The 140,939-nt window shown below is 39.3% G+C and overlaps 3 protein-coding genes, 1 long non-coding RNA gene and 1 other non-coding gene across 38 annotated transcripts; 3 read left to right on the forward strand and 2 right to left on the reverse strand.

Moving 5' to 3' along the window:
- Positions 1-593: 593 nt before the first annotated feature.
- On the forward strand, positions 594-23,670 carry Glrx2 (glutaredoxin 2). Of its 24 annotated transcripts, none has more exons than XR_015635046.1 (8): positions 762-827; positions 1,065-1,272; positions 4,761-4,824; positions 8,204-8,380; positions 9,530-9,690; positions 10,638-10,748; positions 17,313-17,395; positions 22,480-22,684. XR_015635046.1 is itself a non-coding variant. In XM_087579824.1 (6 exons), exons 3-5 carry the CDS (start codon positions 4,762-4,764, stop codon positions 9,662-9,664), a joined length of 375 nt encoding a protein of 124 aa, XP_087435950.1. In that variant the 5' UTR covers positions 794-827; positions 1,065-1,272; position 4,761; the 3' UTR covers positions 9,665-9,690; positions 10,638-11,763. The 24 variants fall into 24 exon arrangements, 9 of the variants coding, with proteins under 9 accessions (XP_087435951.1, XP_087435950.1, XP_087435949.1 ...); XR_015635041.1 differs by lacking the exon at positions 22,480-22,684 and adding an exon at positions 23,086-23,670 and having other exon boundaries at positions 798-978; XR_015635047.1 differs by having other exon boundaries at positions 802-978.
- Positions 18,447-39,449, reverse strand: Ro60 (Ro60, Y RNA binding protein). Its single transcript, NM_001107183.1, has 9 exons — positions 39,324-39,449; positions 32,285-32,885; positions 28,785-29,005; positions 28,010-28,156; positions 27,650-27,787; positions 23,760-23,876; positions 22,854-22,967; positions 22,462-22,608; positions 18,447-20,572 (listed from the first exon to the last, which is right to left on the reverse strand). Exons 2-9 carry the CDS (start codon positions 32,862-32,864, stop codon positions 20,420-20,422), a joined length of 1,617 nt encoding a protein of 538 aa, NP_001100653.1. The 5' UTR covers positions 32,865-32,885; positions 39,324-39,449; the 3' UTR covers positions 18,447-20,419.
- Positions 39,450-39,522: 73 nt separating this feature from the next.
- On the forward strand, positions 39,523-75,459 carry Uchl5 (ubiquitin C-terminal hydrolase L5). Of its 11 annotated transcripts, none has more exons than XR_015635274.1 (12): positions 39,523-39,644; positions 46,004-46,067; positions 47,550-47,655; positions 62,913-63,038; positions 63,119-63,180; positions 63,313-63,443; positions 65,579-65,642; positions 67,130-67,232; positions 68,295-68,408; positions 70,453-70,551; positions 71,174-71,323; positions 74,843-75,088. XR_015635274.1 is itself a non-coding variant. In NM_001429622.1 (11 exons), the coding sequence occupies exons 5-11, from the start codon at positions 63,119-63,121 to the stop codon at positions 74,885-74,887; spliced, it is 618 nt and encodes a 205-aa protein (NP_001416551.1). In that variant the 5' UTR covers positions 39,555-39,644; positions 46,004-46,067; positions 47,550-47,655; positions 62,913-63,038; the 3' UTR covers positions 74,888-75,459. The 11 variants fall into 11 exon arrangements, 6 of the variants coding, with proteins under 6 accessions (XP_087437353.1, NP_001416551.1, NP_001416552.1 ...); XR_015635275.1 differs by having other exon boundaries at positions 68,298-68,408; NR_172020.1 differs by lacking the exon at positions 39,523-39,644 and adding an exon at positions 39,697-39,871 and having other exon boundaries at positions 74,843-75,459.
- Scarna18b (small Cajal body-specific RNA 18B) lies at positions 41,304-41,438 on the forward strand. Its single transcript, XR_015636396.1, has one exon. It is a non-coding gene; the product is annotated as a small nucleolar RNA U109 (small nucleolar RNA).
- LOC120096268 (uncharacterized) lies at positions 42,596-45,780 on the reverse strand. Its single transcript, XR_015635497.1, has 3 exons — positions 45,358-45,780; positions 44,860-44,891; positions 42,596-42,688 (listed from the first exon to the last, which is right to left on the reverse strand). It is a non-coding gene; the product is annotated as an uncharacterized LOC120096268 (long non-coding RNA).
- Positions 75,460-140,939: the final 65,480 nt, after the last annotated feature.

Raw genomic sequence — 140,939 nt, forward strand, 5'->3', positions numbered from 1 at the left:
TCTGCTCCCAAAGGTCAATTAATTTGGGCTTGCTGGGAAACAGACTGACGGACACACACACACACACACACACACACACACACACACACACACACGATAGTTTGATTCCTAAAAAATTATCCTTCTAGCCCTGGAGTGGTTAAGTTGGTGGTTTTACTGCGCCCTCTTGCTTACAATCCCAAGTGTGGACAAAGTATTTTTATAGCTATCTCAGGAAACACAGGAAGTTGGAAAGTGTCAGTCTGTTTCAATGCATTATGCTTAAGTCAGGCATAATGTTGTTAGTGCTTGCATTTTGACTTTTTTTTTTAAGAGCAATTGCCCACTACAAATCTCATTAACAGTATATTAAAATTAAATTGTGCAGGAGACATGGTGGTGCTTGGTATCCCAGCGTTTAGGAGATGGTGCTGGAGGATGATAAAATTGAGACCGCTTGGGGGTAAACAATGTATCTCTAGAGAGAGGGAAACATTGTTTTGCTTAATTGAGCCAAGAGGTAAATTGTACTTGAAAAGTTCTACTTCAAAACAAACAAACAAACAAACAAACAAACAAACAAAAAAAAAAAACCACAGCAATTTTCCTAAGTCTCTAAAATTCTATATAAATAGCAAACTTTAATTTTAAAAGTAAATTTGGACTTATGAAAAAACATGTTATGCCCCCGGGAGATTTGTTTTTGCAACTAACTTTCATTCTTTTGTGATTTGATGACATACAGACCAAGGGATGTAAAAAAAAGAACAACCATAAACGGAAGTTCTAATTTTGTAACTTGGCAACATAAATCTTAAGTTTGGGTTCAGCATGAAGGCTCAATAAAGGTATGGGTAGTTCCGACAGTTGTTCATAGTTTTAGCTATACCATTAGACCTCCGACTTTCACAGTTTCAGTATATAAAACCAAGGGCGGATCCCCCTGAACTTACGAAAAGACGTACAAAGGGCTATTATTACCATCACTGAGTGGCTTGGGTAGGTTTGTCTTTAAGAGCTATAGCAGCCATGGCTGTAAAAGCCATAATGAACGATCTCTGGGCTAATTTGTTTCCTAATTTCAGTTTACCTTAAAAAACACCACCTTGGTTTCTTCGGAAAGAACGTTAAACATTGAGCTGCCTTTGTCTTTTACTTTCTGAGCGTAAAATTTAATCTGCCTATGGACTCCTGATCAATAATTTAATCTTAAGATGACATTCCGGTCCGGTCCATCTTTCACATCATAAACCTGTTCGACCAGAGGCGGTGACAGCTACCTACCATCCTCAGGTAAACACCGGGCCACCACCCAGCCTCGAGTAATTTTTCTTGTAGCTCTCCCTAAGCCTTTAACTCTGAATGCGGGCGTGCGGAGCTCGGGAGAACTCGGTAGAGATCGGGAGAACTCGGTAGAGATCGGGAGAACTCGGTAGAGATCGGGAGAACTCGGTAGAGATCGGGAGAACTCGGCGGGCAGGTGAGAGCCTCGCTCTACGGCAGAGGATGCGAATTTGGAGGCTCGTGGGCGCGCCGGCTCGTGGGCGTGCGGAGACAGGGTAGCCAGGAAGAGCGGCGAGCCCGGCGGCCGCGCGGGCAGCCCGGTGGGGCGGAGCGAGGCAGCCGGAGGGGCGGGCTCCCGGCGTCGTGGTCGCGCTCGCGTGCTCCGTTCCCTGCGGCTGCCCGGACCCTTGGCCATGTCCTGGTACCGCGCGGCTTCGGTGGGGAGGCGGCTGGTGGCGAGCGGGAGGATCTTGGCGGGGCGGCGCGGCGCGGCTGGAGCTGCGGGCTCGGGGTATGCGGCGGGGCGGGCCTGAGGGGCGCGTGTGTCTCTGCAATAGTGTTAGTGTGGACCTTCCCCAGTGGTCCCAGCCGGCTTAGGGGATAAACAACAGACGCACTAGTCGCAGCTTCACAAACGCAGCCCCCTCCCCCCATGTGTGTGGTTTTTAACGCAGCGTAGACAGGGCGACCCTGAAAAAAGACTTCCCTGCTTATGGGAACTTATTTGTCCTTCTTATGTTGATGTTGGGTCTTCGCTATCCTGTCGCAGGAAGTGAACTTGACTAAGGCTTTTCAGTGCCCAAGGCCTTGCAACTAGTAACGCTAACATCTTGTAGACGTTTCTGGCTTGATGGATGCGTTGCTTTCCCTGGCTTCCCTCCTTGGCATAACCGTGGGCTGGCACACCAGCTGTGGCCGACGGGGTCTGGCGTAGGCAGCTGTCAAGGCATCTGTCCAGTATCCTAGCCTCCCCTGTCTTCCAGGGAGACTTACCTTCTGAAAGCGCTGATCATGTGATGTTAACTATTTGACAGATCATTAGAACTGTTTCCTATTGGATAAATCTGGAGTATATCCTGCTTTGCCCACCTACCACCTCTTAGTAAGTGTTCCATAAATGGGGCGGGACTAGTTGGTGCTTTACCAATGTCGAAGTATTTTATTGGACACTTACGCTGTGCCTGCCCCTTTCCTTAATAGAAAGCTAAACTAGAAATTGAAGGAACCACCTCAAGAAAGGTAGGGGTGCCTCTTTGGAGCTTTCTCATTGGCAGGGAATAGGTATCCTTGGCCCTCTTAATTTCTTAGAAAAGCGCATCTGTTGTAAATGGTACATAAGTTTGAGGAGGAGGTAAAAGCTAGATTAGAGATTTTGTTTTTAGAGTTGAAAACCCAAATAGATTGGGTTGATGCCATCCAGCTCTCTTCCAGGCCAAGGCTGTCTGGCTCTTTTCTACTGCTTTGAACGTCACAAACTCCGCCAGCTTTCCCCACTCAAAGCTGCCTCCCCCAAAATAGGACACTGTCTTCTAGGCCTGTCTCTTCCACCCTACCCTCTCTTAACCAGGAATAAGCACATGGTACTTTTATTGTAGTGGTTTCCTTGTTAATCTTTTGGGAAGCAAGAAATGTTAATAAATGTTAATGACAAATGCACATTTAGTTGTAGTGATTCCCGTCTCTCACTCATCCATGTTGTTATGGAAGGCGACGCTTGTTGCTGCTTATTTGAAGTGTTCCAGAGTGACCATGTAAAGCAGGCATTCATCGTCCAGGGTTAACATGCACTGGCAAAGGCCATTTAATGTGGATTCATTCAGAAACAGGACTGAAACTCCACACTATGATTTAAGACATGTCTTGATTGGAGCCTTTAAAATTTTAAATTTTACCTTTATACTTAATATAAGTAGCTTGGTGTGGTGGCACATGCCTTTAATCATGGTACTCTGGAATGAGAGGTAGGTGGATCTCTGAGTTCTGGGCCAGCCTAATCTACAGAGTGAGTTCCAGGTCAGCCAAGACTACACAGAGAAACCCTGTCTCTAAACTAACAAATAAACACCCCCCCCCTAAAGTTTCTATAAATATATCCATAAGGAAGAGCTGCTTTTGTGGAAGGACACTTTTTTTTCCTTTAATTGTAAGTATGTCTTTAAGCCAGACATGGTGGCATATACCTTTAATCCAAGCATTGGAAGACAAGTAGGAGGATCTCTGAGTTCCAAGTCGGCTTGGTCTACATAGTCCTTGTCTCAAAAAAACAACCAACCCAAAATAACAGTAAAATATATATTTAAAAACCATTTGAGCTTTAAATTCTTTACCTTCCCTTTATTTCTTAGATATCTTGGCAGCACCAATCTTTTTGGTATTTTTGAGATAAAAGTTTGCACCATGTCTAATTTGCACCAAGAATGTCATCAGGCATTGCTAGCTGATCAAGAAAAATGAATGTATGAGGGAAACTATTCTAGGATTAGTGGAGAGACTTGATGACTAATGGGCCAGTTTTTGGGCAGATATCCCTGCTTAATGAATCTTTTTACATTTATTATTTTTGTGACAATCTCTCTATATAGAGCTGGCTTTCCTAAAACTCACTGTGAGTTCCAACTCAGAGTTCTGCCTGCCTTTGCCTTTCAAGTGCTGGGACTAAAGGCATGCATACCACATCTGGCTAACTCTGCCTTTTTCTAAGGTTTTATATATAACCAATGAGATAGAGGGTCCTGTAATTAGGAGGCCTGTCAAGTATTATTGACATTTACTGTGTAAGGTAGTTTTGCTTTCTGTATATGTCAGAAAATATATGTATATATATTCTTCACAAACCCCTTCTGAGTGGGAGTGATTATTTTTCTTACTTGGTGGATTGAGGAACTGGAAATTACAGATGTGGTTGAAAACCTTGATTCCCTTAAAGTCTTTGTAGGTTTTGTTTCTGTTTTTGTTTATTTGGTTTTCTGTTTGTTAGTTTTGCTTCACAGTGTCCTGGAAGACTAGGGCTTCAGATCTCCTGGAGCTAGATTTACAAGTAGATGTTTCTGAGCTGGCTTGATATGGATTCTGGGAGCGGAACCTGGGTCTTCTGCAAGAGCAGCTAGTGCTCAGAATTGCTGAGTCATCTCTCTAGCTCTCCACACCTCAGTTTTGTATGTTTTCAGAAGAAATGCAAAACACGTTTTATTGCCAGTGGTCAGGCCTTTATGAGGGCAGAATATTTGATATTTGGTGATTGCAAATTTACTTAAGAATAAGAACGTACTGAACATTCGACCCAGAGATTGGCTTTAGCAGGTGAAATGTATTGAAAGGCTGCCTAGAGAGGCACATGCGGCCTGTTGGTGTTAGCAGACGAGCTCTTTGTGAACTGGTGTTTTGTGCTGATAAAGCTTTTCCCTGCTTTGTGTATCTGGATGTCTTTATGTTTAAGGTTGTCTTCTATGCTAGAGGGCCACCTCATTAACTGTACTGATCTTTTTCATTTGTTTTAGAATGGGAAACAGCACATCCTCGTTTTGGGGGAAGTCAGCCACTACTCCTGTGAACCAGATCCAAGTGAGTGATGGGGAAGACGGAGGAAGAAGAGATATCTCATACATTTAATATACTTATTCTGTGTCCAGACTTGACATGGTCTGGAGAAAATATGACTAAATTAATATCTATTTTAAAAATGGCTATGGAAGTTATCCTTGTGACAAATCCCATATCATTTTCCTTAGTTAAAATTTCCAAAATTTATTCTTTATTCTTTCTTTCTGTGTGTGTGTGTGTCTACACAAATCACTTCATGCTTGTGTGGGGGCCAGAGGAGGGATGTCCAGTGTCCTGTTCTATTGGTATCAGCTTTATTCCTTTGAGATAGTGCTCCAGCAATTCTGTCTCTGCCTTCCCTGTCACCCCCTCCCTCACCTCCCAGAGCTGGGGTTATAGGTAGAGTGTTCTTGAGTTGCCTGGGCTAACTCTGATCTGCTCTAACACAGGCTGCTCTTGGACTTGTCATGTTGCCTCAGCTTCCTACATAGCTGGGATCACAGGCCTGTCCTATCAAGCCTGGCTAAAATTTATTCTTAATGGAATCCATCTGTGAGGTTGAACTGTTTATTTTTTCATCATGCCCACTCTAAGTCTACTGCTGACCTCAGAGTGAGGCTTTCCACTCTGTCTGGTTTTGGCGTGAGCAGCTGTTTAACAGCTTTCTGCCCTGACATGGAACCGACTGTGCAATAATTACTCCGTAAATTATTCTCTTCAGGGATCTGTACATGGCTCTGTTCTCTTCTTTTCTTCTCTCTTTCACTGTCTGTCTTCATTACTTCTGCCTCAGAAATTTTGTGTTAAGTGGACCTGGCCTCATTTGCCTGTCATCTTAGCAGTTGGGGAACAGAAGCAAGAGAGAAAATTCAAGGCTTCTTCGGACTATCCTTCTGTCTTTCCACACAAAAATGAAAACAAAACCAAACCCCCCAGAATTTCTCTTACACATGGATTTTTCTTTTCTTCCAGTTCATGAAGCATATCTTTGTCTTCCTCACTGTCTTCTGCATATGTTTTATTTCTGCTATGGACTGAGGGTGCAGTTCAGTGGTTAGGCCATAAGCCTGACATAATCGGGGCCCTGGGTTTTGCTTTCTAGTAACACACATAGGCAATCTGAGTTTTCTTTTAGCTACCTTACTGTCTTCTGAGTACAGCAGCAATTTGAGAAGCTTCTTGTACGGGGGCATTCTCTTTTTTAAAATACAAAAGTGAAGATTTAGTGAAGACGAGCTTGAGAGAAAGCGAAGATGTTTATGCAACCCTGGCACTATCATCTGGAGGTCTGCTCACTTTGGACTCTCTTTATTAGCGCTTCTGTGTCGTGGAAGCAATCAGAGTGCTCATCCCCTGAGTCTAAATGATAGGCCCCGTGTGCCTCTGATCTACACAGCATGGTAGAAGATTGCTGGCTTCAGGTGTAGTGTGGAATTGGAGAAAATGAGACAGTGGACGCTCAGCCTCAGTTTGACTGTCTGTAAAACTGATTCAGTAATGTAGTATATTATCTTGTATGGCTGACCTTGATGTGATAGAATTTTAAATATTCTGAGAATTCAGGAGAAAGAGCCTAAAATTGATCACATACCTACATCTAGAGTATGACTCAGGACACTTCTGACTCCTCAGGCTGTGTCTATGTTCTGAAGCTCTCTGGGTGTTTCTGTCTTCATCTGGAAGTCACTGTTTATGTTGCATCCTGTAAGGACTACCTAGGTAGTGCTCAGATGTCAGCCTTGTCCATTGAAAACTATGTGGGGGCTGGAGAGATGGCTCAGCGGTTAAGAGCACACGACTGCTCTTCCAGAGGTCCCGAGTTCAATTCCCAGCAACCACATGGTGGCTCACAACCATCTGTAAAGAGATCTGATGCCCTCTTCTGGTGTGTCTGAAGACAGCTACAGTGTACTTATATATAATAAATGAATAAATAAATCTTAAAAAAAAAAGAAAACCTATGTGGATGCCAATCATGTCTGCTGAGATCATTTAAAGAACTTGGACATCCACGTACTTAGAAGTAAGACTACACCAGGCAGTGGTGGCCCATACCCTTAATCCCAGCTCTCGAGAGGCAGAGGCAGGCAGATCTTTATGGGTTTGAGACTACCCTGGTCCACTGAGCGAGTTCTAGGACAGCCAGGGTTATACAGAGAAATCCTGTCTTGAAAAACCAAACCAAACGTAGACAAAACAAATGCAACAAAATTAAAAGGAAGTATCCTAGGCTGTAGAGACATATACCACAGCCTGGACTGTGGTAAAGACCTGAGAACAGTACAACCCAGGCAACTCTCAGGAGAGTCATTTTGGAAACTTGCTTATGACTTGGGCTTCAAATGATTGAGCAAGCTTTTCTGGAAGTGGCTTTTGCAGGATCATCAGGAAAGCATAGCTTACCACGATAGCTTTTAGGGAGTAAGCCATTGCCCATACTTGGTGAAAGCTGAACATTTTAAGGAGAAATGACACCTTATTTCCTTGTGACTGGAAGTTACCAGTGGTAAGGAATAAATGCCTCCTGAGTACCTCTAAAAACATTTGAGAAGCGCAATAGAAATTAAGTGGACTGTAGGTCTGGGTTCACCTGAACTCACGGCAAGTACAGTTATTAATCAAAGACAGCAGGTAAGTTACTGTGATGGTTTGTATATGCCTGGCCCAGGGAGTGGCACTTAATAGAAGGTGTGGCCCTGTTGGAGGAGGTATGGCCTTGTTGAAGTAGGTGTGGCACTGTGGGTATAGGCTTTAAGCCCCTCATCCTAGCTGCCTGGAAGTTAATATTCTGCTAGCAGCCTTCAGATAAAGATGGAGGACTCTCAGCTTCTCTTGTACCATGTCTGCCATGTTCCCACCATGATGATAATGGACTGAACCTCTGAACCTGCAAGCCAGCCCCAATTAAATGTTGTCCTTATAAGAGTTGCCTTGGTCATGGCATCTGTCCATAGCAGTAAAACCCTGACTAGGACAGTTACTTATCTTTCCTATGTACCACTGTTTCATCTGTGCAGTTTAAATAATACAGGATGGACCTCTATTGATTCCAGTGAACTTGAGATGACTTCATGACATCAAGAATATTGGCTGTCATAATATATGAGAGGAAAAAACCCAGGGAATTGGCTTTCATTGGCTTCATTCTTGATACTATAAGGAGGCCAGTGTTTTGATACCTTTTTTTGTTTGTTTGTTTCTAGTGGCCATTGTTTGAAAAGAATAATATCCTCAATTTACAGATACCACACTTGAAGCTTCACTGGAGCACAGAGGTGTGCTCTACCCTGCAGAATCATATTCCTTCCACAAATTTTGATTTAATTCCGAAAGTAATGCCTAGAATGAAAGGGTTTTGTTTGCATTTATTTATTTTTTATTTATTTAATTTTTATTTTAGGAAACAATTTCTAATAATTGTGTGGTGATTTTCTCAAAATCATCCTGCTCTTACTGTTCAATGGCCAAGAAGATTTTCCATGACATGAATGTCAACTATAAAGTCGTGGAGTTGGATATGGTGGAATATGGTAGCCAGTTTCAAGAGGCTCTTTACAAGATGACTGGAGAAAGAACTGTGAGTATACTCTCGGCTCTGCTGCCCCTGGTGATGAGGTAGTAACATGCCAGTCTCTAGACAGTAGACTTTCATGGTAGGAAAGGCAAGCCAGCCTGACATTTCAGTGGATTACACATTGATAAATAAATGGCAGATCTACAAAGAAACCAGCCTCATAGAATAAGAAACAGCATAGTGAATGTGTGTGTGTGTGTGTGTGTGTGTGTGTGTGTGTGTGTGTGTGTGACAGACAGACACACAGAGAGAGACAGACACACAGACACAGACACAGAGATAGACAGATAGACTAGCTTGAGGCACCTGATGATGTCATCAGGGATTTTGAAATGTTAAGGTCCTTTTGGAGGTCTTTGTGAGATAAAATTATCCTTCCAGCCTTGGACAATACAGACCAGACCGGACACTGCAGTCCCTGTGCTTATCTGTGTTTTCTGCTTATTGTTTTAACTTCTGGAAATTTGTATATTGTTTTCATGATATGAACAGTCAGTAGACTATCCATTGTTGCCACTTTCCTTCTTGTTTAAAGGTCTGTAGAAGAGAATTGGTAAACATGTAGAAAGGAACCACATAAACATTAATACTTTCCTACCTTTCCCTTCCTTTCTTCCTGCTCAAGGATAGTTTTAGAGGTTAAAAGAAAAACCTGGGTCAGGCAAGCTGGAAAATCTCAGTAGTTGCCCGAGGGAGGAGAATGGAAGAGAAAAGGAAAGAAGGCCAGCTGGTGTAGCCAGCACAGGGGTCAGACACAGGGGAGACAAGAGGCTGCCTGGCGGTTCTGGAAGGAGGCTTCACAAAAAGTAGGGAAGCTCAAAGTATTGTAGAAAGTGTACTTAGGTTCTGGGTAGCATCCCAAAGAAAGAGACAGATAAAAGGAAACATTGAGTCTTTCTGACTCTGAAGGGCAGGCAGACCCTGAGGAACTTCCTGGTGGCTGATAGGGCTTGCCTTATTTTTGTCTTTTAAAATTAGTGTGGTCTGTCAGAGGACTTTAGAATCAGATTGCCTTGGATTTGCATCCTACCTCCCTTTTGCTATCTTGGGCAGGTCACTTTTCCTCATTTCTCTTCAAAGTTGGACTAGTTGTGACACCTAGGGTTGTGACACCTAGGGATGGACCTCACTTGTCTTTTCCTCATTCACCAGGTTCCCAGGATATTTGTGAATGGAATATTTATCGGAGGTGCGGCCGACACTCACAGGCTTCACAAAGAAGGGAAATTGCTGCCTCTGGTTCACCAGTGCTATTTAAACAAAAGCAAGAGGAAAGACGTCGAATGACGTGGCTAGTCGCCGTACCAGTAAACGTTAGTGCAGTCATAACCTTTCACTTGAGGATGTTTTCAGTGTGTGGATTGCCCTCATAAAGATGAAAATAATGAACAATAAATTGCCATGGACCCCTCATCTTCCGACTGGCCAGTTTTTGAGCACGGGATGGAATATAAAACTGAAGGGGGTGGAGTTACATCAAAAGTAAAGAATGCTTATTAAGACTTTAAGAATTTTACAGCGAAGAGGAAGTTAAGCACTTAAAATCTTACTCCCCGTGGTATTCAGGAATTAACTTCTCACAGTCACTAAGCTTTCAGCAGCGAGGACTGACATGTGGTTTCTTTAAAATTTAACATGGTACAGATGTGCAGTAGGTTGGGATACCCTATCATGGCAACCCTTCATGTTCTAGACCATCAGACATATTAAATATATAGAATGCGATGAAGTTTATAGTTGGGAAAACCAAACTGCCAATTACTTCATGGTCAGAAAGCAAAAGGGTTTCAATGTAGTGAGAATGAACTTTTTAAACAATTCAGAAGTGTTATTTAGTCCTGTCAGTTGGAGTGTTCTACCTTTCAGAATCTGTAACAGCTATTGGAATTTTTTTTCCTTTGGCAGACAGGGTCACTCGGTAGCTCAGGATGGCCACAAACTCACCTCAGTCCTCCTACCTCAGTCTCTATGCTTGGATTGCATGCTGAGCCACCACGCCCAGCTTGGGAATGCTTTAGAGAACCAGGTATTAGGTGGACTTTAGACTAAAGGTCCTTGTTGTCCTCCGAATGTGCCTCATCATAGGCTTCATGTGTTGGAGACACATGATGCATTATGATATGGTCAGAGGTGAGGCCTTTATGAAGAAGTTAATCCTGAGGGCAGATGGGTTAGTGCTCTTTAGAGGTGGTTCTTGGTAGACGAATGAGTTTGCCCCCTTACCTCTCATGCCTGTGTTCTTGCCCTTCTTTCTCTGCAGCGTCCTGATGCAGCAAGGAAATCCTCACTAGATGCTGGCACTTTAACCTCAACATCCCAACCTATGAACTATAAGAAGTCCTTCTCATCTTCATAAATTACTTAGTCTCAGGTATTCTGTCTGAGTAGCACAGATAGATTGTCCCTAAAGTCCCTTCTGTTATCTTACTATTTTCTAACTAGGAAGACACTGTTTAAACTGATTACATTTCAGATAAACTTAGCGAACAGGATTAACTTTTAAGAAGTATTATTTGAAAGAATTGAAAACATTTTCAATACTTTACTAATCTGGTCATATTTATAGCCTCTGGTCAAGAATATTTTAAGTGCCTAAGAAGTAATGCATTTCCTAGTAGATTCCGAGAGTCAGGTTGGAAAGATTATTAAATGCTGAGCCTATCTCAGAAATAGGAAGAACATGGACTTCCCGAGTAAGTGCTTCAGCTTTCTGGTCAAGATGGACTAAGGAATCATGGAGAATTTGGAGGGAGACAGTGGCTTGCTGTCGGTGACATTTCCTACATGGACTTCAACTGCATTTTGAATACCTTGATACAGTTGAGAAGTTAAGTTCTCCTGATATTTCTTTCTTTTAAGTTGTCATGTTGGTAGGGAAGGAAAATGGTGTATTTCTACTCCTTTATTTTACATTTTATCATGAAAATTGTATAATTTTGCTATGCTGTAAAATTCACATTAGAGATTAGAGGAAGTCTGTTATGCATAAGAAAGGTAAAATTGTTACTCTTGTCACTAGTAATCTTATTAGGATATAAGATTAGGTTGCTTAAATGCATAGCCCACCAACCAAGTAATATGGTATTTGGCTTTGAGGAATTTTTGTGGTATTCAGACTCAGACCCAGGGCCTGAATATTAGGCAGGCGCCTGACCACTGAACTATACAACTAATCCTTAAGAAGGATGTTCCAACAGCTCTACCTAGGCTTGTGGAAAACAAGAGGATGTGTAGTACTTAATTCTTAGGGTCCGATGTTAAAATAATCCAGCTCTTTAAAAAGCCTTAGCAGAAGGCTCAAGAATATGGAAGGTAACAGGGTATCTTGATTTTCAATTATACGTTTAAGGAATAAAGAAATAAACTCTTCCAATGATTGCCTAATAGTATGCTGAATTTTATTCTTAATGACTTAAAAAGATTACTTCTTGGAGTCTAGCACTGCATCAAAGGGAATTACTTTGCAAACCAGACTCTACTCACTGACAGACGCTAAGAGTTGAAAGAAGTGAAGGACTCTGGTCTCACTTAGTCCTTGTAGCAGTTGGCATGCCTTTGCAAAAAGACCCAAGACTGTTACAAAAGACTTTACTGCTCTGAACATTTAAAATTTATTTATGTATATGAATATACTGTTGCTGTCTTCAGACACACCAGAAGAGGGCATCAGATCCCATTACTGATGGTTGTGAGCCACCATGTGGTTGCTGGGAATTGAACTCAGGACCTCTGGAAGAGCAGTCGGTGCTCTTAACCACTGAGCCACCTCTCCAGCCCCACATACTGAATATTTAAAATGATGACTTTTGAGATGGCTGTGTGGGTACTTGCCAAAGCAAGTCCAACGATCTGAGGTCAGTCTCTGGGAACCACTGTGGAGAGTAACGACTTCTGAAAGTTGTTCTTGACTTGTTCATGTGTGGGCTGCTCTCATAGACCATGTGCAGGCAATATGTATGTGTGCACAAAGAACAAACGCTACATACAACTTAGGAACACACACATACGTGAGATACAACTTGTGTTTGTGTTGGGAGGAGGGCTGCATGTGCTATGCCTGCATGTGGAGGTCAGAACAGCTTGGTGGAGACTCATTCTGGGGATAGAAGTTCAGTTAATAGGCTTGTGCAACAAGTGTCCTTTACCCACTGCACTATTGCTCAACCTAAAGGATACAGTATTTATTTTTTATTTTAGGGGGTTATGGTACTTAGAGCAATAGCACCTAGCATATGCAAGGTCCCTGGTTCGATCTCTAATACCAACACATGCACAGATTTTTTTTTTTTTTTGATGCATAGCTAAGTTGGTTTAAAGTGGCTACTGACTATATATGAATCCAGGATCAGGAGCGATTTCCAGAGCTGTAAGCAAGCGGTGAAGTCAGCGGCTGCCATAAACATGACAATGTGGGCCAACACACGATGTGATTTTGAACTCTTATGCTGCTTTCTTGTGGGGAGGAGACCAGGCAGGACCACAAATGTCACTGGTGGAACTTTAGTGAACTTTTTAACTAGTACATTTTTAGAGCAAGGGAAAGCCTCTGTTCTTTAGAAGGTACTGACGGATTCAGACTGTAAGTCACCAGGAATGTGTCAGTGCTGAGCTCTGAGACAATCTGCAAAGGCTGCCGTGATTCAGTGTGTGGTTTCCTTCCGGATCCCTTAGGGTCTTCTAAGTTCCTCATTTGCCTAGCCAGGATATAAGGGAAAACACTGGAAGACTCCAGACTACAAAGTTGCGTTTTCTTTTGAGAGTCTTGCTTTACTGCCCAGTCTGACCTTAAACTTGATTTTTTTCCCATGGGTTCCTGAATATTGGAATATTAGGTGTGTAACACTTCGGGCTTTTGATATCTAGAACATTGACTCTCCTACTTTCCCATACCATATGGCCATGAAAAGGGTAATATGAGCCTAAAGCAAAACCCAGTTCCAGAAGGTAAAGGCATTTATGCCAAGCTTAAAGACATGCATCTGATGCCTGGAATCCACATAAAGAAGAAAGGAAAGAACCAATATCATGTGTTGTAACATGCACTCCTCCGACCTCCAAATATACTCACATACACTTAAAGACAAAAACATTTGTATTTTGATTAAAATCAATTTTCTTCATCATGTGATGGAAATAAGCTAAAAAAGAGTCTCCAACTACATATACCACCCGCCCCCCCCACATTAAAAGTACAAGATTAATTACAGAAAGTTAATTTTTTTTAATCTTTTGAATTGTAACAGATGCTTCAGGGTTTTACATATAAGGCATATTACAACCTTAAAATTCATGTGTTTTTAAAAAAGATTAAAAGACAGTTACTTGATATCCATATAATTTATTTGGTACACCTATCAATTTCTACAATAAACTGGTGACAAACAGTTCGTGTAGTGCCCGCTCCACATCTGTAATGACTTACAGGTTAAGCATCCCTAATTTGAAAATACAAAGTTTTAGAAAGCTCCAGAATTGGAAATATCAGAATGTTAACATAATAATGCACGTGGAAAGTTCCACAGTAGACCAATTGCCAAGTCACAGTCAAAAGCACGTCCATTAAAAAACAATGTTTTTCTTTCACATGACACACATGAGGCTCATACAGCAAATCCCAGGTGTTCCATTATACATCTGAAAAGGGTTCCAAAATGGGAAAAAAGAATCTTAAAATACTCGTGGCCCCACGCATTTCAGGTAAGAGATAATCAACTTGGATGTAATAGGTTATTTTGCAAGGTTACAAAAATCAAGATTTCTCGGTATTAGTGAAAACTTTTACCATGAAGTAGAATAATTGAAGCATTCACCCATGCCTCAGTGGAAAATATCAATGTCACACTGTCACATGTTATGTACACTGCAAACTGGGAAGACTTGACAGTATCAGTAAGTCACAAGTCCTAGGAAAGGCCTGTGTGCCCTCCCCGGGCTCCTGTCCTGGAAATAAGCTAGTTACACAGCAAGCGTAATAATAGGTCTTTAAGCACCAGCGTGACAATTTAAAGCATTCTTTCAGTTTTGCAAGATTTTTCTGCTTTGGAAGGCAAAACAAATGCAAAATGTGAATGCAATGAATCAAGTCACTGGCCTGATATTTTTATTGCAAGAGTCTCAAGGTTTTAATACTATCTTCAATTCTCTAAATGACTTTGGTCATAGGCTTGAGCCAAAACATTTGCTTTTTGCCTTAAAATTTCCCCGTAAAAAGCAGTTCTTTTTGAAACTATACAACTGTACTTTTCATCCAGTGTTAAATATGCAACACGGTCCTTGGAGGTCATATTATAGCCAGGAAGTCCAGCTTCTGGATAACTGGTTATACAAAACAATAAAAAATCTTAAGCAACCATAAAATATACTGATGTTACAGTCGTTTATTTATAACACATCAGCATAGCCAGATTATTCTTTTCTTGTTTTAGATTATTAATGTGCAATCAGGTTTAATACCTAACAGTTAAATTTCCATTCATTACGTAAAATTAAAAGCTCTAGAAGACCCTGTAAACTCTACTCTTCAGAAACATTAGCAGACTATTAAGGCATTACTTATTTAACAGACCCTAAAGAAATCAGTATGTTTGGAAAGGACATATGTCATATGTCATATGTTATATGTTAAGGCAGTCAAAAGAGTCCTTTTTCCACTTTAAGGCTCTTAATATAACTATAATTTATTCTATGCAGACATAATTCTGGATACCTGAAAGATCCATCAATTGGCCAATTATGGAAGTAAATATAATTGTAATAAAACAAATATATACCTTAGAAGCAGATTGTAACACTTTTCTTCCAATCCTTTCAAATATAACTCACGATATCCCATTCCTTTGGAGAATTCATTATTAAATTTGTAGTAAGAAATTGTAACTTAAATAATAACAAAAGCTATTTCACCAACCATACCAAATATACCTTCTGTATTTAGAACAGTGCAACAAGAACAGTTTTCTTTATTAGGATTCATTCACTTTCTTTAAATCTAATTTGGTCATAATGGGGTTTGAGTTTACACTTCAAACAAAGCCTAAGAAATCATTTAGACACAAGTTTCAATGTAATGGTTTCACTGATATAATTTAGCAATTACACATAGTTAACAACGTTAACCTATTCCTTTTTTAATACATTTAATAATATAAATATACAGTAAAGTGAAACCAGCAGAAATAAAAAGAATTTAGTTTCTTTTTTTTTTTTCAAATCCAGAGTCTGATAACTTATACAAGGTACAGAAGTTCAAACATTTTAAAATTAAAGTTCATTTGTATTCCTAAAGATGATAAAGGCAGGGATAAAGAAGGTCGGAAGGCGAACATCTTTGAAGGATCAGAAACGCCTTTTGTATCTCTTCATTATATTTACAAATGCTGACTGGAAATCATCACGATTCCAGGGATAGAGTATTATTGATCTTCCTTTCCATCTTCTCTAATATATCTTGTTACTTTTAGGGTTTAGGAAAACCATGCCATTTCTTATAATTGTACTCAAATAGCACACTTAGCTATATTAATTTTCCATATGAAAAATATTTTAGAATCAACTTTGAAGTTTATAGTGATTTTTTTCAACAATGTAAATAGTTATCAATAAGATACTGAATGTCAACATAAGTCATTATAAGGCTTTGTAAGTTCAGTGTACATGTATGTGTGCATGGACACTCACTTGACTTTATAAACTAGGAGTATAATTATGGAACTGAGAGGATGTGTGTGTCACTTTGCTGTCAATTATTAGACTGCTTATATAGATATAGTATAACACTTCCCTTTTTAGTGTTTATCAGTAATTACACACAGATTCTGAATAACTGATCTTACTGATTGGCTACAACATTTCTGGAATATCTACAATATGACTTGATTTGGGGAGAGACTTTATCCATCCAGGTCCTCAGTAATTTGGAAAAAAAGGTTTTTAAAAAGATAAATTATTTTTTAAATGTGTATTGGTGTTTCGCCTGTATGGACATCTGTGTGATGGTGTAGGACCCCCAGAACTGGAGTTACAGAGTTGTGAGCTGCCATGTGGGTACTGGGAATTGAACCTGGGTCCTCTGGAATAGTAGCCAGTGCTTTTAACCAGTGATCTCTCCAACCATGGAAAATATACTCTTAAATTTATGTAAGATGACAAAAATGGGAGAAATCTTTGCAAAAGAGAAAAATGGGCAAGAAGTAATCTCCCATGGAATAACAAATAATGGAGCAAGTATCAAGAGAACAAAGTAACTGCTGAGTTAACACCGGCTTGTTGTACAAAGAACCCATCATCTTTTGTGATCCTTCCTTCTGGCCGTGTGACATTTCTCTAAGAGGACAATTTGTACCCTAACAAAACCAATGTAATCTGAGACTAGATTTTTGCATCTTGAGTTACTTTTAGCACAAGCACACCACACAACCACCAAATCCATGCAGTATCTTTTTTCCACTTTTATGCAGGCACGCACACATGCACGCATGCATACACATGTGCCATGGCATGCATGCGGAGATCAGAGGACTGGACCTGTCTTCAAATCCTTTGTTTTCTTCTACCAAGTGGGGTCCAGGGACTGAGAACAATTCATCAGGCTTGGTGGTGAGTGTCTTCACCCATTATGACATCTTGCTCACCCTGGGACCAAGTTTTTAGGTCACAGGAAAATAACTCCAATAATTTATAATGATTTAGCTTTCATTTCCTGCTTAGATGTACTCTTACTGTGCTTCTAAAGATCATTATAGTCTAAAATTTATATTGGTATTTTTTTTTTAAAGTCTAGAAAAGTGAGAAACAACCTGCTATTTTATCAGCTTCAGACATTGTTATTCAAATAAATTAACATAAGCAAGTGCTTGGTCAGCATGGTGCTATTTTGACTATGAGCTTTGCTTTCATTTTATTTTGGGGGGATATATTTCTTATTCTTCTTTTTCAGGGAATAATGACATCCTATCATTTATAATCAAAAACGAAGTTTGAACTTGTAATGAAAGGCCTCCTTTCCAGTTTCAATGTCAGGTAAGTATTAAGCCGCTTGTCCTATGATCTGTGAATAAGATACATTAATTTGTAGGAGAGCAGAATTTTACCACATATGTAGAACTGGTTGTCAGTAATGACACAGCACATGAAAAAGAACAAGAAGCTCCAAAGGATGAAGTACTTTCTACTTACTAGCATACCCCTTCCTAACATACCCTGAAAACAGTTACTAAGTAACAGTTTTAATAAGTGGACTATCCACTAATCAAAAAACAGTGAGATGAAAAGATTAGTGTTTCTGGTTATTAATAACAACTAAGTCCTGGAAATATTTACATAGTATCTAGGAAATAACATTTAAGATTGCTTTTTAAAGCAGTATTTTTCCATACTATTTACTTAAGAGTATCCCTAGTGGTAATTTGAAAAATAAAACTTATTCACCACTTGAGGGTATCTATGCTTAATGAGGTAATACTGCCTTTCCATGTGCCTGGATTCCATAGCAACATAGGCTGCAGAGACATAATTGTATTTGAGAATTACTCCAGATCAAAAAAAATCATATGTGTTCACAAGTCCCTAAAGTAATCATGCATATCATCAATTCCTAACATCTAAATTAGGTAAAACGCTTGCATAATTCTACTGTATCTCTTACTAAATCAATGTGCTCTGTGGATGAGAAAGTGAAAGCCAGAAAGCTGAGTGGAGAGGCAGACCTCTCTCCAAAACCATCCAGCCTTACACTGGGCATAGTGGCACACACCTTTAACCTCAGCACTCGGGAGGCAGAGGCAGGAGGATCTCTGTTCAAGGCCAGACTGCTCTATACACCGTGACCTCCAGAATAGCTGTGACTATGTCTATGTAGGGAGACCCTGTCACAAACAACAATGAACACACAAACATCCAGAAGATCCAGACTGCTTTCTAATTATTATCCAAATTAAAAAAAAAAAACCAAAAAAACCCCCAAACAAACAACCAACCAATCAAACAAAAAAACAGTTCTAAGTTTTTTTTTTTCTACTCCGAAGTTTTGTGATTTGAAGGTAAGACTTCTTTCTGTGGGGACTTTTTCCCCCTTAAACCTTTTTCCTTTTTGGAGACAGAGTCTCACTACGTAGGCCTGATTGGTCTGAAATATACTATGTAGAGCAGGCTGGCTTCTAACTTAAGAAATCTACCTGCCTCTGTTTCCCCAGGAGTAAAGGCATGCATCATCACATTCGGCCTCTGTCTTCAATCTTAATCTATTTAGTTAGGTCTACCTAAATACTGTACCTTTCTACGGTATTTAGGTAGACCCTTATTTCCCTGATGGGTAGCTCCTAGATATACTATGCTTGCCTAAAAGCACAATCTAAGTAGCATAAAAAAAAAAGAAATAAGCTTTTATATAATATTCCATGTAAATTTCATAATAAGTTAAAACTTAGATCCTGGGTCTAAGGAATTCAATAGCTCTCATGTAATTACTAGTGTTTTTAACCTTAAATTCAGTTTGAATATGAGACTTTAGTATATCATAATTAGTTAAAATGTGAAATTTCCCATGTGACAGTGGTCAAGCCAAAACAGCATTAGAAGCAATGGTGTTTAGAACTGCAGATGATACTATCTTTGCTAATAATATTGAAAATTTGTTACTGTCTTGGAGGAATGGCTACATATGAAACTTAATTAATGTCAAGTCATCTGAAGGGAATATTTTCTTATTCTCTGAGACTAAATTTCTTAGGAAAAAAAAAGAAAATATGTACACAAATCCTTACACTAGCACTTTCTTTCCCAAATAAAAGAACTTCACCCTTAAACACTTGTAAGGTTATGTAACCTACACATACTAGCTTTGGAAGGGCTTTATAAACCCACAGTAAATCTTTAATATTTAAAGAGTAATACATAAAAATTAGAGTTTTAGTATAAACTACTGTAGATACCATTACTGAATCAAGAGAAGAACTACTGGTGCTCAATAGGCTAAGCTTCCCTGGTGAAAACATATACTTGCTCAAGAAAAGAATGTATTTTAGTATGTGAAAAAGACGTTTAATTTATACAAAGTAAGTTTTTAAATTTCCTACATAAACTGATTGGTTGATATGGCTACTCTAAAATTGTTTGAACTGGAAGGATCTAGCTTGTTATTATTTCTATACTCTATAAAAAGGAAATTAGACACAAGATGAATAGTGGGCAAAAATATAAAAGACTTCAGACAAACTTAATATTAGAAAAATATGAAAATGAACTAAAGATATTTAGGGGTACAGAAAGCTATGTCTTTACAGTAGAGTTTTAGTTATTATACTGTCAGGATTACAGATGGGGGACGAAACACTAGGAATGCGTGAGTGTGTAAGACACCGTTGTTGCTCATCTAACACAAGGCTACAAAGCGAATCCCTCAGGCTATATCCATTCAACAAGTCCCTTATAATTCAACATTTCCACCATGTTTTGGCCAAATGGTATCAAATCCTAACAAGTACAAATTAAACACCTGAAAGAAAACATCTTTTGCATTGAATAAGAAAGCTGTTGTTCATATGATCTTAGAAAGCTCTGAATTTGTAAAATTCATTCATAATTTAGTTTAACCAAATGTCTTTTTTTTTTAAACTCCTTGGTATAAAAATTTTCCATCACAGTCACATGGTCTAGTGCACCTCAGAGTTTTTGGACATTATCAAAACTGTCCTTTTCCAATGAAGACATTTAAGAAAACAAGCATTTCTCAAACAAGTGACATGATGTGAGGCTACTTAGACTTTGTATCTCACTTTCAGTACAAAGGTGTGATTCAGTGACGTAAAACACGACTATTTTATAGTGTCTATTAAAAAGAAGTTCTCTATAGAGAAAGCTACAGTATCCTGAAGACTTCGCAAGAGCTAGCTGAGTACACGCACCGTTAGGCTCAACGTGTTTCCTTCCTTCTCTCTTCCTGTTCCTGCCAATGTACATTTCTAACATGCACATACTGATGACATTTCTCACAACTGCATCTAGCTGGGAAGCAGTGCACCTCTCAGATCATTCAGGTACTTAGGGTTAAATGACATCCAACGTGAAATTCCGAATTACATCCAGAGCTGCAGTATCAAAGCCGCACATATCCAACATGCCTCTATCGTCTGGGTCTGCGATCGTAAAGCCGTTTGATGTCATCCCACAAACAAGCAATTTAGCAGGAATAGCCATTTTCTGCAGGGAAAATAGAGGAGAAAGTTTCACTACATATGAAATTGAAATTGTATGTAAGAAAAACAAACAAAAATTCCTTAAAAATTGAGGCTAGAACTCACAACCATAGTTCCTCCTACCAAAGACTGGGAGGACACCAAGTCCAGCTTACAATTTTAATATATACAACAAAGAGATTGTGCTCTTCAAAACTGTAATTCTGTCCCCTCTCTCCCTGACTTCCTGGTCCACCTCCCATCTGCTTTTCTTTCTTCTTCTTAGCCATCCTTTGTGCTATGGGCCAAGCCAAGACCTTGAGTGTACTAGATAAGCTCTCCATCACTAGATTACTGAGCTGTATTCCCAGTCTCTCTAGATGTAGTTAAGATCACTAAATATTAAGGAGAAACAATCAATGAAGGCACAGTTTTGTCATTCACTATAATAAACCTATTAAAATGTTTTTAATAATTAAAAAAATAAGGTTTTTGTTTGGATAAACTTTCCTGGAGACAGTATTTCATGTAGCTCAGGATGACCCCAAACTTGGAACTTAGCTAAAGATGATCTGAACTTCTGATCCTTCTGCCCTACCTTCCAAATGTTACCCTTGTAGGCATGTACCACATGTACAGGGGATTGAGCCTAGGGCTTCATGTATGGTAGACAACTACTGTACTAATGGAAATAATTTCCAGTCCTTGTTTATTCAGTAATTGTGACAAGGTATCACTATATATGTAGCCCAGGATACGCTTAAACTCCTTATGTAGCTGAGCAATGATTCTCTTGCCACAGACTCTCTGCTTTAAAGATTTTATTTTTAATGTGTGTGTGTGTGCTCTCGGGCGTGCGCCTGCACACACAAGAGGGCACACACATGTGCATATGCATGTTTGAATGCACATGAATACAGGTTATTGCAGAGGCTAGATGCATCAGATCTCCTGGGCCTGGAATTATAGGCAGTTGTGGAACACCCAACATATGTGCTGGAAAATGAACTGAGGTCCTCTGCAAGCGCAGTGTGTGCTCTTAGCTACTGAGCTCTCTCTAGCCCCTGCCTCAGGATCTTGAAGCTACCATGACCAGTTCTAATGACCAGTTAGTTTTTGAGACAGGTATGACTGTTGCATCAAACCTAAATGGTATGCATCACTACTTACTGTGACATTTGTCAGTAAACTAACTTGTTCAGACCCACATTTAGCATAAGAGACTCAGGACTAATATCTAGACTGCTTTTAGTCCAAATTCTCATCTCTCCTTTATGCTGTTCAAATGTAAGCATTCATGGGAAACCTGAATCCTACCCACAGAATATGATGGATGTCTGATGGGGTCTGCCATGTACATTTCTGACCTGGCCACAAAACGATGCTATAGTTGGTAGGAAATTCATGTTGTGAGAACCATTGCTTTTCATAGCAAGTTCTTCTTGTATTTCAGTCACATGAGCTGAATGTTAACATTCAACAGCCTAGTGACCAGTGTCTACCACACTGGACAGAATAGTAACAAAACATCTGAGAAAGGCCAAGGGAGGAAAAAAGAGAATTATCAAAATATAAATATAATTAAGTTTAGGATAGAGACTCAAAAATTTGCTGTACCTTCATGTAGTTTTTAGTTAAACTTAGAAATGATAACTTAATTTTTCAAGAAATGCAACACACATTATAAATTATAGCTGAGATCAAATATATATTTGATCATTATCAAAAGCACTGGCAAGGGCATTCTTGTTAACATTTAGCACTGGAACTGGATGGTGTATGTGTAGTCCCTACGTTTTTATTTCAAGTACTGCTGAGCCCACCTGACCCTGGGTTTCCTACACAAATGAAGGGAACACCCTGATAATAGAGTGTGTTTTGAGAGGACAGTAACCACCAGAAGGTGCTGTTTACCTTTCGGTACTCCCGCAGGGCAATAGCCGGGTGCACCTGCCCAGCAAAGGTCTCATTATCAGTGAACACGATGAAGACGTCTGCAGCTGTGCCTGTTTTCTGGGCCCAGATCATTGGAAGAGAGCAATCCGTGGTGCCTGCTGGAACCTATCTCAGGAAAAAGAAGGAATAGCAGTAAAATAAAACCCATTGGATGTCTGAAGTAAATACATAAAAGCGCTTATCCTTAGAGCATCCTTTTATGTAAAACCAATGTGCAGGCCTTGCCATATCTGCACATATCCATTTTAGACTGTGCTTGCCATGAGATGTTAGAACAATTCTTTCCTCCAGATTCTACGCAATGCCCCAAGTACAAACTTTCAGGACATGTTAATAAAACAGTGTCTTACTTTGTTCATAGCCGTTAAAACCTGCTGTAATGTCATGTCTGTCGTCACTGGAAATGGTACCATATCACACGCAAAAGCAACTACTGAAGACTCTTTCTCTGTCCGTGTAACCACCTGTAAAAGTGCAGTGGTAGCAGTTTTCAGCAAATTGAAAGTTAGGCTTGTATGATGTTACTCAGAAACAAACACTGTGATACTTATCATTCCTAAACTTGTATTTTTTGTGTTTCAGAATATAGAGTCACAGCACTGGGGAGCACGGGCTGGGGAGATGGCTCGGTGGGAAAAGGTCCTTGCTGCCAGCCACTCTGAACTCAATCCCTGGAATCCACAAGGTGGAAGGACAGGATGAGACCTGTATTGTCTATCTTCTGAGGGTTCCCTTCCCCAGGGGCCAATGGCATTCATACAAACAAACTAACAAAAGCCATAACTCAAGACAAGAAACTTCTGAGATCTGGAATCTACAGCACTCTCCTAGGCAGATAAATACTTCTCATTTACTAAACGAGGAATGAAGCAGAATAGTGGAGATGTGCTGCCTTCCTACGTGGTGAGGGAACCTGGGTTGAGAACTGAACCTTACTACTGCCCTTTACTCATTTCTTGAGTAAGGAATTCATTTTAGCCAGGTTTTGTTTTTGTTTTTTCCTAACCATCACGTACTTCTGCATATACTACCAACATTTAATCTTGTTATAACATCTGGCAGCTCAGATCTGATCCTTCCTTACACACGCCCCTTTTCAGCATGTGTAAAACTTTGCGTTATAAACTTCTCTTTGGATATAAAGTGATAAATGTCACATAAGTGAAAGGCTGACTCTGGGTGGTGCTGGCCTTGACAGTTTTACTCTAAACACCTTTTAGGATGTGGGAACATGACGTCATCTTAGGGGATCTCACCATGCACATTGCCGCGGCAACAGTACTAGCATTGAGTACACTACCCAAGACTCTCTGGTCCATAGAACCACTGACATCAACAGCCAGCAAGAAGCGCTTCCCAGTTGGCTCAACTGTCTGAAAAGAAAATGAAATAAAGTAGTCATGAAAAGGTCAGAGAGATCATAAGGAGGTTAGACTGAAAAAAATTGTATTTATCTTTCACTCAAAAGGCTCCTAGAAGAAAGGCCTGTTTTGTTGGTATGGAAGTTAGGTGACTAGTATCCTTAAGATTCTCCCTCTCATTAACTGGGAAAATAAAGAGAAACATGCAATCAGTTTAATTTTACTGAAAGAAGTTAAGGTCCAAGTTTTCAAAATCTCTTTTCAATGAAGTAAAATGGGAACTTCTAAGAATTTTTTAAGTGTGGTGAAAGATAACATTTACTCTGTAGCCATTTTCAAGAGTGTAACTAAGCAGCATTGATTATCTTCACGGTGCATGAACACTGTCTTATAGGTAGGCTGTCACTGTCGCAACAGATTCTTCATCCACCTAAGCAGCAGCCTTAAGCTTACAGATTTGCCTGGAAGAGTCTGGCACTACAGTGTGTACTTCATAAGATGTGCTTCTAGAAAACGCCTGGGAACCTTTTGGCTACCGTTAGTAGAGCTGGGATAGGCTAGTTTACAAAAACAAGGTCAGGTACCTCCTTTCAGTCCTCTGGCACGTACAGAGGCTGAACTCTTGATGGTATTGTAGTTTTCCCCTTGTTTTCTTTTCCTGAGGCAGGGTTTGTCTATGGAGCCCTGGCTGTACTGGAACTTACATGTAGACCAGGCTGGCCTTGACCTCAGAGATGCCTCCTGTGTGCTAGGAGTGAAGGCGTGTGGCAGCCTGCTCACCAGGTTGGCATTTTACTTTTGTTTTTTGTTTGTTTGTTGGGGATGGTTGTATTAGAGACAGGTGGTTGTTGTGGAGCCAAAGGTGGACTCTGGACTCATGGTAACCCACCCACCACGTCCAGTGTGGGGATTTCTAGACGGTGCAGCATTCTGAGCACTCCATGTTTAACATTCTGATGCTGATGCTCACAGGCTGCAACATTTGACTTTACTGCTGATAATATACAAGGGTTCCAGTCTCCCCACCTTCCTAATACCGCTTCCTTCTGTGCTAATGCCTATTCAATTAAGTACAAAGTGGCATTTCGTCTGTGCTTTTGATCTGACCAGTCATACTAAGCATCTTTCATTTATATAATTCTGAAAAACTATTCAAATACTTTGTCCATTTTGAAACTGGCTTATAATTGTACTATCAAATCTCGTGACTGTTTATATTATGGATATTAAACACTTTACATTATAAATGTATATAATCTGTAAATATTTTCTCCCACTATGTAAGCTTTTCCTACTTCTAACACTGTATGATGCACACATGTCAGCTTTTCTTTTTCAAGACAGGATTTCTCTGTGTACCTCTGGCTATACTGGAACTCACACTGTAGACCTGGATGGCCTCAAACTCAGAGATGTGCCTGCCTCTGCGTCCTGAGAACGAGGATTAAAGAAGGCATGCACCATCACTGCCCAGTCATGCTTTGTTTCAAGTTCTGTACTTCAACTTATTTGGTTGCTGTCACCTGTGCTGTATTATTCCTTTTATGTTTACTTCCTATAGGTGGGTGAGAGCTCTCCTGAAGTGGGTTTGCATATGCCGTAAGACAATGCCCCACCTTCCTCCTCCTGCGTGAGAACATGTGCTTCTTTCCGCAGTTTGTTGTTCTGAATGAACTCATTCTGGGATCCTTAAACATCACCTGCCCGTATGTGTCAGTGTTTCCAGATTCCTTTGGCCGCCATGCCTGTCCTTGTAACAGCAGCGCAGGGCTTTGGTTACTGTTGAGTTCTGAAATCCAGACATGAGTCCTGCAAATTTGTTCTTCAAGATTGTTTTGGTTATTTGGAGTCACTTGGGATAGTGTATGGATTGTTAATTTTCTGTAAAACATGCCCTTGGGACTTAGGACAGTAGATGGCTTTGGATGTCCCTATGTTCTTCTAGTGCAGAGGCATGGACAGCCGCCATTTGTCCTCATTCTTTGGCGATGTTTTACAGTTTACAGTGTTTAACTCTTGCACCTCAGTAAGTTTATTTTTAATTTCTTTTAGTGCTACTTGAAATACTAGTATTTTCTTTTCAAATCGTTTATTAGTACAGTATACAACTGACTTATTTTATTGTTTATTTTTTCATCCCTAGTTTTTGAGACAGAGTCTCAGGTAGCCCAGGATGGGTGTGATAGTTTACATATGCTTGGTCCAGGAAGTGGCACTATTAGAAAGTGTGGCCTTGATGGAGGAAGTGTGTCACTATGGGGTGGGCTTGGAGACCCTCCTTGTAGCTGCCTGGGGATGTTCAGTCTGTTCCTGGCTTCCTTTGGATGAAGATGTAGAACTCAGCTCCTCCTGCACCATGCCTGCCTGGATGCTGCGATGCTGCCATGCTCCCACCTTGATGACAATGGACTGAACCTCTGAACCTGTAAGCCAGCCCCAATTAAATGTTGTCCTTTATGAAACTTACATTCGTCATGGTGTATGTTCACAGCAATAAGACCCTAACTAAGATAATGGCCTTGAACTTGCTGTGCTGTTGAAGGTGGCTCTGGCTTCTGACTGCTACTTCCACTTCCCAAGTGTTAGGATTACAGATCTGTATGTCCATGCCTGACCCAACGAGTAATTTGTGTTTTTGTTGTTGTTGTTGTTGTTTTTTAATGCATTGCTTTATAACCTAAAAGTCTGTTGAATTAATTTTGCTCTAACATGGTTTATGTGTGAGTTCCTTAGGGTTTTCTGATGGAATAATGGGAATGCCACGGGAGGCTTTTTTCTTACATAATTACCACAACTCTTCATACTCTGTGACACCGGAGGGGGGAAAGTAGCCACCCTTATTTTTGGTTTTAAGGAAAAAGCTTTTGTTGTTTTATCCAAGTATGATGATACTTATGAATTTTTTAAAAAGGAGTACTTATTTATTTATGTATATGAGTGATCTATCTGCATGTATATCTGCATGCCAGAAGAGGGCATCAGATCCCAGGATAGATGTTTCTGAGCCACCATGTAGTTGCTAGGAATTTAAACTCAAGATTTCTGGAAAAGCAGACAGTGCTCTTAACTGCTGAGCCATCCTTCCAGCCCACCTATGAGCTTTTTTTTTTTTTTTTTTAAATCTATAAGCTTCATCATGGTGAGGAAGTTTTATTATTAAGTGGTTTCTTGGTTTTTACTTTGGTTTTTAATGTTAAATTTTGCCGAATGCTTCTTATCCATCAGTTGATATTATGTTCCTTGGCTGACAGGGTTGTACTCATGGATGCCCTAGTGTTAAAATGTCTCTGCATATCAGGGATAAATGTCGAGTGGTGATTATGCATAACCCTTTTAATTTGCTACACAATATGGATCATAGATTTTGTGGTATGTCCAGAAAATTTTGAAATGAAAAGTTTTACTTATAACTAAATTTCCATTCTGAAAAACTGGCTATCAAGACCCAGTTCCCAGTTAATAACAAAACTAAAAATAAAAGAGTACTAGGTCGAAGGAATTCTCTGAAATGCAAATATTCAAATTCAATAATTTATCAATATGACTTTATAAATTATTAAAATGATCTTGGGATAAGTAGCAGTTACTCATCGTGACAAGAATTACTCATAAACTTACGATGTCAATTTTGTAATTACCTTCATACCAATTATAGGAAAACAATGGGTATATACTTTAAAATAGCTAAGATATTAATATAAAATAATATAAAAACCACTAAATATGTTTTTACAAACTACGTTAATCCCCAAGTTTTTTTTAAATAAACAAAATAAAACTATTACCTTAAATGTTTTATAAAAAGCAGCATCCAATGCTTGCAAGATTTCTTTATCTGGAATCCACTTCAACTTTCCTCGGAGCCCATGGCCTGTTCTGTAGGTCTCTAATGCAGTTAAAACGTGAAATGGATGTATACGAGCCTAGAAACAGGACAGACAGAAGGTAGTTGCCAAGCTCAAGTAAAAAATAACCATTATGAGTTTTCAGAGGTTTGTATTGCTAAAGGTAAAAATCACAAGGAAGGGGGAACAAATGGCACTCTTAGCTTTAAGAATGAAAATGCAGCTTGCCGTGAGACAAGTCCTAGGTCCCCCAAGAACCAGCTTTCGTTGTGAGGTAACTGAGCCATGGCTCGTGCGTACCTTCTTAAGCAGTTTTTCATTGCTCAGTTTTTCACATACTAAAGAAACTTCAGAACTTCCTGGTTCAAGCACTGAATTGGCAGTCATCTTTCCCAGGTTCCTTAGGAGTGCAGTAAGGGGCATTTCTTGTAACAAAGCCTTCCATACCTACAAGGGGGAAAAACAACAGAAGGGGGATAGCTAGTGAGAAACGTAAAGAGTTACTGAAAGGACTCAGGGTAGGGAGTTAAATCAGCCACATTCGCAATGTATCCTGTAAAGCATTTACTTAGGTAAATGGACTTCCAGAATGAAAATCAGTTCATCAAAGGTTGTCAAATAAGAAACTGAGATTTCTGTGGAGAAAATACAGAGCTTTCCAAATGTTTAAGGTAGCGTGTGTGTGTGTGTGTTTGTGTGTGTGTGTGTGTGTGTGTGTGTGTGTTTGTGTGTGTGTGTGTGTGTGTGTGTGTGTGTGTGTGTGTGTGTGTGAAGGCTGGAGGTTGAAGCTGGGAATCTTCCTTACTAGCTTTTCACTTTTCTTTTGAGGCAGAGTCTCTCAGTCAAACCCAAAGCTCCTTGGTCAGTGATTTGGCTAGTCTTGCTGGTCAGCTGCTCTGGGGACCCATCTCTCCCTTCCCCCGCCACATCTGAACACTGGTTGGTCCTCTTGTCTGTTCATCAAGAGCTATAAGTACGAAGCCATCTCCCTGGCCCCTTGTCTTCTTATTTTGGTAGGGTTTGGGGCAGAATCCAGGGTTTGTGGCATTAAGACTCTCTGAAGGGATGCACTCACCTCTTTAGACTTCAGGTGGCTGGTCAGCAGCTGCTCCCTGACTAACTGGTGCTCTTCAATCAGATGAGTGACTTCCAGGTCGTCCTTTGTGCGCTTCACTTTCTCCACAGCCTCCAGGTACTTTAGTAGTTTGTCCGTCTCCACAGAAAGTGGTTTTTCTTTATACTGTTCATGAACTTCTTTCCAGCCCTTTGTGATATATTTGGTCACAATAGCAAGTCCTTTAACAAGATAAAGAATTGAAAAGGCAAGCAGGATTAGTGAAAATAGAACAGGGTTCCTGAGACTGCGTCGTGATCAGCTTAACTGAACAGACAGGGGCTGACTCCCTTAACAAACACATTTCAGCAAATGAAGTGAGGGTTTTTCTGTTTTTGGTTTTTTAATACACCATTACAGTGTAAATATGTGGTGGTGAGAAATCCATCTGTAGTGTACAGGCCCTTCTGAGATGCTGATACTGGAAACTTTGTAGACAGTGCCTGTTTCACATGCATAACCTTACTCAGAATATTCATCCTCTTCAATGATTACCACACTGATTTACCCTGTGCTTTTGCATAAACATGGACTTTTGACGCTAGTGATTATGTGGAGACAGGTTATTAAATTGTTTAGCAACGGAAACTATGAGAAGCCCAATATTTTGAGAAAGGAGAATAACTTGTGCATTCCTTTTACATGGTTTTAATAGTAAAAAGAGGTTTGGAGTGAGGAAATCTGTGTTTAAGCCTATACTTTGCTTATGCTCTATCTTTTGCTGAAAATACTTCATCTTGCTTTTGAAGTGATAAACTTTTGTCAGATCTCGAAACAGTTATTTACTATGCCTTGAGTCATTTAAAACTATGTATCCACCCTGCCATCCTACTGTGTACTTAGCTTTAAGTTCAACCTGCCTTAAGAAAACAGTGTAACCAATCTTCTGTGCCTTGGATTTCCCATGCAATCAGTTTTTGCAATTTAAGCTAAATCTTAAAGTACGCATTCTTCCATGGTTCTGACCCGCACTAATGTATTTGTGTGTGCACTGTAGTAACTACATAGGTTAAAAGCAACTTAAAACAACAAATATGCCAAAGATGTTGAAAGCAACACGTGACTACAGGTTGGTAACATCTGTGCTTGGTTTTGAGAGCTGTTTTGGTCAATATGGATCAGTGAAGTAACTCCTTCCTTTGAAAACTTTGTTAAAGATTTTTACAGGGGAGTGTCCTTCATGCCTTTCTTAAAGCATGCTTTCTTTGCTATTCATGAAATACAGAGCAAAGCCCTTTATCAGGACAGACAACAGGAATGGATTGGCCACAACCTACAGACAGGTGATAGGCCACGGACCACAAACTATAGACTGAAGGAAGTCAGGGCAGAAGCACAGAATGCAGATTTGGGCTCAGTCAGTCTAAACTACTGTAAGAAGTAGTATCTCTTTTCATCCTTAATGCACATTTTCTCATAAGCCATTATCTTTCTACCTCTTAATCTCCAAATCTATAAATCATGTAGAGATTAACAAAACAGGTTCATTAAGAGAGCAGGTAAAATACAGAAACAGGCCATGGTGATCTAAAAATCACTAACATTGTGATGGTCAGAGAGTGTGGTTTAGAGCTGCGACCCCCCCCAAAACAAACAAACAAACAAACAAAATGAAAGAAGGAAAGAATGAAAGAAAAAAGAACTTTAAAGATAAATCTCAAACCGAATCTAGGGGCACAGGCCTCTAACTCCAACTGCTTAGAGGTTTGGCTTGGGGGAATCTTGAGTTCAAGGCCAGCCCGGTTAATTTAGTGAGACCTTGCTTCAGAATAAAAAGTTGAGAGGGTGGGCGATTACAGCTCAGTCATGGAGAACTCGCCTCACATGTGAATACCTTAGGTCTAATCTTGAAAGCTTAAAATGAATGAAAGAATGAATGAATGACAAAAATAATAATGATGGTTGGGGATATAGCTCAGTGCTCTATAGAATACGTGTATAGCATGCACAACATCTGAGGGTCAACCCTACGACCATGGTCAGCTGATCTAAAGGCAGGTCAGAACATAGATTCTTTTTTTAAATAAAGTCTGATTTTTTAATATCCTGACAAAACTAATTTAGATAATTGAATCAGAAGTTAATACCGACATGCAGGGATTTCTAGAGTATTGTATCCTTTGCTATCTCACAGATGTACGATGAAGTTGTCTTAATAATTACACGTTTCACATAAAGTCTTCTACACTGCTTTTCCAATAATAATAAAAGTTCCTTAATCCCACAGGTACATAATTAATACCTGATTAAGAGAATTATATTTTGACCTAATGTCTTTATAAATGCACATTTTAGTTAACAAATTAACGTATTGTTTACTCAGTTGTTTAGAATTGGTTTCAATTTCTTTTTATAGGCAGAGCCTTGGGATCATCTGTGATGTTGCTGTCAAAACTTTACTATGAGCGTCACCCTCAGTAGCTTAGGTTGAAAATTTCCTGCAGATGTAAGTTTAGGGACCATCTCGTCCTCACTTCATAGACCATGGCAAGCAAGCACACGCAGTGTCTCTTGTTTAGAGACTAGTCTGTTCACTATTAGACATACTCCAGGGTCTTCTACCTGAGTACCAGCTCTATGCCGTCAGTGTCAAAACACAGAGTAAAAGAACATCCAGTGCACATTGGATTTAAAAGCAAAACATGGTATGTTTAAGAAAAAAAAATCACATTTTTTTTCTGATTTTAGGATGGAAAATGTTTTTTAATCTAGAAAAATCCAAGGGAGTGGCTGAAGAGATGGCCCAGTGGCTAAGAGCACTTGATACTCTTACAGAGGACCTGAGTCTGGGTCCCAGTGCCCATACCAGCACTATGTCAGCCGCCACCTGACAACCACTGCCATTTGCAAAACATAGTGTTGATCCGTTAATCAGATATATATATAAAGCCAGCAGGAAACCAAATGCTGCTACTGGTGATCCAGCTATTAGTGATCAAGAATCATAACCCATCGATAGGTGACTAGTTTATATTCTAACACGTGACCATGTTCTTATCTACTTAGAGCGCTCTCACCAAGTGATGATGGTCTGAGCACAGCGTAGACAAGGTTTTAGCAAGCATTACCCCTTCTTGATAGTGCTCAGGACTGCTCCTGATTTCCTCTCTTGCTAGACTCTGCCTGGCATGAATCTTGAAGGCTATGCTGAGCTAGACATTTGGGACATTAATGTGTCCAAGTGCCTAAAGAAAAGGATGTGAGAAGTTAGTTGTAGATACAGTAATTACTAATCTTTCTTTCTTAGAAGGGAGATTTAAGCATTAATAACTCAAAGTATAAAATCAGTATGTTCGAAGATCGATTATCAATGTCTGGATTACCCGAGGCAGGTGTTTAGTTTCAGGCTGGCTTTAAATATGTCTCGTTTACAGCACTGTGTTTTGTGAGTAAAAGCTAATTCTAGAAAATCAAGTACAAACTTGTTATTTATCTATCATCTGTGTCTATCCTAGGCTCACCTTCACTGTTAGGTTTAAGGTGGGACAGTCGTAGGAGATCTTTGTGAGACCAGCCATTTCTCTGTTTATACTTTGTAACGGCCAAGGCGACGGCCATGCCGCCTTTTTCATTATACCAGTCTGCCACGGCCTTCCGGAGAGCGCGACCCCACATTCCACACTTCATGCTCTCCTTCAGGTCTTTCTTAAACTGTATGAAAGTGAAGAGGTGGGTCGGGATGCGACACACTTCGGGGACAGCTTTAAATGCTGCTTGCTTTGTGCTGACGTCTGCACACTGGGAACAGATGGCCAGTGCAAAGAGCAATGGCTCCTGTTTGGCAGTCCTGCCTTCCTGACTAAAGGACTTGATTTCCTGGATCACTTCGCTTCCTCTGCCATCTTCGATCAGTCTAATTAAGGCTTCGGCATTCTCAAGGCCCAGCTTCTGTTCTTTGATATAGCAGGTGCCGCCTTCGGAACCGAAACACAAGAAGCGGTGCAGCCGGTTCATGTCGGTGACCTGCCAGACATATCCGCCCTCGGAGTTGGCTACCTGATTGTCACTCAGAGGCTGCAACTGGTTTGCAGACTCTTCCATGTTCCTTGTTTCTTGGGGAACCTATCGAAAAGGCAAAATATTATAACTGAGTGAAGGCAATACCAATAAAAACCTCTTGCTTACTGAAATGCTATGAATCTGTTTAATTTAAAAACATCTTTGAACCCAGTAAGTTTTTCTCAGTAAAATGTTATAAATGTCCTTAAGGCCGAAATTAGAAAGAAACACCACCGACAGACAGACAGACAGATGCACGCACGCACGCGCGTGCGCGCGCACACACACACACACACACACACACACACACACACACACACACACACAGACTGTCCAATAGTGACTTACAGGAAGTCACTTGCTTATAATTTAAAACTTTTATTATATATTCATATATTTTTTTTATAATCCAGAGAAATCCAAATTCTTCAAAAGAACTAGCAAGTGGTATAACGATTACAAACAACTAATTTTTTAAAAAGATTCATTTATTTATTATATATAAGTACACTGTAGTTGTCTTCAGACACGACAGAAGAGGGCATCAAATCTCGCTACAGATGGTTGTGAGCCACCATGTGGTTGCTGGGAATTGAACTCAGGACCTCTGGAAGAGCAGTCTGTGTTCTTAACCACTGAGCCATCTCTCCAAGTCCAACAACTAATTTTTAAGGTATGGTATATTATGTCCAATTAATTGAGGAGGTCTGTATGAGATCTGAGGTCTTGACAGGGACAGAAAAAGAGCAACTATATACACAAAGAAAGGTCAGCTCCCCAAAGAACTGTGCATTTCTGGTCATCATTCTATCGTTTTTCCTCAAAAGGGACCACACTGGGAAGAGATTTCAGAGAAAAAATGGCTGGTAATGTCAAATGCTTGGCGATCATGATGCACAGAAAATAACAATGGAAAATGACTATTGGAATGGCTGGGGACACAGGAGTAACTAACTGGCAGGGCCGAGAGCAGCCGAGCAACAGCAGAAGGCTGGTTACAGTGACAACAGGAGACTGCGGTGTGGAGAGACTCCACAGGCCGCTCCCTTTATGGAAGTGCAGCTGTGAGCTAAGAAGGAAGGTAAGGCAAAGGTGAGCCCTTCTAGAAAACTTTCCCGTTGCATTCAGGGGTGTGATATTAAGGCTGGTGTTCAAAGAGTCAACCTGGAGAACGGACGGCTACAGAGAGAGGGGATAACAGAGCAAGTGAGACTCTTAAGACACAGCACAGAAAAGGTTTCAGCACTGAGTTTGACGTTGGCCCACGGGTGGCAAAAGTGAGACACTGCAGTCTCTCTGAGGGTGAAAGATATGCTAATGAAGCTACCTCGGAGATGAGAAATGAGGAAATTCCCATTCGGTAGAAAAGGAAGAGGACCAAATGGTAGGCAGGGAAGCCCGGCATCTAGGGGAACTGGAGTATCACACAGCAAACAAAGGTGTTTTAAAAGGTTAAGTGTAGGGGTGGGGGATTTAGCTCAGTGGTAGAGCGCTTGCCTAGGAAGCGCAAGGCCCTGGGTTCGGTCCCCAGCTCCGAAAAAAAAAGAACAAAAAAAAAAAAAAGGTTAAGTGTATGAGCGAACTGGAGTGTCTGACATTCTGAATGTGACCAAGGGGTCAGATTTATGTTTGAAATACCAGAGTCAACCTTACAAATAAAACTTATAAGCTACTTATGTTAGGGTAAGGGGAGGGTAGGTCTCATGTAGTCTCCGGAAGAAGTGATCACATTACGGATTAGGGAAGGGTTTATAGTTGTAGAAGTTAGGGTGAAATCTGTGGTGCTTAAAGCCTCTAGTACGTATCCCCTATTTAGTTCACACACAGTTAAAAGCTTTGAGAACATTTTTAGTGGCTTCCATCTTGATTCACAACTCCAAATAGAAATTCTACTCATTTGATCTTTACAATATATTTACCATTATTACCCCCCATCCCAGTCCAGACAAAGTTTCTTTGTATATAGCCTTAGCTGTCCTGGAACTGACTCTATAGAGCAGGCTGGCCTCGAACTCATATATCCACCTGTCTTTGCCTCCTGAGTGCAACTCACAACTGCCTGGCCATTACTATTCCCGTCTTAGCTTTTACAAAAATAGTGTGATGGTTTTTCAACCATTAATGTGAATAAACTGGACAACTGTTAGTGGAATAACACTGAAATGATATTAACATTACATTATTCTACTCTCTGCTTTCCTTCCGAAAGTGAAAATGGTGGGCTTTAAAGATCTAAGTCCAAATACTAAAACAGATCTTTCTCACTCTTTTCCCTGTGTTACTCATTCCAAGGAAATCTATCTATACATCACTGGTTTCTAGGGTAGCAAGAATTGGGTTTTAGCATGTTAACATGTCTTCATCTACAACATCATAGCTAGCACATATTAAAGCAAAATTAAAGAGCATCAAAATTTGTTTTCTGAATTATTTGCTTAAGAATTACGTACAACAGATTTTATTTTAATGATTCATTTCTTTTAAAAAAGTCTCAACATATATGATGAAAAATTTACTATAAACAATTCTTTATGATAAATTCTGCCAACAAAATAATAAATGTATTAAATGTAGGAAACACAATCAAGAAGGGAAGGTAAAGTAAGAGCTGGGCAAAGATGTCTACAGAACGCAGTGTTTCTCTGTTCAGTTTTCCTGTGTCTCATTGACCAGGCTGGCCTGGTACACATCATCCTCTGCTTTGGCCTCCCCTGTTCTGAGATTACAGGATTCTGTTAGGAAACTCACTTCTGCTATTGTAGTAGGATTTATTTCTGATGCCTGGCCCTTTAAATAGCCCTATGCTCTTCAGTGGGAGTTCCTGTCAGCTGTCAGAAACATACACGAGAAAAGGCAGCATCTTCAACAAACAGTCCCGGGCAAACTATATGTTTACATGCAGAAGCATGAAATTAAGACCCGCATCGCCTTGCACAACTAACACAACTAAATCCAAACAAACCAAAGACCTAAGAGTGAAGTGTGAAACATGGAAACTGCTAGAAGAAAACATAGTCACCTCCCTCTAGGATATAGGTGTAGGAAAGGACTTTTTGAATAGAACCCTCATTTACCCAGAAATTAAGTCCAGCAGTTGACAAGTAGGACCTTGTAGAACCTAAAAGCTTCTGCTGAGCTAAAGAAACATTCAACTAAGTGATAAGGAAGCCCAACAGAGTAGGAAGAATCTTTGACCAATTTACATTTGATATCTTTATGTGTGTTTAGCATATAAAATAAAAGAGATCCTGCCTCCTGGCAGAAATGGGCTAGGAATCCAAACAGAGAACTTTCAAAAGAAGAAATAAAAAGTGGCTAAGAAGTGTTTTAAAACACAGTCATGGTCACTAGCAATTAGGAGAATGGAAATCCAAACGAGTTTGAGATTTCATCTCACTCGGGTGAGGATCAACAAAGAACTGATGCAAATGCTTGACACAAGTGCTCAAGGGGATGTGGGGAAGAGGGATTCCTTGTTTACTGTTAGTGGGACTGCAAATGGGTTCAGCCCCTCTTGAAATCAGCGTGGAGGATCCTCAAAAGCCTATAAATAAATCTTCCATATGACTCAGCTACCCAGATTTATCATTCCACAGCAGATGCCCAAAGAACTCGACACCCTGCCCCACATAGATCTGGTCTGCCATGTTCACTGCCCCTCAGTTCACAAGAGCTAGAAAAAGGAAACAACCTAACTGTCCTCAAACTTATGAATGGATATTGAAAATGTGGCACAGAGACACTATGAAATACTACTTAACTGTAAAGAATAATGAAACCATGAACTTTGAAGGCAAATGGATAGAACTAGCACCCAGACCCAGAAAGAGAAAAGTCCTATTTTTCTCATCTAAATCCCCTGGCTCCAAATCTTCAGATGTGAGTACACAGCCTGCAGAAAGAGCTGAAAACAGCAAAGTACAAAGGGACCACAGCGGGGGTGAGTAAGGAAGGGAAGAGCAATAGAGAAGGGGAATAAATAGCAGGGTCTGAAGATGGAATTGGAAAAACAGTGATGGTGGTGGGGACTCTAATTAGAGGCAGGGAGGACGTAAAATAGCAGTCTAGGGGTCTAAAAAAGTCATAAGGAATCATATTATCTGTTTGCCTAAAATTCACATATTAGATGTACGTCTTTATATTCATATATAGTTTAAGTGAAATTTATTCACCTAGGCTGACAATACTTTCCCCAAGATCCAGCGACCATTCAACAAAAACCCCAACACTGAGTATAAGATGTTAGTTCCCTTTTGAGTTGGTTGTTGGTCAGGGTTGTCTAAGAGACTCCCAAAATATCACAGGCTATTATTGCTAGTGCTTGTAGTTGCCTCCCAGAGGTGAAAGGTTAAGTGCTTATTGCTGAAGACACTATCTATTTTAGACACTCGACCAAGAGGTCTCAAACTGGAAAACCTCCTCCCTGAGGACTAGCTTTCCCGATGCCAGAAGACTCCAGGCAAGCTTCCAAGCGAGGGAAGCAACTAACAGTCCTACCCAGCTAGGACACCCAGGAACTACAATGACCAGCATGCCTTCAGACTGACTTATTTGGAAATTGTCTTCCACAGTGTAAGTCAGGGTCCCAGCTACACTTGAGTAGAGGTCCCTAGAGAGAACTCCTTCAGGCTGCAGAATAGGCATCTTGGAATTGCATCTTTCCCTGCTAGTAGTGACTAAGTCACCTACAAAACTTCCTCTCTCTGTCTGTTTCTCTCTGTCTCTCTGTCTCTCTGTCTCCCTGTCTCTCTCTCTCTCTCTCTCTCTCTCTCTATATATATATATATATATATATATATATATATATATAAACATTTAAATATAGAAAATCGAACAGCAGTTTCCTTCAAGCTATTTACTCTCCTTTTTATTACTAAGGGTTAAAATACAAATTACTTTAAAATTAGCAATGTTATATGACATGGAGATACAATGGTTCCTGATAGTTTCGAAATCTTTTGCAATGTACCAAGTGCTAGGAATATCTTAGCTATACTAATGAAGTGACTCAACCCAAGTCCCGAGACAAGATGCCCATTAACTAACAGTAGCTCCATTTCTTCTTTCTTCAACTGCCAGTGTCCCCTTTCTCAAAAGCCTTACTCCAGTCCTGTGGTTTAGAAGGCTGGGCAGTGAGGCAAATCAAAGCCTGGTTTTCTGGTAATCTAGTCCTATGTAATCAAGTGCTGTAAATCTAAGTCAAAAACAATAAAGTAGCTCTTCTTTGAACTATCCTGACCTCTTTAAACATAACGGTTTCATGAATTTATACCATTTGAAGTTTTCCTACAATCTCCATAAGTTAAAACTTTGGGAGACCTTAACTGTTAAAACCATGACAATATTTTGAGCATTTTCTACTTGTTCTTAGGTGTAAGGTCAGCCAGTGATGTGTTGTTGTATATGCTGTCCACTCTCTTAATGTAGAATGTAAAAAAGGTAGTAAAACACTGGTGTAATAACACTTCTGCTTCAAATTCTACCAGACTACAATTTACACTACTAATAGAAAGATTCCTGTATTTGCCTTCATTTTACACAAATATTAAGCCAATATTTCTGAACCATGTCATTTGGAAAGGCTAACTTTTTTTACTCTGAGAAGTCAAGCAAATCTTTATAAACGGAAGCCAAGGCTTATTTACAGTTAAAAAGTTCTACTACTTTACAAAAACCAGAACCACAGGTTCAAATGGATATACCATACACAAAGCTAATGAAAATAACTGCAGTAGTGCGATGTAATGAAAAGTATTGAGGAACTGCAATGAAAATTACTGTAGCAAGATGTCACCATGGTACGATGCCCTGAGCAGTAATTTTCTCTGTGGAAGCCAAACGACTTCCTTGGAACATACTTTTAAGAAATGATGAATAAAACCACCTCCAAAGAATGATAAGTATCAATTGCAAATAGCTAATTTTTTTGTTTTAATTCATCAGAACCATTTCACTTGTTTTTAAAGTAATGCACTATCAAGAGGGCGGGGGTGGGGTGGGGTGGCGGGGGATGGTGCGCATTTCTCTGGAAGGCACTGCATCCCGAAACATGAGTCTCTCATCCCTTGGGCTTTTACGAGAAATCTTTCTCCCCTTCTTGTTTATTATTTCTTTAAGATAATTTCGCTTTCGGCCATCCCACAAAGCTTCTTCCCAAACCCGTCTCCGAGACAACGCCTCTATGCCAAAGCCGCCGGAGGAGGGAGAGAAAGAGTGAAAAGGGGCCTTGGCACGCCCGAGCTCAGCAAGCGACAGAGTTGACCTGAGTTCCCCAAGACTCCACCCTCCCGAGCAACTAGGCCAGGTTCGAAATGTTTGGATGCGAAATCGGTCCTGCTCCTCGGCGGGCGCGGGAGCAAAGAGGCGGCGAAGGCTTTGCCCGGCCTCTGACGCTGGGATGCCGGTGGGAGAGTGCGCACCCGCCAGACCTCGAATGCCCAGAATCGCTGGGACTGCACAAAAGCCGGTTCCCCGCCCCGCAGCAGGCCTGCAGTGACCCACCTGTGCCTGGTAGGCGATGCTCAGGACCCGCGGCGCCTAGAAACCCTGCGTAGCACCGGGAATAGGCGGCGGCCCGAAACGGAGAGGACAGCTCCAGGTTCGGGTCGGAGCGAGCCCCGCCCCGCCCCGAGCCCCGCCCCTTCCAGCGCTCCGCCCCAGCTCCCGGGTGCCAAGGGTCCCGGATGTGCCTCCCTCCGGCACTCCGAGGCCCCGCCCCTTCTCCGGCCCGGCGGAGGGCGCTGCGGATCCTGACAGGCTGAAGAGGAGTTTCGACGTCTCCTGGGTGGCTAGAGCGTCCTTCAGTGCTCCGTCGCGCGGCAGGTGACGGCGCCCGGAGGCTGTCGGGAAGTAGGCGGGGTGACGTGGGGTTGACGCTCCGCGGCGGGTTTTGCTGAGGTCTGCGGCCGGTGGCAGCTTGAGCTGCGGGCTTCGGAGAGCGCGAGGTGGAGCGGGGCGGTGTGTGGTCGGGGCCATGTCGAGCAATGCCGGGGAGTGGTGTCTCATGGAAAGCGACCCCGGGGTCTTCACCGAGCTCATTAAAGGATTCGGTGAGCACCAGGGGGACCGTCCTGGGCCGGGGGTTCCGGGAGGAGGCCCACGTTGGGACAGGTGGTCACCTGCCGCCACCGACGTCCGGCGTCGGAGAAGTGACTTCAGGGACTGGAGTCGGCGTGTGTGGAAAGTAGGGCTTCGGCCGCGTCCTCGGCCCGGGGCAGCCGCGTCTCCGCAGTGATCTTGGGAGCCACACCACGAGGGCAAGGAGCCCCTCTGCCCTGTGCACTGCTGTATTCTCCGGACTTGGGACTCGGATACTTGAATTGACTCGAGCGTCTTCCTTCCCTGTCTCCCTCCCTCATCATCTCCTACGCGCTTATCTTGTCCTTTCCACTGCCCCTTCCCTGCGGAGCCTCCCTGTCTCCAGTGTGGTCAGGTGCATCGCTCAGGCCGTCGGTCCTGCGGAGCAGCCGGTCTAGTGTGTTTCCCAGGGTGGTGTCTGAGGCTCCAGCCGCCCCGAAACTCGAGATCCTAGTTTCCCAAGGCACAACTTACACCTTTCGTTTGTGGGCACCTCTTCCGGACCTCCACAGATAACCGTCTACGCGGGCCTGCGCGCTACTTACCGCAGTTCTTTTGCTCCCTCCTTTTTGACTTCCTGAGAAGTTGAGTTTTCTTGAGGTAGTGCTCCTGCTCAGAGGCCACATGCTTACCTCAGGATTTCTCTCTGACTTTTATTTCCTTCCGTACTAGAACAACCAATAGGACAGTTTATCCTTCCTTGTGTTCCCAACTTTTTGTGGGAGTTTTTTTTTTTTCTTCATTTCCATTTTAATTTTTCCTCAGATAATTGTTTTCGTAACCGTTTTGTTAAAGCTTGTACCCAAAATATAGCAAACGTTAATGTAGATTTTGTGTATTGTACATAGCTGACTATTTCGAGTATTACGTAGCATATGTTCAAGTGTACTTAGGGCATAAAGTTACGGAATTGGAAATTTTAATGTGAATAATCAGACTGTTGGTCTGAAGAACTGAGAGTCAAACTATAATAATATGTTCTTAGTTTAAGAGTATACATAAAGTGTTTTAATCATATAGATCACAGAGGAGCTGGGCAAAAGGAAGTGTGGTTACCTGAAGGTTGCTTATGGAGCAGCTAGCAAAGTAACTAAAATACGGTGTAATGAACAGGCAGGCAGTGTATAGATCTTAGGTAAAAAGGTAAAGTCATGCCAAATTATATACCATATTGTATAGATGGGATTGCCCGTCGTCACTGGGAACTTACTCTGAAAAAGATGTGAAGTTCAAACATAATTAAAATTAGTTTGTGATTAACATTGGCGTAAGGTGTCTAGAGTTAAGATAAAACAAGATAAAACAATCTTTGAAAATGGTAAGTTTGTGGGTGATTGGCTTGACATTAAGTCCTGGGGTACAGAGAAAGTAGAGTCAGCATTTATGTAGTATTTCAATCTCATATTGCATGTGGAAATACCTTCTCCCCATTCTCTTTGGAGTAGGAATGTATCCAGAACATGCTACACTAAAAGAGGAGTTCTCAGGGCTGCCAGCCTTCTAGTAGAGGTTGGGTGGTAGTATATTTCTCCTACAGAAAAAGAAAAGAAAACTAGCTTGAGTGGCTAATAAAGTATAATTTGAAGAATAGGTCTCATAGGCAAGAAAATTAGACCAGTTTTGGTCAGTAGATTCTGAATTTGAATTTGAAGTGTTTATAAGTTAGGTGGTAAATTTTACTTTCAAAATCTTAACTGTCATTTGAAAAGTTGACAGAGATAGTGGCCCAAGTAAGTTTATTTTGAAAGTAATACAGTCTAGGGCTGGTGGTGTAGCAAGCCTGATGACCCAAGTTCTTTCCCCAGAACCCATGGAAAAAGAGCTAACCTCTCCCAAAAGCCATCACTCAACTGTGGCAAATGTACCTTAGTATTCTCTCATTCACGTACACAATAGAAAGAAAGAAATTAGTGTAGTCTATTAACTAGCTGAAGTTTTTAGTTTCACACATACAAAGAACTTGGAATTTGAAAATAATTTAGATAAAGTTAGACATTTACATAATATAAGTGCATCTGCACATATTAAAAGTAAAGCAATAGTTATTAATGGATTGGCTCCTAATGTAGAAGAATTTTTCACGTTAAATGAAGGTAATTTATAACATCAGCTGCTTCAAAAGAAAAAGTGCTTTGTTCTAATTATTTTCATTTTTCTTGTCCAGTTCTTACAAGAGGGTTTGGAAGTTTATTCATTTGAAAGTAAAACATGTTTGTATTATGAATACTATTGCAGAGCTTTTGAAACAAACTATGTAACTTAGCCTTCCTTGTATTGACATAGGTGGAGCAAGATGCAGATGTCTTTGGCAGGAGAGAAGTCTGGAGTAATTTCTTCATCTGTAACTACTGACCCATGCTTTAACACAGATATGAATTACTTGGGTCCTTGAAATTAAGTCTCTTATGATCACCTCTAAGATGTATTTTACTTTATTCTGAGGAAAGAGATAAATTAAACCTTGGCTTTCACACAAGAAATGTAGCCTTGGGAGGTATATACATATTGTTTATAATTGTATTCCCTAAAACATCACCAATTCATTTAAAGGGTATTAGTCTCTAGGGCTCTCAGTCCTGTGCAGTCCTTTTTTTGAGAGGTTAGCTGTTTGTTCACATCACCAGCCAAATGTCATATATGTACACCATGATTTTTATGTATACCATGAGATAACTGAGACTAGGGTTGAGGAAAACTTCTGCAGTGTTCTTTGTTGGGGGCTGCAGAAACTGGAATCCTCTCTACTGCTTTTGGTAGACATGGTAATGGAAAAATTGTTGAGACACCATCTGTTGGAAGATAGAGAATCTAGCAGTCATTTAAGTCACTAACAACATTTTAGAACACCAAAGTATTTATCATAGGGAAGGGGGCTCCAGTTGTATTTTTAAGAAAATTATTGTTCTCTGTGGTTAGACTTATCCTGATAGCTATACTCTTGGTTTGGAATAAGTGAGTTTATTAAGTATACAGCAAGCTAAAGTAAAAGAATATGTAGCAAAAGATGAAGAGGTAGACAAAACATCAAATTGGGATTGGGAAGATGGCTTAGTGGGTAAGAGCATGTATGCTTCTAACTGCATCTAACTACAGCCTCATGGGATCCTCTGGGTTCCAAGGACACCTGAATTTACATATATGCACACAAAATTTAAATATTAAAAACACTTGAAAAAAGATTGACTAAACAGTTAAGAGCGCTGATTACTCTTCAAGAGAATATAGATTCCTTTCCTAGCATCCACATGGCAGCTTACAGCTTTCTCTAACTCCAGTCCCTGGAGATCCGTGTTCTATTTTGACCTGTATAAGCACCAGATTTCCATGTGGTGCATATACATAGGTGTAGACAAAACACTTATACACATAATTAAATCTTATAACCCAAAGCAAAACATCAAATCAGGTACTTAAAACATCGAGCAGAAATCCACTGGGGATGTCCCTTTGAGGTTGTTGGCTGGAGTTCCCCGGAGAATTTTGTGTAGAGCAGAATGTCCCTGCCAGTGGGCCTTTTAGGTATAGGAACAAATCATTACCTGCACAGAACCCAGCAGAAACTAACCGGATAAGTTGAGGCCAATTTAATGGTGTTTTGCTGCCTACCTGTAATTTACTGATTGTTCATTTACTTTGACTTGCTGTATATTTAATAAAATCATTCAAAACCAAAGGTATGACTATTGTAAATCATTCTTCGGACCGTACAAAACTATTATTATTTTTGGTCAGGCATGGGAGGCTGATGCAGAAGAATCATAAGTTCACAGTCAACTTCAGTTGATTAGTGAAACCGTCTAAGGGGGCAGAAAAGAAAATGAAAATACTCTAGAAATTTGTTTTGAGGTTTTATATAATTCTATAAGAAAGATCATTAGTATCAATATAATACGTTAGTATATGAGTATTTAAAAAGTTCTGTTATTTAAATTTTAGAACCTTCTCAGAAGAGTGTTCTGGTTTGGATGACAGTTTATATGATCATATGGTATAAGGTTTAGTTCAGTTACTCATGAAAATGTTCTTGTAAACCAATGAATGATCTGTCGAGCCCTAAACTTGTAGAATATATCCTTCATATATAATTTTATGCATTCTGCATGGTCTTTGATTTGAATGTATTGGATCATAGAGCTTGTAAGTGTTAAAGTTGTTTATTAATGTTTGTCCTTGCCAGGCCTGCTACTGCACATGGCATACAAAAAGTACTTGATAAATGCTAGTACTTATTTACTTTGAAAACTCTTCCCTCAACTTGTGTGTGTGTGTGTGTGTGTGTGTGTGTGTGTGTGTGTGTGTGTGTGTGTGTGTGTATGTGTGTGTGTAGATGTGTTCATCTTTGTAGTGGCTAGAGGTAGATAATGTATGTTCTTCAGTTATTCTCCACTTTGGTTTTTGAGATAGGGTCTCCTAGTGAGCCTGAGTCTCACCTGTTAGCCAGGGGAGCTGGCTAGTAAACTCCAGAAAAACGTCTGCCCGGCTGCTGCCCCTGCCTGCCAAGGGTTAGGGCTATGGAAGCCTGTTTAGATAGGAGCCGGGGATCCAAGTTAAGGTCCTCATGCTTATGCACTTTACTACCTGAGACTCCCAACTTTCAGGAGAGTTTGCATTAGGTTCTGTGCGTTTGGTATTTTCTTCCTCACCATTCTCTGTGTGTAACAGGAAGACTTCTCAGTTTCTCTCTTTCTGTCCTTTAAACAGAATAGATACTAACTTTTATTTGTATGTGCATGAGGAAAGCAAAGTTCAGATTTGTTGCTCGCTTCTCAAGGCTGAGCTTCAAGACAGCTAGGCTCATACACATAAATTTAGCATTTGAGTGAAGCAGGAGACATGGGATGATGCCAACTCGAACATAATTCTTTTGTGCTACAGATTGCATCTACGTATGCTAACTTTAACAGAGAACCATTAAAAGAAAAGTTTTTATAGGAGATCTGAAGGCTTCTTGAGTACTCACTTGAAAATCAGGAATGTTGGGTTTCTAGCCAGCTGCAAGCAAATGTAGACTTTAATTAGTAGCTGTAGAGAATTCAGGCAGACAACTTAATATCTTGAATTCTTAAAGTCATATTGTGTAGGTATTAGAGAAACACTATCTAAAACTCTTTACACACAAGAGATACTGGTAGCTAGTTATTTTTATGTCTTGTGATCACACTAGTTACCATCTACTGGCTTTTAGTGTTAGGCACTGTATTAAATGTCTTATTTGTCTCATTTTTGCCTTCTCAACTATGAAGACGATATAGAGGCAAAATGGTCATGTGTAGCAATGGTTGAGCCATGATTCAAATTTAGCAGTTAAGAAGCTGAATGCTTACTCCATGACTACTGTGGTACTTCTAAAACTAAGTTTCTTGTCTGGGGCAAACGCTTTTTTTTTTTTTTTTAGTTAATCCCAGAGGCCCTGAACTCCTGTATTCAAATCATCCATCTTTCTTAGCTTTCCTAGTACCTGCAATATGGATGTATTATCCAGCCAGATAATTTGTCTCCTGTGTAATGTAGGATGTTTATCATTTTCTCTTTCTACTAGATGGCAGTGGTAAGTCACCTGTACTCTTCATACTATTGACCAAATGAAAAAAAAAGAAAGAAAGAAAAGAGAAAGAAAGGCTATAGATATTGCTGCATATTCCCAGGAGAGCAGAATAACCATAATAAGCATGGTTGGAAAACAATGGTCTAGAATTGTGCTTGGGTTAGGGAAAGAGGTTAGTAGAAAATATACTTGGAATGTATCAGAATTAAAGATCGAAGGTCATTGTTAAGTGCTGTTCTTTCATAGAAAAGTATATAACAATTTAAAAAGAGTTAAGGGCAGAGTAAGAACCAAAGAGCCAAGGATTGAGCTACATAGAGTGGAGATTACAGGGTTCTTTTTGGTACAGATAAACTCTTGAAACTTAGTACTATGATCTCACAATAAGGCACTGGGGAACAATAGAGGCAGCAGTGGACTTGGCTCGGGCTGTTAGCACTCTCCCCATTCCAGTTTGTCATGCCTTGTTGCCCTGGCATGTGCCTTTCTTTTAGTGTTTTATTTCTTGGTAAAGGAGAAAGTACATTTTTTGTTTTCTAAAGAAAATTTCTTGTTTCAGGTTGCCGAGGAGCTCAAGTAGAAGAAATATGGAGCTTAGAGCCTGAGAATTTCGAAAAGCTAAAGTAAGTGCAGTTTTAATTTATCTACGTTTCAGAATACTTTGTAAAAGTACTCGGATTTGTCTTTTCATTTTACTTGAATTACCATAGTCTGAGTACATTTAGGTTTTGGTTTTGTTGTTGTTATTATTGTTTTCAATCCTGTGGGATAAGTATTATCCTGAGTTTATAACCAACAATTTGAGATTCATGGGTAGATTATATACAAGAAAAGTATCTACATTTTCATAACTATAAATTCACAAAATTTACTTACAATTCAATATCATTAAACCCTAAAATGTATTTTGTCATTAAAATAATAATAGGCCAGAAAAGCACAGATAGATCATACACTATTGTATTGTTTCTTGAGAAGGTTAAAAGTTCAAATTCCAAATAGTGATGCTAGGAAGAATCTTACCAACTCTCTGATAAGAATCGCCTCCTAGAGCTGAAGCTTGAGGTAAAATTGAGGGAGGAAGAGTGGTAACTCCTGGAAGTGATGAATGTGTAGTTCTTGGCCAGGCCAACCTGGAGTATGTAGTGAGATTCTGTCTCTATAAACAGACAAAAACACATTGACTAACTGCAAATGAAGGAGCAGATGAGTTTTGATTTTGAGGGCGTTCATAATCTTATAATAGGAAAAAGAAAAAGGCCTTTCAAGGGGTAATTGGCAGCCAGGTCTGATGCCTGATTACTTGTATTCTCAGAGTTAGAAGGCTGAGGCAAAAGGACTGTCATAAGTTTGAGAACAGCTTAGCTAGATAGTGAGTCTTCATGGGCTACAGAGTGAGATTTTGTCACAAAAAGCTTATAAAGTAAATAAAGGGGAAATGGGTACTTAGAGCTACTATACTGTTTTTAGTACTGAGAAAAAGGTAAGTTTCTTTCTCCTACTTTCTTCTCCCATAGAAAGGGCAGTGATTGCAGACAAAATAAGAGACTAATTCTGGTTGAAGAAAGCTGTCAAAATAAGAAATCTTAAACGATGACTTAATGTTTCATATAATTCCATTAAGAATGAGTAATCTCATTATTTATACTGTAGGTTGAAAGTTATACATAAATTCAATAATTAAGCAAAAGTGACTTCCTAGAGTTAATGTGTATGCAGTCACCTGCTGTTATAGAAATACCTTATATACTGGAATTTGATGTAAGCAAATAGCTTCCAGCTTTATTATATACTTCATTTTTGGTTTCTTTTGTTTTAAGACAGGGCCACTAGCTGATCATGGTGGTACATGTTTTAATCTTAGCACTCAGAAAGCAGAGGCAGGCAGATCTCTATGAGTTTGAGGCCAGCCTAGTTGACAGAGCTGTTCAGGAAAGCTGGGGAACCCTATCTTAAACAAAAACAAACAGCTGCGTGGTAGTTAAACCTCCATATTCAGTCACATAGTTTAATTTGCATTCTCTTTGTTAAATAGCTCTGACTTAATATAGTGATGACATAAGAATCTGGTTTTGATGTTTCTAATTTGGTGTTTTATTTTGTAGGCCGGTTCATGGGTTAATTTTTCTTTTCAAGTGGCAGCCAGGAGAAGAACCAGCTGGCTCTGTGGTTCAGGACTCCAGACTTGAAACAATATTTTTTGCTAAGCAGGTATGGTCTATAGATTCTCTGACAAATTGCCAGAGCCGGGGATACTAGTCTGGCTATTTACATCTAGTTTGGTACTTTTTTGTTGTTGTGGGGTCCCTTTACAGATTTAAAATTTATTGCCAGAAACATTTGATTATATGACTATCTACTAGTATTTAATGTATAGACAGTAAAACTGAGACATTTAAAAAGTGATCAGTTGACTGAAAATTACAAGATTGTTACATGTTAATGTAAGTAGCTTGTAGACAAACTCAGGGTTTCTAGTATGTAACACTCTGTAACAAGGTAATGTTTTAAACCTCAAAAAATTTAAATCAAAATTTAACTATTTATCAAACCAAAATTATAGAATACTAAAAAACATCTATTGTTTTAAATCATCTCAAATGTGTATATTACCAGGTATATTAACGACAAAGATTGTCTCTTCTGTTTCTCCATTTAGTCTGTCTTTGTTTTGCTTTTGGTTGAAATAAGTTAAGAAAATCTGTACTTCAGTATGTTTGTAATTAGAAGAGGAGTAAAGAAAATTATTTTTAGGTAATGGTAATATTCTTTAACAATGCATGGAAATTTCAGAAGTGTTATTTTAAAGGTTATGCTGGCCTGGAGGGTAGTCAGTGATGCAGGCCTTTAATCTCAGAACTCAGAGGCACAGGCAAGTGGAACTCTGCGTTGGAGGTCAGAATGGTCAGTATAATGAGTTCAGTCTCGTACAGAACTATACGTAAGACCTTGTCTCAAAACCAGAACATAAACATGAAACAAAACAACAATGTTAGCTGCCTTATGAAATGTGCCATGTGCTTTGTTGAATTCCTTTACCCTTGGTTGTTTTGATTCTACATGATTGGATAGCAACGTTAGTCATGGAAAAATCACAAAATTCAAATATTGATGAATTTGATTGAACTGAGTATTGTGGCAAGTCACATGTGCTAAAATCATTCTCTATTTTATTAGAGAAATTATGTCATGAAATTTATAAACTTAGGGTTTGCTTAGAGTTTTTTAGAATTTCAAGTTCTATTCAATTCAAATCAATGATAACTACCTGTCAGATTTCCTTAGTGCCATAGGCTATTACTTATTTTATGGAAAATATTTCTCAGAAACTCTTGTTTGAAGTCATTTTGGTCAGTCATTTATTCTTTCAAGTAAAAATAATATTCCAGAAAAAAAGGTATTATTCCACACCTCAAACTATCACACAAGTATTGTTTCTCAAAACAGCTAGCATTTCTTGGTATTGTGATCTGCCGAAGGTATTTGGACTCATATCTCATTCCATAAAATAGTAAAGATTATGCCCCAAGATCAAAATTTAATAAAAATAATTTTTGCTGCCTTGTAAATGATATTTTTCTGGGAAGCTACTTCATTTATAAACTTAACTGTGTAAGTTAAACTGCTTAATGCTACTTTTTTTTTTTAACCTTATTACTTTTATGTCATCAGCAAATGGAAAGCAGGAACAGTAGAATCTGTCTTATTTAGAATTATGGTGGACATAATTGAGCCTAGGAAGGATCTTTACTCTTTTTGGAGATTCATGTCCACACTTAAGACCTTCCTTGTTTATTAATGATCAGAAAAAAGTTAAAATCAATAGATTTCGTCATATAACTGGCCCATTGTATGGAAAAAATGAATTAAGAGAATTAAGTTAATTTAATTAATGAGTTCAATAAGAGTTTGAAATCCAAGCCAAAAAACAAACAAACAAACAAACAAACAAACACCCCCAAAAAACAAAAAAAAAATTTAGTTTAAAAATTGTGGTTGTTTCTGATATCCCCAAATCATGTACAGTATTGTTAAGCTATTCTCATTCCTACCTGTTAGGTCAGGCCGTGACTCTTTTTGGTAACCTGTTCTCTTTTTGTTTGCTTATTTTTCATTTTTTTCTGTTTTCCTTTAACTTTTCTAAATTGAATATTTTTTAAGAGAAGTTAAATTTTCTTTGTTCTATATGAAAATATACTTTATTTATTTGTTTTTAAAGATATATTTTATGTATGTGAGTACACCATAGTTGTCTTCAGACACACCAGAAGAGGACATTGAATTCCGTTACAGGTGGCTGTGAGCCACCATGTGGTTACTGGGAATTGAACTCAGGGACCTCAGTGCTCTTAACCACTGAGCCATCTCTCCAGCCCTGAAAATATGCTTATATTATTAAGTTAAAGTACAGAAGCATAATTATGAACATAAATATTTTTGTAATCTCACAGTGACCAGTACTAGCTATTTTTAATAGTTGGACTCATCTAGTCAATAAGTAGCCTATGTATCTTTTACACAAATTGTAAGCTTTTAAAATGATATTGAAACTGAAAGAATTCATACATAATTCTTGCTTTGGAGATGGCCACTATTAAATTGTTTTATTTTTCTTCGTGTTTCTGTATGTGTCTGCTTCTATGTCTATTTTTGTTATTTCTTCCACATTAGCTTGTAAATCTGAGAGTTGGGAATTTTGCTTTTATATATAGCACATGGCATGTAGTATATATTTAGTAAATGGAGACTGAACTGCCATGATTAAAGAACTTGGGCCCACTACCATCAGGACTTTAAGATTAAGATGTGGTTTAATCCAGCCTTACTATGTTTCTGTTGTTGTGACAGCAGGCTTTATGTTGGTGTGAGTTGGAGGGAGGGAGGGAGGGAGGGAGCCTCTGTGTAGTGTAGACTTGTCTGGAACGTGATGTTCTGCCTCAGCGTTCCAGCGTTGGGATTAAGACATGTGTATTTGGCCAGAAACCTTGCTGTTGGTAAGGTTTAAGAGAGTACTTGATATGAAAGAGATGATACTATAGTAAAGCTTTATAATTTCTGGTGTGCTTTGATTATTTTCTTAGTTATTCATTACATTATTTTCTTTCTTTTTTAAACGCTTTTCGAGATTAAAAAAAAATGTATGTGAGTTTCTTAACATGCATTTATACCTTTGCAAAACACACATGCATTGCCTGCAGAGGCCAGACGAGGGCAGTGGATCCCCTGGAACTGGAGTTACAGCTAGTTGCTAATTATCATGAGACTTCTGGAACTCAAACCCAGGTCTGGAAGAGCCGCTAATGCTCCTAACCCCTGAGCCATCTGTCCAAACACGCCGCCCCGACCCCCCCCCCCCCCGTTACATTTCTATCTTACTGTAATTTAATAGTTTATTTGTATTGTACTTTTATTATACTATTCTTAAGATGTCAAATTAATTTTTCCCAGTAATATTTTAATCTACATTTCAGGTCAATTTCACTGTAAAATTTGCCAATTTGCTAATTTTATATTTCATGTTAAGAGAACTATTACATAAATACAACATCCTTGATTTTATGTTTCAAGGACTTAAAGATGTTTAGGAAAGAGCATCTAGACTTTAGGAATATTTTCAGAAATCTAAACAATACATTTGAACTGGATGTGATCATACTTTGAAGGCTGAAACATTACATTGCAGTAATGCTTTTATATAAAACACTCTTGCCATGGTACTGACAGCTAAGATATGGTCTATTGTCTGACTGCATCCCTTCTGCGTTTCAGGAGAGAGGTGACTGAGTAGTAGAAAGACACAAGGACTAAACCTAAAGGTGTTACACTTACCAGCTATGGTTTACTAGAGCTGGTATATAGATCAAAATCAGTTAAGGAAAGGGTTGTGTGAAGCAAAGTCCAGACACGTTCCCTGGGTGGAGCTCCCGCTTGTGGAACGTCCTCTTGTTTACTGCCAGTGGTGTCACACATAGTACTGACTTTTCACACGCTGCTTTCTGACAGTGTACCTGATATTGTCTTCCAGGGAAAGGCCAACCCATTTGTGATGGGTTTTTAGAGATCTGACTGGTTTTTCATGTAGATTACCGTAGTCTTCTGCCCCACAGGAGACAGCTGAAAAAGCTAACCCCAGGTCCCCACTCTGAGGCACATTATTAGAATATGAGTATGGCACAAAACCTCCTAGACTGACATCTTTCTCAGGCATCACTTTTTAAGACCCCTAGGTTGAGAAGGACCAAGGAGTCAAACTTTTGAGGGTGAAATTATTTGCTAAACAAGTAAATCAAGGATCTGACCTTACTGAGGAGGTCTGGTCAGGCTCCTCTGAGTAATTGTAAGTAATTCAGCTGGAAGTGTAGGTTAAGTAGGTATTAACTAAAGGGAAAGGCTGAGGGTCATTCCAGATTAACAACACCTCATGGTAAAAGGAATTGTGGGTAGTAAAAGATACTAAAAGAAAGAAGGCCATGTAACCAACTGTGGAGAACAATGGGAGATGTCATGGAATGTGAAGTTGAGTAGGCAGCATATTAGAACCAGTTAGGTTAGATAAAGCTTTAAAGAAAAAGTGGTCTTACAGTAAGTATTTACTTCTGCCTGCCTGCCCGCCATCTGCCTTCCTTCCTTCTTTCCTTCTTTTTTAATTTCTACAAAGTGTCAAGGTTATACGTAACAGTTTTGTTCCTTTCTTTCTAAAGTCTCCTATTTGAGGGGTTTCTTCATGGTCCAAAACTGTTGCCAGAGCTTCGATCATTCTACCATAGTTCCAGATGTCAGACAGTCAGAAGTAAGCAGCACACTCTGTTGCTTTTATGGACATTCATATAGTTTGTTAGTGTTATATGCTTACTTTAAAAACAAACAAACAACCCAAAACTTTGTAACCCGAGTTAGCAAAGGAAACTAGGAAGATTGTCTTTATTCCAGGTGGCCACAGAATCAGGCCAAAATTTGGCCTTCAACTCTTAGCTAAGAAGAAAAAGGTAGATACTGGAGCAACTGTTAGATTATAAAGGGAGGAAAGGCACAAATCACACAGGTATTTTAGGCTGATTGAGACTTTATTTAGTTCAGCAACAGTGACACATTGTAGAATTATATAGTGGAGAAAAAGTTTCTTAGGGTTTTCAAATTCCCACAATATTATTCTTTGAGATTCAGGGAAAATAAATCAATATTCCTAGGAACTATGATTATCTTAAACATACTTCTAAAAATTTAACTATTTTGGAGACTCACTGCTTGAGAGTTTTATATAAGGATATAATGTATACCTGATTCCCTTCAATTCGCTTCTTCCTTTTGTCTCTTACAAGCACTTTTCTGTCTGGGCATCTTTGCTTGTAAGCCCAGAATTTACTCACATATATGTGTACCTATATGTTCAAGGGTACAGGACCATCTACCAGAACATGGGTATTCTGTATAGGACCACATTCCTAAAGAAAACCAACTCTTCTCTCCTCAACAGCCATCAATTGCTGTGGTTCCTCTGATATGTGTGGGACTTCATGCAACCCCCCTCCCCCCAATCCATGCTGCCATGCAGGCATGCAGGATGGCTTGATCTGCCCAGATCTTAATCACAGAATCATAGCAACTGAGTTCATGTATATAACAATTTATGTGATTAAGATTTTTCTCTGTATTCTATGAGTAAGAGTAAGTTATCAAAATGTTTTACAAGATGATGGCATGATGATTAGATATTCATTTAGAAAATTACCATGGTTATACTGTAAGAATTCATTTTTAGCACGGTATAGAATATAAGCATAGATGCTAATGCGAGAGTAAGCAAGACTGAAAATAACAGTGGATGTAGATTTGAATAGAGTTAGCACCTTTAGTGTGTAATGTATAGATTGTGAAAATGGAGGAGGAAGACATTGATGATGCTTGTGTGTTGTTTTTTTTTTTTAAGGTTCCTTCAGCTCCTTGGGTAATCCTAACTCCTGCATTGGAGTCCCTGTGATCAGTCTAATGGTTAGCTTTGAGCATCTGCAATTGTATTGGTCAGGATCTGGCAGAACCTCTCAGGGGACAGCTATATCAGGCTTCTGTCAGCAAGCACTTCTTGGCATCAGCAATAGTGTCTGGGTTTGGTGTCTGTATATGGGATGGATCCCCAGGGAGGGCAGTCTCTGAATGACCTTTCCTTCAGTCTCTGCTCTACTCTTTGTCCCTGTATTTCCTTTATACAGGAGCAATTCTAGGATAAAATTTTGGAGGGTGGGTGGCCCTGTCCCTTAATTGGGGAGTTGGGGGGCAAGCCTATCCTCCAGATAAGTACTTTTCAGGTTCTTCTTCCCCTATGTGGGGCATTTCAGCTAATGTCATCTTCACGGGGTCCTGGGAGGAGCTTGCTTTCCTGGCATCTGAGACTTTATGGTTGCTCACCCAGTTTCCCATCCCACATTGATCCATGCCTCTGTTCAATTTCCTGACCCTCTGTACATCTCCTTCATCTCCTGCCATATCCGATTCTGTCCCTCTTTTTCCCCTCCCTCTCCCTTCTTCCTCCCAAGTTCCTCCTACCCTCTACTTCCCTTGATTATTTTGTTCCCCCTTCTAAGTAGGACTGAAGCATCCACTCTTAATCTTCCTCTTGAGCTTCATGTGGTCTGTGAGTTGTATTGTGAGCATTCCAGGCTCTTTGCCTATTAGCCACATATCAGTGAGTACATACCATGTGTGTTCTTTTGTGACTGAGTTACCTTGCTCAGGATATTTTCTAGCTCTATCCATTTGCCTGTGAATTTCATGAAGTCATTGTTTTTAATAGCTGAGTATTATTCCGCTCTGTAATGTACCACATTTTCTGTATCCATTCCTCTGTTTAGGGAGATTTGGGTTGTTTATAGTTTCTGGCTACTATAAATATGGCTGCTATGAACATAGTGGAAATCATGTGTCCTTATTACACATTGGAGCGTCTTTTGGGTATATGCCCAGGAGTGGTATAGCTAGGTGCTCAGGTAGTACTATGTCCAATTTTCTGAGGAACCTCCAGACTGATTTCCAGAATGATTGTAAGAGCTTGCAATCCTACCAGCAGTTGAGGAGTGTTCCTCTTTCTCCACATCGTCGCCAGCATCTGTTGTCACCTGAGTTTTTGATCTTAGCCATTCTGACTGGTGTGAGGTGGAATCTCAGGGTTGTTTTGATTTGCATTTCCCTGATGACTAAGGATGTTGAACATTTCTTTAGGTGCTTCTCAGCTATTCGATATTCCTCAGTTGATAATTCTCTTTTTAGCCCTGTCCCCCCCCCCCCTTTTTTTTTTATTAACTTGAGTATTTCTTATTTACATTTCGAGTGTTATTCCCTTTCCCGGTTTACGGGCCAACATCCCCCTAACCCCTCCCCCTCCCCTTCTTTATGGGTGTTCCCCTCCCCATCCTCCCCCCATTGCCGCCCTCCCCCCAACAATCTCGTTCACTGGACCCCTCCCTTTTTTAATAGGGTTATTTTTGGTTCTCTGGACTTATTGAGTTCTTTGTATATATTGGATATTAGCCCTCTATCAGATTGTTAAAGATCTTTTCCCAATCTATTCGTTGCCCTTTTGGCCTATCGACAGTGTCCTTTGCTTCCAGAAGCTTTTCAATTTTATGGGGTCTCTTGATCTTAGTGCATAAGCCATTGGTGTTCTGTTCAGGAAATATTCCCCTGTACCCATGTGTTCAAGGCTCTTCCCCACTTTCTCTTCTTTTAGATTCAGTGTATCTGGTTTTATATGAAGGTCCTTGATCCACTTGGACTTGAGCTTTGTACAGGGCAATAAGAATGGATCGATTTGCATTCTTCTACATGCTGACTTCCAGTTGAACCAGCACCATTTGTTGAAAATGCTATCTTTCTTCCACTGGATGGTTTTAGCTTCTTTGTCAAAGCTATAGGTGTGTGGGTTCATTTCTGGGTCTTCAATTCTACTCCATTGGTCTACCTGGTTATCTCTACAAATACCATACAGTTTTTATCACTATTGCTCTGTAGTAAAACTTGACGTCAGGGATGGTGATTCCCCCAGAAGTTCTTTTATTGTTGAGGATAGTTTCTGCTATCCTTGGTTTTTTGTTATTCCAAATGAATTTGCAAATCGCTCTTTCTAACTCTATGAAGAATTGAGTTGGAATTTTGATGGTGATTGCATTGAATCTGTAGATTGCTTTTGGCAAGATGGCCATTTTTACTATATTAATCCTGCCAATCCTGCATGGGAGATCTTTCCATCTTCTGAAATCTTCTTCGATTTCTTTCTTCAGAGACTTGAAGTTCTTGTCATACAGATCTTTCACTTGCTTGGCTAGAGTCATACCAATGTATTTTATGTTATTTAGGACTATTATAAAGGGTGTCATTTCCCTAATTTCTTTCTCAGCCTGTTTATCCTTTGAGTACAGGAAGGCTACTGATTTGTTTGAGTTAATTTTATACCCAGGCACTTTGATGAAGTTGTTTCCCAGGTTTAGTAGTTCTCTGGTGGAATATTTGAAGTCACATAAGTATACTATCATAGCATTTGCAAATAGTGATAATTTGACTTCTTCCTTTCCAATTTGTATCCCTTTGGCCTCCTTTTGGTGTCTATTTGCTCTGGCTAGAACTACAAGTACTATATTGAATAGACAGAGAATGGGCATCCTTGTCTACTCCCTGATTTTAGGGATTGCTTCAAGTTTCTCTCCATTTTATTTAATGTGGGTACTGGTTTGCAGTATATTGCTTTTACTATGTTTAGGGATGGACCTTGAATTCCTGATCTTTCTGAGTCTTTTTTTTTTTTTTTTTTTTTTCTTTTTTTCGGAGCTGGGGACCGAACCCAGGGCCTTGCGCTTCCTAGGCAAGCGCTCTACCACTGAGCTAAATCCCCAACCCCCTGAGTCTTTATCATGAAGGAGTGCTGAATTTTATCAAGTGCTTTCTCAGCATCTAATGAGATGATCATGTGTTTTTTTTTTTTTCTTTGAGTTTATGTGGCGGATTATGTTGATGCATTTCTGTATATTGAACCATGCCTGCATCCCTGGGATGAAGTCTATTTGATCATAATGGATGATCATTTAGATCTGTTCTTGGATTCTGTTTGCAGAATTTTATTGAGTATTTTTGCATCAATATTCATGAGGGAAATTGGTCTGAAGTTTTCTTTCTTTGTTGGGTCTTTGTGTGGTTTAGGAATAAGTGTAATTGTGGTTTCATAGAACAAATTGGGTAGTGTTTCTTCTGCTTCTATTTTGTGGAATAGTTTGAAGAGTATTGGTATTAAGTCTTCTTTGAAGGTCTGATATAATTGTGCACTAAACCCATCTGGTTCTGCACATTTTTAGGTAGGGAGACTTAATGACTGCTTCTCTTTCTTTAGGGGTTATGGGACTGTTTAGATGGTTTATCTGGTCCTGATTTAACTTTGGTACCTGGTATCTGTCAAAATTATTCATTGCATCTAGATTTTCCAGTTTTGTTAAGTCTAGGCTTTTCTAGTATGATCTGATGATTTAATTTTCTCAGTTTATTTTCATTAAATTCTAAAAGTCTTTCATTTTTTTATTTCTTCCTTGACCAAGTTATCACTAAGTAGAGTGTTGTTTAGCTTCCGAGTGTGTGTGAGCTTTCTGTTCTTTGTTGTTGTTGTTGTTGTTGTTGTTATTGTTGTTGTTGTTGTTGTTAAAGACAAGCCTTAGTTGGTGCTGATCTGATAGGATGCATGGGATTATTTCAATCTTCTTGAATCTGTTGAGGTGTGTTTTGTGACCAGTTATATGGTCAGTTTTGGAGAAAGTACCATGAGATGCTGAGAAGAAGGTATATTCTTTTGTTTTAGGATGTTCTATACTGTTCTAAAGATAACGGTTAAATCCATTTGGTTCATAACTTCTCTTAGTTTCACTGTGTCTCTGTTTAGTTTCTGTTTCCGTGAACATTGGTGAGAGTGGGGTGAAGTCTCCCACTATTATTGTGTGAGGTTCAATGTGTGTTTTCTGCTTTAGTGAAGTTTCTTTTATGAATGTGGGTCCCCTTGCATTTGGAGCATAGATGTTTCAAATTGAGAACAATCTTGGATTTTTCCTTTGTCAAGTATAAAGTGTCATTTATTTATTTATTTATTTATTTATTTATTTATTTTTGATAATTTTTGGTTGGAAGTCGATTTTATTCGTTATTACACCGGTTACTTCAGCTTGTTTCTTGGGACCCTTTGCTTGGAAAATTGTTTTCCAGCCTTTTATGTTGAGGTAGTGTTTGTCTTTGTCACTGAATTGTGTTTCTGTAGGCAGCATAATGCTGGGTCCTCTTTACATATCCAGTCTGTTCGTCTGTGTCTTCTTATTGGGGAATCGAGTCCATTTATATTGAGAAATATTAAGGAATAGTGATTGTTGCTTCCTGTTATTTTTGTTGTTAGAGGTGGAATTTTTTTGGGTGGCTATCTTTTGTGTTAGTTGAAAGAAGATTGCTTTCTTGCTTTTTCTAGGGTGTAGTTTCCCTCTTTGTGTTGGAGTTTTCCACCTATTATCCTTTGTAGGACTGAGTTTGTAGAAAGATATTGTGTAAATTTGGTTTTGTCATGGAATATTTTGGTTTCTCCGTCTATGTTAACTGAAAGTTTTGTTGGGTATAGTAGTCTGGGCTGGCATTTGTGTTGTCTTAGGGTCTGTATGACATCTGCCCAGGATCTTCTGGCTTTCATAGTCTCTGGTGAGAAGTCTGGTGTAAGTCTGATAGGTCTGTCTTTATTTGTTTCTTGACCTTTTTCCTTTACTGCTTTTAATATATATATATATATAATAAATATATAATAAATATATATATATTTTGTGTATTTGGTGTTTTGACTATTATGTGATGGGAGGAATATCTTTTCTGTTCCAATCTATTTGAAGTTCTCTAGGCTCCTTGTACGTTTATTGGCATCTCTTTCTTTAGGTTAGGAAAATTTTCTTCTATGATTTTGTTGAAGATATGTACTGGCCCTTTAAGTTGAGAATATTCGCTCTCTTCTTTACCTATTACTTTTAGGTCTGATCTCATTGTGTCCTGAATTTCCTGGGTGTTTTGGGCTAGAAGCTTTTTGTGTTTTGCATTTTCTTTGATATTTGTATCAATGTTTTCTATGGTGTCTTCTGCCCCTGAGAGTCTCTCTTTTATCTCTTGTATTCTGTTGGTGATGCCTGCATCTATGACTCCTGATCTCTTTCTTAGGTTTTCTATCTTTAGGATTGTCTCCCTTTGTGATTTCTTTAATGTTTCTATTTTTATTTTTAGATCCTGGATGGTTTTGTTCAATTCCTTCACCTTTTTGGTTATGTTTTCTTGTAATTCTTTAAGGGATTTTTGTGTTTCCTCTTTCAGGGCTTCTACCTGTTTAGCCGTGTTCTCCTGTATTTCTTTAAGAGAGTTATATATGTCCTTCTTAAAGTCCTCTAACATCATCATGAGAAGTGATTTTAAATCAGAGTCTTGCTTTTCCTGTGTGTTAGGGAGATCTAGCACTTGCTGTGGTAGGAAAACTGGGTTCTGATGATGCCAAGTGGCCTTGGTGTCTGTTTCTTAGGTTCTTGCACTTGCCTCTCACCATCTGGTTATCTCTGATGTTAGCTGGTCTTCCTGTCTCTGGCAGTTGCCTCATTCTCCTGCAAGCCTGTGTGTTAGCACTCCTGGGAGACCAGCTCCCTCCTGGTGGGATTTGGATACAGAGAATGTGGTACAGGGTCAGCTCTAGGCAGATAGAAACCAGAAGGCCTATGTTTTTCTTAATTTGCTGAAGCTACATGGAATGGAGTTATAATTATTTTGATATATAACAAATTTATGATTGACCCTGTCATGGTTTTATTTGACTATTTAGTTGAGTTCTAGATTTCTTATTTGCATACTTATGTAAAAATTTCCTCGATATTGGTTTGGCTTTCTTGTCATTCATTTCTCTTTTGATTTCTCCTTTTCCAAGATTTTTCATGAGCAACATTCTTTCCAGTACTTAGTTTGACTCTGTTTTTGAGATATGGTCTCATGACTTTCAACACCAATGCTTAAGGAATTCCACTACCTCGGTCTTCTGAGCTTACTTTTATTTTAAAATTTAACATTCTCTCTCTCTTTAACATTTTTTTCATAAGAGCATTTTTGTGTTTATTTTTAAAGATTCATTTATTTATTTTATTTATATGAGTACACATGCTGTCTTCAAACACACCAGAAGAGGGCATTGGATCCCATTATAGATGGCTGTAAGCCACCATGTGGTTGCTGGGAATTGAACTCAGGATGTCTGGAAGAACAATCTGTGCTCTTACCTGCTGAGCCATCTCTCCAGTCCCTCTCTTTAAAATTTAACTTTCTCTCTCTCTCTCTCTCTTTAAAATTTAACTTTCTCTCTCTCTCTCTCTCTGTGTGTGTGTGTGTGTGTTTGTGTGTGTTATATATATCTAAGTCTGTAGTCATGTATCCCCCCATACATACAGAGGCCAAAGCAGAATTTTAATCATCTTCCTCTATTGTTCTCTGCTTCACTTCCTTCAGATGTCTTTGAATCTGAAACTCACTATTGTTGTTGTTGTTATTATTATTACTTTAATTTCATACAAAACATGAATATATTTGAGGCAGTACAAACATCCATTTGTGATATTCTTATAGTCCTTGGAACAAATTCTTCTGGATAACATTATATAGACTTCACATTCAGTTTACTGAGAGTAAACCTAAGTAAAGATGGGTAAATTCCCCAGGTCCCTGGCTAGCAATCCAAGATTAACCAGGGTGTTCCAGGGAAGGAGAGACCCTATCTCAAAAAACAAGGTTGGGCTCTGAAAAGATGACTCACGCAGCAATGGCATTAAGTTTCTTGTATGCAAAATATCCTTTTTTTTTTTCTGTGTCTTACACAATGTCCACTGAGTAGATATTAGATGAGTGCTTGGTGATTTCAGAGGCAGTATAATAGAAATATGGGACGCTGTATAACCAGGAGCCAAGCTTGCATTTAAATGTCATCTCTTATTTAGACTTGCACTGTGACGCTTTGAGCAAAAACATTTAATTCATCTGTCTCCTTATTCAGAAGATTTGTGTGACACTACAGCACTCACGTCACAGTTTACATACATATGTGGCCTCTGTACATAAATGACTAGAGCCACCAGACACATTAGAGTACCAGACATCACTGTTAGTTATTATTTCCCACGTGTTTTTAAGTCCTAGCCCAGTGTGATAGTACATGCTTTTAATCTCAGCACTTGAAAAGCAGAGGCAGGAGGATATCTATGAGTTCAAGGATAGCCTGGTCTGCGTAGCAAGTTTCAGGCTAGCCAGGGCAACACAGTAAGATCCTGCAATCAATCACTCAATCAGTAAATAAATTTACAAATCCTGTTTTTGTTTCCCGTCAGTTATTTGTGTATGTGTCTTCATTTCTTTTGTTTTTTTAATTGGATATTTTTTTATTTTAATTTTAAATGTTATTTTCTTTCCTGGTTTCCCAGACATAAGCCTCTATCCCATCCCCCTCCCCTTCTTCTATAAGGGTGTTCCCCTCTCCAACCACCCCCACTTCCTGACCCCCCCTTCTAGCCCTGACATTCCCCTTCACTGGGGGTCCAACCTTGGCAAGACCTTGGCTTCTCCTTCCTTCGGTGCCCAACAAGGCCATCCTCTGCTACGTATGCAGCTGGAACCATGAGCCAGTCCATGTATAGTCTTTGGGTAGTGGTTTAGTCCCTGGGAGCTCTGAGTGTTTGGTATTGTTATTCTTATGGGGTTGCAACCCCCTTCAGCTCCTTCAATCCTTTCTCTAATTCCTCCAATGGGGGTCCTATTCTCAGTTCAATGGTTTGCTAGAGCATGTCATATATAGAGGTGAATGCTATCAGCAAACCATTGAGCTGAAACTCACCTTCTTAACCAGGCTAAATTTTGCCAGTGAACTTCTGGGATCTACTGCCCTTCTATGCCCCGATACAGTATTGACAGGCATGTGCAGTCTTTTATGTGGATTCTTGTGATTTTGATTTTAGTCCTCATGAGTGTGTGTGTGTGTGTGTGTGTGTGTGTGTGTGTGTGTTTGTGTGTGTGTGTGTGTGTGTTAACACACAATGATCATCTCCCCATATCTTTGAAAAGTATTTTCTTCATAGGAGCCAGAGTTTAAACTCATTCATGATCTGGGCTCGGTGTAGATTTTTGGGTTTTGGGTTTTTGATTTTTAGAATCTTGTGGAGCCTGGTTGGCCTTGAACTTTCCGTGGAAAACCAGACCTGCCTTGAGCTCATAGTGCTTTTCCTTCCTTTTCTTTATTTTGTTCTTAATTATGTATAAGTGTGTGCGTTTGTAAACATGGATGCAGGTGCTCCCAAAGGCCATGGGCATTTGATCCCCTGGAGCTGGAATTGTCTATAGTTGTGATTTGTCTGATGTGGGTGTTTTGAACCAAATCCAGGTCCTCTAGAAGAGCAGCAAGTACTTGAAATGGCTGAGCCCTTTTTCTAGCCCCTTTTTCTGTTTTTCACTTCTATGATCTTAACATTTTAGGTGTTGTAAGCTGTTTGTAAGATAACATTTTATAAAATGGTTTATGATCAGGGGTTGGGGATTTGGCTCAGTGGTAGAGCGCTTGAGGCCCCGGGTTCGATCCCCTGCTCCGAAAAAAAGAATAGAAAAAAAATGGTTTATGATCTTATTGGAGAAGCCCACATACATAATATGGAATCAGCTTGGTGTGGTGTCTGCTACACAAATTGTGGAATCAGACTGTTTCTTGGTTAGCTGTGTACCCATGGGAAGCCAGTTAATTCTCTGTGTTTGAGCTTCAGTACTTTGTAAAGTAAAAATAAGAATATATTTTTATAGTTTGTTTAGAAGATTAAAATAATTGATTTGTATAAAGTACCCAGAAAACTATCCGGTACAGAAGGAGGTACTTTTTTGGGTGCTGGGGTGCTTGTGTATATAGAAAGTCCATGTAATCTGTTGAACATAGAGTATGATGACACAACACTGACTTTGAGTACATGTATGTGGATAATATATACTTGTATTAGAGATTCAAATGAGTGGGAATGAGTTGTTGCAGAATTTCTGTCTAAAAGCTAGTTAATGGAGTTAAAGCTGTATACTTAAATATGGTTAAATTGGTAAGAGTAAGTTTAGGAAGACGGAAGTTAGGAGGGAGGATAAATTATTTTGTTCTAGTTAGCTGTATTAGGTAGGCTGATTGGTCATGCTGCCTTAACTGGATTTCCTTGTAGTCTTAATGGTTACTAAATTTCTTTAACTGTCTAGAGTTTTCCACGCAAGAATTTCATAAAGTTTCTGAAATTAGATCAGAATGGGAACTAAAAGTTTATGCTAATGCATATGAAATAGAATTTGAAGACTACTTCTGTTTGGAGGGTGTGTGGTCAACTAAAAAACATAAAATAAGATAGACTCATAATATTCTTCCTTTTTATATTTTATAGGTAATTAATAATGCTTGTGCCACGCAGGCTATCGTAAGTGTACTACTGAACTGTACCCATCAAGATGTCCATTTAGGAGAGACATTATCAGAATTTAAGGAATTTTCCCAAAGTTTTGATGCAGCTGTGAGTAGAGTTCTTAATCTTAAAACGACCTATTTGTGATTGTTCTTGTTATAATAGGCTACTTTTCAAATTTGTTTTAGATGAAGGGGTTGGCATTGAGTAACTCAGATGTGATTCGACAAGTGCACAACAGTTTTGCCAGGTAAAGAACTGTATGTGTGTCTGTCTGTCTGTTCGTCTGCCTATCGTCTATCTTCCTCTGACTGTCTTATCATTTTCTGTCTCTTGTTTTTGTTGTATTTGCTTTTTCATTGACTCTTACTCTTTTCTGTAGACAGCAGATGTTTGAATTTGATACAAAGACATCAGCCAAAGAAGAAGATGCTTTTCACTTTGTCAGTTATGTTCCAGTTAATGGAAGACTGTATGAATTAGATGGATTAAGAGAAGGCCCAATTGATTTAGGTAATTTGTTTTCTGTTCTGATATTTACTTGGATAAGGAAAAAAAGATTTTATATTCTCCTTTATGTTAGCTGCAGGTCTGCTTACATTTTGAGGATGAAAGCTACTTTGAGGTAGTATATAATATGGTCTTGATTGCTTGATGAAATTAAATGATGCGATTATATAGCAAAGACGTAACACTATTCATTTTGGGCCTATGAGTTTGTTTTTAACACACAGATTACATAGCTTATTTTTAATTAAAATAAATAAATTTTGAGATACTTTGGCTTTCTACCTAAGTAAACTTGCCTTGAATTTCTGATCCTCCTACCTCAGTCTATCTTCTTCTGGGATTACGGCAGGAAATTTCATCATGCTTAGCTTTGCAATGGAAAGCATGAGAAGGGAGGAAAAGGTCTTAAGGGAGTGGGGTCATGGAATACCTGTGATAAGAAAGCAGAAGTGAGGAAATGAGGAGAATCAGCCAGAGTGGGTAGGAGCCATAGAGTAGGGTGGTGTGGGAAAGCAGTGAACAGAAACAAAGCATAGTGTGGTGTGTATGTGTAAAAGGGCCATAACAGAGAAACCATACTTTTTATGATAACCTGAAAAATTGCTTAAAAATTTGTGTGTGTGTGTGTGAGAGAGAGATAGAGAGATAGATAGATAGATAGAGAGAGAGAGAGAGAGAGAGAGAGAGAGGACAGACAACATGCACACATCCAAGATACAGAGAGAAAGACAGGGAGAGAGACAGAGCATGCACACATTGGGCAGACACACCATGTGCACATACAGTCTTATAAAGTGTGGTAGGCAGGGACTCTGTCACTGAACTACACTCCAGTTCTTCACAAGAGAATTGTCATTCTTTTTTGTGATTTCATTAAATTTCTTCTTTTGTTGTATTAGTTTGTAATCCAGCAAACCTTTGCTTTATTTGAATTTCATACATGCTTTTGATTAAATTTTATACTTTTATACATAAAATTGAACCTAGAAATGCATCTTGGTGGTAGAGCTCTCTACCATGTACGATGATCTGGGCTCATTCCCCATCACTACAACAAATAAGTAGGTTTGTTTGTTTATAATTTCATAATTTTGATCATTTTCCACATTAATAATTAATAATTCATCTAGTGAAGGTTTGTATTTAAAAATATTCTTTGTTAAAATAATTTTTAAGAAGCTGATTTTCCTTGGTTTGATAATTAATTTAATTTCTTTTGTCTTCTGTTGACAGCAGTTATAATTATCAAATATTAACAAAGTAATGAACAATACAGGTAGCCACATTCATTTTGTAGCTGTTACATGACTTCTAGGAAAAAGAGGACTAATGCATTTTGGCTAAATGACCTTGAATTATAAATGGTTTTCAATTTTGTTTTAATGTTTCCCAACATACAGCAATTGTAAAAAGTAGTTAATCCATTATGACATTTCCATACATGAATATGATGTATTTTGATCTTTTTTGCTCTATTACTCCTTATCAATTTTTTATTTTACATTTTTGTAAATGTCAGACAGTAAGGATTGATTTCTTTTTTTTTTTTCCCTAGCTTTTGCTTTGTCATCTATAAAACATGATAACCTAAAAAATTTTCTTAGAATTTGTGTGACAGAAGGGGAGAAGGGAGGGAGACCAGTGAGTGAGGGAAAGAGAGAGAGTGAGAGACTGGACATCCCCGGGGCTACAGTGTGTTAGGCAAGCACTCTATCACTGAGCATATTTATCCTTACCTTTTGTTGTACATTTAAGTGAGTTAATTTTCTAATTCATTCCTTGCTTTCTCAAATATTTTAGTGTCTACCAACATGTCTGTTGCATGATAGCATGACATGATGTTAAACGATAGTATGACAGTACAAATGATAGTATTCTTCTGTTATCAGAAAATAAAAATTGAAGCTTAGCATAATTACACTAAAGAAGAATCCACAAGACATAAGTGGCTCACACCTAAAGTTCGCGCCTTGCCAAGGCTGCGTCAGTATTGCTTATTTTCAGGTAGAGTAGGTTACCGTTACAATGTTTGAATACATTCTCAGTTAACGGCAGTATTGTTGATTCAAACTTTGAGAGATTGTTAGTAAATATTGGCTTTTCTGGTGTTGTTTTAACTGTTTAACATTTCCTTCTAGGTGCATGCAATCAGGATGACTGGATTACTGCAGTGAGGCCAGTAATAGAGAAGAGGATTCAAAAGTAATGCTCCACTAATATCATTCATCTAGAAATCTGGTTTCTATGGGTTTTTTTTATTTTTTTTATTTATTTGTTTGTTTTAATTAAAAAATGTTTTACCTTTTTAATGTTCTGTGTTAAACATCTGACCTTCTCTTGATCGAATTAATGTATTGAGAAAATGTAATTTAGAAATTTTATTTAATGATATGACAAACCAGATGCATTGACATCCAATAAGTGGAGATTTTTGTTTGTTTTTTCATTTTATTTTTTGGCAGTGCAGGGCTTTGAACTTAGGGCCTCAGGTATGCTAGACAAATGATCTGTCACTGAGCTACAGTACCAGTTCTAAACGAGCTGCTTACTGTTGCTAAGTATTTGTACAGACAGTTTTGGACTGTTGCTTCGGTTTTGAGAATTTTCAAGATGAAGTGTCCCCCCCCCCCCCCCCCCCCCCCCGGAGCTGGGGACCGAACCCAGGGCCTTGCGCTTCCTAGGCAAGCGCTCTACCACTGAGCTAAATCCCCAACCCCAAGATGAAGTTATTTTGAAATAATTATATAAACATGTTCAGTCATAGGAAGTGATAGATTATGTGTGCCTTGTAATCTTAAAAAGGTACACTATAATATCACAGCCAGGATAGACCCAGCAAACTATCTCACCTTAGGATTCTTCAGACCTACAGTGAATTTCCTACCCTGACAACCACTTTTTCTTTTTCCTTTTAATGTATTATTTCCACGAATTTCAGTTATACTTGATAGGATTAGGAACATAGAACTCCTTCAGTTTAAAAAAGACCCAGAAAATTTTAAACATTTTCATGTAATTCAAAGCATTAGTTATATTTGACCATGTTTTTTCTGATAACTAGATTTATATGACCCTTTTGAAATATCTTGTAGTCTTGAGCAAATACATATATAGGCCTATGTTTTATAGTATGTTATTATCTAGATTAAGTCTCCTTTATGTATTATAGGTAATTCCAAATATATTAAGGATTAAGGCAGTTCATACTATTATGAGGGTTTTTTTGGTATCAGGGTATATTACATTAAAATTAATATTTTATATTTACTTGTGAGTTAAATAAAGTTTTAAAATGCATTTACCAACAGTAGAAACTACATCATGACTTGGAAAAAAATGTTTAGTATCCTCAGTAGAATCTAACAAATGTAAAGTCTTGGTTTAATTTTTTTCTCTGAGAACTTAAGTAATAATTGTCCTATTTCTTACAAGAAGGAGTGATAAAAACATGTTATTCTAATGTCTTAAGTAAAACTCATAGTAATTTGGAACACTTAAATTTATTTGCAATTGGTAACATTTAATATTTTGCTACATTATATTCTTTTATATATAAAACTTTATTAAAAATGTCAGTTATTATTAGCCTACTAATAATTTTACTTATTCCATTATGTAGTAATCACAATGTGTTATCTTAATACTAATGATTTTATAATTTTTATTACATTTTAAAATCTTTTTTGCAGGTATAGTGAAGGAGAAATTCGATTTAATTTAATGGCCATTGTATCTGACAGAAAAATGATATATGAACAGAAGATAGCAGAGTTACAGAGACAGCTTGCAGAGGTTTGTAGATACATACATGCATACAGCCTTGGTTGTGTATACAGGGTGGGAGGAACTGGAAAGAATAGATATGTGTAGAAGCTGGAGGAGAATATCTAATATCTTATTCTCTCACACTTTTTTTTTTTTTTTTTTTTTTTTTTTTGGTGAGGGAGGGTCTTTAAACTTGGAGCTAGGCTAGTGGCCAGGAAGTCCTAGCAATTTTCCTGACTTTGATTCCTACAGCACCAGTGTTATAGGCATGTGTATGGCCATTCCTGGCTTTTTCTGGCTATCTGATCTCAAGTCATCAAGCTTGAACAGGAGACACTCTAGCCAATTGAACCTACTTTGCATTCCCATTGGCCTTTGAGTATAACATTTTAGCATAGGTACTGTATTCTCTCAGGGAACAAATTGATTTTCTTATTTATAATAGATTTAACTAAGGGGCAATATTATGAATTTATGTTCTATAGTTTTATACTTTACATAGTTTTATACTTTTCAGTTTCTTAATGAACCATGACTATTACAGTGTTCACCTCTGTAATAAATTGATTCATGAGAATTAAATTTCTATATCACTTAAACAGTACTAAACATAACAAGTACTAAATGTTAGTAATGAATTATTTTAGCTATTTTCTCTTACAGTTAAGCAAGAGTGTATTTCTGTAAGGAGTTAATTTGGTGTATGTAAATGTACATATAATCTTTACCAGTCTTAATGATTTCCTTTCTACTACTATAAATATGGATGGAAAAGAGAGCTATTGGTAGAGGAAGTCTTTTAAAACGCCCTTTGATTGTATTTTAAAGATAGTTTAAGCAAGTTTATTTTATAATTTAATAGATTATAGTAATATAATATGTTATAATATTAGTAGTAGGTGAAAGTCAAGCTGTGAAAAATATGGAAGGTATATTTATGGCTTTTATCCTTTAATTTATTTTTCTTATTGGGCTAATATTCTTGCCAACATTAACTTGAAATCTGAAAATAATTATATGAATCATTTAAATGTTGGCAGGATTTAAGCCACAGTCATTAGGGTACTGTTTCTTTTTTTTTTCCCTAAGGAGGAACCCATGGATACAGATCAGGGTAGTACTGTGTTAAGTGCTATTCAGTCAGAAGTTGCCAGAAACCAGATGCTTATTGAAGAAGAGGTACAAAAGTTAAAAAGATATAAGGTATGTTTTTTAAAAATAGGCTATAATTTTGTAGTACATTTTTAGATGAAAGAATGGTGGCTAATTGATTGCTTTCTTCCCGTCATTGATACGTTTTCAGAATAATGTATTGATTATCAGGTACTTGACAAAGTTTCACTTTTTAAATGTTATTATGAACTGTTAGATGTCTCAGTTCACTGTACCTACTATTCTTCCTGATGTCCAGGGTGTTCTACCTGTGACTACTGGGGACAACCAGGACCTTTTGTCTGTAGGCTTTGAGAGCTTTTCTGTGCTTCCCACTCTTCTTGTATAGTGCTTCATCAAGACTTATAGTCATTTTTGTAAAATATCCGAGTTTCTGCAGTAGAAAGTGAGTTAATTATGGTTTTGTTGCTGTTTTTGTTGTTTTGTTTTTTGAGACAGTCTGAGATGTAGCCCTGGCCATGTAGTCATGCCTGGTCTATAATGAACTATGTCTAAGGATAATAGCCTTGAACCAGTGGAAAACCTCCTGGGAGTACTGATACATTGCACTACAGACTGGCTGAAAATTGTTTAAAAGGCACTAGGTGCTTGCCTAGCTGCTTGTTGTAGGCCTTTTCAGGCTAAGTACATTTTTGTTTCTAGTGCTAGGTAAATTTATATAATACTTCTTAGTCTTAAAAAGGCTTTCTACTTAAAGTAGAAATTATATTAATATGAAAATTTTGGTTCCTCTGAATATTACTCATTTGTTTCATGAATACTAATAATACTTAAAAATTTTAAATTAATTTCTTATGTTAGTAACAAAGTAATGGATATCATATCTATATATACATACACACACACATATATACATATACACACACATATATGACACTACTATTAACAGGTGTTTTTTATAGTCTTTTATTTCTTAGTATATATTTTATCTTAATTTTATCAAATTGCTATGCCTTAAAAGTCTCTTGATTTTTCTTTTAAAATTCTAAAGTTTTTAAGAATCCTTACTTATTAGTTATAACAAACATTTATGTAACTGCTGACTTCCTTCATAGAGTCTGTTAAGTAAGGTGAGAATGGAAGGAGGACTTAGATATTGGATGTCTAGTGGTTATGTACCTTAGGATATCTGTCACATGGAGATAGTTGTACAAGATTTCTTTTTCATTTGAAACTCAAATGAAAGGACTGCATTTTTGTTACTTTTGCTTGACTTGTGTCAGCACAATGTCACAATGTACTTAACAGCCAACAGATGACTATTAAAGATGAAAGGAAATAAATGGACCCCAGCTGAATCTATAGTAGGATTTTTATCAGGTAAGAGGTGATGAGGCTCCTTAGACTAATTTAAAAGCAGAAAAAGAAAGGGCCAAGATTTTGGCAGCAGGAAAGTATGAGATGACAGCTTCAACTGTTACTTTCCTTGTTACATAATATACAAACTAACCATGACTTAATTGTCAGAACATGTAACAAATCACACCTAGTTTAAAAGAAATGATAAATCAAATTCATTTGAGGAAATGTTGAAGTGACTTATAAATGATAAAAGCTTTAACTATGGGAAGGAACAGTCAGTGGAGTGTCTGCTAGATGGGATATATAATAGTTCAGTGGTCATGGAAGGTTAGAAGCACGTCATTTGGGAGACTGTTCACTAGCACAGATTTGCCCCAACCGTCTATCCTCACTGATATAAAAAAGGCTCCAAGAAAATTTATTAAACTTCAAAAATTTGAGCTGGTCTTTTAGTCTTGTCCTTAGTAGTTGTGTAGTTACAGTGGCAGGGGTGTTTATCTTGTAGACCTTGGTAAGTTTGTTTTCACAGCTTATGTTTTTATTAATATCTTTGGAATAGGCTTTTTTTCTCTACAGAAGTAGATTGTCCACAATGGACTTTAAAAAACTTCTTTTCAGTTTGCTAAGCTAGTTAATGCTTGCTATTTGTTTGTTTTACATTCTTTATTATCAGGAGGGATCAAATCTTATTTCTAATATTATTTATGAGAATGAGGAATTTTAAATTGGATGCAAAAAGATAATACAATCAGAAAATGTGTTTTATTTTCAGATTGAAAATATCAGAAGGAAGCATAACTACCTGCCTTTCATTATGGAATTGTTAAAGACCTTAGCAGAACACCAGCAGTTAATTCCACTTGTGGAAAAGGTAAGTATTTCATTGGTGACTACTCAAGCTAGACTAGGTTCTCCCCCAGGTACATTGTTTTGAGCATGGATGGAAATTAAGTTTCCGGGGCTTTTGTAGTTTTATTCTTTCGCCTCGTGTTTTGCATTCTAAGAGAAGTAACCTACCCTAGCACTTTAAATCAAAAACAGGTGTTGTCCCACTACTTTATCAGACCATAATTATTAATGTTTAGAACATCAGGTGGTTTTGTATTAAAACACTTTCTTTAAACAAAAACAAATTTTCGGTGTTAATAACTGAAATAATAGTTTTTTTCCTTAGCTAATTTTGTAAAATTTTGCATTGATAACAGGATTTAGAACTAGAATGGAGATTGATGGGGATAAAAGAATAGTTTGGTTAGCAAATAGGTTTCTTATTCCTAATCTAGAATCCTTCCCGCTGCAGGGTAACTAACAAATTAAATGGAAAATTCTGATTTCTAAGATTTATTCTTCAGTGTTAAGCACTTAATAAAATATTCAAGGAATAAATGAATTACAGTTAAATTGTTTATACGTTTATATTGTAAATCAGCTTTTCTGAAAATGACCATCTCTGGATGCTCTTTAAATTACATGTTACCTGGCCCCCTCCCCAGATATTCTCATGTAGGGGAAGGAATCTTTAATAAGTTTCCCAAGTGATTCTAATGCAACTGATCTGTGTACCACATTTTGAGAAACACTTTGAGAAGACACTTCTAGGCAAATAAAAATTTGGACCATTAATTTAAAGACAAGAATACATGGTAGGTATATTTTTCTTATTGATTTTAAAGTGTACAAAGCAAACATACATTTTTGTCCCAGATATTTCATACTATAAATACAAAATAATATTGAGATTTGAATTCATAATATATTTGTGTTTACCTTATTACCTGAAACATATGACTCACTTTTTAGCATTAAATTTAAACTTATTGTAGAAGATTGGTAACTCTTCTGTTGATGCTTCTCAGGATGAGAAACTGATTTTCAATCTTTTATTAACAACTAGGACCTTGTGATCCTCAATTTTTTTTTTATCAGGATATCTAGATACAGTATTCTTTGAAATACCATGAACTATTTCTGTTTTAAAAATATTAAGTAGTGATGAGTGTGGTGGTGCATACCTATAATTCTAGTACTTGGAAGTCGAGGCTAATGGATTCAGAATTCAGTCATCCTGAACAAATTTCTGATTGGAAACCTATGGACAAATTATCACTCTATTTAATGCTAACTATTCTTTAATGTTTGTTTCAAAATACAGTATTTTTGTGTCGATTAGGAAAAATTTTGTGCTTTGAAAAAAAAATCGTCCATGACAGTGTGTTCCCCAGATGATGATTTTGAGAGCTTAGAGTAACCTTTGCAAAGACTGTCTTGGACACATGGTGGCAGTATATGGATATATAATATTAGTGTTACACTAGCGCTGTTGCTCTTTCTGTTTGCAAATTTTTTAAGGAAGGTGGTTATCGACTGTCTAGTCTACCTAGTTCTTAGAAATCTTTAATCTGTAATACTATACAAGCAATGTGTATGTTTATTCTTTCTACCTGTACAGTGCTAACTTCTAGGTTTTGAGGATATTTCAATTCATATTTGATTGAAATGTTTTAAATTGTTCATCTCATTTATCTAATTGCAATTATATTCCGGACATTTTATTATGGTATATAAATTTACTCACCCAATTTGTGGCATGGTTTTGGAAAGAATGGAACAATTAGAGTCTTCTGTGTAGTATCTTAAGATTAATATCAGCATCGAGTCTTGTGAAAAATTTTAGACATAGTAACTTCTAATTTTCTTAGCGCATATGTGTTTTTGTCATTTTTTTTGTGGAAAAACAACTAAACAAGTTATTATACCACTTTGGAACTCTTTTAATAAGCAAAGCAAATTGAAAAGCAGGTAAAATAGATTATATTTTAAAGTTATAAAAAATAAAAAGCTATCATGGTGTTCGTTAATTGTAATACTTTCAAGAAAAATTATGTATAGAATCTAGATATGGATTGGGATTTGGACTATTTGGAACTTAGTTTGTTGGTTGCTCCCCCAGCCCCCTCTAAGGAATTGTCTATTGTGGTGTGAAGGGGGATAGGAGGGGCAGTGCAGGGATGGTGAGCCACTTAGTGGTGCTAGTGGTCTGTCTACAGTTGGCCGACATGGCTGTCTATATAGCCAATGGTGAAAGTAGTTGGGGCAAAAAAACTTTCATTTTATTGAATAAGAAACAAAAAAACTAATTTTCTCTTGGTCTTGTGACTCTAATGACATAGAATAAAATTTTTTTGGTTTTATTATGAGAGTTGAATACATTGCATATAAATTGCTCAGGAGGTAACCTAAAAATAGTTGTAACACTTACTGTACCATATACCAAATCTGTTCCCTGAAACATAAAATTAGCTAGATTAAGATTCCATTTGTGAGTCTTCTATACTTACAATACTGTAAGAAATTTGGTTTCAGCATATGTATGTATCTATACACAAGTATGCCTAATTCTAAATCCTTGTCTATTTCACCTTTTTAAACTTCTGGTACCTTTCATGTAAAATCCTGAATGTATTTGATAAAGGGATCCAAATGAATTGAATTTTGACTCAATTGATAATAGTCGTTATTCCTTAAAACTTCTGTCTCTTAAATAAAGAAGTGGGACAATGATCACAATTTTTTTGTTATTTTTAGTAAGCATTTTGTAAACTATATTCAGAAACTAATAACAAAATACTAAGTACTTTTCTTTCTTCACTTTGTAACTGAAATTCAGTTGTATAGGAAGCTTTGCTAGAGGTGCTGTTGCGTGTCTGTAATCTGAGCACTTAGGAGGCCTGGGCAGGAGGGTTGTGAGGTATAGAGCAATGTTGGACTAGAAGGTAAAACTGTGTCTCAAAAATAAAGAAGCTAAATGGAAAAAGAAAGGAAATTTTGTATAGGATTTGTATACAAATTAAATTGCAAATTATTCTACTAACTAAAAATGTTTATATAGGCAACTAATTTTGCTACTTTTGTGTAGTAGTTAGATTTTAGATAATGCCTGTATTTTATGTATAAATGTTTTTATAATAATTTGCTCTCGATTTTCTGTGGTTTATTCCCTTCCCACCTCATTCTTAACTCAAGGACTTTTCTCAGGCTACCACTGAGCTGTACCCAGCTATCTTTATCCATTTTATCCAGCTGGTCTTGAACTAGCCATTCCATCTCAGCCTCCCAAGTAGCTAGATTATAGGCCTGTGCCACCACATCCATTAAGTCTAATGCTTAGCTCTCAGTTTTATCATATTGCTGCATGATAGTACCTAACGCATCATAAAAAGTTGTACTAATTTTAGTTATTCTATTTTTTGATTGTATAATACAGAATTCTTATTTATGGTTCGTTTTCAAAGACCAGCAGAATTGGTATCACATGAGAATTTGTTTTATTACTGAATCATCTACATTTAAATAGGGACCCCAGTTGGCATACATATTGAAAAGCACTGCTTGAGAACATGTGTCTTTGACGTCTATTGAAACTTCACTGTATGTTAACTGTGTGGCTTTGGTCCACTTTGATAATATCTGTGAGCCTTGGGCTGCTTTGATAATATCTTTACTTTGGTTACTTTACTAACGAATAGAATTACTGTATTTAATACTGTAACTATTAAATTAAATGACATATGGAAAACATTTAGGTTTAATAAATTTACTGAGACTACTGATTTATATATATATGTATGTATATATGCATGTATGCTTTTAGTGATATTAAGTTCATCAAAACTGTTAAATTCATTTACTTCAATATAATGAAAGCATAAAGAATTTATTAGAAATAGTTTGAGTAAGAAATAGACAAATAATATATACTTTTAGAATTATTGTGGTTGTTTGGCTTATAGAATGAGTATATTTTAATTACTATAATCAGTACATTTGATCTTCTGTAAACCAAAAATGATCACCTCTACTGAGGGAAGATAACTTTAGGATTCAGCAGAAGTTGCAAGTCTCAAGTTAGAAACTGCCATGCTCTCAGTGTCTCAGAACTCGGGTATCTCAGTACTTGTTCATTTGTTTATTCGTTAATCTCTTTCCTTTCTATGTTGCCAGGCCAGCCGCTCTCTTACATCACCATGCCCAGTCCTACCACACAGGCTCTAGTAGCTTGAATGATGTATAAGCCTTATCCCTTGTGATACCTTTGGATACATTTTACTTTAGTATGATCTAAAACAATCTTTGAGAAGTAATATGCTATCTTTAATTTTTAGGCAAAAGAAAAACAGAATGCAAAGAAAGCTCAGGAAACTAAGTGAAGAGGATATTTGGACATGTGTACACTGCTGCACTTAATTTCATGGACACCATTAAATAAAAGAAACTTTGAACAACATCCTAATTGACTCAGTGCACGTTTGGCATAGTACCAGTCTGTCTTTATGCATGGAGTTAAAACTCTTTCCTTACCTGCATCATGTGTATGTAGTGCATATTAAATAAAAGTGACATAAAAAGTGCTGGCCAAATTTCATTATTCAGTTCTGGATCTGAGAGTTCTTGGTATCTAGAAATGCAGCTAGAGTAATGAACCTGGAAAATACAGATAATATGTTTCATCTGTAGTTGGTCTGATTAATACTTTTATTTGTTTGCTTAATATATTCAATTTATGAATGTCAGATCTTTCTTAAGGTTGGTCATCTGTTTCCAATTGTGGCAAAAATAATTAGCATTTTTTGTCACTGTGTGTTTTACAGATCTTAAAACTGAATTTTATCTTATACCAACTTGATTTTTTAAGGCCAGTCATTTGGAAAGACTGATACAATTTCTGATGATTTACATTGCTCTCTGTAAAGATGACAATAAATATCCCAATTATACTTTAGCAAACTTTCTTCGCTTGTTGGGATTGTTTGTTTATATATTGTAGGATTATTCTAGAAAGGTCTGGATATTTTTTGCTTTGAAACAAAACTGAAGGTTGAACAAGTAAATCTTGAGAGTTTTTTGACAACCTGGTTTTCAAGATACTGTTCTGGGTGTTCATTAAAAATTAAGGGTTTAACAGTTTGTTACCTGATTCTTTTAAAGATAGCAGTGGTGATAGAGGATTATCCTGTGCCCATCTGAACGTACATTCTAGATCCACAGTGTCCAGGGTCTTTGTCTTTCAAAAGTTGTTTCTAACTTCTTTCCAAATTAAACTTGAAAGGAAAAAAGTTTAAACTTACTATTAAAAAAAATGAGTCATCCAAGCACATTTTAAAAATTGATACATGACTTTTTAAACATTTTATGTAGAATAATATAGTTTATTTTATGAGGTAACTTGTATACCATTTTCTAGCTTCAGCTTTGACCCAGATTTAATTTATTTAAATTAGCATATAAAGTGGTAGTTTGTATTTTGGTATTTTTATACATAATTTGTTTTTGACCTTCTTCCTTTCTGTTCATTCTTGTACTTTTCTTATAAAACATATTGATCGATGGACTTCCTCAAAACCAGTTCTGTTTGTCTTATGGTCATGATTTACTCTCATTTTTTTTTCCACATGGAAAGGTTTAACGAGAGAAGAATAGAAGAGGGGAGAAGTAAAGGCCGGCCATGAGCACGTGGAGGGAAGAGTGGTGGGGGTGTGGGGTGGCTGCGGGGAGAGAAGGGACAGGGACAAAGGGGAAGAGAATATTCTCATTTTTAAAGACTAAAATCCAGTAAGAGAGAATACATGTGTTGTGTGTCTGAGTTATTCTACTTAAGTTTTAGTCCATTCATTCTTTTACAGATTCTATACTTCTGGGTTTTGTTTGTTTTGTTTAGTTTTGGTTTTTCGAGACAGGGTTTCTCTGTGTAACAGTCCTCGCTGTCCTGGAACTTTGTAGAGCAGGCTGGCCTCAGATTCAGAGATCCTCCTGCCTCTGCCTACAAAGTGCTAGAATTAAGACGCGTGCCACCAACACCAGGCTCAGTGCCACATCTTCATTATCCATTCAGTGTAGACAGACATACATTTCTTTGCTTTTATGAATAGAGCACTAATAAACATGAACATGCGAGTATCTCTGGGATAGAATCCTTTGAATAGATGTTCAGGAGTGATATAGCTGGTCATAGGGTAGTTATAGTTTTATTTTTATTTATTTATTTTTGATTTTTTTCCGAGACAGGGTTATTTTTTCTGAAACCCTGGATATCCTGGAACTTACTCTGTTCAAGTCTGGCCTTGAACTCAGACTAAAGGTGTGCACCACTACTGCCTGACTTTCTAGTTCTGTTTTCTGTTTGGAGAAGCCTCCAACTGATTTCCCCAGTGGCTGTTCTGGGTGATACCCCGAGTGGCAGCAGTCCACACACAGACCAGTAGCACTGTCCAGTGTGTTGGCCTTCGTTCTCTCCATGAGAACATTCTCACTGGGGTGAGATGGAATCACAAAGGAGTTTGCATCTGCATTTCCCTGATGGCTAAAGACGTTGGGTAACTTTTAAAAATACCTATTAGTCATCTTCATTTCTTATAAAAAACATGGTTTGATTCATTGACCCACTTATAAATTAATTTTTAAGAATTGTTTTAAAGCATCAGATAGTGGTATTCAACAACTCAGAGCTACTAGGAAAGTTTTGGAGCAAAATTGAAAAATTGTTTTCAAGTATAATTTCACATAGTCTTTCAGTTTTTTTGTGAGGAAGTGGACTTTGCTCACAAAAGAGTGTTTCAAAGCTGTGATATTATTTAAAATAGTTTCCTGTGGGTTGTCTTAGGCTCATGTTGGTTTAACTTGTTTGAGCTTAGTTTTTTAATACATTTTATTCTTTGAAAAATTTACACATGAATACAAAATATTTTTCATCATATTTACCCCTCCACACTCCCAATTCTCTCCTAAATTGTTCCCTCTCTCTCTGCTCTCTCTCCATCCCCCACCCCTTTCTGTTTGTTTGTGTTTTTTTTGTTTGTTTTTTTTTTGTTTTTTTTTTAATAACCCACTGAGGGCATGAGACCATCTAAGTAGAGTCTGTGAGGATACCATGAGACCATCTAAGTAGAGTCTGTGAGGATACCATGAGACCATCTAAGTAGAGTCTGTGAGGATACCATGAGACCATCTAAGTAGAGTCTGTGAGGATACCATGAGACCATCTAAGTAGAGTCTGTGAGGATACCATGAGACCATCTAAGTAGAGTCTGTCAGGATACCGAGAGTCACACCCTTGGAGAAAATTGACTGTCCTTTCTCCCAGCAACCACAGACTGCCAGTAGTTCCTCAGCTACGAGTGGGACCTCTTGTCTCACTCCCCCCACCCCCCATGCTGGAATGTTGCCAGGTAACCACAGCTGTTCAGTCCAGAAGACACTTGCATAGCAGTCTTCTCTGACCTTTGGCTCTCACAGTGTTCCTGTACTATCATCCTCTGCATTCTCTGAGCATTGTGGGAGAAGGTACAATGTAATGTCTCATTTATGGCTGAGTACTGTACTGTGCCTAAGTTTTATAGAGTTATACAAGGTTTACTGTAGAAAGTAGTAGTCACTAATCAAATAAATGAATAGAATACGAGAGAGGACCTAAAACAGATTCAACTGATCCCTTGATTTTTGACAAAGGTGGCAGAGCAATCAAGGAAGGACTTTGAGGAGATGGATAGAGTAACTGAATGTTCATATTTAAAAAACGATCTGTGACCTCAATACATCTCCCGGAAATGAAATTGAACTTAGTCATAGACCCACATGTAATGGTTAAAAAACACAAAGGTTTTTGTTTTGCAAAATCATACATGAGAATATCTTTGTGATTTGGAAATAGTCACAGGTTTCTTAAGTCACTGAAAGCAATAACAAAAAGGTCCAAAATTAGAGTATACTAAGAGTACAATTTTGTCATTGAGGGATATAATTAAGAAGAACTGGTATCAAATGACACTACAAAACTATTCATAGGCATATAATGTTATTGATCAAATTCTACAAGAATGTTATAAGAATAGTCATAGTTTAAGAATAACGTGTCTGTCTTGACAGTTGTGAACATAGGATGTGTCATGGCTGTCTGCTTGTGAATAAAGAAGTCCTTGTTTGGTCCTACAGGTTTTTGGTTTGAAACTAAGTAGTGGAGCTCATGGGTAGAGAAAATGAAGAGCTGAACAGCAACCCAGAGATAGATACATGCTAGTTAGAAGGACATGGTTTTAGAAGTACTCTTAAAGGAACTCAAAGAATTTTGCCTTTTTAAAAATCTCACTGAACCACTGGGTAGAGAAAGGAACTTGGCATTCTGGTTTACTGTAGTCAGTTCTGAGGGATGTGCTGCTACAGTAACCGCAAACTTTCCAACAGCTGTAGCCATGCCTCCTCTCACCTCAGGTTTAGTTCCCAAGATAGCAGCCCTTTGCCTGGCAGTGAGCAGCAGGCACACTGCCACTGAAGTAGATGGGTGTTTGTGTCCTGGATTATTGGGCACATTGTTCTTTAGGGTGTGATACATAATAAATTATGGTGCTGCATTCAGATTAGTACTTCATTCGGTCTTAATTGCCTATGGCAATGCAAAATACATTTAGACCTTCCCCCCCCCCCCACCCCCTTTGTAGAGGACATTTTTTTTCTTTGAAGTGGTGAGGAGGAGGGGGATAAAGATTTTTCTCTCCCTTAAAAGAAAGAGAAGGCATAAGCAAAAGTCAAGTTTACATATGGTTTATCAACAGATAATCCCAAGAATATTTTAGTGTTTTTGGTAATTCTTTTTTCCTGTGTAAATAGCCATGTTTTTTTTTAAATTTATTTATTTTTTTATTAACTTGAGTATTTCTTATATACATTTCGAGTGTTATTCCCTTTCCCGGTTTCCGGGCAAACATCCCCCTAACCCCTCCCCCTCCCCTTCTCTATGGGTGTTCCCCTCCCCATCCTCCCCCCATTGCCACCCTCCCCCCAACAATCTAGTTCACTGGGGGTTCAGTCTTAGCAGGACCCAGGGCTTCCCCTTCCACTGGTGCTCTTACTAGGATATTCATTGCTACCTATGAGGTCAGAGTCCAGGGTCAGTCCATGTATAGTCTTTAGGTAGTAATAGCCATGTTTTAATAGCTAGTTTTGTATGCTCTCTCTGTATTATAGAGTTATATAATACATATTACTTTTGAAGTTGATAATATACAATTTTTCATTTTTATGTTTTTGATAACTTGTAGGACTCAAACCATGCTAGCTGTTATAGAGGGAGTGGAGAATATTAATGAGAGTTTTGAAGCTACCATCCTTTCCTTCACACAGCTAGTGGGAGGCTTGGAAGTGTGGGCTCAAGTATATGTCTGCAGAATTGACTCCCAGCAAAGCACAGTGCCTCACAGGGGATATTTTCCTTCAACAGCAGTGATAGTATCTATTGTTAGAGATACTGAAGTCAGAACATGCTATTCTTGTACTCTAAGAACGAGGAATCGGCTGATATATGACTCGAATCTTTAAGAAAAAGTGACCTCTGTGTCTTACACACACCACCTGAAAATAGCTGAGTAATGGGGCAGTCTCCAGTTTGATTTTGCCTTGTACTTTTGCTCTTTCCTGATTTTATTCTCAACCGTAACTTATTCAGCATGTTAGAAGTCATCCTGATAAATGTAGGAGATCATGGAGGTGAACAGGGGAAAGTCGTTGCCATTGCTTTAGGCTAAAGAAGTGTAAGAGGCATCCACGTGTCCAGTAATGGAAAGAGCAGTGCAAGCACTGTGAGCTGACGCTGGTGTAGACGGCCGTGCAGAGACCCCTGAAGGAGGGTCTTTAAGCAGAAACATAAGCGAAGAGATTTTCTTCTCCTACTTAACCAGCACTGTAGAAATGGATTGTATATAGGTGCAGCCTGTATACCTATACAAAGCCAGTTTGTTTTAATTCAGATTTCTAATATGAAGCAATGTTTGCTAGTGAAAAGGTATATGAGGGTTGATCTGAGGTGTTAGTATCAAAGTCAGTTAAATAAGCAGAAAAGGAAGGCATCTCTAGGTAATGTGTCTTTTATAATATGGAATATAGTTCTCAAGCTATCCTCCCTTCTCATTTGTGAGAGTCCTGTGGCTCCCAGGCTGGCCTTGAAGTGACCTTGTAGCCAAGAGTGGCTTTGAATTTGATCTTTCTGCTTCTGCCTCCTAAGTGTGGGATTAGGGGCATGCCCCACCGTGCCTGTCTCTGACCCTTTGTTGTAATAATAATGTTAAAGTAGTAGGGGATATGTAAGTAGTAGAAAATCTGATGCAGGTGTGGTTTTAAAAATAATTTCAACTCTTGTCAATATTAGAGGGAGAAATGAAACACTGAAAAAATGAAATTATTAGGAAAAAATCTGAATAACTTGAGAATAGAGATAAAAACTTCCCAAGAAATAAAACAAATACTTAAAAATATAAAAGTAATTGTGTACAGTAGCAAATATCCTATAACCTAAGAACCAAGTCAATAGAATTTTGCCACATGTTTAATATATAACATGGAAAATATTGATGTGAAATATAGAAAACCCACAGCAAATAGAGAAGAAAATATTTTTAAAAATTGCCAAGTGATAAGAGCAAGCAATTTGCAGGGCAATTCAATGGTTGTTAACATGTGCAGTGTATCCCACTAGTCATAGACAAAATAGAAGCAGTTAAAGAAATGCATTTCCTGCCTTCCCCTGCCTGCCTTCCCTCCTTTTCCCACTTCATTGTCCCTCCTTCCCTTTTCATGCTTGACCTCTTGTGTCACTTGTGTGGACCTCCTGCACATATACCAATCAGTCCTGTGTTAGAATGGTTTGTTGCTCTGTAGCCCAAGCTGGGCCTATGTGAAGGTGCATTAGAGACAGAATCGTACAGTGGAAGTGCTCATATGAGAGAACTCTCTGGGTTTGTTAGATGATTTCTAGGGACCATTAATGGATGACCTTGATCAAGTTATTAAGGAATGTAGAGTATACGTGGTAATTATGTGAGCTCTGGGACCCAGTAGCTCCCTGAAGGCTGATAATTATAATGACTAGAAGGTAATAAGCTATTCAGGATGGGATTCTTAGGTAGTGTCTCCTAGTAAGGTTGCCAAGGACTGAGAACTGACCTTTCAGCTTTTGATTTAAAAATGCTAAGGACTTTGGATAGTTAATCAGGCTCAATAAAACTCGCAAGACATTAATGAATACCTGAAAAATACCATTTTATTAGTTTACAATGGTAGCTGCCAGCAGACCAAACATTCCTGTCAGCTTGTCAATATGTTCTTTCCCTGGGAGATAAACTTACCAATGAAACCAGATTAAGAGTGGAAAGTTGGGTGAGTCTAGACTAGCCCAAAGGAAATGATTTGGCTTTTACAGATGCTGCCTGTGATAGGTAACTCATTCCATGCTTTGTCAGAGTGGACAATAATCAACGCCCCCCCACCCCTGCTCTCCTCCAAGTGCCACTGTGTCCTTCATTTTACACATCCTATAAGGGGGTGACTGTTTTTAAACTTCCATAATTTCTACTTTCATGACGGACATTTTCCCACTTTTCTATGCCAGTAGGTTTCTCAAGTGATGTGATTTTAAAAAATACACGTTTATCTGGTATTTTGGATCATCCCAAGATGCCTTGAGCTAGTCTTTCTTTTTCCTTTTTTTCTTTTAAAACTATCTCTAGAGCAGAGAACTAGTTCCTGTACCCAAATGTAACTTCTAAGTGTAAGAAATTAGCCCTTTCAGCTATAAATTGAGTTTATTGCATGGCTTTCCTGGAAGGATGTGAACAAATGTCAGGTTGTCAGTAACAGACCAATGAGATTTCTCTATCCAAGTCCAGCTTAGCAAGGCAGCAAGGCTTATTTTGGGGTGGGAAGTTATTCCTTTGTAGCAATTTGTGTTGATTATTTAACCTTTGGGGGGGACTTAGAAATAATTTTTTACATTTATTTGAATTTTTTGAGATCTCATCAATGAGTACTATATTTACAGTATTTCTACCACACTCTCCCCACTCCCAGTTCCTTCTGTGCTCTAACTTCCCACAGTGGGTTGGGTTCCTCACCATCAATTAGCAATCAAGCATGTTAACAGGCTATTCCAATCAAGGCAATGTTTTTTTGTTTTTGTTTTTTTTTTCGGAGCTGGGGACCGAACCCAGGGCCTTGCGCTTCCTAGGCAAGCGCTCTACCACTGAGCTAAATCCCCAACCCCTCAAGGCAATGTTTTTAAAGGTGCTTCTGTGCCTTGTTTCCTCATAGTTGAGTCTAAATGTAAGAATGGAGACAAAAAATGTGGGAAAAATTAGTTACTGGTTGGTTTTAATGTCAACTTGATACAACCTAAAATCACCTTGGAAGAGATCCCCAAATAAGGAATTATTTTAATCAGGTTGACTTATGGACATAATCTTGAGAAATCATCTTGATTGTTGCTTGATATGAGATGATCTAGCCCACTGTGGGTGGCACCATTTCTTAGGCTAGACCTTGATCTGTGTAAAAGTGAAGAAAGCTAGTGAGCAAGCAGAAAGTATTGGTGATTTTTTTTTTAATCTCTACTCTTGGCTGTTGATGTGGTATGATCAGCTGTCTCAGTCTCCTGCCTTAGTTTCTCTCAAATGATTCATGGTGACCTAGAATTGTAAGCCAATTCCTCCACTCAGTCACTTTGTGCCAGGATGTTTAATCACAGCAACAGATATGAAACTAGGACAATCACCTTTTGCAAGAGATTATTTCTATATTTGAGAATTTACAGTTTCTCCCTATTAATAACAGGGACTTCCACTGGACCACGGGCATTGACCCAGACCCCTGTTGCTACATGGCTACAGAACCAGACATGGCTTTCAGTGGCAGTGCAGGCTGGGATATCACCATGGCCTCAGGTGACATCACAGAATACTCATATCAGGCTGTTTCTCACCATAGTCATGTCTCCAGTTCTGCCTCTTTTCACAGTGCGTAAACCCTTCTGCTTGTCTTCTCTCCCATCTCTCCATCACTTGCTCATAGTAGTGGTGCCCATTGTGGGTAGGTTGTGTGGCAGCAGGTGGGCCTTTCCCACCTGCCCACAGCCCGTGACAGCCAGACAACTTTTTTTCTTGAGGCAGGGTCTTCCTCTTTGTAGCTCATACAGACCTGGGGCTCAGTATGTAGCCCAGGCTCCCTTGGAACTCTCAGCAATTCTCCTATCTCAGATTCCCAGTTGCTGAAATTACTATAGTCATGAGTCACCATGCCAAGCTTTTTTTTTTTTTTCCCATCTTTATTAACTTGGGTATTTCTTATTTACATTTCAATTGTTATTCCCTTTCGCGGTTTCCGGGCCAACATCCCCCTAACCCCCCCTCCCCTTATATAAGGGCTTCCCCTCCCCATCCTCCACCCATTTGCCCTCATCCCAACAATCATGTTCACTGTGGGTTCAGTCTTAGCAGGACCAAGGGCTTCCCCTTCCACTGGTGCTCTTACTAGGCTATTCATTGCTACCTATAAGGTTGGAGCCCATGGTCAGTCCATGTATAGTCTTTGGGTAGTGGCTTAGTCCCTGGAAGCTCAGGTTGGTCCGTGCCAAGCTTTTACATATAACCTTAACAGCTTCTTTCAAAATGTTCTCACTAAGAAAAAAAAAATCAAATCTTTTGTGGATATGTCCTTAATAAAGTAGACAATTCTAAGGCCTATTGTTAAAATGAACAGTTATTTTTATTTAGTTAATATAGTGAGACTCAATAGATGCTCCTGTAGAAGATGTCACAAGACCATCCTCACAGCAGAAAAGACAGGAAGCTGTGCTGACTTCTGCTCATTCATTCATTTCATCCCGACGGTTGGTCTTAATAGCTCTGACCAAAGACAGCATTTCCTAAAGCGCGTTTGGAGCCTGTGTGTGAAACCTGTGGGATTGTAATTCTCAGAAGAGGGTAACTTCTTCAGAGGGCCAGCACCAGCAGAAATAGCTTTCCTATGCATGTGACAGACCAGTGTACAGAGGCTCTTACCCTCATAAGCACAAATAATGTTTCTGTAGTTTGAACACATTTTTATAAGATTCGATTCCACTCAAAGCACCATTTATAGCAACATTTAGTGACCACACTCTAAGCATTGCTATGAAGGATTTTTTTTCTTCTTTTTAGAGTGTATGTTAACAGCTTATCTGATAAAGGAGGAGAAGAGGGGAGATAAATGACAGGGACATTTCCTACACTTCAATTTGGACTCGATAGTCATTAAGTAAAACCGTGTCTTCTAAGTTTTATTAACATTCAAGTCTAATGATGGGCATCTCACCAACTTGGGAATTAAAGAAATAAGATTACGTTGTGAAAGGTGAATTGAAGTCAGCATATGAAGACAGAACATACATTATAGAAAGGAGTATAAAGAATCACATGGCTCCCAGGCAGCTTGGACAGGACCATAACCCAGAATGTAAGACTTCTGTCTATGTAAAGGAGGGCTGCTGAGTGTGGAGTTTTCTTCAACAAGTATGTATATATTCCTCCTAACTCAACCCTGATCTAGTAAGGGACACTTGCCCATACTGACAGCAATGTGATTGATACTCATTTAAGAGGTCAGTCATTTTTCAGCTATGGCCGATGGCCATGAGAGGCCAAACCCAAGCCTTAATCACGTTTACAAGTTCATAAGTGTAGGCTTAAAATTCTTCTTAGAAATTAGAGTCCCAACTAAACTATGTGTCCATGTGTAGAATGAATTTGCTTAGTCTCCACTGAGCAACCCTCGCTTAACCTAATGACATATATTCATATATGTGGACGTATTTTAAGCATCTAGAAGTTTTTTTGGGAGAGAGACTTACAACTCCAATAGGCCTCAAAGTTGTGACTTTCCTTACTCAGCTTCACAAATGCTGGCATTATAGGCTTTATAGGCTAGTGGTCCCACACCTGGCTTGTATATTTAAAGGACATTTGTGTTCTTCATTAGTGAAGTGCTTATCATGTGCTTATCTTATTTTCTTTCTCTATTAGTGTGTTTCTGAACTCTTATATGTCAGTATGAGCCTAATGGGAGATACCTGGTTGTAGCTTTGGGCTAGTGTGCCCTGGGTCAGTTCCTATCTAATGTATTGTAATACATTAGTTTCTGTCTGTATAGTGGTACAAACAACAGATACAATCTTTATATTCATGCAGTTTGCTGTCTAATAAACCAGATAGGCTTGGGAGACATGAAATAGTCTTAAATACATACACAACAAACTGTTCCTGGGGAGATGGCTCAGTGAGTTAAGTGTAGGCTGTAGCAGCTCAGTTTGGATCTCCAGCAGAGGCAGAAAAGGCTTGGCCTGTGTCAGAGACGAGTGGATTCCCAGAGTTCACTGCCCAGCCAGTCTAACCCACTAATGGGCTCCAAGTTCAGTGAAAGACCCTGTCTCAAAAACTGAAGTAGAATATGGTAGGGCAAGAAGCATAATGCTTGCCACCACACATGCGCACATGAGCACAAAAAGCTTAGTAAGAAGGCTAAAGTGAAAAATTCAAGGAAACCCTAGAAGAGGGGAACTGACCTACCTAAGGGAGAATCTGAGCTGAGATCTGAAAGATACGTAGGTGTTGAGTAGACAAAACCACAGGTTTGCGGGGAGAGACATATTCTAGCCAAAGCTGTGAGTGAACAAAATATCTCTGTGTCTGTACACCGGCCTCAGAAATAAAGAATAGTATCCCTGTAAAATCACTTGAGAAATTATGTTTTAAGACTTGCAGTTTAAATAGAACAATAATGAGTTTTTGTCAGTTTGTTTTGATCAACATTGGCACAAGTAGGCATGCATATAATGCAGTATTCTCTTTTAAGGAATAATTCTTTGACAGTTTCTTCATTTCTTTTACATATGGATCTGTTCAGGTTTTTGTTTTAGGTCATATGTGATAAAACATATTTTAAAAGAAATTCTGCCACTTTATTAATATTTTATATTTCTAAATAGAGGCATAGACACATATTGCTATAATTATTTTTCTTCTTTATAATCTTTTTTTCAAGTTTTAGTTATTTAACTATTTGTTTATTCTCCCCTTTAATGTGATTTTTATCAGTTATATTTTTATATGTTCTAATTTATTGATTTTATCATTTAAAATCTTAAATATTTCAATTTTATAAAATTTAGTATTTATTAGTAATATAGTTACTAATGTATATATTTAAGATTTAGGATTTCATATTAAGTATGGCTTTGGCCCCATCTTATATATTTTTGTATGTAGTATGCTTTTTGCTTTTTTAGATGTTTTGATTAATTTTCTGATCAAAAGTTGTTTAATATTTCCCTTTTGATTCTGATTGTCTTAGCATTAGGGATCTGTAGTTTATATTCATTTATTTTCCTTAGATCATTATAGAAAAAAACTTGAACTTGATCTTTATCCAATTTGGGTTTTGGGTTTGTTCAGAATTCCTTCCTTGTCTGCCTGGAATGTTGATGTGGTGTTGTGGGTTGATTGTTGATCTGAAGGCTAAGACTGCAGGACCAGAAGTTAGAAAGAACTAGTTGCTATATCAACCCTGGAATGATCTATCTCTGAAAGTCTTACTGTATGAAAACCCTAATCTGCGTTGCTGTTGTTGTTACTATGCTGCCAATTAAAAGACCCTATGACAGTCTAAGATCTATCACTAAAACAATTTTTGTTTTTATTGAGACAAGGTCTCATTATGTACCTCTGGCTGGCCTGGAACTCTCTAGACCAGGCTGGTCTTGAACTCACAGAGATCTGCCTTCCTCTACCTCTCAAGTGCTGGGATTAGAGGCATGTGCCAGCAAGCCCAGCTATAACAAATTCTCAAAACAATCAATTTGTAAAGAAGCAAACATTTATTTTACACCAGAGTTTTAGACATTTACGTCTATGACTCTTTGGGCCCTTAGGGAGCATGAGAAGGCAGCATATGGTGGAGTGTCTGGTACAACCAAGCTCTTCCATGCCTGATCAGACAACAAGAGAAATAGGAAGGGTTGGAACTTCTCTGTCCCCTTGGAGAATATGACCCCAATTACCTAAAAATCTCCCCTTAGATCCTACCTATCAATAACATCACCTGGACAATAAGCCTAGAACACATAGATCTTTTGAGAAACATTAATCTAGCAATTATTTTAAAACCAAAATTTGTTTAGATTTATTTTATTTTTAAATTATGTGTGTAGGTGCCTGCATGTGAGTGCCCGTGTCTCTATTGGACAGAGATGATGGGTTTCCCTGGAGCTGGAGTTACAGTTGGTTGTAAGTTACCACGAGGATGCTAGGAAACAAATTAAGGTCCTCTGTAGGGCAGTCTTTGCTTGTAACTGTTGAGCTAGTTCTCCATCCTTATGGCTGAAATAATTGTGTTAATTTCTTTCTCTTGTTCTGCTAAAGGAATGGATCTCTTATGTTCCCAGGTTTGACTTACAGGTGTGGTTGAACTAGAGAAATGGAGAGCCTTAGCAGTCAGGAGGCAGGTTCTACAAGGATTCTACCCCCTCATTCATTTCGATCCAACCCTTGTTTCAGTATTCTGTCTGCTTCCTTGGTTTTCTGAGATGCAAAGCCTGTAATTTTCAAGGCGTGCTACACGAGGATAATGCATTCACATTAACAATGACATCAGTTTGTAGGGCTTTACCTTTCCAAACATACTCTGCTTGTAAATAATGATTTTCCACTACTCCGTCAAATTAGTTGATGGATTGCTTGGTTACAAAAAGATGGAGTAATGAAGAAACAGTTGGCTAGTGTGTTGGGAAGGAAGCAGAGGGAAGCAAATACTGAAATTAGTGGTTGACCTCTTGGGGTCCAGATCCATCCCAAAGTGGTAGATTAGGACTTTGACTATTTCTGGGGATGTTGAACCTAGGTATCAGATTCATACAGTTGGAGAAAATGAGTATTTCTCTTGTCTTTTTTTTTGTTTTGTTTTATATTGTTTGTTTTATTTTTCTTTGTTTTGTTTTTTTGTTTTGTTTTTGTAGGTCATCTCTGTTTAAGTGAGTGATCAGGGTTTTCAAGAGTTAAGGCTGGTTTTTGTTTAGACACACACACACACACACACACACACACACACACACACGATAAGAATCAAGTCCTCAAATATGTGGTACATTTACAGAGAACCAGAAAGCACCTGCCTTGGTTAAGAGGCTAACAGTCTCCCCTGTGGTTCCTCAAAGCTACTTTAAAAACTGCTCTTCCAGAGGTCATGAGTTCAATTCCCAGCAACCACATGGTGGCTCACAACCATCTGTAAAGAGATCTGATGCCCTCTTCTGGTGTGTCTGAAGACAGCTACAGTGTACTTATATATAATAAATAAATAAATTAAAAAAAAAAACAAAAACGTTTTTTCATAAAGTCGGACAACAAAATTGCAAAATGCGTAACGTAACTACTTACATGTTCCCATTTCCTTTGCCCATTTTCTCCTCCCCTCCTGGCTCCTCCCCACCTCGGTGACTGGTCCATTGATGTCTCCATCTGTTTCATCTTGGTGACGATCTTCTAACATAGTTGAAAGATGACTGAGTTGTTTTGTGACTCATGCGTCTCAGCCTTACCTGTCCTTCCCACAGTGTCCTTAGGATCATTCTGATATCCTCTCACAATCTGCCCACACACAGAGTGAGACATTTTGAGAGTCATAGTAATCTATTTCCCATTGAGCCTGGAAGTATAACTTCCTATCAGTAAGTACACTGCTCCGAACTGTGCCCAGGAAGAGTACAGGTTCCTGTGCCAGCCAGTGAGCAAAGGATGAATGAAATGCTTTGTTTCATTTGTCTTCTGTTTTCCCAAGCTCCATTCACACATCCATACTAAATGATCACCTGCATGCAGCTCTCTCCCACGCACAGAATTAGCAGAGCAAGATGTTTATTTCTATTAGGGTAAGATAGAGGAAATTCTGCATCTTTAAAGGAAAATACTATTGCTTCTTCTTAACTGATGTTCTGCCGTGTTCATTAGTCTCCTTTGTTCTCAGAGGTTTAACTCACCCGTCTAGTTAGATGATTCCCAAGGTCTAGTTTCTCTCCTAAGTTCCTGTCTAACAACCTACTGAACTACTTAGTCTCGATATTCTTCTGTAATCTCAAGTATGTCATGGCCCAAAATATGCTCACATCTTTCCTCCTGACGTACGTGTTTCCCTTACTGGCAAGTAGTCACCCAAAATGAAATGTAGTCATCTTTGAGTAGTCCTTTACCTTCTCCCCCTCCGCTCTCGGGCTGTCCCACGGAGTGAGTTCACCTTTGGAATGACTCATTGGCTCACCTTTGTGTTCCCGTGGCTGCCACCCTAAACTGGTAGAGCCATCGGAACACTGTAAGGTTGCCATCTCCCCTGGGCATTCATCAAATCCAATCTCTCCTGAATGCATTTGCTGGAAGTGATTTAAAAAAATGTTCTTTATGCTTCTGTTTTACTGTTTCTTACGTTCATCGAAAGTGGAAACAGTTTACCTTAGTCCAACTAAGGAAAGGTCTTAATTCTCTTCTTGCACTGGTTCCCTGTGGCTTCTTTTATTCTATCCGACTGGCTTCCCTAGTCACAGAACTTCTCTTTGTATCCATTTGACATTTGAAGCGCTCTCTAGCACACCAAGGAAGCCTCATACCGTGCACATGGCAACAGCATCTCTACCGTTTGGATACAGCTCACCTTTGGAGCTGTTTGCTGGTCCTCTTTTTCTTGTGTCTCACATTCCATTTGTATTGGGTTAGCTCCCAGAGGAACTCTTCGTTATTTTTCCTTTACGCTTGTCTTATGCTGAAGTCCTCTGAGAAGAAGCCCCTACTCCCAATTCTTTCCACATTCCCTCAAGTCTTTTTGTAAACTTGCATTATACCTCAGAAGCCATTTCAAATATTTTCTTTCTTATCTGCTTCCTGTCACCTCATAAAGAAGCAAACAGAGACAACTGGAGGAGCTATAGTTTTCCTCTGGTCTCATACAATCCTTTAGCTCCCTTCTGGCAGTTGGCATATTTTGTAGCCTATGAAGATTTACATATGACTTCTTTCAAAGGCACAGGTCAGACTCTGATTCATTTGGCTCTGCTTTGGTCAGATCTACACAATGCATTCCTTAGGGGCAGTGCTATTTATACAGAGTCAGTCTCCAGCCTTTTCCTATGTAGTCTGTCTTCTTGAAATCTATTTCCATCTCTGCTGGAGAGGAAAAAAGAAATGGCTTTTTTTTTTTTTTTGGTTGAGAGTGATGGTATTTCTGTAGCAAACCAGTTACTGTTAAAGTCCCCTGGTAATTAGCATTGTACTATGTTTTTTCATAATAGTCTTGTGCTTCGTGATTATACGATTTTTACCATTTTAAATATTCTAAGTCTAATTTTGAGGAAGAATAATGCATTTATTAAATAAGCTTTTTTGAATGAAGAAGTCGAAGAAAGACAGATTTATGTCAGTTTCCCAGATGAGCATTCAACGGACACATCCTGAAATCATAAAAAGCTGTTTTGGATTTTATATTTTCTCAAGAGAGTAAATAACTTCCAACTGCTACTGCTGCAGGGAATAAAATGCTGAATGCTTCACTTTTGAGTCACCAGAATAGACTACTCATACTTTGGGGACAACACAGACACACATAGACACACAAACACAGGCACACACACACAGGCACACACACACAGGCACACACACAAAGGGACACACACACACACAGGCACACACATACAGGCACACACACACACACAGGCACACACACACACAGGCACACACACACAAACATCCACACACACACACACACAGGCACACACACACAGGCACACACACACAGGCACACACACACACACACACACACACACACACACACACACACACCCCTTGAATGATTGTGGGAGCTTGCTATTTTTCGCCTGTGTTTGGCATCTTTAGAAGTACAGCTTGAGCTAGCTCTTTTGGTTGTGTGAAGGGGAATGAAAAGATTTCATTAGAAGAATCACACAGAGAAAATACATTCTAGATACACAGTGTAGATTATTTGTTTACTTTTTTCCTTTTTTTTACTTATGAAAGTATATGAGGCTAGCGTTCCAATTCTTAATTTACACAGAAAGAAATAAAACTAAACTTGGTTAAGTGGATTCAGCTGAGTCACACTGCTACCAAGTGAGAAAATAAAAATTTCACCCAGGCCAGTCTAGCTCTAACAGCCTTTTTAGTACTTGTGCAAGTATGTTTGGAATCTTTTCTTTAGTAAATTAATCAGTGATGTTAAGATTTTTATGGGATATTCCCCAGGGAAGACTCAGAATGCTCAGAAATGGGTTTAAGCCAATAGAAAGACTTTATTAGCTGATTGGTGACTACATTGGGTGTTCAGGATTCGAGTGTAGTCCTGAGTCTTTCTCAGAATGAGCTTTTAAGCACAAAAACCATATCCTGGCTTGGCATACTTAGTTAAAATGAACAGTCAGCAGAACTACCGCAGCCTGAAAGCAAGGCTAGTACATTTGAGACTTTCCCCAACTATGGACTTGGATGGATTCAGCGTCTGTTTTAGTTTTGGCAGGTGGTGCTGTCTACTGAGTTTTAAAGCTTGAATGGTACTTTCATCATGGACTCAGTTGTTTTGTGGCCTACTAAGGTCTGGAGACCTGTTACAGAGGGGACCTGTTACAGAGATGTTGCCATTGAATGGTTAAATGTTTCTATTCATGAAAACACAACTGTCAATCTACTTAAAGATAGATTTCCCCCTTGTTAAAAACCAAGATTTATCCATTTAAGGAACATTTAAAGTTGAGGAACTATTAAAAGCATTTTCCGAGCTTCTATATCATTTTAATTATTTCAAAAATTCAAAAAATTAAGGAAAATTTGAAAGATTAACAGTGCTAGTTTCAAAGAGAGCAAACTGAGTGCTTTACTAAAGAATATGAACGACCAAAGCAGGATTTATTTTGCCCCAGAAGAGGCAATTACCCAGCTAATTAAGCTCAAGTGATTTGTTACAATTGTGGTTCTCACATGTGAATTATTGCACTTGTAATACCTTGCTTTGCATTACTTCAATTAACATCTAAAGAATTCTTATGGAAGCCCTTTACTTGGGTGCCACAATTTATTAAAAAGGGAAACACTATAAAGAAAGTCTAATCTAATTCTTCTGTCTTACATAACGGAAGAATTCTTTTCCTTGAGTAATCTGAATAAGTTTGACCAAACAAGATTATTAATATGTACTGTACTAAGATTCTCAGGAAATGGAACATGAGTATTTTGGTGCTATAAAAAACATGGCTTCCTTGCTCTTGGTGCTATAGATCTTCCTGTCAATGTTCAAGAATTCTCTGGACAGGAGGATGCAGCAGACGGTTCCTGAGACCTTCCACATTTCCCGTTTCTTTAATCGACTTCCTTCTACATCTCAACTCTCTTTTAGAAGTGCTTCCTAACCTAGGACTTGGGGTTTTGGTAACGCCAGCGCAGGATATTCATAGCCTAGATGATGGCACAGGGCAGCTGGAGTTTGTTCTCTGTTAATGAGTGGCTTCTCTCACGACACACAGCGGGATAGCTTCTTTTTGCCAGTGGACTATGCGCTTTTGAGTCCTTTTTGTTTTTTTCCCAACAAAGATTGGCGGGCAAGGTGGCAATTTGTTTTCCAGCTCATCTCACAGTTGATTCTCACTTCTAATGGTTGGGTTTCTTTTCTCAAGGATTGGGAAGCAGTTTCTGGCTCTACATGTGGTCTTTTAATATTGTCAAGGTTCTACTACTACTAATTTGATAAAAAGCAAAGGTAAACGAATAGAAACAAGGACTTATTATACAGTGTGTACGCAACCTTAGAATGTCTTAACTTAGAGTCAATGTCCTTATTTAAACATTGTAATGAGAGTAGCTGACTCACTGGGCTGCTGGTGTAGGGATGAAGTGAAGTATGTCATGTAAAGCAATTAGCAGAGTGCTGGAAACAGTGAGTGCTTAATGAAAGGTAGCTATCATTATTGTTGCTTTATATTATTACATTCTGATTCAGCAGGTCAGCCATGGAGGCTGAGAACCTGTGTCTTGCCAAGCAGTCAATTTCTGCCTGAGACACTGTCCACTACCTTCAAACATTCACAGACACAATTATGACAGAGGAGACCCTGGTACCCAGTGTTTAAGTAGTGTGCACTGTCAAAGCTGACCTGGCCCTACTAAGGCTTTGTGTTTTCTTGTTCAGTGCGGCACAGTACAGTCGGAAACGGCTTTGTGTAACTGGTTCATATTTAGTCTAAAGATGATGCTTCTTTGATATCCCAATTTGATTTCAATTACATATGGACAAGTTCTTGCATGAATCTCTGACGTGAGGCCAGAAGCTAGGGCATTACTTCGTGCCCAAATTGTGCTGTGGAAGATGATAGACTCTGAAAAAAAAATAGAGGAGAAAAAGGTTCAGGACATAAACTTGGAAAATATGGGAAACACTGCACATTCCTCTTCCTCTTAGGCTTTCCAACATTAATTAATTGCTAAAGCGCAAAGAAGTCCCAAATGATCATAGTTTCTTAATTTGAATAAATCTAGATGTTAGCTCCTGAGGTTTCCCAATTTTATTTGACCATAAACCTATTATTATCATCTGCTAGCATTCCTGAACTTAATGTTCTGGTGAACATACCAAGAAATACTGCCAAGCTGGAGGAGAACCAAGAGTGTTTCCTCTTTGTCTGTGTGTTCTAAACTGAGTCCAGGAGCTGGCACTAAAAAGAAACAATTATGAATTTAAAATTTTCAAATATAGTCTGAGGAGTGATGGCGCATGCCTTTAATCCCAGCACTCAGAAGGCAGAGGCAGCTTGGATCTCTGAGTTCAAGCATGGTCTACAGAATGAGTACCAGGATAGCCAAAGCTCCACAGAAAAACACTGTCTTGAAAAGCAAACAGAAAATAAAACAACAAAAAATTCAAATATTTAGAAAAAAACAGCAACTATATCAATAGTATCTATCGAGACTATCAATAGAATCAATAGTATCTATGAGGTTAATGTCTGTCATTTTTTTTTTCTACTCAAGATATAAGTTACAAGGAGATAAAATGTATTTGTGTAAACCAGTGCTTTACAAAGCATTTCTGGAATTCTCTATCTACCAATGAATGCTGGCATGAAGTTTTATAAACATATTCTATTTATTTATTTATTTATTTATTTAAAATTAACTTGAGTATTTCTTTTTTTTTTTTGTACAATATACTGAAATTAACTCTAAAACATCAATGTCTTTTGGCACCTATGAATATACATTTTTTTTTAAGAAATTTTTTTTCTTTATTCATTTCTTCTTTTTTTCCCCTCCCAACCCTCCCCCCATTGCCGCCCTCCCCCCATAGACTAGTTCACTGGGGGTTAAGTCTTAGCAGGACCCAGGGCTTCCCCTTCCACTGGTGCTCTTACTAGGATATTCATTGCTACCTATGGGGTCAGAGTCCAGGGTCAGTCCATGTATAGTCTTTAGGTAGTGGCTTAGTCCCTGGAAGCTCTGGTTGCTAGGCATTGTTGTACTTTTGGGGTCTCGAGCCCCTTCAAGCTCTTCCAGTTCTTTCTCTGATTCCTTCAATAGGGGACCTATTCTCAGTTCAGTGGTTTGCTGCTGGCATTCGCCTCTATATTTGCTGTATTCTGGCTGTGTCTCTCAGGAGCGATCTACATCCGGCTCCTGTCGGTCTGCACTTCTTTGCTTCATCCAACTTGTCTAATTGGGTGGCTGTATATGTATGGGCCACATGTGGGGCAGGCTCTGAATGGGTGTTCCTTCAGTCTCTGTTTTAATCTTTGCCTCTCCCTTCCCTGCGAAGGGTATTCTTTTTCCTCATTTAAAGAAGGAGTGAAGCATTCACATTTTGATCATCCGTCTTGAGTTTCGTTTGTTCTAGGGATCTAGGGTAATTCAAGCATTTGGGCTAATAGCCACTTATCAATGAGTGCATACCATGTATGTCTTTCTGTGATTGGGTTAGCTCACTCAGGATGATATTTTCCAGTTCCAACCATTTGCCTACGAATTTCATAAAGTCGTTGTTTTTGATAGCTGAGTAATATTCCATTGTGTAGATGTACCACATTTTCTGTATCCATTCCTCTGTTGAAGGGCATCTGGGTTCTTTCCATTTTCTGGCTATTATAAATAAGGCTGCGATGAACATAGTGGAGCACGTGTCTCTTTTATATGTTGAGGCATCTTTTGGGTATATGCCCAAGAGAGGTATAGCTGGATCCTCAGGCAGTTCAATGTCCAATTTTCTGAGGAACCTCCAGACTGATTTCCAGAATGGTTTTACCAGTCTGCAATCCCACCAACAATGGAGGAGTGTTCCTCTTTCTCCACATCCTCGCCAGCATCTGCTGTCACCTGAGTTTTTGATCTTAGCCAATCGCACTGGTGTGAGGTGAAATCTCAGGGTTGTTTTGATTTGCATTTCCCTTATGACTAAAGATGTTGAACATTTCTTTAGGTGTTTCTCAGCCATTCGGCATTCCTCAGCTGTGAATTCTTTGTTTAGCTCTGAACCCCATTTTTTAATAGGGTTATTTGTTTCCCTGCGGTCTAACTTCTTGAGTTCTTTGTATATTTTGGATATAAGGCCTCTATCTGTTGTAGGATTGGTAAAGATCTTTTCCCAATCTGTTGGTTGCCGTTTTGTCCTAACCACAGTGTCCTTTGCCTTACAGAAGCTTTGCAGTTTTATGAGATCCCATTTGTCGATTCTTGATCTTAGAGCATAAGCCATTGGTGTTTTGTTCAGGAAATTTTTTCCAGTGCCCATGTGTTCCAGATGCTTCCCTAGTTTTTCTTCTATTAGTTTGAGTGTGTCTGGTTTGATGTGGAGGTCCTTGATCCACTTGGACTTAAGCTTTGTACAGGGTGATAAGCATGGATCGATCTGCATTCTTCTACATGTTGACCTCCAGTTGAACCAGCACCATTTGCTGAAAATGCTATCTTTTTTCCATTGGATGGTTTTGGCTCCTTTGTCAAAAATCAAGTGACCATAGGTGTGTGGGTTCATTTCTGGGTCTTCAATTCTATTCCATTGGTCTATCTGTCTGTCTCTGTACCAATACCATGCAGTTTTTATCACTATTGCTCTGTAATACTGCTTGAGTTCAGGGATAGTGATTCCCCCTGAAGTCCTTTTATTGTTGAGGATAGCTTTAGCTATCCTGGGTTTTTTGTTATTCCAGATGAATTTGCAAATTGTTCTGTCTAACTCTTTGAAGAATTGGATTGGTATTTTGATGGGGATTGCATTGAATCTGTAGATCGCTTTTGGTAAAATGGCCATTTTTACTATATTAATCCTGCCAATCCATGAGCATGGGAGATCTTTCCATCTTCTGAGGTCTTCTTCAATTTCTTTCCTCAGTGTCTTGAAGTTCTTATTGTACAGATCTTTTACTTGCTTTGTTAAAGTCACACCGAGGTACTTTATATTATTTGGGTCTATTATGAAGGGTGTCGTTTCCCTAATTTCTTTCTCGGCTTATTTCTCTTTTGTGTAGAGGAAGGCTACTGATTTATTTGAGTTAATTTTATACCCAGCCACTTTGCTGAAGTTGTTTATCAGCTTTAGTAGTTCTCTGGTGGAACTTTTGGGATCACTTAAATATACTATCATGTCATCTGCAAATAGTGATATTTTGACCTCTTCTTTTCCGATCTGTATCCCCTTGATCTCCTTTTGTTGTCTGATTGCTCTGGCTAGAACTTCAAGAACTATATTGAATAAGTAGGGAGAGAGTGGGCAGCCTTGTCTAGTCCCTGATTTTAGTGGGATTGCTTCAAGTTTCTCTCCATTTAGTTTAATGTTAGCAACTGGTTTGCTGTATATGGCTTTTACAATGTTTAGGTATGGGCCTTGAATTCCTATTCTTTCCAGGACTTTTATCATGAAGGGGTGTTGAATTTTGTCAAATGCTTTCTCAGCATCTAATGAAATGATCATGTGGTTCTGTTCTTTCAGTTTGTTTATATAATGGATCACGTTGATGGTTTTCCGTATATTAAACCATCCCTGCATGCCTGGGATGAAGCCTACTTGATCATGGTGGATGATTGTTTTGATGTGCTCTTGAATTCGGTTTGCCAGAATTTTTTTTTTTTTTTTTTTTTGGTTCTTTTTTTCGGAGCTGGGGACCGAACCCAGGGCCTTGCGCTTCCTAGGTAAGCGCTCTACCACTGAGCTAAATCCCCAGCCCCCAGAATTTTATTGAGTATTTTTGCGTCGATATTCATAAGGGAAATTGGTCTGAAGTTCTCTTTCTTTGTTGTGTCTTTGTGTGGTTTAGGTATAAGAGTAATTGTGGCTTCATAGAAGGAATTCGGTAGGGCTCCATCTGTTTCAATTTTGTGGAATAGTTTGGATAATATTGGTATGAGGTCTTCTATGAAGGTTTGATAGAATTCTGCACTAAACCCGTCTGGACCTGGGCTCTTTTTGGTTGGGAGACCTTTAATGACTGCTTCTATTTCCTTAGGAGTTATGGGGTTGTTTAACTGGTTTATCTGTTCCTGATTTAACTTCGATACCTGGTATCTGTCTAGGAAATTGTCCATTTCCTGAAGATTTTCAAATTTTGTTGAATATAGGTTTTTATAGTAAGATCTGATGATTTTTTGAATTTCCTCCGAATCTGTAGTTATGTCTCCCTTTTCATTTCTGATTTTGTTACTTTGGACACACTCTCTGTGTCCTCTCGTTAGTCTGGCTAAGGGTTTATCTATCTTGTTGATTTTCTCAAAGAACCAACTTTTGGTTCTGTTGATTCTTTCTATGGTCCTTTTTGTTTCTACTTGGTTGATTTCAGCTCTGAGTTTGATTATTTCCTGCCTTCTACTCCTCCTGGGTGTATTTGCTTCTTTTTGTTCTAGAGCTTTTAGGTGTGCTGTCAAGCTGCTGACATATGCTCTTTCCTGTTTCTTTCTGCAGGCACTCAGCGCTATGAGTTTTCCTCTTAGCACAGCTTTCATTGTGTCCCATAAGTTTGAGTATGTTGTATCTTCATTTTCATTAAATTCTAAAAAGTTTTTAATTTCTTTCTTTATTTCTTCCTTGACCAGGTTATCATTGAGTAGAGCATTGTTCAATTTCCACGTATATGTGGGCATTCTTCCCTTATTGTTATTGAAGACCAGTTTTAGGCTGTGGTGGTACGATAGCACGCATGGGATTATTTCTATCTTTCTGTACCTGTTGAGGCCCATTTTTTGACCAATTATATGGTCGATTTTGGAGAAAGTACCATGAGGAGCTGAGAAGAAGGTATATCCTTTTGCTTTAGGGTAGAATGTTCTATAAATATCCGTTAAGTCCATTTGGCTCATGACTTCTCTTAGTCTGTCTACATCACTGTTTAATTTCTGTTTCCATGATCTGTCCATTGATGAGAGTGGTGTGTTGAAATCTCCCACTATTATGGTGTGAGGTGCAATGTGTGTTTTGAGCTTTAGTAAGGTTTCTTTTACGTATGTAGGTGCCCTTGTATTTGGGGCATAGATATTTAGGATTGAGAGTTCATCTTGGTTGATTTTTCCTTTGATGAATATGAAGTGTCCTTCCTTATCTTTTTTGATGACTTTTAGTTGGAAATTGATTTTATTTGATATTAGAATGGCTACTCCAGCTTGCTTCTTCTGACCATTTGCTTGGAAAGTTGTTTTCCAGCCTTTCACTCTGAGGTAGTGTCTGTCTTTGTCTCTGAGGTGTGTTTCCTGTAGGCAGCAGAATGCAGGGTCCTCGTTGCGTATCCAGTTTGTTAATCTATGTCATTTTATTTAGTGATTATATATTCATATTTGGATTGATATTTGAGATATTTCTAGGGTATATATTATTATTGTTCCCGTGTCATGGAATATTCATCCTTTAACCCTGGGTGTTTTGTGTATGCTTTCAGTTTCTCTTTCCCCTTGACCTTTTTCCCTTACATTCTTTCTTTAGTGCGTTTGGTGTTTTCTTCTCCAATCTATTTGGAGCTTCCTCCTTGAGCTGTTGGGCTTTACCATTTATCTTTAGTTGAGTCCTATGGTAGTCTCTGGTTTGTATCTACAGGATCCCCATGTGTGATTGTTTTGGTTTTCCATTCTTTGGATTTTTATCTGTATGCTTTTACTAATCAATGTTCTTGAATTGAGATCCTTTGTGGGATATTCCAGAGTGGGCTCCTGGGTCTGGCATTTAGTGTTGTTCTGACAGTTAGGTCTGTGTGCTGTAGAGTCTTTCCAGGATCTCTGGTTCTCTACAGGTTTTGTTCACCAGGAGCTTTCTTGGTGGTCTTCTGATAGGCCCCCTTTAAGACCTGTACTTCCGGGAGCTTCAGTTTCAGATGGTCTGGCTTTTTCCTCTTTAATATTCTTTCGTTATTCAGGGTGTGTTTGTCCTGCTGAGCCCAGAGGCCTTATACAGACTTGGGCCTGGGCAGGGGTAGTGTTGGTGGTCTCTTTCGCTCTGCAGCCTTCTGGCTACTTGTTTCTTATATACATTTCGAGGAGTTTCCGGGATCTATTGCCGGTCTAGTTCACTGTAGGCTTCTGGTGTATTCATTCTTATGGGTCAGTCAGTCTTAGTCTAATTGGGCATTGTTGTACTCTATATTTTGGGCTCAGTTCATGCTGGGGGCTGGTCTCTGACATGGGCCTGTTCCTTCAGTCTCTCTCTAACCTTTGCCTCTCCCTTCCCTGCCAAGGATATTCTTTTTCCCCATTTAAAGAAGGAGTGAAGCATTCACATTTTGATCATCTGTCTTGAGTTTCATTTGTTCTAGGCATCTAGGGTAATTCAAGCATTTGGGCTAATAGCCGCTTATCAATTAGTGCATACCATGTGTGTTTTTCTGTGATTGGGTTACCTCACTTAGGATGATATTTTCCAGTTCCAACCATTTGCCTACGAATTTCATAAAGTCATTGTTTTTGATAGCTGAGTAATATTCCATTGTGTAGATGTACCACATTTTCTGTATCCATTCCTCTGTTGAAGGGCATCTGGGTTCTTTCTAGCTTCTGGCTATTATAAATAAGGCTGCTATGAACATAGTGGAGCACATGTCTTTTTTATATGTTGGGCCATCTTTTGGGTATATGCCCAAGAGAGGTACAGCTGGATCCTTAGGCAGTTCAATGTCCAATTTTCTGAGGGACTTCCAGACTGATTTCCAGAATGGTTGAACCAGTCTGCAATATCACCAACAATGGAGGAGTGTTCCTCTTTCTCTGCATCCTCGCCAGCATCTGCTGTCCCCTGAGTTTTTGATCTTAAGCCATTCTCACTGGTGTGAGGTGAAATCTCAGGGTTGTTTTGATTTGCATTTCCCTTATGACTAAAGATGTTGAACATTTCTTTAGGTGTTTCTCAGCCATTCGGCATTCCTCAGCTGTGAATTCTTTGTTTAGCTCTGAACCCCATTTTTTAATAGGGTTATTTGTTTCCCTGCGGTGTAACTTCTTGAGTTCTTTGTATATTTTGGATATAAGGCCTCTATCTGTTGTAGGATTGGTGAAGATCTTTTCCCAATCTGTTGGTTGCCGTTTTGTCCTAACCACAGTGTCCTTTGGCTTACAGAAGCTTTGCAGTTTTATGAGATCCCATTTGTCGATTCTTGATCTTAGAGCATAGGCCATTGGTGTTTTGTTCAGGAAATTTTTTCCAGTGCCCATGTGTTCCAGATGCTTCCCTAGTTTTTCTTCTATTAGTTTGAGTGTGTCTGGTTTGATGTGGAGGTCCTTGATCCAGTTGGACTTAAGCTTTGTACAGGGTGATAAGCATGGATCAATCTGCATTCTTCTACATGTTGACCTCCAGTTGAACCAGCACCATTTGCTGAAAATGCTATCTTTTTTCCATTGGATGGTTTTGGCTCCTTTGTCAAAAATCAAGTGACCATAGGTGTGTGCATTCATTTCTGGGTCTTCAATATCTGTCTGTCTCTGTACCAATACCATGCAGTTTTTATCACTATTGCTCTGTAATACTGCTTGAGTTCAGGGATAGTGATTCCCCCTGAAGTCCTTTTATTGTTGAGGATAGTTTTAGCTATCCTGGGTTTTTTGTTATTCCAGATGAATTTGCAAATTGTTCTGTCTAACTCTTTGAAGAATTGGATTGGTATTTTGATGGGGATTGCATTGAATCTGTAGATCGCTTTTGGTAAAATGGCCATTTTTACTATATTAATCCTGCCAATCCATGAGCATGGGAGATCTTTCCATCTTCTGAGGTCTTCTTCAATTTCTTTCCTCAGTGTCTTGAAGTTCTTATTGTACAGATCTTTTACTTGCTTGGTTAAAGTCACACCAAGGTACTTTATATTATTTGGGTCTATTATGAAGTGTGTCGTTTCCCTAATTTCTTTCTCGGCTTATTTCTCTTTTGTGTAGAGGAAGGCTACTGATTTATTTGAGTTAATTTTATACCCAGCCACTTTGCTGAAGTTGTTTATCAGCTTTAGTAGTTCTCTGGTGGAACTTTTGGGAACTTAAATATACTATCATATCATCTGCAAATAGTGATATTTTGATTTCTTCTTTTCCAATCTGTATCCCCTTGATCTCCTTTTGTTGTCTGATTGCTCTGGCTAGAACTTCAAGAACTATATTGAATAAGTAGGGAGAGAGTGGGCAGCCTTGTCTAGTCCCTGATTTTAGTGGGATTGCTTCAAGTTTCTCTCCATTTAGTTTAATGTTAGCAACTGGTTTGCTGTATATGGCTTTTACTATGTTTAGGTATGGGCCTTGAATTCCTATTCTTTCCAGGACTTTTATCATGAAGGGGTGTTGAATTTTGTCAAATGCTTTCTCAGCATCTAATGAAATGATCATGTGGTTCTGTTCTTTCAGTTTGTTTATATAATGGATCACGTTGATGGTTTTCCGTATATTAAACCATCCCTGCATGCCTGGGATGAAGCCTACTTGATCATGGTGGATGATTGTTTTGATGTGCTCTTGATTCCTTCCAGAATTTTATTGAGTATTTTTGCGTCGATATTCATAAGGGAAATTGGTCTGAAGTTCTCTTTCTTTGTTGTGTCTTTGTGTGGTTTAGGTATAAGAGTAATTGTGGCTTCATAGAAGGAATTCGGTAGGGCTCCATCTGTTTCAATTTTGTGGAATAGTTTGGATAATATTGGTATGAGGTCTTCTATGAAGGTTTGATAGAATTCTGCACTAAACCCGTCTGGACCTGGGCTCTTTTTGGTTGGGAGACCTTTAATGACTGCTTCTATTTCCTTAGGAGTTATGGGGTTGTTTAACTGGTTTATCTGTTCCTGATTTAACTTCGATACCTGGTATCTGTCTAGGAAATTGTCCATTTCCTGAAGATTTTCAAATTTTGTTGAATATAGGTTTTTATAGTAAGATCTGATGATTTTTTGAATTTCCTCCGAATCTGTAGTTATGTCTCCCTTTTCATTTCTGATTTTGTTACTTTGGACACACTCTCTGTGTCCTCTCGTTAGTCTGGCTAAGGGTTTATCTATCTTGTTGATTTTCTCAAAGAACCAACTTTTGGTTCTGTTGATTCTTTCTATGGTCCTTTTTGTTTCTACTTGGTTGATTTCAGCTCTGAGTTTGATTATTTCCTGCCTTCTACTCCTCCTGGGTGTATTTGCTTCTTTTTGTTCTAGAGCTTTTAGGTGTGCTGTCAAGCTGCTGACATATGCTCTTTCCTGTTTCTTTCTGCAGGCACTCAGCGCTATGAGTTTTCCTCTTAGCACAGCTTTCATTGTGTCCCATAAGTTTGGGTATGTTGTATCTTCATTTTCATTAAATTCTAAAAAGTTTTTAATTTCTTTCTTTATTTCTTCCTTGACCAGGTTATCATTGAGTAGAGCATTGTTCAATTTCCACGTATATGTGGGCATTCTTCCCTTATTGTTATTGAAGACCAGCTTTAGGCTGTGGTGGTACGATAGCACGCATGGGATTATTTCTATCTTTCTGTACCTGTTGAGGCCCATTTTTTGACCAATTATATGGTCGATTTTGGAGAAAGTACCATGAGGAGCTGAGAAGAAGGTATATCCTTTTGCTTTAGGGTAGAATGTTCTATAAATATCCGTTAAGTCCATTTGGCTCATGACTTCTCTTAGTCTGTCTACATCACTGTTTAATTTCTGTTTCCATGATCTGTCCATTGATGAGAGTGGTGTGTTGAAATCTCCCACTATTATGGTGTGAGGTGCAATGTGTGTTTTGAGCTTTAGTAAGGTTTCTTTTACGTATGTAGGTGCCCTTGTATTTGGGGCATAGATATTTAGGATTGAGAGTTCATCTTGGTTGATTTTTCCTTTGATGAATATGAAGTGTCCTTCCTTATCTTTTTTGATGACTTTTAGTTGGAAATTGATTTTATTTGATATTAGAATGGCTACTCCAGCTTGCTTCTTCTGACCATTTGCTTGGAAAGGTTTTCCAGCCTTTCACTCTGAGGTAGTGTCTGTCTTTGTCTCTGAGGTGTGTTTCCTGTAGGCAGCAGAATGCAGGGTCCTCGTTGCGTATCCAGTTTGTTAATCTATGTCAGTTTCCTCTTGGGAGGGATGTGGGCAGGGGTGAGCAGTGTTGGTGGTCTCTTTCGCTCTGCAGCCTCAGGAGTGCCCACCTGACCAGCTACTTGAGTATTTCTTATATACATTTCGAGTGTTATTCCCTTTCCCGGTTTCCGGGCAAACATCACCCTCCCCCCTCCCCTTCCTTGTGGGTGTTCCCCTCCCCACCCTTCCTCCATTGCCGCCCTCCCCCCAACAGTCTAGTTCACTGGGGGTTCAGTCTTAGCAGGACCCAGGGCTTCCCCTTCCACTGGTGCTCTTACTAGGATATTCATTGCTACCTATGAGGTCAGAGTCCAGGGTCAGTCCATGTATAGTCTTTAGGTAGTGGCTTAGTCCCTGGAAGCTCTGGTTGCTTGGCATTGTTGTACATATGGGGTCTCGAGCCCCTTCAAGCTCTTCCAGTTCTTTCTCTGATTCCTTCAACGGGGGTCCTATTCTCAGTTCAGTGGTTTGCTGCTGGCATTCGCCTCTGTATTTGCTGTATTCTGGCTGTGTCTCTCAGGAGCGATCTACATCCGGCTCCTGTCGGCCTGCACTTCTTTGCTTCATCCATCTTGTCTAATTGGATGGCTGTATATGTATGGGCCACATGTGGGGCAGGCTCTGAATGGGTGTTCCTTCTGCCTCGGTTTTAATCTTTGCCTCTCTATTTCCTGCCAAGGATATTCTTGTTCCCCTTTTAAAGAAGGAGTGAAGCATTCACATTTTGATCATCTGTCTTGAGTTTCATTTGTTCTAGGCATGTAGGGTAATTCAAGCATTTGGGCTAATAGCCGCTTATCAATTAGTGCATACCATGTGTGTTTTTCTGTGATTGGGTTACCTCACTTAGGATGATATTTTCCAGTTCCAACCATTTGCCTACGAATTTCATAAAGTCATTGTTTTTGATAGCTGAGTAATATTCCATTGTGTAGATGTACCACATTTTCTGTATCCATTCCTCTGTTGAAGGGCATCTGGGTTCTTTCTAGCTTCTGGCTATTATAAATAAGGCTGCTATGAACATAGTGGAGCACATGTCTTTTTTATATGTTGGGCCATCTTTTGGGTATATGCCCAAGAGAGGTACAGCTGGATCCTTAGGCAGTTCAATGTCCAATTTTCTGAGGGACTTCCAGACTGATTTCCAGAATGGTTGAACCAGTCTGCAATATCACCAACAATGGAGGAGTGTTCCTCTTTCTCTGCATCCTCGCCAGCATCTGCTGTCCCCTGAGTTTTTGATCTTAAGCCATTCTCACTGGTGTGAGGTGAAATCTCAGGGTTGTTTTGATTTGCATTTCCCTTATGACTAAAGATGTTGAACATTTCTTTAGGTGTTTCTCAGCCATTCGGCATTCCTCAGCTGTGAATTCTTTGTTTAGCTCTGAACCCCATTTTTTAATAGGGTTATTTGTCTCCCTGCGGTGTAACTTCTTGAGTTCTTTGTATATTTTGGATATAAGGCCTCTATCTGTTGTAGGATTGGTGAAGATCTTTTCCCAATCTGTTGGTTGCCGTTTTGTCCTAACCACAGTGTCCTTTGGCTTACAGAAGCTTTGCAGTTTTATGAGATCCCATTTGTCGATTCTTGATCTTAGAGCATAGGCCATTGGTGTTTTGTTCAGGAAATTTTTTCCAGTGCCCATGTGTTCCAGATGCTTCCCTAGTTTTTCTTCTATTAGTTTGAGTGTGTCTGGTTTGATGTGGAGGTCCTTGATCCAGTTGGACTTAAGCTTTGTACAGGGTGATAAGCATGGATCAATCTGCATTCTTCTACATGTTGACCTCCAGTTGAACCAGCACCATTTGCTGAAAATGCTATCTTTTTTCCATTGGATGGTTTTGGCTCCTTTGTCAAAAATCAAGTGACCATAGGTGTGTGGGTTCATTTCTGGGTCTTCAATTCTGTCTGTCTCTGTACCAATACCATGCAGTTTTTATCACTATTGCTCTGTAATACTGCTTGAGTTCAGGGATAGTGATTCCCCCTGAAGTCCTTTTATTGTTGAGGATAGTTTTAGCTATCCTGGGTTTTTTGTTATTCCAGATGAATTTGCAAATTGTTCTGTCTAACTCTTTGAAGAATTGGATTGGTATTTTGATGGGGATTGCATTGAATCTGTAGATCGCTTTTGGTAAAATGGCCATTTTTACTATATTAATCCTGCCAATCCATGAGCATGGGAGATCTTTCCATCTTCTGAGGTCTTCTTCAATTTCTTTCCTCAGTGTCTTGAAGTTCTTATTGTACAGATCTTTTACTTGCTTGGTTAAAGTCACACCAAGGTACTTTATATTATTTGGGTCTATTATGAAGTGTGTCGTTTCCCTAATTTCTTTCTCGGCTTATTTCTATTTTGTGTAAAGGAAGGCTACTGATTTATTTGAGTTAATTTTATACCCAGCCACTTTGCTGAAGTTGTTTATCAGCTTTAGTAGTTCTCTGGTGGAACTTTTGGAACTTAAAAATATACTATCATATCATCTCCAAATAGTGATATTTTGATTTATTATTTTCCAATCTGTATCCCCTTGACCTCCTTTTGTTGTCTGATTGCTCTGGCTAGAACTTCAAGAACTATATTGAATAAGTAGGGAGAGAATGGGTAGCCTTGTCTAGTCCCTGATTTTAGTGGGATTGCTTCAAGTTTCTCTCCATTTAGTTTAATGTTAGCAACTGGTTTGCTGTATATGGCTTTTACTATGTTTAGGTATGGGCCTTGAATTCCTATTCTTTCCAGGACTTTTATCATGAAGGGGTGTTGAATTTTGTCAAATGCTTTCTCAGCATCTCATGAAATGATCATGTGGTTTTGTTCTTTCAGTTTGTTTATATAATGGATCATGTTGATGGTTTTCCGTATATTAAACCATCCCTGCATGCCTGGGATGAAGCCTACTTGATCATGGTGGATGATTGTTTTGATGTGCTCTTGGATTCGGTTTGCCAGAATTTTATTGAGTATTTTTGCGTCGATATTCATAAGGGAAATTGGTCTGAAGTTCTCTTTCTTTGTTGTGTCTTTGTGTGGTTTGGTATAAGAGTAATTGTGGCTTCATAGAAGGAATTCGGTAGGGCTCCATCTGTTTCAATTTTGTGGAATAGTTTGGATAATATTGGTATGAGGTCTTCTATGAAGGTCTGATAGAATTCTGCACTAAACCCGTCTGGACCTGGGCTCTTTTTGGTTGGGAGACCTTTAATGACTGCTTCTATTTCCTTAGGAGTTATGGGGTTGTTTAACTGGTTTATCTGTTCCTGATTTAACTTCGGTAACTGGTATCTGTCTAGGAAATTGTCCATTTCCTGCGGATTTTCAAGTTTTGTTGAATATAGGATTTTATAGTAAGATCTGATGATTTTTTGAATTTCCTCTGAATCTGTGGTTATGTCTCCCTTTTCATTTCTGATTTTGTTTATTTGGACACACTCTCTGTGTCCTCTCGTTAGTCTGGCTAAGGGTTTATCTATCTTGTTGATTTTCTCAAAGAACCAACTTTTGGTTCTGTTGATTCTTTCTATGGTCCTTTTTGTTTCTACTTGGTTGATTTCAGCTCTGAGTTTGATTATTTCCTGCCTTCTACTCCTTCTGGGTGTATTTGCTTCTTTTTGTTCTAGAGCTTTTAGGTGTGCTGTCAAGCTGCTGACATATGCTCTTTCCTGTTTCTTTCTGCAGGCACTCAGCGCTATGAGTTTTCCTCTTAGCACAGCTTTCATTGTGTCCCATAACTTTGGGTATGTTGTTCCTTCATTTTCATTAAATTCTAAGAAGTCTTTAATTTCTTTCTTTATTTCTTCCTTGAACAAGTTATCATTGAGTAGAGCATTGTTCAACTTCCATGTATATGTGGGCATTCTTTCCTTATTGTTATTGAAGATCAGCTTTAGCCTGTGGTGGTCTGATAGGAAGCATGGAATTATTTCTATCTTTCTGTATCTGTTGAGGCCTGTTTTGTGCCCGATTATATGGTCAATTTTGGAGAAAGTAACATGAGGTGGTGAGAAGAAGGTATATCCTTTTGTTTTAGGATAGAATGTTCTATAAATATCTGTTAAGTCCATTTGGTTCATAACTTCTGTTAGTCTGTCTATGTCTCTGTTTAAGTTCTGTTTCCAAGATCTGTCCATTGATGAGAGTGGGGTGTTGAAATCTCCTACTATTTTTGTGTGAGGTGAAATGTGTGTTTGGAGCTTTAGTAAGGTTTCTTTTATGTATGTAGGTGCCCTTGTATTTGGAGCATAGATATTTAGGATTGAGAGTTCATCTTGGTGGATTTTTCCTTTGATGAATATGAAGTGTCCTTCCTTATCTTTTTTGATGACTTTAGGTTGAAATCGATTTTATTCGATATTAAAATGGCTATTCCAGCTTGTTTCTTCAGACCATTTGCTTGGAAAGTCGTTTTCCAGCCTTTTACTCTGAGGTAGTATCTGTCTTTGTTTCTGAGGTGTGTTTCCTGTAGGCAGCAGAATGCAGGGTCCTCGTTGCGTATCCAGTTTGTTAATTTATGTCTTTTTATTGGGGAGTTGAGGCCATTGATGTTGAGAGATATTAAGGAATAGTGATTATTGCTTCCTGTTATATTCATATTTGGATGTGAGGTTATTTTTGTGTGCTTTTCTTCTCTTTGTTTTGTTGCCAAGACAATTAGTTTCTTCCTTCTTCTAGGGTATAGCTTGCCTCCTTATGTTGGGCTTTACCATTTATTATCCTTTGTAGTGCTGGATTTGTAGAAAGATATTGTGTAAATTTGGTTTTGTCATGGAATATCTTGGTTTCTCCATGTATGTTAATTGAGAGTTTTGCAGGATACAGTAACCTGGGCTGGCATTTGTGTTCTCTTAGGGTCTGTATGACATCAGTCCAGAATCTTCTGGCCTTCATAGTTTCTGGCGAGAAGTCTGGTGTGATTCTGATAGGTCTGCCTTTATATGTTACTTGACCTTTTTCCCTTACTGCTTTTAATATTCTTTCTTTATTTTGTGCGTTTGGTTTTTTGACTATTATGTGACGGGAGGTGTTTCTTTTCTGGTCCAATCTATTTTGAGTTCTGTAGGCTTCTTGTATGCCTATGGGTATCTCTTTTTTTAGGTTAGGGAAGTTTTCTTCTATGATTTTGTTGAAGATATTTACTGGTCCTTTGAGCTGGGAGTCTTCACTCTCTTCTATACCTATTATCCTTAGGTTTGATCTTCTCATTGAGTCCTGGATTTCCTGTATGTTTTGGACCAGTAGCTTTTTCTGCTTTACATTATCGTTGACAGTTGAGTCAATGATTTCTATGGAATCTTCTGCTCCTGAGATTCTCTCTTCCATCTCTTGTATTCTGTTGGTGAAGCTTGTATCTACAGCTCCTTGTCTCTTCTTTTGGTTTTCTATATCCAGGGTTGTTTCCATGTGTTCTTTCTTGATTGCTTCTATTTCCATTTTTAATTCCTTCAACTGTTTGATTGTGTTTTCCTGGAATTCTTTCAGGGATTTTTGTGATTCCTCTCCGTTGGCTTCTACTTGTTTATTAATGTTTTCCTGTGTTTCTCTAAGGGAGTTCTTCACGTCTTTCTTGAAGTCCTCCAGCATCATGATCAAATATGATTTTGAAACTAGATCTTGCTTTTCTGGTGTGTTTGGATATTCCATGTTTGTTTTGATGGGAGAATTGGGCTCTGATGGTGCCATGTAGTCTTAGTTTCTGTTGCTTGGGTTCCTGCGCTTGCCTCTCGCCATCAGATTATCTCTAGTGTTACTATGTTCTGCTATTTCTGACAGTGGCTAGACTGTCCTATAAGCCTGTGTGTCAGGAGTGCTGTAGACCTGTTTTCCTGTTTTCTTTCAGCCAGTTATGGGGACAGAGTGTTCTGCTTTCGGGCGTGTAGTTTTTCCTCTCTACAGGTCTTCAGCTGTTCCTGTGGGCCTGTGTCTTGAGTTCACCAGACAGGTCACTTGCAGCAGACAAGTTGGTCTTACCTGTGGTCCCGAGGCTCAAGTTCGCTCGTGGGTTGCTGCCCTTGAGCTCTCTGCGGCGGCAGCAACCAGGAAGATCTGTGCCGCCGTTTCTGGGAGCTTCAGTGCACCAGGGTTCCAGATGGCATTTGGTGTTTTCCTCTGGAATCAGTAATGTGTGCAGAGTGCAGTCTCTTCTGGTTTCCCAGGCGTGCCTGCCTCTCTGAAGGTTTAGCTCTCCCTCCCACGGGATTTGGGTGCAGAGAACTGTTTATCCGGTCTGTTCCTTCATGTTCCGGCAGTGTCTCAGGCGAGCGGTCCTGCTGCTCCTGGGCCCTCCCCCACAGGAACCCAGACGCCTTATACAGTTGCCTCTTGGGCCAGGGATGTGGGCAGGGGTGGGCAGTGTTGGTGGTCTCTTCTGCTCTGCAGCCTCAGGAGTGCCCACCTGACCAGGCGGTGAGGTCTCTCTCCCATGGGGTCTGGGAGCAGAGAGCTGCTGCGGGCTGGGATCTGCGGGTCAACATATTCTATTTATTGTGCATCTATTTGATTTTTATATCAAGTTTGAGTGTTGTAATTGTCCTTTGATTATTGTACTGTTTTTACCCATAAGAAAATGGAGGATTAAAAACAAAACAAAAAAAAATGGAGGATTTTAAAGGCTAAGTGACCTAAGCAAGTTCAAATAAGCAACAGAAAGAAGCCATGACTTGAATATAGACTTTGCTCTTGACCAAAAGCTATTCTGCGGCTTATTCTCAATAAAACTTAATGAATGGAAGATTAAAGAATGAAGGGCTTAACTGTCATTGGAAAAAACAGTTTATTAGATGTTTTTAATGTCCAAGTCTTCATTTATGACCATGACTTTTTATTACAAACAATAATCTTGTGCTAATTTGTGACATCAATACAACAATTAGGGTGTACTTTATGGCCATTAAATAATTTTTTGTTCTGTTTCAGTATTCAGAGAAGATGTGGAATTTATAGAGAACACTTCCTAGTTTGCTTCTAGTTCTCTCCTAAATGCAAATCACAGTTGGGATTCTCCAGAATGCTGAAAAAAAAAAAAAAAAAAAAGAAGTAAACTTCCAGGTGAGATCTGACACAGCAGAAACAATGACAGTCGCCTGGGTAGTTGCTCCAGACTTCCACTGTCAGACTTGGGAAACCACTGTTTTTCCAGGATGAAAACAATGATGATCTCTCTCTCTCTCTCTCTCTCTCTCTCTCTCTCTCTCTCTCTCTCTCTCTGTGTGTGTGTGTGTGTGTGTGTGTGTGTGTGTGTGTGTGTGTGCGCGCGCGTTTGTGTGTGGTGTTGTTCTTCACCTTGATTCAGGGGAGAAAACCTGTTCTAAAAATTCTTTGAAGATTGCAAAAATTCTCTACTAGTTAATTTACAAAATAACCTTTTAAAAATGTATGGGTTAAAAATATAAACAACATAAACTGGTTCAATGAATCTAGAATAAGGCCAGAAGGTTTTTCTGCTGCCAGAGATTGTATCTAGGACCTCATATATGACAGGTAAGTGCTCTGTCACTTAAGCTGGACACCCACCATAAAAAAAATCTTTATCTTGATTATATAAATTATTTGTGTTTGTGAAAAAGCAATGTGTTCTTGTTGATTTGTGTTTTCTTCTTTTCTTTGCAGAGGTAAAATGAGGTAGAGGCTTTTATTAGTCATCTTCCTATCACTATAATAAAACACCTACACAGGCTTTAGGAAGTAGCAACAGGTTTATTCAGCTCATACATTTGAAGGTTCAAAGTTCAAGACCCGGTAGAACTCACTGATTTGGTCTTTGGTGAGGGTGGTAGATGAAGCCATATCATGCCAGGGGAGCATTTCTAAGTGAAAGTTTATATCACAAGCAGGGGACAGGGAGTGGAGAGACGGGAAAATAGAGAGAGATAGGTCTCTTACAGTCCTCTTGTAGCAAGTGCTGTCTTAAAGACCTACAAAGCTCCCTTTAGGTCCTGCCTTCTAAAGGTAACACTATTACTACCACTCTTGGGACCATGCCTTTAACACACGAGGCTAAGGGAACATTTGACCTCGAAACTATAGCCAAATTAGAAAGGACAGTGTTCATGAGAACGGTTATCAAATTCAAATTTCAAATTCTGCCATTTAGGTACTGGGTGTTATGTTACCAAGACTTGTGATTTTCCTCTGATTTTCAAGTTGTTTAGAATAGTGATGACTGCTAACTATCTTTCATGGATACTGCGAGGCTAATGGTATCTATTTAAGTGATGCATTCATGCTTTAAACAAATATTTGTTCCCAGGTATCATTTCTGTACCAGGTAGATCTAATAGCATTGATATTTGACTAAGCCTTAGCCATGGGAAGCAATGTTAGGTCATTTCATTCATCTTTCCTTTCATTCCCAGGCAGAGGAGTCAGCTACCTCTCTAGATGTCGACAGAGCTTAGGCTGTGTCAAGTGGAGCAAAACATGGAGCATGATTGCTTAAAGAGGAAAAAGAGAGGCCCAGCAAGATGGTTCAGCCAGTAAAGGTGCTTGCCAGAAAACCAGAGTCATCTGAGTTTAATCCCTGGAACTTATGTTAAAGTAGGATAAGAGAACCATTTCTGCTTGAGGTCTCCATCAGGCCCCTCCTCTCGGAGCTTATGGAGAAGAAATAGAAAGATTATAGGAGTCAGAGAGGAGGAGGAGGACACCAGGAGAACATGGCCCACATGAGCTCACAGAAGCTGAAGGGGAAAGCATGGGTCTGCACCAGGTCCTCTGAGTGTTCGCTATACCTGTTAGGCTAGTGTTTTTTGGATTCTAATGGTGCATTTCTGACTCTTTTGCATGCTCTCAGGACTCTCCTCCTGTTGGGTTGTCTTGTCCAGCCCCAGTGTGAAGGGTTTTGCTTTGTCTTATTGTATCTCGTTTTGCTGTGTTTGGTTGTTGACTCTTGGAGGCCTGCTCATTTCTGAAGAGAGCTGGAGGAGTAGTAAATCCTGGGAAGAGGGTAGATGTGTGTGTGTGTAGGGGGTGGTGCTGGGAGGAGTGAAGGTAGGGAAAACTGTGGTTAGGATATAGTATATGAGAGAAGAATCTATTTTCAATAATAACAATACTAACAAATTTTGAGAGAACCAATTCCATAATATTGTCCTCTGACCTCTACCACACACATGCTGTGCTTTGTGCTCCACTATTATTGAAGAATAATAATAAGTAAAATAAAAACATTTAAAAAGCAAAATAAAATTCATATATACATGAATATTATTATTTAGGCACACTAATAATAACCTGTAATTTCTAACAACAAGAATGGGACGAGGGGAGAGTATCATTAAGTCAGGGACAGACAGACAAATGGCCCCTATTCTAACTTACATATGGAAGCTAAGGAGGTGATCTTACAGAAATGGTGAATAAAATAGTAATTACTAATGCCTGAAAGACACCGGAAAGAAGGACAAGGAATTAGGGCAGGATAAAGGTGGCTAGGAGGAATAGTTTCTGTACATTGTAGAGCACAGTAGCCTAAGTGCTTTCCAACAAATAACTTACGATCCCCAAATAACTAGTACGCAGGATTTTTTTTCCATCTTTATTAACTTGAGTATTTCTTATTTACATTTCGGTTGTTATTCCCCTTCAGAGTTTCCGGGCCAACATCCCCCTAACTCCTCCCCCTCCCCTCCTGTATGGGTGTTCCCCTCCCCATCCTCCCCCATTACCACCCTCCCCCCAACAATCAGGTTCACTGGGGGTTCAGTCTTGGCAGGACCAAGGACTTCCCCTTCCACTGGTGCTCTTACTAGGCTATTCATTGCTAACAGGATTTTTTTTTAAAGGACACACAGAACTTGATTTTATTGTGTTTATAAGCAAATATATTCTCTTTTTGAGAGTGAGATGTTTTATAGACCCTATCCTGAATTTTTCTTCTGCTGGGAAGAGGGAGGGATTGAACCCATGGCCTCGTGCATGCTAAGCAAGCACTTTGCCACTGGGCTATGCCCTGCCCACCGGTACACAGGATTTTGAATATTCCCCACACATAGAAATGTAAAATGTCTGAGGTAATATATGCCAGTTGCTGTGACCTAATCATTTCATATTTCCGCATATATTCACATGGCACACTTCACCTTGTAAATATGTATAATAATAACTCTCTTAATGACTTTTCTATTGCCCTGACAAAACACCAAGACCAAAGCAACTTATACAACAAAGCATTTAACTGGAAGGCTCAAGGTTAGAGTCCATGTCCATCATCACAGGGAGCAGCAACAGTCTCCAAACATGGGGAGGAGCAGTGGCCGAGAGCTGGCAGCTGATCCATAAGCACTAGGCACAAAAGGGAGAATGAACTGGGAATGGCATATGCTCTTTGAAAGCCCCCTTGCCGTGACATACCTCCTCCCATTGCCACAGTTCCTAATCCTTCCCAAACAATTCCACCACCACAATAATAAAGAATCCATTGAAATGACAATGCTTTATAAAAAGGAAAACTAGATCTGGAGGTGCGTAGGCTGTGGTAGGTATAACAGTTTTCCCGAATCAATGCCTGACGGTGTTCCATCTATCTTGTCCTGACATGCTTGCCCTGACTCCCAAGGTTACCTCAGTGGCAGTACTAGGGTTCCAGCTCTACTGCTAACAACCACAATCCAAGAGAAGGGTGAGGGTTAGGAAAAGGTGCCCTTTGCTTTTAAAGATGCTTCCTAGGAACTACCACACATTGAACATAAACGTAATATTGTTGAGGGTGTTAGCTAATAGGCTTCCAACGCAAGGAAGTAGGAGTTTGTTTCATGACATAACCCCAGGATCCAGGCTAGCAATGGGGCCTTGTGTCTCTCACTGTGAAGTTACAAGGTTGCTGTGACCTATTGCCATCTGCATTCAATAAGTAGGAAAAGCAGAATGAAGAACAAGTCACTCTCAGCCCCCGTACCATGGAAATCATTAAAGAATCACAGTGTTCTCATTAAGAAAAAAAAAAAAAAAAAGGAACCTCATCATACATGATTCAACTGCTAGATGAATGACGTTTTCCTTACTAGTATCCCCAATTAAAGTTAGGGTTTTCAAACTGTGAATCCCTGTCATCAGTTTTTCATATTCACAGTAAATGGCCCATATGATACAGTAAGACCTGTGGCTTTTATGACATGAGAAGCCTGTCATTAGTACCTGGAAAGTATTGGTTTCTGTGTTATGGTTTTGACAGAAACTAAAACTGTTTGTACTAAGTTGATTGGCCTTTTAACTGCCCTGTCAATAGTTTCTTATCTCCCTTCATTTACTGGTAAACTTGTCAGTGTTAGTCTTGGCCTTCTCTGAAAACATTCTGTCCCTTTGGCTCCCGAAGTATTAACTCTCTGTCAGCTTCCACATGCTCTGAGATTGGGGTTGGTCCTTCTCAGCACTTGCTTCTCTTCTCCATGTTGCATCATCTGAGTTTCTGTCAGGAGAGCTCATTTGCACCCAGTGTACCCTCTTTGGAACATGGCTTCTCCATCTCTACAGTATCCCTGGTGAGGACAAACACTGGACTCCATGTGTTTCAAAATTATCTGCCAGTGGCATGCACTGTATTTATTCCCCAGGGGCTATGTTATTAAATAAGCACTTCTGAAGTTACATTTGCTTAGAAGAGTCAGTGTATTGAAGTGTTTATTTTTCTGAGCTAGTCTTCTTTATTGTTAGTGATGTGTTTATTTTTATTTATATGAAGACATTATGATATTATTTTAGTTATTGCTGGGATAAAATGTTTAATCAGCGTGTATTTTCAGCCATGCTTTTTTATGTTTTAGATGTTCCCTACAAAACACACATTAGCGGGATTTAAGTCTAGGCACATAATATTGGGTTTTTTGAATATTTGGTTCATTTTCACCTAATGTAATTATTGATGAGCTTTATTTATAATCTGCTTCTTTATTGAGTTTAAAAACTTTTGTTCTGTTTGCTATTTGTCTTAGTTTCTAATCTCTTTTTAATTTTATTTTTATATTTACTTGCTCACAACCACCTCCTGTTGAAAATATTTGTTAGAAAAACATCAGTGTTGTTGGGTATGGTAGCATATAATTCTGTAATTATATACAGAATTACCAGTCTGTAATTCTGGTACTTGAGCCGAGAAGGCAGGGAGATCCGGAATTCAGAGTCTTCCAAAACTGCATAGTAGTTTTGAGGCCATCCCGTGCTCTTCTCTCTCAAAAGAAACAAACTCTTCTATAAATTATTTGTGTGAAAGATGTAAGTCATTCAAATTTTAACATTTGATCTTTACATTCAAATGAATTATTTATTTATTATATATAAGTATACTGTAGCTGTCTTTAGACACACCAGAAGAGATCAGATCTCAATACAGATGGTTGTGAGCCACCCTGTAGTTGCTGGGAATTGAACTCAGGACCTCTGGAAGAGCAGTCAATGCTCTTAACCACTGAGCCATCTCTCCAGCCCCTCAAAGGAATTCTTGTTCTTTTTGTTCTTTTACTTCAAGTGGAATGAGCTTCCCATGTGGAATGTTCGCTGAATGGCTGTTAGATTGGCATGTGCCCTGGAAGCACTGGGCTCAGCTTTAGCAATGTGTTCCTCTACCGTCTTCCCCACCCAGCCCAATGATCCTGACTCTCAGGACAGCATTCTCAGCGGACTCTTCTGTCCCTCAGCCCCACAAGGGACAATAGAGCTAGACATGTGCTCTTCTCCCCACGTCTTGACCTTTACTGGTTAAATGCTGCCCCTTCTGGTTGTGGTCCACAGAGGCTTTGTCAGATGGGAATCTTGTTCTCTACGCTTTATTCATAATTTTTTTTTTTTACTTCTGTTCTCTGGTAGTGGTTTTATTAAACTAGAGAGGGTAATGAGGTACAGAACGAGTATATGTTTTCTCTTATATATATATATATATATATATATATATACTTAACATAAAAGCAGAAGGGGGACTGTGGGAGGGTAGGGCTAAGCAGGGGTGGGGAGCAGGGACAAGAGAGTGCAGTGGAGGGGAATATGACAAAGTACAATGACATGCATGTCGGGAGATGGCTTAGTGGGTGAAGTGCCTACTGTATAAGCACTGAGTATGACAGCACAACAGTATGTGCCTATAGTCCTAATGCTAATATATAATTATATATGTACTTTACTACTATATATAGTCACTATTCAAATGGATACATATATACATATATGTTTACATAAATATTCTAATGCCATATATATATATATATATGCAGGTAAGACTATACATATTATAAATTCAATTTGTTTCTAAAAGTTATCTTTTATCTTGTTTTGACACACTTTGCTCCAATTCTCAGGAACACTTTTGGGGGACATGTGTGCATGTGTGTGAATCATAATGAAACTCAATATTTTGCACACTGATTAAAAAGTTAATAAAGAAGCTTAAAATTATAGGTAAATGTGGCATGGTGAAGAGTGACTGCAATTGGGAAGGAACTAGTCGGATTCAAATCTTGGCTCTAATTCTACGGCCCCTGTGATCCCGAGCAACCATGCCATTTCACTGTGTGGTTTGTTTTTAATTACTAAATTATTTTATTTATTTACATCCCAAAAGTTGCCCTCTTTCCTGGTCCCCCCTTCCTGAGTTCTTTACTCCACCCCACCACACCACCTCTGAGAGGGTGTTCCCCCACCCCCACCAGCATCCCTCTTTCCTGGGGCATCAAGTTTCCACAGAATTAAGCTCAACCTCTCCCACCGAGACCAGACAAGGCAAACCTTTGCTATACATGTGCCCAGGTCTTGTGTTTTACAAAAATAGCCAAGATATCACGGTAAGGTGAGGTAGAGTGGTGTTGGGCAGGCCCATTTTGAGGCATTCTTTCCCCTTGAGGTACCAGCCGTAAGATGGGTATAGTGTAGAACAGAGTTTTTTTTTTAGGGCATGAGAAGGCAAGTTGAGAAGGTAGTAGCGGCATAGAGGCAGAAAAGGAGGAGAGGAGAGGGGGAGGGGGAGAGAGGGGGGAGAGGAGAGGAGGGGAGGGGGAGAGGCCAGCCAGGAACACATGGAGAGAAGGGGGGAAGGGGACAGAGGAAGAAGGGGGTCAGGAAGAGAATAGAGTCAGAAAGAGAAGGGGCAGAGAGATCAAGAGAGATCTCTTGATCGAGGAGGGGTCAAATAGCCCTTTTTATAGCAAACCAGGCCTTCCTGGTTGTTGCCAGGTAACTTTTGGGCATGGCTTAGAAGGAATGCTGACACCAGGGCCATGGACCAGCACCATGGCTGGTGGCTTAGTCTCTGGGAGCTCTGAGGGATCCGGGCTAGTTGACACTGTGTTTTTTCTTATGGGGTTGCAATCCCCCTTAAGCTTCTTCAGTCCTTCCTGCTAACTCTTCCATAGGGGTTCCCTACCTCAATCTAAGGGTTGACTGTGAGTATCTGCATTTGTCTCAGTCAGCTGCTGGTAGAGCCTGTCATAGGACAGCCATGACCGACCCAACTAGGATCCATCCCATGTGTGCACACCAAACCCTGCCATGTTGTGCCCGCAGACAGGAGCCTGGCGTGGCTGTCCTTACCATGTTTTATTGAATTCGTCTGTCAAGTATGTCAAAGAACGTTATGAGATTTTCCTGTAGCGTATGGAAGAGACCCAGAGGAGTTCGAGAAATGCTGCTCCACTTAGAATCCCATTCTTTCCCGATAAAAATAGGAGGACGGAATTGCTGTCTTATTTGTCTTTGGGGCATCTCAGATTTTACAGAGTTTTGTGAATGGGACATACCAAGAACTTTTGTCAAATTGAATTAAATGGAGCGAATCTAACTGTAAGTGATTAGCAAGCATCAGGGAACCTCTTTACAAGTCTCGAGGGAGATATTGAGCTGCTTTTAATTTACTATCTTCAGTATTGCTTCTCCAGCATGAGGTGACGACCCAAGATATTTCAAAGCAGAGAGCAGAGAGCAATTAGTGTAATGTGTCAATATTTCCCCTTCGATATTCTTTGAATTCTACGATATCCTTCATGCTATATTTAGAAACAAGAGCATGACCTCTCTGAAAATAGATACTTTCCCCCCCTAAGACCAAATCACCTATCTTAATTTGCCCAAATTTATTTGATCAATACCAGTCAACATGGAAAAAACTTGCAGTCCTTAAATCTTAAGTCCTTAAATCTGACATCACAGGCCTGGTTCCAGTTTCTCCTGTCTTATGAAGATGATGTCTCCACTTTTAATTTGGTTTTGTTTCTCTTACTGATAGGAAGTTCTTGAATGATCTAACTTAGGAACAAACTGAATCTGAATTTGTAGTGTATGTGATCTGCAAACTTAAGGCTTACCCGTATCTTCACCCACTCTTCAATTGGATTCTGAAGGCTTTGAAATTGTTATCATCAGAGCCACTATTAGATGCCAATTAACCAGTTTGAGGGAGACCTATGCCTTTGTGTTAACTATATATTTCCTTAAAACCATTCTTAAGTTATTTAGTGATTCTAACTTTTACTCAGTCTTCCTATGAGGTAAGCCCCTTTGGGAGAGGGATTTCCAGTGTTAAGAGCAATGAAGTAAAACTAAGATGTGCCAATGATGATTCCTACTTGCTGTCAGCATGGGAATGGACAGTTGCCTGAACTGTTTAGCTCTTGGATTCCTTACTTATAAAATAAAGGTATTAATTGGATGCTGTCCAAATTCACTGACTTCGACCTTTGCAACTCTCCGTAATTAAGTTTTCATTTCTTTTAGTAAATTTTTACTAATTTAGCATTTAAGTTATAGAAATAAGGGGTGGTGTGGGATACCTAAACATATAATATGAGGAAAACATAGATGTACAGGATCCAAAGGACTTCTAGAAGTCAGCTAGGCCAGTCCTTTATGCTGTATTGAAGAAAAGATTCACAGTGAGAAACTCCATCAAAGCCAGAGAAAGGCAGGGGGGGAGAGGGACAAAGAGAGGGACAAGGAAAGGTAGAGAGCGAGAAAGGGAAAGAGAGAGGGAAAGAGTTGAGGCTAGCATAAGTATTGCAACCTTCTAAGTAAGACAGTCCCGGTTACTGTATATTCCTTTCTTACTTTAAAACTAATGGGTTCTCATTATTAACAAGAAGCTCAACACTTAACAGTATGGCATGGTGATACTTTCCATGTTCTGTCCTGTCTCCCTCAATAGCACTGTAAATCTACCAGTCTACTCTTAGGATTTATGTTCCAGCAATACACAACACATATTTTTCTACATGCAGCACAACACTGATCCATGCCTAGTAATGTTTATTTTCTCTTTTGTTGGCATCATGTATTACTTTTTCATTTTTTATTCTGGGTGCCTTTCATAGTCTCCCCCTTTTCCTTTGTGTTTGTTCACTAGGGTTTTATCCTGGCCTTTGGCAGACTTACTTTTTAGGACTCATTTATCCAACCCCAATGGGTTGATTGCTGTCAAGAGATGCATCTTTCAAACTCTTGAACTTAGGTTTATCTCCCAAAGTCTGGGTTATTTAAAATGATTGCTTACTAGCCATCTCTAGCTTTACATAGCCAATCTAGGGTCAAAGTGCCATGTACTCACATTGGCCCAACCCACTTATTCGTGGGTTTTGACCATAGTGCTTAAGGAGAAAATCCAGTTCTATTTTTTTAAATTTTATTTTAAATTTATTTCATATTCTGCACACTCCTGTTTTGCCTGTATGCGTCTATGTGTATTATGTGTGTGCCAGTGCTTAAAGAGGTCAGAAGAGGATGTTTGAGCCCCTGGAACTGGATTGTTGTGACCACTGTGTGGATGCTGAGAATACAAGGGTCTTCCTCAAGAACAAGAAGTGCCTTTTCTTCCTGAGCATCACTTTGGCCTCCAAAACTCAATTGTTAAGACGACAAGACATGTCCCATGCTATGTCATTGATCCAGGAGAACTGGTGATCTTATTCAGGGCACATGTAAAGTGCCAAGAACCAAAGGCGCTAATGTAATTTTTAGTTTATATAATGTCTGTTTCAAGCCTATTGTGAAGTGAAGACTGGGCTCGGAATATTGAAACTTTTTTTTTCCCCATATACATTCAGAATCAATTCATCTAATCCTTGCTCTGTCTCCTTCAACATATATAGGGTATTCCATTGAATCTGTATCTTATTAAAGTGAATGGTTATATACCAGAATATCATATTAACTGTCTCACTGAGAACTCACTAAACACCTATGGTACTGAGTCAAGAATCAGCCTAATGCTCGAAGATTTACATTTCTCTTATATGGCACATAGATATTTTGTCAACCTGATACCAACATTCTTGCTATGCAGTGATTATAGGCATGTCGAGCAGTAACTGGGGCCATCTTAAAGCAGTGGTTACATAAAGAAGAAAGACAATGCTCAGAAACTCAGAAGGGCAAGTTTGGGGATAGTGTCTCTTTAGGAATGGAGGAGGGTGCTGCAACCAGAGTACTAGCAGGAGGTGTTATGGTAAGCCACAGCACGGAGGCCATCTGCAGTGATTTGAAACCACAGAAACAAGTCAGAGCTACCGCTTCTGTCTATAGTGGGCTGAGACCTCATGTGTGCAAACTGTTCACACCACCAAAAATGGTTGGGAGTTGTCCCTGGCTCAAAATAGACTCAGGTTCTTTTGTCCCATCTCCATGCATCTATGTATGCTTGATTATTTCAACAGCTAGACAGTCAGCTTTCTAACTTGACAACATAGAGAAAGCGACTTTAGTTTTCTCTGTGATAACAGTGATGTGAACTGTTTCCACTGTTCACCTCCGCCTGGAGGCAGGAGTGGGAAAAAAGGAATAGTAAGTGAGGCTGATCTGCAGGATGATGGTTAACATCTTAGCTCTAAAACAAAATCCCTCATGACCAAGCACAGGAAATCACCCAGGCTTCTTTGTTTGACTGTAGATGATACACCCAATTCAGAGTGCTTAACTACAAGATGAAAAACAGCCATCTTTCATACACTGGCTAGGATAAGTGTGTGTTAGATAGAAATAAAAAACATGACAGCATCTTCTGGGCTTTTTAGGAACCTTCCCCCTAAGGAACTGGAGCTCTTTTTTCATGCTGAGAATTGGTCTTGAAAACACGAAAGTTTGGGAGGATAACAGTGTAAAGAAACTTCTATTTGACAGCATATGATAGGTCCAAATAAAATAATTCCAGAGATAAAATGAAGCTAAACAGAATGGGTTTTAAACATGGAGAAAATTTGTTTTCTTTGTTAGAATTGAATTGAAATACTTTAGTGCTTAAACTTTGGATTTCTGCAAGTGGCTCCTGTGAGGATATTAGGAATTAGATATGGTCAAATCCTTCCCTTTCGTTCCTTCATTCCTAGCCACACATTGGCAGCCTAAGGTTCAAGTTGGGTTCTCAGATATTTATTTATGTTCATTTATAGATTCTGAGAAACTGTATTGAACTCAAGTGTCCTTTATTCTGTAACTGGTCTTTCTTACCAAACTTTCTGATTTCTTGAGTTTGATGTTCTTACTGTTTTCAATCTCATCCAACAGCCATCTGACGCCATTTTTTTTCTGTCTAGGGTCACTGTTGTCCTCAATATTACAGACTTCTACTGTTTTTTTAGATTATTTAAAATGATTCTTCTTACAGGCATGGTAGTGCATACCTGAGAATCCTAACAGTGGTAAAACAGAGACAGGGAGATCTCTCTTATTTCCAAAATAGCCAGAGATGCATGATGAGACCCTGTTTCATAAAACAAAACAAAAAGTTATGTTAAATTTATCATAATTACTTAGACTTCCTTCCCTCCTTCCCTCCTTCCCTCCTTCCCTCCTTCCCTCCTTCCCTCCTTCCCTCCTTCCTTTCTTTTAAATGGCTACCACAACATCAAGGTACAGTTGTCTTCATCAAGGTTACTATTGCTGTAATGAAACACCATGACAAAAAGCAAGTTGTGGAAAAAAGGCTTTATTTGGCTTACATGTTCACATCACTGTTCATAATCAAAGGAAGTCAGGACAGGAACACAAATGACCCAAACCTGGAAGCAGGAGGTGATGCAGAGGGGTGCTGCTTACTGGCTTGCTCCTCATGGCTTGCTCAGTCTGCTTTCTTATAGAACACAGGAGCACCAGCCTAGGGCAGGCACCACCCACAATGGACTGGGCCCTCCCATATCAATCTGTAATTAAGAAAATGCTTACAGGCTTGCCTACAGCCTTATTTTATAGAGGCATTTTCTTTTTTTTTAATTTAGAGAATACTTTATTAGTTTTTGTAATCAAACCCACGTATATAAGACCTTACATATTTAATACAGTGTGTTACCCCTGTACAAATGGAAAAAACTTAAGTTCAACATTTCTAGACCAATATGGCTGTTAATTTCTGTACAGTGCCAACTCAACACAGTAAACGGGGATACTTTTTTCAAAAGTTGACAGCACAGGTAAAGTTTCAAAAAATTCAAATTATATATCTGTATATATATATTTATATTTATATAAAAAGACCAATAATAGCAGTGTGTTATGCATCAACAGCAGCAACAGCTTTTCCAGGTTCTGCAGTCATCTGAACAAAACTGTAGAGACATCCAGCACACTCCATTAAAAAAAAAAAAAAAGTAAAAAAACAAAACCCGAGAAAACAGCACAGTTCTGTTACTCTTGTGGTACCTGGCACCATTTTTTTTTAAATTAGCTTCTCAATCATCATCTGGAAAGAAAACATTCTGAGCAACATCATTAAAAACAGCTCTGATAAAGCACGGTCACTACTACGTATCATAAAGCAGGTACAAGCTATTTTACATCCACAGAGGTATGATACAGTACTGTCCTACATCTATAATACTAGAGGATACAATTTAAAAGGCATTATTTGAGACTTGATTCTACTTTTCCGGCAGAGGGCCCAAAGGATGGTGTGACACAGCTTTGTAAAGAAACATACTCTAGACAGGATTTCCTTTCACTAGTGGCACACTTCTAAGGATTCATTCTCTCCATGAATGTCAGCTAAAACCGTTATTAAAAAAATGAAATATCCCTAGAACAAAACGGTATAACCACCGGATTCACATGAAGATGACCTAGTGGAGACAAGCTGGACCTCACCTTACCAACAAGCTATCAAATCTGTTATGTTTAAACAGTGAGACCTCCAAGGAAGGAGATGCCAAGTAGTGCTTCAAAGCTTCGGACCACAATCAAACACAGCATCCTTTTCAACAGAAGCAGAAGCTCATCTGAATATGCTCAAGGATGCTGACATCAACATTTAATCATCTCCTCACTCATCCAGGAAGAAGGGGAGATCAGTTACTACTGTACTTTATTGTGTTCAACCAAATCACCATGTTACAAAAATAGCAAGCTGCCATAATAAAAAATAAGGCTCCTCTATCCAGCACCAGATAGCATCATTTTATTTTCAAGCCTAGAAATTGCACACTTGTATATAAACCAATCGAAGATGAGGATTGAGAGTTCATCTTGGTGGATTTTTCCTTTGATGAATATGAAGTGTCCTTCCTTATCTTTTTTGATGACTTTTAGTTGGAAATTGATTTTATTTGATATTAGAATGGCTACTCCAGCTTGCTTCTTCTGACCATTTGCTTGGAAAGTTGTTTTCCAGCCTTTCACTCTGAGGTAGTGTCTGTCTTTGTCTCTGAGGTGTGTTTCCTGTAGGCAGCAGAATGCAGGGTCCTCGTTGCGTATCCAGTTTGTTAATCTATGTCTCTTTATTGGGGAGTTGAGGCCATTGATGTTGAGAGATATTAAGGAATAGTGATTATTGCTTCCTGTTATATTCATATTTGGATGTGAGGTTATGTTTGTGTGCTTTCATTCTCTTTGTTTTGTTGCCAAGACGATTAGTTTCTTGCTTCTTCTAGGGTATAGCTTGCCTCCTTATGTTGGGCTTTACCCTTTATTATCCTTTGTAGTGCTGGATTTGTAGAAAGATACTGTGTAAATTTGGTTTTGTCATGGAATATCTTGGTTTCTCCATGTATGTTAATTGAGAGTTTTGCAGGATACAGTAACCTGGGCTGGCATTTGTGTTCTCTTAGGGTCTGTATGACATCTGTCCAGGATCTTCTGGCCTTCATAGTTTCTGGCGAAAAGTCTGGTGTGATTCTGATAGGTCTGCCTTTATATGTTACTTGACCTTTTTCCCTTACTGCTTTTAATATTCTTTCTTTATTTTGTGCGTTTGGTGTTTTGACTATTATGTGACGGGAGGTGTTTCTTTTCTGGTCCAATCTATTTTGAGTTCTGTAGGCTTCTTGTATGCCTATGGGTATCTCTTTTTTTAGGTTAGGGAAGTTTTCTTCTATGATTTTGTTGAAGATATTTACTGGTCCTTTGAGCTGGGAGTCTTCACTCTCTTCTATACCTATTATCCTTAGGTTTGATCTTCTCATTGAGTCCTGGATTCCCTGTATGTTTTGGACCAGTAGCTTTTTCCGCTTTACATTATCTTTGACAGATGAGTCAATGATTTCTATGGAATCTTCTGCTCCCGAGATTCTCTCTTCCATCTCTTGTATTCTGTTGGTGAAGCTTGTATCTACAGCTCCTTGTCTTTTCTTTTGATTTTCTATGTTCAGGGTTGTTTCCATGTGTTCTTTCTTGATTGCTTCTATTTCCATTTTTAATTCCTTCAACTGTTTGATTGTGTTTTCCTGGAATTCTTTCAGGGATTTTTGCGATTCCTCTCTGTAGGCTTCTACTTGTTCTCTAAGGGAGTTCTTTATGTCTTTCTTGAAGTCCTCCAGCATCATGATCAACTATGATTTTGAAACTAGATCTTGCTTTTCTGGTGTGTTTGGATATTCCGTGTTTGCTTTGGTGGGAGAATTGGGCTCCGATGGTGCCATGTAGTCTTGGTTTCTGTTGCTTGGGTTCCTGCGCTTGCCTCTCGCCATCAGATTATCTCTAGTGTTACTTTGTTCTGCTATTTCTGACCGTGGCTAGACTGTCCTATAAGCCTGTGTGTCAGGAGTGCTGTAGACCTGTTTTCCTGTTTTCTTTCAGCCAGTTATGGGGACAGAGTGTTCTGCTTTCGGGCGTGTAGTTTTTCCTCTCTACAGGTCTTCAGCTGTTCCTGTGGGCCTGTGTCTTGAGTTCACCAGGCAGGTTTCTTGAAGGGGAAAAGTTGGTCCTACCTGTGGTTCCAAGGCTCAAGTTTGCTCGTGGGGTACTGCCTAAGTCCTCTCCGCGGCGGCAGCAACTGGGAAGATTTGCGCCGCTCTTTCTGGGAACCTCCGTGCACCAGGGTTCCAGATGACGTTTGGTGTTTTCCTCTGGCGTCTGGATGTGCACAGAGTGCAGTCTCTTCTGGTTTCCCAGGCGTGTCTGCCTCTCTGAAGGTGTAGCTCTCCCTCCCACGGGATTTGGGTGCAGAGAACTGTTTATCCGGTCTGTTTCCTTCAGGTTCCGGCGGTGTCTCAGGCACAGGGATCCTGCCACTCCTGGGCCCTCCCCTACGGGAACCCAGAGGCCTTATACAGTTGCCTCTTGGGCCAGGGATGTGGGCAGGGGTGGGCAGTGTTGGTGGTCTCCTCCGCTCTGCAGCCTCAGGAGTGCCCACCTGATCAGGCGGTGAGGTCTCTCTCCCACGGGGTTTGGGAGCAGACAGCTGCTGCGGGCTGGGATCCGTGGGTGCGGGACTTCCGGTAAACACAGGAAGTGCCCGGTCCTAGAGGAATTTTGCCTCTGTGTGTCCTGAGTTCTCCAGGCAGGTTTCTTGCAGGGGAAAAGTTGGTCCTACCTGCGGTTCCAAGGCTCAAGTTTGCTCGTGGGGTACTGCCTAAGTCCTCTCCGCGGCGTCAGCAACCGGGAAGATCTGCGCCGCTCTTTCCGGGAGCCTCCGTGCACCAGGGTTTCAGATGGCATTTGGTGTATTCCTCTGGCGTCTGGATGTGCACAGAGTGTAGTCTCTTCTGGTTTCCCAGGCGTGTCCGCCTCTCTGAAGGTTTAGCTCTCCCTCCCACGGGATTTGGGTGCAGAGAACTGTTTATCCGGTCTGTTTCCTTCAGGTTCCGGCGGTGTCTCAGGCGCAGGGGTCCTGCCGCCCCTGGGCCCTCCCCTAGAGGCATTTTCTTAATTGAACTCTTTCAGATGACTTTAGCATGTGTCAAGTTGTCATAAAGCTGCCAAGTACAATGGTGGAAACAGAGTTCTGATAAAACTCAAAGGGATTTAGTTTTGAGTTACTCTCTACTGGTCTAGAATTGACAAGCTAGTTAAAATTTGAGCATATACTAATGAACAGTTTCCCTCTGGATCTGTCAGGGCAACATAAGACAGATGAAAAAATGTAGTCAGAACCAGAAAGGTTTCATGGTTTGTGCTGAGCATCATGGTAACAAACTTACCACCTCAGCAATTTGCAAATGGACGTAGCAGGACTCTAATTTCTGGGCTAGCCTGAGCTATATAATGAGTCCATGTCTCATTCTTCCTTCTTACAAGAAAAAGATGTTTAACTCAAGAATGGTGGTATATAATCCCAGCACTTTGAAGTTGGAGGCAGGAGGATCAAGAATTGAAGGTCATCTTCAGCTTTGTAGTGAATTTGAGGCTAGCCTTGGCTACAGGACTCTGTCTCAAAACTACAATAAAATATTCACATGCTTTGAATGTTAATGGAGAGCGTCAACTCTATGATCCACAACTAAGTGCTCTCACCTTAGACTTAGTGTTCTTTTTTTTCAATCATAGCAAGATGTTGGACAAACCTAAGGCTTATGGTGAAGCAACCCTTGTAAGAGAGAAGCAATAACGGTCCGGAGAGGTTGCTCAGTGGTTAAGAACTGCTCTTGCTGGGACCCGAGTTTGAAATTCAGCACCCACATCAGGTTTCTCACAGTCATCTGTAACTCCACCTATAGCAGATCTGATTCCTCTGCAGGCATCAGGACTCGTGCCCGTACCCACACATGTACATATAATTAAAAATAAATCTTCGAGGTGGGTGGAGAGCAAGTGCAGAAAGGTAACTCCATGAACAGGCAAGAGAGCAGAACCTGCACGTGGCTCTGACATTCACTGGCTGAGGAGCCTGGGGTGAATCACTGCGTCCCTCTGCACTTCATTTCAAAATAATTACACTAGAGATCCTGTATGTGTTCTCTGGCTGAGTCTAGCATCCTCCAATTCTGTAACCAAGAACTGCTTATGCAGATCAGATACAAATCATGCCTTATATAAGTTGCAAAGCTTCCCCAGAGACTACCGAAGAGCTATGACTGTGTGTGATCTTTGGTTCAATTTTACTCTTCACTCTTCACTCACTCCACATAAGCATCTTGTAACATGTCAGGAGATGATGACAGATGGCTTGAACATCAACTTAAACTAGCTTTATAATCAGAGCCATGAGCTTGTCAATTGCAGAGTAATTTTACTCTAGAGCTACGTAAGTCATTTGTTGATAGGCTGATCTTGTTGTAGCAGTTCTCCTAGGACTCATTTAAAATGGCATACGAATACCACACTAAATACTTTGTGAAGCCTATTTGTCAGGTCCTTGAATGCCCGGATTCCACAATTAACTGTCCCAGTACTGATTTTCCTTTACTATTATGGTGAGGCGTGTGATATTTGCTGCCTCGACAGATTTAGGTCTGCAAATTTAGCAGTATACAGGCTATTTTCCCCTCTAAGCATCATGTCAGCAGTTTGGAAAAATTGCCCTCAGGGAAAAGCATGTCCTTTGGTTGAAGTTTCAAGTTGAAAATTCAGCTCTACGCAGGCAAATGATAAGTCAATGACACCGTAACACAGCAGGACTCAAATCTCAGGACAAAGAGTGATTAAGGACAGAAAGCAGGAGGTGGCATTTGCAAGGAAATTGGCTGGGGTGCTTTGTGAACAAGTTGAAGCTCTGGCTGCGTAGAGAATAGCAGCAGTTGATGGACCATACAGAAAAGAAAGATGGGCAGATGGGAAATGGTAGGAGAAAGTTCACCGGAGCTTGGGATTTTCCTTTACCTTTAGAAGAAAAAGGCTGGAACCTGAGTTCTCAGTGAAATGCTATGAGCTCCTAGGTGGTGATGGAAACTTCTGGCCTAGGCCTCTTTGTTTGTACACCCTTGGAACTCAACTCTCACAGGTTGAATTACATAGAATTTACTGCTGTTTAAATCTGGGGAATCCAAAAGGCAGGCTGGGCCTTTGACTGGCAGTAGGCTGTCTCTAAGCACTCAGGTGGTTTGCTGTTTCTTCTGTGTTTCTCTCTGATGTTGGCTTCAGTTTGTTTGGAAACTCCGGCCACAGTAGAAGTGCCCCTCCTAAACAACTCTGTGGTTCTACCCTTCCCTCCCTGGCAAGTGTGGAGGGGATGGGAGTGGGGGGAGTCAGAATGGTTCTATTTAGGTCACTAGCTCATGTCTCACCAATCACCATGCCAAAGAGATGGTATGCCCTAATTGGCCAGCCTGAGCCTTTGCTTATGACTGGAGTCAGAGCATTAATGACTGACCAGGTCATCCAGCCACAGGGCCAATTGAACTTTCTAAAGGAGGGATGTTTGGAGAGACAAAAACATGGGTCTATTTGAATCTTTTTGTGAGAATTAAAAAAAAAAGTCTTCACATTTAACATTGAATCTAAAGTTAGGGGGTTAAAAACAAAGGTGGATTATCAACAAATCTTTTAAATCAAAATATTCAAACTTGTTACTCTAATATTAGAAAACAAAAAACAATCAAGACTGGATAAAACTTGAATCAGGATAAAACCTGTACTTGGATAAAACCTTGCATTGACTTTACATCTCCCCTATAAACTCGTTATTAAGCTGTGCATTGTTAAATGCAAAGTTATAAATGTAAAGTGACTGATAATTAAAATCAAAATTCAAATAATCACGAGTTAGATAATTTTCTCAGAAGGGACATAATCCATTCTCAATTATTCCTTCCTGTTTCCACATGTGACCAGAACCAATACAGCCCATAAGATAGGATTAGTTTTCTGCGAGACTCTGAGATGGGTGAAATGCAGACCCATAAGGAAGGGAGGATGGTGGAAGATCAGAAGGAAAAACTGGTCTACTGTGTTCTTGCAGCTGAGATCTCAGCCCATCCTTCATGAGCTTCATAGACAGCATGGCCCTTAGAGTCATCCAAAAACAGAGGCAGACTGGTTGGGATGGGGAGGAGGATATAAATATGCTCCGTCAGCTGCAGGTAACTTCTGAGGAGAGACTTAGCTGCACCTCTTTGGTAAACAGGATTGCTGGAAATGGGAAGGGTGGTGAGGACGATGAGGCTCTCTCAGAGCTGCAGTGATCCAGTGGCATCCGCTAGATGCACTGCTTGAAAGAATTTTAAGGCTCTGCACAGTTGTCAGATCTGTTTTCATTGTGGTTTGCAGGCAGGAACAGTCACTTTAGCCAGGGAACCTTTCAAGTGTTTTCATTGTCAGAACAAAGAAGAGAACAAAGTGGTTGGACCAAGAACATTAATCTTGGTGAGAGGAGGCAGCTATGCAAGACAACACAGACTGATTGAGATAATTCCTTCGAGGAAGAACAGAGCCTGACTGTCACTCCCAGGGTCAACCAGCAAGGAGTTATTGTGCAGGGTTTTGAAGAAAGATTTTAGTGTCTCAGTCCAGGGAAAATCTGACAGAACTGTTGGGGACAGACAGAAGACACTGTTCCCAGAGTTCATCCCTTGTCCAAATGAATTGGCATCAGCAGACCCTTAGTGAGCAGGAACTGGGATGGATGTCATATGCTTTATTTAAAATAGCTGTTATTACACAAAATGCTGTATTTTGTTTCTCCCTGAAAATCTTTTCATGCTAGTGTGTTAGGGTCAAAATAGAAGACTGTCAATAGCTGCTATTAGCTTCTCTTCCGAGCAACTGGCCTCTGTCTCACAATGGCCTGTTCTCTCTCCATCAGCCACTCCGCTGTCAACCAAATAGGCCCTTTGCTGAGTCCTAACTCTGGTCCCTCGCAGGAAAACAGCCCTATCCCTATGACTGCCTGAAACTGGAAAAGTGGGGTGTCCCGTTGCCCAGCTTTGCCCTTTATATTGTCTGTACAAAAGATTGAAGTTAGTATTAACTATTACACGGTATAAATATTAATATGTTAATACTAACAACCGATTGGGTGTGGTGACTTGTGGAAGTTACAACTTAGCAGAAGAAAACTACTCCTAAGGGTGACCTTTTCTGCATAATTTATAGGAAAATCATGAAAGCCATGAAGTAAGCCAGAGGTCAGTTACTAGCTTTTTCCCTTGTTTTAGACTTGGGCTACTTCATGACAGCATTGCTTCTATTATTTTCCATGATTCCTCATGTACTAGTAATATCTACTCATAGGTGCTAGTTTTCCCTCCAAGATTCACCTATCTCTTCTCAGAAGTCTCTTTCTTTCTCTTCCTCTCCATTTCTCTGTCTGTCTCTCTGTCTTTCTGTCTGTCTCTGTCTCTGTCTCTGTCTCTGTGTGTGTGTGTATGTGTGTGTGTGTGAATCATAGTGTATTTGCACATGTGGGCAGATGGCAGTGCCCATAGTTGGACATACGGTGACCAGAGGAAGACGTCCAATGTATTCTTCTCTTATCTACACATTGTTGTTATTATTATTACTACTATTCCTGGGCAAGGGGTCTCTCATTGAACCAGAAGCTTACTATTTTGCTGGACTAACTGGCTAATGAGCCCCCAGAATCTTCCAATCTCCACCTAGAAAAGCTGGGGAAATATGGAGAAATGCTTTTATATGGGTGCTGGGGATTAAAACTTGGGGCCTCTTTTCTTCATAGCAAGTGCTCTTACTCGCTGAGCCATCTCACTAGCTTCTGTTAGCCTTTTTAGAATAGCATTTTGTTAGACTAAACCAGAAGAGTCTTTGTGAGATGTTAATGCCCTAAGTCCCTAAAATGTGCCAGTGCCAAAATGTCCCACGGCAGTGCCAGACAGAGACCTTGGTACCTCAGGACGTTGGCAGCCAGACCAGACACTGAAAGTTGGTTTTATTTAAGGCTTCCCACTTAATGTGAGCCATGGACTTCTCTTTATTCTTTTAATTGCTTAACAAGTAAGTATTTAATATCTCCCTCCACCTCCCCCACCCCATGAAAAACAAGAAAAACCTCAAATGCACGTTTTTAAGGACAAATAAACCCTTAAGAAAGAATGAAAATGTTCCCTCATTGTCCTATAATTTATGTTCAGATTCTTTAACAAGGGTATAACTGATAATGTGCCCAGAAGTATCCCAGATACTATTGTACTTCCTCTCTATTTTGAACTGTGCAGATACAGGTCTCTTTGAAAGAAGCTGAAATACAGGAAATCTTGAGTATTTCCCTTTAGCTGTAATTTCTGCATCTACTTAATGACAAAATACAGTTTGAAATTACCTTTTTAAAAGAAAATGTATTATTTGTTCTAGAGTTTCTTTTGGGAAACTAGAGAAAAAATATAACCACTTACATTTCTAGATGAGCTGTAAAATTTTTCTATATTTTGAGTTTGTTAAAGTTTGTTCAGCTCTTTTCAACAAATTCTTCTGTTCCCCTCAAAGTCCTCACATGGTGGTATAAACAGATGCTTAAGCCAAACAAACCCTATGAATAGTTTTCTCAGGTAGGTAATCCTGTTATACAATCATAGCTGATTGTTTTACTGCCTGTTTTTTTAATAAAGAAGCAGGCCGGATAATTTATGTAACAGGCATTGCATATTTAAAATCAGCCTTGGAGCTTTATTGAATTGTTTACTTTATTACTCAGTGTATTCTTTTTGTTTCTGTACTTATCTCTAGTGAAGCACAGTGAGTGCTATGCGGGAGGATGGTGTTGAACAAGAATGTGAAAGGAGGGACCTGGTTTGGGGGTGGACACAAAGGAGGATTCTTAGAAAATAACACTCAAGGCACAGAGAAAAATTAGGTTTGTTGTATAGCTAAAGTAGTGGGGTTGGATGGAAATTAATCAAGTGAAGGCATTTTACACAGAATAAAATAGATCTTTTAAAAAGGTTGGGATCGTATAGTATTTAAGTGGAGAGCTATGACCCCAGAGAATGCATAACCATTTGGCTTAGGCAAGAGGTTGGATGGTAGTGGCATTCATCCAAGGCAGTAATATAGAAAAATCAGGCTGGGAATGTACTGACGTGGTGATGTTGTGAAGGGTTTAGCATGCACGGGAAGGCCTTGAGGTCAATTTTCAACAATGAAAACAAACACATAAAAAGACCAAGATTTAGGAAATAAGGGAAGGTTTTACTTTCAGAGTAGTTAGTCCATGTTATATAAAAGTCCCCAGAAAGTAATTGGTCATAGGATTTCTGAGTAAAAGAGAGGGCTTTGGACTGGAGGTATGGGTTTTGAATCATGTATTAATGCAGGTATGTGATTAAAAGAAACGATTTCTAAAAGCCAACTGGAATGAGAATAGAAGAAATCCAGGGAGGATCTTGAGAAATATTCATAGTTAGGGATAATCAGAAAAAGAGGAGCTCATGGGAAGTAGCAATGAGAGACTGATGAACAAAAGAAACCTGGATATTACGGTCCGTGGAAGACAGGAGAGGAATGTGAACCTGATTCTTTATGTGCTGGTCAGACTGTAGCTAAGGCATGAGAATAGACTCTTTAAAGCACTTAAAAAGGTTATGAGGAAAAGAAAAATAAAATAGAGGCAGGCATTCATCCAAAACACTTCCTTAGCTGATGAAACTTAAGATTTGTAAAATGTGTGATATGCAGTTTACATTTTATTCTCTTATTATTTATAAGGAAACAAGTAATCTAGTGGGCTTTTCAAAGTACACATTAGATTTTAAGAGACAGTTTGAGTATGCTTTCAATTTTAAAATTTGTCTTCAAAATTACCCTTCTGATTTCTATTTTTTATTAATTTTATTTTGATGTTTGCTTAAATGAATAAAGATTGGAACAGCATATAAAGCTTATAAATATACTTGGTATATGTTTTACATTTTTAAACCCCTTTTCAGCTTTTTCCTTTTATTGAAAATAGATTCTTTTCTCATACAGTATCTCCTGATTATATTATCCCTTCTTCTCTTCCCAGTTCCTCCTCACCTCTCCTCCCCTCTGGATCCACTCTCATTCTGTCTCTCACTAGAAAAGAACAGGCTTCTAGAAGATAACAATCAAATGTGACAAAATAAAATATAATAAGATGAAGCAAACCCATCATATTTACGTTAGACAAAGCCACCTAAGAGAAGAAAAAGAATTCTAAGAGCAGGCACAACAATTAGAGACCCACTCATTTTCACACCCAGGAGTTCCATAAAAAATACTAAACTAAAATCTATTTCTTGTATGTGTGTGTGTGTGTGTGTGTGTGTGTGTGTGTGTGTGTGTGTGTGTGTATGAACAGAGGACCTGGTAAAGACCCCAGTAGGCCCCATGCTCACTGCTTCAGTCTCTGTGAATAAATATATGCTTTGTTTAATTGATTTATTTTCCTGTTGTCTTTCATCCTTCTGGTTCTAACATTCTTTCTTCCTTCTCTTCCACAGAATTCCCTGAGTTCTGAGGGGAGGGATTTGATGTATATATCCCTTTTAGACTCATTCTTCAAGTAGCTTAATTTCTGGTGTGGGTCTCTGCATCTGTTCCCATCTTCTGCTGGAGGAAACTTTTTTAATGATAAGTAAGTAAGGCACTGATATATGAGTATAGCAAATATCATTAAGAGATATTTTATCTTTTTTTAGGACTAGTAGTGTTTGGTTTTACCCCATGTCTCTGGGCTATCTCTAGTCTCTGGTTCTTAGTTACCCAACTAGTGTTAAGTATGGGCTCTTTTTCATGAAGTAGGCTTTAAGTCAAATCAAACATTGGTTAGGTACTCCCATGGGTTCCATGTCCTGGCACCATTGTCCTGGCATATCTTGCAGACAGGGCACATTGTAGGTCAAAGGTTTTGTAGCTAGGTTGATATATACATTTCTTTCTGTGGAGTACTTTCAGGAACTGAAAAGACTGTAGTGTAGAGGTAAAATCTCCATGTAACCACTGGCTCAACTTCTCCATGTTCAAGGAGTCCCATGGGTTTTATCTTTAGCAATGGGACTCTGATGTCAGTTTTCAGAGTGCAACCCATCGTCTTAGCAACTGCCTGGTTTGCTAAAGGATTTTCATGTGACCTTCCGTGGCTAACAGCTCAATTGAATGAAACCTGGTCTCACTACTGGAAGCCTCATTTGGTGACAAGAGATGGCCAATTGAGACTCTGTATCCCTCTGTGTTAAGGGACCTCACAAGGATCACCTTCAGAGATTTCAGGAAGATTCCCCTGCATAGGTTCCCATATCCTCCCCTCTCTTATCTGCTCTTCCCTTCCCCATCTTATTCCCTCATTCTCACCCTCATCTGCCCCTAATCCAAACATAAAATCTATTCTATTTTGAGGGACAGTGAAAGTTCCTGGTTGAAGAGATTTAAAACCCCAGTGACCCTGAGGGATGGTAGGCTTTACACCCGACTCCTAAGGCCTGCAATCCTCCATAGGTTTGTGACCACCAGTCAGTAAGGGGGATCCCCCAAACCCCTTCACAGGTAGAGGATGTGACCACAGGTCACTTAGGCTCAAGACAGATCTCCATTACAATGAGGTCCCTGAAGGCCTAGAGGCTTAGCCAATGATTTTCCCTTCCTGGATGTTCCTCCCTGCAAAAGGTATTTAATCTCAGGCCCACTCTGCGAAGTGAGGTACGATTTTTTTTTTATTAACTTGAGTATTTCTTATATACATTTCGAGTGTTATTCCCTTTCCCGGTTTCCGGGCAAAAATTCCCCTCCCCCCTCCCCTTCCTTATGGGTATTCCCCTCCCAACCCTCCCCCCATTGCCGCCCTCCACCCCCCCAGTCTAGTTCACTGGGGGTTCAGTCTTAGCAGGACCCAGGGCTTCCCCTTCCACTGGTGCTCTTACTAAGATGTTCATTGCTACCTATGTGGTCAGAGTCCAGGGTCAGTCCATGTATAGTCTTTAGGTAGTGGCTTAGTCCCTGGAAGCTCTGGTTGCTTGGCATTGTTGTACATATGGGGTCTCGAGCCCCTTCAAGCTCTTCCAGTTCTTTCTCTGATTCCTTCAACGGGGGTTCTATTCTCAGTTAAGTGGTTTGCTGCTGGCATTCGCCTCTGTATTTGCTGTATTCTGGCTGTGTCTCTCAGGAGCGATCTACATCCGGCTCCTGTCGGTCTGCACTTCTTTGCTTCATCCATCTTGTCTAATTGGGTGGCTGTATATGTATGGGCCACATGTGGGGCAGGCTCTGAATGGGTGTTACTTCAGTGCCTGTTTTAATCTTTGCCTCTCTATTCCCTGCCAAGGGTATTCTTGTTCCCCTTTTAAAGAAGGCGTGAAACATTCACATTTTGATCATCCGTCTTGAGTTTCATTTGTTCTAGGCATCTAGGGTAATTCAAGCATTTGGGCTAATAACCACTTATCAATGAGTGCATACCATGTATGTCTTTCTGTGATTGGGTTAGCTCACTCAGAATGATATTTTCCAGTTCCAACCATTTGCCTACGAATTTCATAAACTCGTTGTTTTTGATAGCTGAGTAATATTCCATTGTGTAGATGTACCACATTTTCTGTATCCATTCCTCTGTTGAAGGGCATCTGGGTTCTTTCCAGCTTCTGGCTATTATAAATAAGGCTGCGATGAACATAGTGGAGCACGAGTCTCTTTTATATGTTGGGACATCTTTTGGGTATATGCCCAAAAGAGGTATAGCTGGATCCTCAGGCAGTTCAATGTCCAATTTTCTGAGGAACCTCCAGACTGATTTCCAGAATGGTTTTACCAGTCTGCAATCCCACCAACAATGGAGGAGTGTTCCTCTTTCTCCGCATCCTCGCCAGCATCTGCTGTCACCTGAGTTTTTGATCTTAGCCATTCTCACTGGTGTGAGGTGAAATCTCAGGGTTGTTTTGATTTGCATTTCCCTTATGACTAAAGATGTTGAACATTTCTTTAGGTGTTTCTCAGCCATTCGGCATTCCTCAGCTGTGAATTCTTTGTTTAGCTCTGAACCCCATTTTTAATAGGGTTATTTGTCTCCTTGCGGTCTAACTTCTTGAGTTCTTTGTATATTTTGGATATAAGGCCTCTATCTGTTGTAGGATTGGTAAAGATCTTTTCCCAATCTGTTGGTTGCCCTTTTGTCCTAACCACAGTGTCCTTTGCCTTACAGAAGCTTTGCAGTTTTATGAGATCCCATTTGTCGATGGGACCTCTGGAAGTTTAGCCAGTGCTCTTTTTTTTATCTGTATATATATATATTTATATTTATATAAAAAGACCAATAATAGCAGTGTGTTATGCATCAACAGCAGCAACAGCTTTTCCAGGTTCTGCAGTCATCTGAACAAAACTGTAGAGACATCCAGCACACTCCATTAAAAAAAAAAAGTAAAAAAACAAAACCCGAGAAAACAGCACAGTTCTGTTACTCTTGTGGTACCTGGCACCATTTTTTTTTTTTTAAAATTAGCTTCTCAATCATCATCTGGAAAGAAAACATTCTGAGCAACATCATTAAAAACAGCTCTGATAAAGCACGGTCACTACTACGTATCATAAAGCAGGTACAAGCTATTTTACATCCACAGAGGTATGATACAGTACTGTCCTACATCTATAATACTAGAGGATACAATTTAAAAGGCATTATTTGAGACTTGATTCTACTTTTCCGGCAGAGGGCCCAAAGGATGGTGTGACACAGCTTTGTAAAGAAACATACTCTAGACAGGATTTCCTTTCACTAGTGGCACACTTCTAAGGATTCATTCTCTCCATGAATGTCAGCTAAAACCGTTATTAAAAAAATGAAATATCCCTAGAACAAAATGGTATAACCACCGGATTCACATGAAGATGACCTAGTGGAGACAAGCTGGACCTCACCTTACCAACAAGCTATCAAATCTGTTATGTTTAAACAGTGAGACCTCCAAGGAAGGAGATGCCAAGTAGTGCTTCAAAGCTTCGGACCACAATCAAACACAGCATCCTTTTCAACAGAAGCAGAAGCTCATCTGAATATGCTCAAGGATGCTGACATCAACATTTAATCATCTCCTCACTCATCCAGGAAGAAGGGGAGATCAGTTACTACTGTACTTTATTGTGTTCAACCAAATCACCATGTTACAAAAATAGCAAGCTGCCATAATAAAAAATAAGGCTCCTCTATCCAGCACCAGATAGCATCATTTTATTTTCAAGCCTAGAAATTGCACACTTGTATATAAACCAACCGAAGATGAGGATTGAGAGTTCATCTTGGTGGATTTTTCCTTTGATGAATATGAAGTGTCCTTCCTTATCTTTTTTGATGACTTTTAGTTGAAAATTGATTTTATTTGATATTAGAATGGCAACTCCAGCTTGCTTCTTCCGACCATTTGCTTGGAAAGTTGTTTTCCAGCCTTTCACTCTGAGGTAGTGTCTGTCTTTGTCTTTGAGGTGTGTTTCCTGTAGGCAGCAGAATGCAGGGTCCTCGTTGCGTATCCAGTTTGTTAATCTATGTCTCTTTATTGGGGAGTTGAGGCCATTGATGTTGAGAGATATTAAGGAATAGTGATTATTGCTTCCTGTCGTATTCATATTTGGATGTGAGGTTATGTTTGTGTGCTTTTCTTCTCTTTGTTTTGTTGCCAAGACGATTAGTTTCTTGCTTCTTCTAGGGTATAGCTTGCCTCCTTATGTTGGGCTTTACCATTTATTATCCTTTGTAGTGCTGGATTTGTAGAAAGATATTGTGTAAATTTGGTTTTGTCATGGAATATCTTGGTTTCTCCATGTATGTTAATTGAGAGTTTTGCAGGATACAGTAACCTGGGCTGGCATTTGTGTTCTCTTAGGGTCTGTATGACATCAGTCCAGGATCTTCTGGCCTTCATAGTTTCTGGCGAAAAGTCTGGTGTGATTCTGATAGGTCTGCCTTTATATGTTACTTGACCTTTTTCCCTTACTGCTTTTAATATTCTTTCTTTATTTTGTGCGTTTGGTGTTTTGACTATTATGTGATGGGAGGTGTTTCTTTTCTGGTCCAATCTATTTGGAATTCTGTAGGCTTCTTGTATGCCTATGGGTATCTCTTTTTTTAGGTTAGGGAAGTTTTCTTCTATGATTTTGTTGAAGATATTTACTGGTCCTTTGAGGTGGGAGTCTTCACTCTCTTCTATACCTATTATCCTTAGGTTTGATCTTCTCATTGAGTCCTGGATTTCCTGTGTGTTTTGGACCAGTAGCTTTTTCCGCTTTACATTATCTTTGACAGTTGAGTCAATGATTTCTATGGAATCTTCTGCTCCTGAGATTCTCTCTTCCATCTCCTGTATTATGTTGGTGAAGCTTGTATCTACAGCTCCTTGTCTCTTCTTTTGGTTTTCTAATCAGGGTTGTTTCCATGTGTTCTTTCTTGATTGCTTCTATTTCCATTTTTATTTTTTTTATTTTTTTATTTTTTGGTTCTTTTTTTTTTCCCGGAGCTGGGGACCGAACCCAGGGCCTTGCGCTTCCTAGGCAAGCGCTCTACCACTGAGCTACATCCCCAACCCCATCTTTCCATTTTTAATTCCTTCAACTGTTTGATTGTGTTTTCCTGGAATTCTTTCAGGGATTTTTGTGACTCCTCTCTATGGGCTTCTACTTGTTTATTTATGATTTTCTGGAATTCTTTCATGGATTTTTGTGACTCCTCTCTATGGGCTTCTACTTGTTTAATTATGTTTTCCTGGAATTCTTTCAGGCATTTTTGTGATTCTTCTCTGTAGGCTTCTACTTTTTCTCTAAGGGAGTTCTTCACGGCTTTCTTGAAGTCCTCCAGCATCATGATCAACTATGATTTTGAAACTAGATCTTGCTTTTCTGGTGTGTTTGGATATTCCATGTTTGTTTTGGTGGGAGAATTGGGCTCCGATGATGCCATGTAGTCTTGGTTTCTGTTGCTTGGGTTCCTGCGCTTGCCTCTCGCCATCAGATTATCTCTAGTGTTACTTTGTTCTGCTATTTCTGACCGTGGCTAGACTGCCCTATAAGCCTGTGTGTCAGGAGTGCTGTAGACTTGTTTTCCTGTTTTCTTTCAGCCTGTTATGGCGACAGAGTGTTCTGCTTTCGGGTGTGTAGTTTTCCCTCTCTACAGGTCTCTACAGGTTTTCCCTCTCTACAGCTGTTCCTGTGGGCCTGTGTCTTGAGTTCACCAGACAGGTCACTTGCAGCAGAAAAGTTGGTCTTACCTGTTGTCCCGAGGCTCAAGTTTGCTCACGGGGTGCTGCCCAAGAGCTCTCCGCGGCAGCAGCAACCAGGAAGATCTGTGCAGCTGTTTCCGGGAGCTTCAGTGCACCAGGGTTCCAGATGGCGTTTGGTGTTTTCCTCTGGCGTCCGAGATGTGTATGCAGAGAGCAGTCTCTTCTGGTTTCCCAGGCGTTTCTGCCTCTCTGAGGGTTTAGCTCTCCCTCCCACGGGATTTGGGTGCAGAGAACTGTTTATCCGGTCTGTTTCCTTCAGGTTCTGGCGGTGTCTCAGAGGCAGCGGTCCTGCCGCTCCTGGGCCCTCCCCCACGGGAACCCAGAGGCCTTATACAGTTTCCTCTTGGGCCAGGGATGTGGGCAGGGGTGGGCAGTGTTGGTGGTCTCTTCAGCTCTGCAGCCTCAGGAGTGCCCACCTGACCAGGCAGTCGGGTCTCTCTCCCACGGTGTCTTGTGAGGTACAGTTTTACTCATCCACCTTCCACCATGACAATAAATGCCTTGAAACCATGGACTGCGTCTTTTTATTGGGATCTGCTGCGGGGAGCCACACAAAGGCCTTTGCCTACAGAGCCACCATCTAATCTCCTGAAGAAAGCCTCCCTGCGCTCCCAGT

This window comes from Rattus norvegicus, chromosome 13, assembly GCF_021556685.1.
Source record: "Rattus norvegicus strain SHRSP/BbbUtx chromosome 13, alternate assembly SHRSP_T2T, whole genome shotgun sequence".
Taxonomy (NCBI): Eukaryota; Metazoa; Chordata; class Mammalia; order Rodentia; family Muridae; genus Rattus; species Rattus norvegicus.

Excerpts from the sequence above, each read along its gene's own strand:
- Glrx2 (XM_087579821.1), top strand. The coding sequence starts at position 1,677 with ATGTCCTGGTACCGCGCGGCTTCGGTGGGGAGGCGGCTGGTGGCGAGC. Across the intron at positions 1,775-4,760 it reads GCTGGAGCTGCGGGCTCGGG|AATGGGAAACAGCACATCCT; the intron begins GTATGCGGCGGG and ends CATTTGTTTTAG. Across the intron at positions 8,381-9,529 it reads AGATGACTGGAGAAAGAACT|GTTCCCAGGATATTTGTGAA; the intron begins GTGAGTATACTC and ends CTCATTCACCAG.
- Ro60 (NM_001107183.1), bottom strand. The coding sequence starts at position 32,864 with ATGGAAGAGTCTGCAAACCAGTTGCAGCCTCTGAGTGACAATCAGGTA. Across the intron at positions 29,006-32,284 it reads CCTTAAACCTAACAGTGAAG|GACTTGCTATTGTGACCAAA; the intron begins GTGAGCCTAGGA and ends ATCTTGTTAAAG. Across the intron at positions 23,877-27,649 it reads CTTTTTATAAAACATTTAAG|ACAGTTGAGCCAACTGGGAA; the intron begins GTAATAGTTTTA and ends TTTTCTTTTCAG.
- Uchl5 (NM_001393849.1), top strand. The coding sequence starts at position 39,796 with ATGTCGAGCAATGCCGGGGAGTGGTGTCTCATGGAAAGCGACCCCGGG. Across the intron at positions 46,068-47,549 it reads GAGAATTTCGAAAAGCTAAA|GCCGGTTCATGGGTTAATTT; the intron begins GTAAGTGCAGTT and ends TTTATTTTGTAG. Across the intron at positions 63,444-65,578 it reads AGAAGGCCCAATTGATTTAG|GTGCATGCAATCAGGATGAC; the intron begins GTAATTTGTTTT and ends ATTTCCTTCTAG.